Source organism: Phyllobates terribilis, unplaced genomic scaffold (assembly GCF_046119375.1).
Source record: "Phyllobates terribilis strain yellow unplaced genomic scaffold, ASM4611937v1 Scaffold_2__4_contigs__length_985480577, whole genome shotgun sequence".
In the NCBI taxonomy this organism is placed as follows: Eukaryota; Metazoa; Chordata; class Amphibia; order Anura; family Dendrobatidae; genus Phyllobates; species Phyllobates terribilis.
This window is the reverse complement of record NW_027362762.1, coordinates 612,762,716-612,906,894: the sequence shown is the minus strand read 5'-3', so window position 1 is coordinate 612,906,894 and position 144,179 is coordinate 612,762,716. Positions and strand designations below refer to the sequence as shown.

Here is a 144,179-nt window from a genome sequence, read left to right as displayed (position 1 = left end):
ACCCGACAATTTATAACAGACAGAATAGAGCTTCACACATAGATTAGATAGATAGAAACATGTCAGTCACATATATATGAAGTACAGTGATAGTGTTGGTTACTGTACTTGTCATTTAGTATTAAAATAAAGGATTTATTATTAAAAAAATTGGCGTGGGGTTTCCCTTAATTTTAGGCTCTAGCGGAGGTTAAGCAGACAGCTGGGGCAGATGTTTGAAGCCTGGGAAGGGGGTAATACCCACAGAGCTTCCCAGGCTACTAATATCAGCCCCCAGCTGAATACATAGCCTTTACTAGCTATTAAAATGGGGGACCCCCCCAAAAAAATGACGTGGGGTCCCCCCTAATTTAATAGCTAGCAAAGGCTAGGCAGACAGCTGGGGGCTGATATTAGTAGCCCAGGAAGGGTGCCATAAATATTGGCCCCCTCCCAGGCTAGAAACACCAGCCGTCAGCCGCCCCAGAAATGGCACATCCATAGGATGCGCCAATTCTGGCACTTAGCCTCGCTCTTCCACGCTGCCCTGGTGCGGTGGCAGTGGGGTAATAGGGTTGGGGTTGATGTCAGCTTATAATGCCAGCTGACATCAAGCCCAGGTTAGTAATGGAGAGGCGTCTATAAGACACCCCCATTACTAACCCCATAGTCAAAGTTAAAAAAAACACAAACACCCAGAATAAAGTCCTTTAATTGAAATAAAGACACAATTCTTTATTGTTCTAAATTAAACCATACTTACCATCACGCCCATTCCAGCTGAAGCCAATGTCTTCTGCAATAAAAGTAAAATAATAAAGCAACCTCATCCTTACCTTTCCATGGTTCCCACGACAGCTTCAGCTCTGCTACATCGAGATGACAGGCTGGACCGCAGCAGAACGCCGCCATCCAGCCTGTCATCCCGCAGACACTGAGAAGAGCAGGCTTGCTTGCGCTCCACATTGTCTCTCTGTGACGGCATAAAGATGAGCCGAGGTCATGTCCAATGAACTCGGCTCACCTCATGCACGTCACTTACAGCGTGGGAGAATTCTCACGCTGAAGCGCTGAGTGCAGGAGAATTTTCCCACGCTGTCAGTGAGGTGCATGAGGTGAGCTGAGTTCATTGGACATGAGCTCACCTCATGCACGTCACTGACAGCGTGGGAGAATTCTCCTGCACTCAGCACTTCAGCGTGAGAATTTTCCCACGCTGTCAGTGACGTGCATGAGGTGAGCCGAGTTCATTGGACATGACCTCGGCTCATCTGGATGCCGTCACAGCCAGACACTGAGGAGCACAAGCATGCCTGCTCTTCTCAGTGTCTGCGGCATGACAGGCTGGATGGCAGCGTTCTGCTGCGGTCCAGCCTGTCATCTCGATGTAGCAGAGCTGAAGCTGTCGTGGGAACCATGGAAAGGTAAGGATGAGGTTGGTTTATTATTTTTCTTTTATTGCAGGAGATCGTTGGCTTCAGCTGGAATGGGCGTGATGGTAAGTATAGTTTAATTTAGAACAATAAAGAATTGTGTGTTTATTTCAATTAAAGGACTTTATTCTGGGTGTTGTGTTTTTTTTAAATACTTTACTAGAAATTCATGGTGGTCCTGTCTAATACTGGCGTGACCCCATGAATTTTGGGCTTGGGGCCAGCTGATAATACCAAGCTGGCCCTAACCCCTTTATTACCCAGTGAGCCACCGCACCAGGGCCCTGGATGAGTTGGGTACAGCGCCAGAAGATGGCGCTTCTATGAACGCGCCATTTTCCGGGGTGGCTGCGGACTGCAATTTGCAGCGGGGGGGGACCCAGAAAGCTTGGGCCTCCCTGCGCTGCAGATTCCAGCCCCCAGCTGCCTAGTTGTACCTGGCTGGACACAAAAATAGGGCGAAGCCCCACGTATTTTTTTTTTTAATTATTTCATGAAATTCATGAAATAATTAAGAAAAAAAGGCCTTCCCTATATTGTTGTGTCCGGCCAGGTACAAATAGTCAGCTGGTGGTTGGGGGCAGCCCGTTCCTGCCTGCTGTACCTGGCTGGACACAAATATAGTGCGAAGCCCCACTTCAATTTTTTTTAATTATTTCATGAAATTCATGAAATAATTAAGAAAAAAAGGCCTTCCCTATATTGTTGTGTCCGGCCAGGTACAAATAGGCAGCTGGTGGTTGGGGGCAGCCCGTTCCTGCCTGCTGTACCTGGCTGGACACAAATATAGTGCGAAGCCCCACTTCAATTTTTTTAAATTATTTCAGGAAATTCATGAAATAATTAAAAAAAAATTGACGTGGGGCTTCGCACTATATTTGTGTCCAGTCAGGTGCAGCAGGCAGGAACGGGCTGCCCCCAACCACCAGCTGCCTATTTGTACTTGGCCGGACACAACAATATAGGGAAGCCCTTTTTTTCTTAATTATTTCATGAAATAATTTAAAGAAAATTGACGTGGGGCTTCGCCCTGTTTTTGTGTCCAGCCAGGTACAACTAGGCAGCTGGGGGCTGGAATCCGCAGCGCAGGGAGGCCCAAGCTTTCTGGGCCACCCCCGCTGCAAATTGCAGTCCGCAGCCACCCCGGAAGATGGCGCATTCATAGAAGCGCCATCTTCTGGCGCTGTACCCAACTCATCCAGGGCCCTGATGCGGTGGCTCACTGGGTAATAAAGGGGTTAGGGCCAGCTTGGCATTATCAGCTGGCCCTAAGCCCAAAATTCATGGGGTCACGCCAATATTAGACATGACCACCATGAATTTCTAGTAAAGTATTTAAAAAAAACACAACACCCAGAAAAAAGTCCTTTAATTGAAATAAACACACAATTCTTTATTGTTCTAAATTAAACCATACTTACCGTCACGCCCATTCCAGCTGAAGCCAACGATCTCCTGAAATAAAAGAAAAATAATAAAGCAACATCATCCTTACCTTTCCATGGTTCCCATGACAGCTTCAGCTCTGCTACATCGAGATGACAGGCTGGACCGCAGCAGAATGCTGCCATCCAGCCTGTCATCCCGCAAACACTGAGAAGCGCAGGCTTGCTTGCGCTCCACAGTGTCTCTCTGTGAGGGCATCCAGATGAGCCGAGTTAATGTCCAATGAACTCGGCTCACCTCATGCACGTCACTGACAGCGTGGGAAAATTCTCCTGCACTCAGCGCTTCAGCGTGGGAGAATTCTCACACTGAAGCGCTGAGTGCAGGAGAATTCTCCCACGCTGTCAGTGACGTGCAGGAGGTGAGCTGAGTTCATTGGACATGAGCTCACCTTATGCACGTCACTGACAGCGTGGGAAAATTCTCCTGCACTCAGCGCTTTAGCGTGGGAGAATTCTCACGCTGAAGCGCTGAGTGCAGGAGAATTCTCCCACGCTGTCAGTGACGTGCAGGAGGTGAGCTGAGTTCATTGGACATGAGCTCACCTTATGCACGTCACTGACAGCGTGGGAGAATTCTCCTGCACTCAGCGCTTCAGCGTGAGAATTTTCCCACGCTGTCAGTGACGTGCATGAGGTGCGCCGAGTTCATTGGACATGAACTCGTCTCATCTTTATGCCGTCACAGCCAGACACTGCAGAGCGCAAGCATGCCTGCGCTTCTCAGTGTCTGCGGGATGACAGGCTGGATGGCAGCGTTCTGCTGCGGTCCAGCCTGTCATCTCGATGTAGCAGAGCTGAAGCTGTCGTGGGAACCATGGAAAGGTAAGGATGAGGTTGCTTTATTATTTTTCTTTTATTGCAGGAGATCGTTGGCTTCAGCTGGAATGGGCGCGACGGTAAGTATGGTTTAATTTAGAACAATAAATAATTGTGTGTTTATTTCAATTAAAGGACTTTATTCTGGGTGTTTGTGTTTTTTTTTTAACTTTCACTATGGGGTTAGTAATGGGGGTGTCTTATAGACGCCTCTCCATTACTAACCTGGGCTTGATGTCAGCTGGCATTATAAGCTGACATCAACCCCAGCCCTATTACCCCTGCTACCGCTACAGGGCAGTGGGAAGAGCGAGGCTAAGTGCCAGAATTGGCGCATCCTATGAATGCGCCATTTCTGGGGTGGCTGACGGCTGGTGTTTCTAGCCTGGGAGGGGGCCAATATTCATGGCTCCCTTCCTGGGCTATTAATATCAGCCCCCAGCTGTCTGCCTAGCCTTTGCTAGCTATTAAATTAGGGGGGACCCTACGTCATTTTTTTGGGGGGGTCCCCCATTTTAATAGCTAGTAAAGGCTATGTATTCAGCTGGGGGCTCATATTAGTAGCCTGGGAAGCTCCGTGGGTATTACCCCCTTCCCAGGCTTCAAACATCTGCCCCAGCCGTCTGCTTAACCTCCGCTAGAGACTAAAATTACGGGGAACCCCACGCCAATTTTTTTTTAATAATAAATCCTTTATTTTAATACTAAATGACAAGTACAGTAACCAACACTATCACTGTACTTCATATATATGTGACTGACATGTTTCTATCTATCTAATCTATGTGTGAAGCTCTATTCTTTCTGTTCTAAATTGTCGGGTACAGATGCTGAATTGCCGGCCGGCTTTCTTAAAGAGACGGTGCATGAAAACACTATTATTTTTTTAAATAAATCCTTTACACTAAATGACAAGTACAGTAAGCAACATTGTCACTGTACTTCATATATATGTGACTGACATGTTTCTATCTATCTAATCTATGTGTGAAGCTCTATTCTGTCTGTTATAAATTGTCGGGTACAGATGTTGAATTGCCGGCCGGCTTTTTTAAAGAGACAGTGCATGAAAACACTATTATATTTTTTAATAAATCCTTTACACTAAATGACAAGTACAGTAAGCAACACTGTCACTGTACTTCATATATATGTGACTGACATGTTTCTATCTATCTAATCTATGTGTGAGGCTCTATTCCTTCTTGTCTAAATTGTCGGGTACCGGTGTATGCCGCTGCTGAATTGCCGGCCGGCTTTTTTAAAGAAAGCATCTTCTGAGCAGTTTGTCAGCTTTTGGACACCTTTGAAGGTGTTTTCTGTGTGTTTCTATGTGTTTTTGTTTGCCTGCCATTGGTTTTAACGGTGTTCGACGGTGTTCTAAGGTGTTCGACGAACAGTTCGACGAACAGTTCCTCGAACATCCCGGTGTTCGACGAACCGAACCGAACCCGAACACTACGGGGGTGGCTCAACACTAGTTATAAACTTCTGCAAAGCACTTGGGGGTTCAGGGTGCTCACCACACATATAGATAAGTTCCCTGAGGGGTCTAGTTTCCAAAATGATGTCACTTGTGGGGTTTTTCCACTGTTTAAGCACATCAGGGGCACATCCACTAAGTATTCAAGTAAATTTTACTTTGAAAAAGTCAAATGGCGCTCCTTCCCTTCCGAACCCTGCCGTGCACCCAAACAGTGGTTTTACCCCACATATGGGTATCTGCTTACTCAGGAGAAATTGCACAACAAACTGCATTGTACAATTTCTTCTGATACCCTTATAAAATTGCAAAATTGGGGGCTGAAATACATTTTTGTAGGAAAAATGTGAAAATTTTATTTTTACGGCTCAATGTTCTAAACTTCTGTGAAGCACCTGGGGGTTCAAGGTGCTCACCACACATCTAGGTAAGTTCCCTAAGGGGTCTAGTTTCCAAAATAGTGTCACTTGTGGGGGGGTTTCCACTGTTTAGGCACATCAGGGGCTCTCCAAACGCAACATGGCGTCCGCTAATTATTCAAGCAAATTTTACATTCAAAAAGTCAAATGGCGCTCCTTCTGTTACGAGCTCTGCCGTGCGCCCAAACAGTGTTTTTTCCCCACGTGTGGGGTATCTGCGTTCTCAGGGGAAATTTCACAACAAATTTTGGGGTCCATTTTTTCCTGTTATCCTTACAAAAATAAAAAAAATTGGGTCTAAAGTAACATTTTTGTGAAAAAAGTTAAATGTTAATTTTTTTCTTCCACATTTCAAAAATTCCTGTGAAGCACCTGAAGGGTTAATAAAGTTCTTGAATGTGGTTTTGAGCACCTTGAGGGGTGCGGTTTTTAGAATGGTGTCTCTTTTGGGTATTTTCTGTCATAAAGACCCCTCAAAGTGACTTCAAATGTGATGTGGTCCCCAAAAAAATAGTTTTGTAAATTTTGTTGTAAAAATGAGAAATCGCTGTTCATTTTTAACCCTTATAGCTTCCTAATAAAAAAAAATTTTGGTTCCAAAATTGTGCTGATATAAAGTAGACATGTGGGAAATGTTATTTATTAATTACAGTACAGACCAAAAGTTTGGACACACCTTCTCATTTAAAGATTTTTCTGTAGTTTCCTGACTATGAAAATTGTACATTCACACTGAAGGCATCAAAACTATGAATTAACACATGTGGAATTATACACTTAACAAAAAAGTGTGAAACAACTGAAAATATGTCTTATATTCTAGGTTCTTCAAAGTAGCCACCTTTTGCTTTGATGACTGCTTTGCACACTCTTGGCATTCTCTTGATGAGCTTCAAGAGGTAGTCACCGGAAATGGTTTTCACTTCACAGGTGTGCCCTGTCAGGTTTAATAAGTGGGATTTCTTGCCTTATAAATGGGGTTGGGACCATCAGTTTTGTTGTGCAGAAGTCTGGTGGATACACAGCTGATAGTCCTACTGAATAGACTGTTAGAATTTGTATTATGGCAAGAAAAAAGCAGCTAAGTAAAGAAAAACGAGTGGCCATCATTACTTTAAAAAATGAAGGTCAGTCAGTCCAAAAAATTGGGCAAACTTTGAAAGTATCCCCAAGTGCAGTTGCAGAAACCATCAAGAGCTACAAAGAAACTGGCTCACATGAGGACTGCCCCAGGAAAGGAAGACCAAGAGTCACCTCTGCTTCTGAGGATAAGTTTATCCGAGTCACCAGCCTCAGAAGTCACAGGTTAACAGCAGCTCAGATTAGAGACCAGGTCAATGCCACACAGAGTTCTAGCAGCAGACACATCTCTACAACAACTGTTAAGAGGAGACTTTGTGCAGCAGGCCTTCATGGTAAAATAGCTGCTAGGAAACCACTGCTAAGGACAGGCAACAAGCAGAAGAGACTCGTTTGGGCTAAAGAACACAAGGAATGGACATTAGACCAATGGAAATCTGTGCTTTGGTCTGATGAGTCCAAATTTGAGATCTTTGGTTCCAACTACCGTGTCTTTGTGCGACGCAGAAAAGGTGAGCGCAAGGACTCTACATGCCTGGTTCCCACCATGAAGCATGGAGGAAGAGGTGTGATGGTGTGAGGGTGCTTTGCTGGTGACACTGTTGGGGATTTATTCAAAATTTAAGGCATACTGAACCGGCATGGCTACCACAGCATCTTGCAGCGGCATGCTATTCCATCCGGTTTGCGTTTAGTTGGACCATCATTTATTTTTCAACAGGACAATGACCCCAAACACACCTCCAGGCTGTGTAAGGGCTATTTGACCAAGAAGGAGAGTGATGGGGTGCTACGCCAGAGGACCTGGCCTCCAGTCACCACACCTGAACCCAATCGAGATGGTTTGGGGTGAGCTGGACTGCAGAGTGAAGGCAAAAGGGCCAACAAGTGCTAAGCATCTCTGGGAACTCCTTCAAGATTGTTGGAAGACCATTTCCGGTGACTACCTCTTGAAGCTCATCAAGAGAATGCCAAGAGTGTGCAAAGCAGTCATCAAAGCAAAAGGTGGCTACTTTGAAGAACCTAGAATATAAGACATATTTTCAGTTGTTTCACACTGTTTTGTTAAGTATATAATTCCACATGTGTTAATTCATAGTTTTGATGCCGTCAGTGTGAATGTACAATTTTCATTGTCATGAAAATACAGAAAAATCTTTAAATGAGAAGGTGCATCCAAACTTTTGGTCTGTACTGTATTTTGTGTGACATATCTCTCTGATTTAAGGGCTTAAAAATTAAAATTTTGAAAATTGCTAAATTTTCAACATTTTCACCAAATTTCCATTTTTTTCACAAATAAACGCAAGTGATATCAAAGACATTTTACCACTATCATGAATTACAATATGTCACGAAAAAACAGTCTCAGAATCAGCGGGATCTGTTGAAGCGTTCCAGAGTAATTACCTCATAAAGTGACAGCGGTCAGAATTGTAAAAATTGGCCCGGTCATTAACGTGCAAACCACCCTCGGGGTAAAGGGGTTAATAGCTCAAAAGTGGCATGGGTTCTGTAGCACAGTAGTAACACAACAAATTTAGATTTTATAATGTCAACCCCTGTATGGAACAGAATATCACCACCAAAGAATTAAAAGTTCAAATGTGGCCTAGTTTGTGTAGCACAGTAGTAGCAGCAAATATTAAGATTTAGTAATGTGAACCCCTGGATTCAGCAGAATATCAGCACCAAATAATTAAATACTCAAATATGGCATGGATTGTGTAGCACGGTAGTTGCAGCAAATATTGAGATTTAGTAATGTCAACCCCTGGATGGAGCAGAATATCAGCACAAAATAATTGAAAGCTCAAATGTTGCATGGTTTCTGTAGCACAGTAGTAGCAGCAAAAATGTAGATTTTCTATTGTGAACTCATGGATGGAGCAGAATATCAGCACAAATGAATTAAAATCTCAAATGTGACCTAGTTTGTGTAGCACTGCAGTAGCAGCAAATATTGAGGTTTAGTAATGTGAAGCCACACAAGATCCTATCTATCTAAACTGACTTAGAAGCAACCCCTAGCTATCTCAAATCTCTCAGTATTCATAACCAGAGCTGCTCTGCTCTGTTACACTGACAAAATGGCGCTAAAACAACATGTCCGCTCTTACAGGGTGTAACGGGATGGCTCTGGCAGCTGATTTATGCAAAAACATGTTATAGGGACAGGGTGAATAAAGTCGTCATGACCTGGACAACGGGGTGCTACACGGGCTACATTGAGTTGCACTGCTTGTAAATGGTATAAGAGATAGTATTCTTTGTATGAATAAACAGAAATTGATTTGGTCACGACCTGTGTGCAATCCTTTCTCCGAGCGCTTGTGATATTGGAGGGCCTAATCTTTTAATTCGAAATCAGCTACAACATAGGCTCCAGCACACATAGTGCTGAGAGGTATTTTAATGTGCCCAAATTATGGGTCCGGGTTTTACGAGCAGCTGAAAGAGCTGGGTTGGATCTGCTGCTCACTTACCTCCAGTCCAGGTCTTGAAATGTCCTTATTTCTGGCAGCTGGTGCTGTCTCACTCTGTCTGTGTGTTTTGCAAGGTGAGGATGCCTTGCATGTGCTGCTCAGACCCGGCTGGAGTCAGAGAAAAGCACTTACATTGAAACGGGTGAGCTCATGCGTTATATGGACTAGTCATTTCCCATTTTTGTTCGGTTATAACTTTTGTACCTGGAAGAGGCTGTTTTATTTTGTTCTCCTGAATGGACATTTAATAAACCGCCTGATTGTTTGAACCAAAGAACTGCATCCCTGTGTGTGAGCCAGCATCTACCACATAGCCAATCCCTCACAATGTTTATTTCCTTTTGTGTGCATTGGAACAACACATAAAAACAGAGAAAAAATGGCAAATTGGACATAATTTCACACAAAACCCCCAAAATGGGCCGGACAAAATTGATAGAACCTTTCCAAAATTGTGGGTAAACAACTTTGTTTCAAGCGTGTGATGCTTGTTGATACTCACCTGTGGCAAGTAACAGGTGTGGACAATATGAAAAACACACCTGAAAACACATAAAAAGGGGAGAAGTTGAATCAATCTTTGCATTATGTGTCTGTGTGTGCCACACAAAGCATGGAGAACAAAAAGTGGAGAAGAGAACTGTCTGCGAACCTGAAAACCTAAATTGTTGAAAAACATAAACAATTTCAAGGTTGCAAGTCCTTCTCCAGAGCTCTTAATGTTCCTTTGTCCACGGTGCGCAACATAATCAAGAAGATTACAATCCATGGCACTGTAGCTAATCTCTCTGAACATGGACGGCAGAGAAAAATTGATGAAAGGTTGCAACACAGGATAGGCAGCATAATAACGCTGTTAACCTGCAGATTAACTGCATATCTGCAGGTTAACAGCGTTATTTCTGGTAACAGGTTCCCTTTAATGCCATCAAGACTTGCCCAATTGAGAATGGATGATACCTTCTCCAGATCTATCTTCAGTCCCATATCTGAGATGATATACCCTAGGAAAGGTAGAGAGGTCTGCTCAAAAACGCATTTCTCATACTTAGCAAGCAGGTAATTTTTTATGAGTCTTTGCAAGACTATACGAACATTTCTCCTATGAGAAAAAAGGTCAGGAGAGAAAACCAGGATATTGTCCAGGTACTCCACAATGCAGGAGTAAAGGAGATCTCTGAAGACATCATTCATGGAAGACAGCAGGGGTGTTACTAAGCCCAAATGGCATCACGCGGTATTCTTAGTGACTGTCTCGGGTGTTGAAAGCGGTCTTCCACTCATCTCCTTTATGTTTACGGATCAGATTAAATGCTCCTCTAAGATCCAGCTTGGTGAAGATCCTGGCACCTCATTAGCGATCAAACAATTTCGGAATCGGGGCAGCGGATATTCATTTTTGATTGTGATCTGGTTGAGACCTCTATAATCGATACACGGTGGAAGAGAACCATCCTTCTTCTTGACAAAAAAGAAGCAAGCTCCAGCCAGAAAAGAAGACTTCTGAATTAATCCCCTAGCCAGATTCTCCTTAATATATTCAAGCATAATAACCTACAATTAGATTGCACAACAGCAAGTAGTAGCAAAATAGAATAACTTTATTTAATAAAATTAGACAGACAAAATCAACAATACAGAATCCAACACGTGGTATACAGAAGGTGGGGCACTAGGATAATAGTAAAATTTCATCACGGGTACATATAAATATTAATACATGATTGGCCTTATTATATTATGTTAAATGGAGAACCCATAGAAATGAATATAATGATCACAAGGTAGGTAAGAAATAAGACACATGATATATGTTCATCCGTATTGGAAAGAGTGGTGTCAAGGGCTCAGAAGCAGTAAATAACAAAGTCCAAATACATATTAAGAAAGGCACCTCTACATATATAGTCCACTAAATGGTGGAGAAATATTACACAGACTAAGATTTTTTCACATGGTAGTGAAGGAATATAGTAAAGTGACCGTGCATAAAAGGTGCAAGTGTGCAAGAATTAATAAATAAGAAATAAATGGGACTTGAGCAGCCACTGTCAAAATTGAGACAAACTATCACCACATAGTTGAGGAGGAACTGATGTAATTAAATGAACATGCTTACCACCAAAGTACTGGTACCTCACGCCACGTTTCCCTTGATGCGCGTTTCGCCACTGCGGGCTTTAACGAGGGATGATGGGGGCATAGGTATGGGGTCGATATATATCGTCCATATATTCAAGCATGACCAGGGTCTCAGCTTGCAACAGAGATAGATGTGGGCTCGAGGAGATGAAGATCCCGGGAGCAGGTCAATGGGACAATCATATGGCCTATGTGGAGGTGATGTCTTTGCTTCTTCCTTATTGAAGACATCTGCGTAAGGCCATTAAGCAGACAGAAGACCCGGGAGATTAGATAGTTTTGTCTGTGACCGCACAGGGCATACAGGTACAAGACACTTCTCGTGGCAAGACTGTCCCCGTCGGGGCACCTCTCCGGATCTACAGTCTAGAACCGGTTCATGTACACGAAGCCATAGAAGGCCCAGGAGAAGAGGCTGCAACAGCCCAGGAAGTACATAGAAGGCATAACTTTATGGAGCTCCACTTTCTCTGTGACCACATGAACGGCTTCGGACAGAACCCTACCATCGATGAATGACACCAACTAAGGTTTCTCAAGACATTGAACAGGAAGATGGTACTGATCAACCACTTCTTGCTGCATGAAGTTTACAGCCACACCGGAATCTAGGTAAGCTGTTTCAACGAAGCGTGAATCTCCACAAGATATCGATACGATCAGAATCAATGGTGGAAAGGAATCACTTTCACTCAGGGAGGCCTCTCCTACTGACCATAAGCTTTGGAGTTTCCCAACTTCTTGTGACAAATACGGATCAGGTGTTCTGTGCTTGGCATGACAGTGTTCCTGCTGTTGTTCGACCAACTTAAGATGGTCGCGCGCCATTGGTTCAGAGGTAGTAGCTGGCATAGACAACCGAGTAATAGGCAGCCTTTGAAAAGACAGGGGCAGATGAAGTGGTTTCTTTACACGTGCCGACTCTCTAGAACGTTCCTGGAACCTGAGGTCGATACGGATGGTCAAGAAAATTAGGTTATACAATGTGTAAAGATGTGCGGTTGTGGATTTTAATAATCACCTAGGCAGGTTATCGATACAATTAGTTTTATTCCTTCCGACCACGGTGACCAGCAATTCCAGGTAAATGTCCAACAGGCAATTCTCTTAGTCCTTGAGTTTCCAACCTGGGATCAGTAGTTCCACTGCCCCGTACCAGGTGATACCCACTGTCCCCCAACTTTTGGTTGGCCCACAGCTTTTTGTATCTCCCGTCGGTATATTGGCAGTCACAGCATATGCTCCTTCGGATGATGGATATCATGACCGCAGCCCGTGATACCACCCAGCTCTCCGTCCGACTAGTAATGAATCTTCTCTTTCTCCTGCACAGGGTTCAGCCCCCTGAATCAGCAGAAGAGCTCACCCCTCCCTCCCCCAGCTAACTGTGCCTTAGTGGAGATATTTTCTCAGGTGGAACCCATCCCCTGGGTTTGCATGTGAGACTACCTGTGGTGACGGAGAGAACAATGGCCCAAGATCTCGGAGATATGGTCACTGAATGGAATAGATACCTGAGGTTGAACTGATGAGCAAACAAATCACTAACAAAACACAGCTAGCAAATTTCTAACAAAACACAAAATTAAGATTGACGAAAAGGGGTGCTCAGTGCTGGAAAAGTATTTAGAAAGTGGCCAGGTCCTCACTAGTGTTGAGCATTCCGATACTGAAATATCAGGTATCGGCCAATATTCGCAGTATCGGAATTCCGATACTTAATTCCGATACTTTTACAATATCGTATACCGGAATCGGAAGTTCCCATAATGCAATGAGCCAGTTTCATTTTATTCAGCCAATGAGGATCCTAAGAAGTGTGGGCACATCCTGTTAGGCATGTTAACTAATGGCATGGCTGTGATTGGCTGCTGAAATGATGTCATGATGCACTATAAAAGCCGCCGCCGCCATTTTGAGCTCATTCTGCTGTGAATTCAGTTAGGGATAGGACGCCGTTGTTCTGAGGGACAGTTTTAGCTACCTATTTGGTCTATTCTGCTTTGCCCAAGCTACTTTATAAATCGCTGTGCCTTGCAGCGCTAGTGCACAGTTCTCTGTGCTGTTCACCGCTGTCTGCAAGGTCTGTGTGTGTGAGTGCAGCTCACGCTGTAGTGTGTGCTTCAGCCACGTCTTGTTGCAGTGCGCTCAGCGTGCGTCACTGCCTCATACATTGTCCTTTTTTGCTAATTGAACATTTTTCCTGATTTCTCCTATTAGTGTGGTGGTTCCATCCGTATTCAGCTAAATTGGTTCCAAACACACTATATAGGAGTAGATAGAGAATTTTTTTTTTGTCTTGCAGCGCTAGTGCACAGTGCTCTGCATCTGCACTGTTCACGCCTGTCTGCAAGGTCTCTGTGTGTGAGTGCAGCTCACGCTGTAGTGTGTGCTTCAGCCACGTCTGGTTGTAGTGCGCTCAGCGTGCGTCACTGCCTCATACATTGTCCTTTTTTGCTAATTGAACATTTTTCCTGATTTCTCCTATTAGTGTGGTGGTTCCATCCGTATTCAGCTACATTGGTTCCAAACACACTATATAGGAGTAGATAGAGGAGCCTTTCTGCAGCATTGTGCCCTGCAGCCCCAGCCAGATTAGTATTAGCCTATTTTTTGTAGCCTCGTCTATTGCATTGTAGGTTACCTTCCTACATTGTAATAGCTACAAAAAGTTTGTGATACTATCGGTATTACATCTTTGGGCACATCCAGTGTCTTTTTGTGACAAAAAAACCTAAATAAAGTTCACCAAACACTCCACTTTACAGTTGTGTAGGCCACATTAGCTCATATTAAAGTCTAGTCCACACTTTATAAAATTAGTGTTTCTTATACCTGTTAGCAGCTGTTCAGGAATAAGCACACTAAGCCTTTAGTACTTTTCTGCCTATCTTAATCAGTCTACCAAGATGAAGAAGGCAGGGAGTAAGGCATGTGGTCGTGGTCGTGGGCGTGGAGTTTCTGCAGGGAGAGGACGTAAGGATTCTGTGCCTGCAGGGAGAGGACGTGGGGATTCTGTGCCTGCTGCGGGCACCAGTGACTCAGCATCCCCCAGTTTTACCAGGGAACAGTCCTTTATGCGCAGCTTTGTAGGAGCTAGCCGTACCCCACTGCTGCGGGAGGACCAAATTGAAGCCGTTATCGGATGGATGGCAGCTAACGCATCGACTTCAATTAGTTCCAGATCCTCTCAGGTCCTGAGCACTGAAGAGCACCCATCTGTCTCTTCACCACCTGCCAAATTGCCCAGGCAGTCAGAGAGCCCTGGACAGGAGCCATCTCTACTTCTGTTCTCTGAATCTCTTGGCTTGGAAAGAGGGGGCCAGCCAAGCAGAATTCGAGAATTTGAAGAAGAGGTAGTATGCAGTGATGCGCAACCGTTTTGTCTCTCTGAATCTGAAGAGGCGGGTGGGCCAGTGCCTATGGTCAGCAGCACACCTCAGTACGCATCTGATGATGAGACTCAGGTGCCACTTTCTGGTGCGTACTGTGCTGTCGAGACTACCCAGGAGAAGCAGTTATTTGAAGAGGGTGGTGTAGATGATGAGGTCCTTGACCCATCATGGCGTGAGGGACAGGAAGGTGGTGGGAGCAGCTCTGAGGAAGAGATTCCCCGAACAGCCCAAAAAGGAGGGAGGGAGGGGGAGGGGGCAGACTTGGTTGCCTGTAGCCTCCACTTCGGCACCCATTAGGAGCATGGCTCTTCCAAAATCCAAAGCAGGCGCTCCCAAGACTTGCAGTGCCTGGTCCTTTTTTGACACAGTTGCAGATGACATTTGCTTTGTCAAATGCAAGCTGTGTAATCAGAAGGTGAAAAGAGGGAAAAGTGTCAGCAACCTCAATACCACAAATATGTGGAAACATGTGCGGACCAAGCACGTGGTGGAGTTACAAAAACACACTGAAGACCTAGGCCAACCGACAGCGCCACCTACCACCTCTTCAGCTCGTGTTGTAGCCTCTTCCTCCAGCTCACACACAGCTGGTTCGGCTTCCTCACAGGATCGCCATGGAAGAATCTCTGACACTGTTGTACAGAGACACAGTGTAATTCCACCCACAGCACCACTTTCCCTGTCATCCTCACACTCCCAGGCCAGTCTACAGCCATCGTTAGCACAGGCATGGGAGAAAAGGCGCCCATACTCGACAAACCACCCCCGAGCACAGGCTCTGAATGCTGGCATTGCTAAACTACTGGCCCTTGAAATGCTATCATTCAGGCTGGTGGAGACTGACACCTTCCTTAACTTTATGGCATTGGCAGTCCCACAATACAACGTGCCCAGCTGCTTTTATTTCAGCAGGCAAGCCGTCCCTGCCCTGCAACAGCATGTGGAGGGAAAAATTAAACATGCGCTACAAAACGCCGTCAGTAGAAAGGTCCACCTGACCACCGATGCGTGGACCAGTAAGCATGGACAGGGACGATACCTTTCCCTCACTGCCCATTGGGTAAATGTTGTGGAGTCGGGTACAGATCTTGAGAGTGGCGCTGTACGTGTTCTGCCAACTCCAAGGATTGCAGGAATCCAGTCTGTACACATTGACTCCTCCTCATACTCTAGTTTCTCTGAATCAGCGCTGCAGGAGCCGTCACGGTCTACCTCCACATCGACCCGTGAACGGTTACCTGTTATGATGACCGATATGAGCACAGCTGTGGCCAAACGTCAACAGGCCGAATTAAAATTAATTTCTTTGGGGAATCGAAGCCACACAGCGCAGGAGCTCTGGAATGCCATCAAGCAGCAGAGCGACGTGTGGTTTGTGCCAGCGAATCTCCACCCAGGCATGGTAGTGTGTGACAATGGCCGAAATCTGGTGGCAGCTCTGGGCCTAGGCAACCTCACTCACATCCCATGTCTGGCACATGTGCTCAACTTGGTCGTGCAGAGTTTTTTGAGGGACTATCCGGATCTTGATGCACTGCTTCACAAGGTCCGCATAGAGTGCGCTCACTTGCGGCATTCCAGCAACGCAAGATCACGCATTGCAGTTCTGCAGCGCCGATTACGTCTTCCAGAACATCGCATCATATGTGACCTACCCACCAAGTGGAATTCAACGTTACATATGTTGGAGAGGTTGTGTGAGCAACAGGCAGCAGTAATGGAGTACCAGCTACAGCAGGCGCAAACAAGTCGCAGTGCGCACCGTTCACACTTCACCACCACTGAGTGGGCCTCTATGAAGGACATTTGCCACGTTTTGCGTGCCTTCGATTATTCCACGCGGATGGCAAGTGCAGATGATGCACTAGTCAGCATGACTATCCCCCTTATCTGCCTGCTTGAAAAAACACTGCAAGCACTAAGGGAGGAGGTTTTGGAAGAGGTGGAGGATGAGGAGTCACAAATGCCATCTGCTTCTGTACAGTCTGCGCAACATGGTTCCTCACAAAGGCCTAGGCAGGGGACACTTTGTGAGGAGGATGAGGAGGAGTCAATGGAGGAGGAAGACATCTGTCCAGAGGAGGGAGGTACACAATGCTCTAGTAGTCAGTATCTAGAGCGAGGGTGGGGTGATGCAGAGCAGGCAGAGATCACGCCTCAAGCAGGGGACAGCGTTTCTTGGCCAGCTGGCAGTCTGCAGCACATGGTTGATTTCATGCTGCAGTGCCTGAGAAACGACCGCCGCATCGCCCACATTCTCAACACGGCTGATTATTGGGTGTCCACCCTCCTAGATCCTCGCTACCGGGACAACTTACAAAGCCTCATAACACCGTTGAACCGGGAGCGTAAAATGCGGGAGTACCAAGACGCACTGGTGCATTCCATCATGTTCTCCATTCCAACCGAGAGCAGTGCTGCTAGTGCTTTACAAAGCAGCTCAGTGTGTCGAGGCAGTGGAGGAAGCTCTGCACAAAGAGGGAGCAGAAGCAGCGCCTCAGCACAAGGCAAGACCAGTATGGCCCAAATGTGGCAAAGTTTTGTGTCCCTGCCGCAACAAATGTCTACACCATCACAGACGGCTCCAGTCAGCAGGAGGCAACGTTTCCGTCAGATGGTGACAGACTACATGTCTTGCCCTCTTAGTGTACTCCCAGACGGCTCTTCTCCCTTCAAGTTTTGGGTCTGTAAGCTGGATACATGGCCAGAGCTTAGCCACTATGCATTGCAGGTGCTAGCTTGCCCTGCTGCTAGTGTATTATCGGAACGCGTCTTTAGTGCCGCAGGTGATGTACTAACAGACCGTCGCATGCGACTATCCTCCGATAACGTTGACCGGCTTACTTTTCTCAAATTGAAGAAAGGCCTGGATCTCGCATGAATTTGCCAGTCCTCTTCCAGAATAAATAATTGGTTGGCAACAGTATCCAGGTCTCCTGTTGTGTTCATGTTTCTACCACCTGAACTATAATCCCTGAGCTCCAACACCGCCAGTTGCTGCTCAGAAGTGCCATCTGCACAGTCAATGCTTGCTCCAGTGTTATTGGGGTTTAGTAACATCAGCTGATCCCCAGCTGTGTGTCCGGCAAATTTTCCTGCTCTGTCCACATCCACTGTACTACTGATTTAAAACTTGCTCCAATTACACCTCTGGCTCCTCTGTTTTCAGTATTATCCCTGAGCTCCAACACCGCCAGTTGGCGCTCAGAAGTGCTGTCTGCACAGTCAACACTTGCTGCCGTGTTATTGGGGTTCAGTAACGTCAGCTGTTCCCCTGCTGTGCGGACGGCAATTTCTCCTGCTCTGTCCACATTCACACTACTACAGATTTTAAAGTTGCTCCAATTACACCTCTGGCTCCTCTGTTTTCAGTATTATTACTGAGCTCCAACACCGCCAGTTGGCGCTCAGAAGTGCTGTCTGCACAGTCAACATTTGCTGCCGTGTTATTGGGGTTCAGTAACATCAGCTGTTCCCCTGCTGTGCGGACGGCAATTTCTCCTGCTCTGTCCACATTCACACTACTACAGATTTTAAAGTTGCTCCAATTACACCTCTGGCTCCTCTGTTTTCAGTATTATCCCTGAGCTCCAACACCGCCAGTTGGCGCTCAGAAGTGCTGTCTGCACAGTCAACACTTGCTGCAGTGTTATTGGGGTTCAGTAACGTCAGCTGTTCCCCTTCTGTGCTGATGGCAATTTCTCCTGCTCTGTCCACATTCACACTACTACAGAATTTAAAGTTGCTCCAATTACACCTCTGGCTCCTCTGTTTTCAGTATTATCCCTGAGCTCCAACACCGCCAGTTGGCGCTCAGAAGTGCTGTCTGGACAGTCAACACTTTCTGCCGTGTTATTGGGGTTCAGTAACGTCAGCTGTTCCCCTGCTGTGCGGACGTCAATTTCTCCTGCTCTGTCCACATTCACACTACTACAGATTTTAACCCCTTAACCCCCGAGGGTGGTTTGCACGTTAATGACCAGGCCAATTTTTACAATTCTGACCAGTGTCATTTTATGAGGTAATTACTCTGGAACGCTTCAATGGATCCCCCTGATTCTGAGACAGTTTTTTCTTGACATATTGTACTTCATGATTGTGGTAAAATTTCTTTGATATCACTTGCGTTTATTTGTGAAAAAAACGGAAATTTGGCGAAAATTTTTAAAATTTTGCAATTTTCAAACTTTGAATTTTTATGCCCTTAAATCAGAGAGATATGTCACAGAAAATAGTTAATAAATAACATTTCCCACATGTCTACTTTACATCAGCACAATTTTGGAACCAAAATTTTTTTTTGTTAGGGAGCTATAAGGGTTAAAAGTTGACCAGCGATTTCTCATTTTTCCAACAAAATTTACAAAACCATTTTTTTAGGGACCACATCACATTTGAAGTCACTTTGAGAGGTGTTTATGACAGAAAATACCCAAAAGTGATACCATTCTAAAAACTGCACCCCTCATGGTGCTCAAAACCACATTCAAGAACTTTATTAACCCTTCAGGTGCTTCACAGGAATATTTGGAATGTGGAAGAAAAAAATGAACATTTAACTTTTTCCACAAAAATGTTACTTTAGACCCAATTTTTTTTATTTTCACAGGGGTAACAAGAAAAAATGGACCTCAAAATTTGTTGTGCAATTTCCCCTGGGCACGCAGATACCCCATATGTGGGGAAAAAACACTGTTTGGGCGCACGGCAGGGCTCGGAAGGGAAGGAGCGCCATTTGACTTTTTGATTGTAAAATTTGCTTGAATAATTAGCGGACGCCATGTTGAGTTTGGAGAGCCCCTGATGTGCCTAAACATTGGAGCTCCCCCACAAGTGACCCCATTTTGGAAACTAAACCCCCCAAGGCACCTATCTAGATTCATAGTGAGCACTTGGAACCCCTACGTACTTCACAAATTGATTCGTAAAAATGAAAAAGTGAAAAAAAAAACCACTTTTTCATTTTTACAAATCAATTTGTGAAGCACCCGGGGGTTCCAAGTGCTCACTATGCATCTAGATAGGTGCCTTGGGGGGTCTAGTTTCCAAAATGGGGTCACTTGTGGGGGAGCTCCAATGTTTGGGCACACAGGGACTCACCAAATGCAACATGGTGTCCGTTAACAAATTGAATGGAAAATCGGCTCAAATTGTTAGCGGACACCATGTTGCGTCTGGAGAGCCCCTGTGTGCCCAAACATTGGAGCTCCCCCACAAGTAACCCCATTTTGGAAACTAGACCCCCCAAGGCACCTATCTAGATGCATAGTGAGCACTTGGAACCCCCAGGTGCTTCACACATTGATTCGTAAAAATGAAAAAGTGAAAAAAAAAACACTTTTTCATTTTTATGAATCAATTTGTGAAGCACCTGGGGGTTCCAAGTGCTCACTATGCATCTAGATAGGTGCCTTGGGGCGTCTAGTTTCCAAAATGGGGTCACTTGTGGGAGAGCTCCAATGTTTGGGCACACAGGGACTCTCCAAATGCAACATGGTGTCCGCTAACAAATTAAATGGAAAATCTGCTCAAATTGTTAGCGGACACCATGTTGCGTTTGGAGAGCTCCTGTGTGCCCAAACATTGGAGCTCCCCCACAAGTGACCCCATTTTGGAAACTAGACCCCCCAGGGAACTTATATAGATGTGTGGTGAGCCCATTGAACCCCCAGGTGCTTCACAGAAAATCATAATGTTGACTTGTGAAAATAAAAAAAAAACTTTTTTTCCACAAAAATGCAAAAAAAAATATTTTCACAAGGGTACCAGGATAAATTGCACCCCATAAGTTGTTGTGCAATTTCTCCTGAGTACTCATATACCCCATGTGTTGGAAAAAACTACTGTTTGGGCGCATGTAAGGGCTCGTAAGGGAAGGAGTGACGCTTTTGAACGCAGACTTTGATGGAATGGTCTGCGGGCGCCATGTCATGTTCTCAGAGCCCCTGATGTGCCTAAACAGTGAAATGCCCAACAAGTGCCCCCTTTTTGGTAGTGGTAGTTGATTTTTGAATTTTGTAATGTAGTGTTATACATCAGTTGTGTAGGACAACCTGACGAACACTACACAACTGACGTATGACATCCTGACGAACACTACGTCAGCTGTGTAGTGTTCGTCACGTTGTCATACGTCAGAAATTAATTTACTAGTCCATCAAAGTATGGTACCTTTTGAAGCAGTCTTTCATACACAGGCCAGGTTTGTCAGGGCAGGTGTCACATTGATAAATGGTGTCCTTGCGTATTCCCGTTTTATAACACACTCGGCACCTCTTTTGTGACTTTCCTTTTTTTCCGCTGTGAGGGATTTGCCCTGGGAAATGCTGGCCTGGTACAATTCTCGGTCCTTCAATTCCAGAAGTACTGGGGCCCGCTCTGTCACCGCTGCCAAATATCAGGGCCTTGATAACTGTTTCCTGAAACTGAAGATACGACGCAGAAGTCTGGCCTGCACATTGTGACAGAAGGAAAGCGTTGTGCATTGCCATCTATACAATGTGCACGGCCAGCTTCTTGTAGCACACTCTGGCCTTTCTCAAAGCACTGTACGGCTGGAGGACTTGATCAGAGAGATCAACTCCCCCCATGTACTTGTTGTACCTCACTACACAGTCTAGTTTGACGACCTGTGTAGTGGAACCTCGTACAGTGCTGAGTGTGCTGCCATCACCATGTATGGTGGTCAAGAAAAGGACATCCCTTTTGTCCTTGTACTTGACCATCAACAGGTGGTCGCTACATTGGGCTCTGCTCTCACCCCTTCTGAGCAGCTGCCCAATTAGCGTCTTTGGGAGGCCTTTCTGATTTTTGCTGACAGTACCGCAGGCTGCGGTACGTCGCGCAGAGAGGGACTGGAAGAGCGGGATACTTGTATAAAAGTTATCCACGTAGAGGTGATAACCTTTATCAAGCAGTGGGTGCACCAAGTCCCACACAATTTTCCCACTCACTCCCAGAACAGGGGGGCATTCAGGGGGTTCAATCTGGGAGTCCTTCCCTTCATAAACTCTAAACTTGTGAGTGTATCCTGAGGTACTCTCACAAAGTTTATACAGCTTGATCCCGTACCTTGCCCTCTTACTGGGCAGGTACTGCCGGAATCCAAGCCGCCCCTTAAAAGAAATTAAGGACTCATCCACACAGATGTCCCTTTGGGGCACGTACACTTCACCAAACTTGTTGTTGAAGTGTTCGATGACCGGCCGAACTTTGAAAAGATGATCAAAGTTCGGGTCATCGCGTGCAGGACACCTTGCATTATCTTGGTAATGCAAGAACTTGTAGATGGCCTGAAAGCGTGTCCGGGGCATGACCATTCGGAACATTGGAGTGTTATACAAAACGTCAACACTCCAGTATTGCCGAAGCTCGGGCTTCTTCAAGATCCCCATAAGAAGGACCAGGCCCCAAAACTTCATCATTTCTACTGCATCTACAAGAGACCAGTTAGAAAATGATGAAGAGGGGTTTTGTTCTAAAAATTGATGAGCGTATTAATTAGTTTGGCCCACCATGAGGTTTATAAAATCCTCAGAGAAAAAGACTTTGAAAAAGTCTATTTCTGTGAGGCCGGTGGTGTCAAACTTGATTCCTGATTCCGCCACGAAATCAGGAATCAGCGGCTCATAATTTTCGGGGGGCGAAGTCCATATATGCTCAGTAGTGGGGGGCGCTGGAACATCTCTCCTGCAACGACGGCGGGGCGGGCCAGCAGAACCTGAGGAAGAGGAGGAAGAAGAGAAGGAGGAAGACGACGAGGAGTCGGAAAAACAAAGAAATGTGGGATCCTCACCCTCACTGTCAGTGTCGGAGGCAAGAATAGCGTATGCCTCCTCCGCTGAATACTGAGTTTGGGATGAGCAGGACATTGTTTGTTATGTATGTGGTGCGTGTGTGTCAATACTTTATTGAGAGTGTGTGTGTGTCAGTACTTTATTTAGAGTGTGTGGAAAAAGGAAATACTTTATGTGGTGCAAACAGCGAGCACGAGTGTGGATTGGTGAACTATGTCACCGATCAATACTCGGCGGCTGCTGGATGTGCGCACAAATGTGTGGGGAGTGGGAAGAGGGGAATTGGGTTAGATGAGGGGAGATCAGAGATTACTTACCAAAGTCCTCTCTGTTCTTCTTTCAGGACCGGGAGCCTGGAGCAGGAGCCCGGCGCTGGTGACCGGGAGCCCGGAGCAGGAGCCCGGAGCAGGAGACCGGAAGCCCAGAGCAGGAGACCGGAAGCCCGGAGCAGGAGACCGGGAGCCCGGAGCAGGAGACCGGGAGCCCGGAGCAGGAGACCAGGAGCCCGGAGCAGGAGACCGGGAGCCCGGTGCAGGAGCCCGGGAGCCCGGCACTGGTGACTGGGAGCCCGGCGCAGGAGCCCGGGAGCCCGGAGCAGGAGACCGGGAGCCCGGAGCAGGAGACCAGGAGCCCGGAGCAGGAGACCAGGAGCAGGAGACCAGGAGCCCGGAGCAGGAGACCGGGAGCCCGGTGCAGGAGCCCAGGAGCCCGGCACTGGTGACTGGGAGCCCGGCGCAGGAGCCCGGGAGCCCGGAGCAGGAGACCGGGAGCCCGGAGCAGGAGCCTGGAGCAGGAGACCAGGAGCAGGAGACCAGGAGCCCGGAGCAGGAGACCGGGAGCCCGGTGCAGGAGCCCGGGAGCCCGGCACTGGTGACTGAGAGCCCGGGAGCCCGGAGCAGGAGCCCGGAGCAGGAGACCGGGAGCCCGGAGCAGGAGCCTGGGAGCCCGGAGCAGGAGACCAGGAGCCCGGAGCAGGAGACCGGTACTGGAGCTGGAGATCAGAACCAAAAGAATTAACAGGGACACTGGGGTGAGGCGGATTGGGGTGGGAAGGGGGGTAAAAAGACAGGGGAGTGGGAAGAGGAATAAAAAGACAGGGGAGTGGGAAGAGGGGGATTGGGGTGGATGTGGGGAGATCAGAGATGGACTTACCAAAGGGTCAGCAGGACTGGAACAGAAGACCCAGAGCAGGAGACTGGGAGCCCGGCGCTGGTGACTAGGAGCCCGAAGCTGGTGACCGGGAGCCCGGCACAGGAGCCAGGAGCAGGAACAGGAGCCCGGAGCAGGAGACCAGGAGCCCAGAGCAGGAGACCGGTACTGGAGCTGGAGATCAGAACCAAAAGAATTAACAGGGACACTGGGGTGAGGCGGATTGGGGTGGGAAGGGGGGTAAAATGACAGGGGAGTGGGAAGACAGGTAAAAAGAAAGGGGAGTGGGAAGAGGGGGATTGGGGTTAATGAGGGGAGATCAGAGATGGACTTACCAAAGGGTCAGCAGGACTGGAACAAAAGACCCAGAGCAGGAGACCGGGAGCCAGAGCAGGAGACCGGGAGCCCGGCGCTGGTGACCAGGAGCCCGGCACTGGTGACCAGGAGCACGGTGCTGGTGACCGGGAGCGGAGCTGGAGACTCGGACCAGAACTGGAGACCGCTGCAGGATGCAGAAAAAAAGGTAAGGGGGGGTAAAAAGAGGGGGGAGGGGGGATTGGGGTGGATGAGGGGAGAACAGACTTACCAAAGTCTTCTCTGCAGGATCAGCAGCAGGAACAGCAGCAGGCTCTGGAGCAGGAACCACAGCAGGTCAGGAGCAGAAGATCCAGGAGCTGGAGCAGAAGATCCAGGAGCTGGAGCAGAAGTTCCAGGACGCTGGAGCTGAAGATCCAGGAGCAGCGGCAGCAGCAGCAGCGACTGGAACAGTGAGAAGATGGTCTTGTGGTGTCACAGAATATGCTGTGGCACTACAAGGCCCAGCACAGACACAGCAGATGTGACCACTCTGTAGAAATCCTCACCAAGTGTGAGGGTCTGCATGGCGGTCACAGGGTGATGATGGGGTGGTGACAGGTGGAGGTAATCTGATTGGAGCAATCATTGATGACATTAATTGCTCCAATCAGAGTACCTGAATACAGGTGAACAGGCGGTCACAGGGAGGTGTCACCTCTCTGTGACCCCCTGTGGTGCATGTTGTGCCCCAGCCATCTGATTGGTGACACTGATTGCACCAATCAGACATGCCTGGAGCAGAGCATGCACCACAGGGGGTCACAGAGAGGTGACACTTCCTTCTGACCGCCGGTCACCTGTATTCAGGTACTCTGATTGGAGCGATCGATTTCATCATCGATCGCTCCAATCACAGCAGTCTGGGGGCTTGAATCACATTACAGGGGGTCATGGGGCGGTGACAGGCAGGTCACAAGCCGGTCACCGCCCCATGACCGCCCTGTCACCGCGCGGTCGCACTACGATCGGTGCGATCGATGTGATCGGCGATCGCGCCGATCATAGCAGTCTGGGGCCAGGGCTGGGGTGTCCTAGCAACAGCCTAGGATCGGTGCTCTTAGGAGCACCGATCCTAGGCTGCAGATCACTGTTTCCGGCAATCACATAAAAACAGTGAGAAATGCTGTGATTGGCTGTTCAGATTTGAACAGCCAATCACAGCGATCGCTGGTGCGCGGAGGCGGCGACACCTCCCGGGATGATGACGCCATCTACCCAGAGGTAAGATGGCACCGTAACTTTAATGCTGTCACCGCGACTTAAGTCGCGGTGCCGCATTAAAGATATGACGTACTAATACGGATCTGGCTCTTAAGTCCCAGGGCACAGACGCGTATTAGTACGTCAAATGTTGTTAAGGGGTTAAAGTTGCTCCAATTACACCTCTGGTTCCTCTGTTTTCAGTATTATCCCTGAGCTCCAACACCGCCAGTTGGCGCTCAGAAGTGCTGTCTGCACAGTCAACACTTGCTGCCGTGTTATTGGGGCTCAGTAACGTCAGCTGTTCCCCTGCTGTGCGGACGGCAATTTCTCCTGCTCTGTCCACATTCACACTACTACAGATTTTAAAGTTGCTCCAATTACACCTCTGGCTCCTCTGTTTTCAGTATTATCCCTGAGCTCCAACACCGCCAGTTGGTGCTCAGAAGTGCTGTCTGCACAGTCAACACTTGCTCCAGTGTTATTGGGGTTCAGTAACGTCAGCTGATCCCCAGCTGTGTGTCCGGCAAATTCTCCTGCTCTGTCCACATTCACACTACTACAGGTTTTAAAGTTGCTCCAATTACACCTCTGGCTCCTCTGTTTTCAGTATTATCCCTGAGCTCCAACACTGCCAGTTGGCGCTCAGAAGTGCTGTCTGCACAGTCAACACTTGCTGCCGTGTTATTGGGGTTCAGTAACGTCAGCTGATCCCCAGCTGTGTGTCCGGCAAATTCTCCTGCTTTGTCCACATCCACTGTACTACTGATTTAAAACTTGCTCCAATTACACCTCTGGCTCCTCTGTTTTTAGTATTTACCCTGAGCTCCAATACCGCTAGTTGCTGCTCAGAAGTGCCGTCTGCACAGTCAACGCTTGCTCCAGTGTTATTGGGGTTCAGTAACGTCAGCTGTTCCCCTGCTGTGTGTCTGGCAAATTCTCCTGCTCTGTCCACATTCACACTACTACAGATTTTAAAGTTGCTCCAATTACGCCTCTGGCTCCATTCTGTTTTTAGTATTTACCCTGGGTTCCAGCACCGCCAGCTGTTTTCCAGCAGTTTCTTTGGCACGGGTACTCCCTCCTGCCCAGCCTGGTTCCAGCACGTCAGCTGTTTCTGGGTAGTGTCAACGTCACTTTGCCTCCAATGCGTTGTCCTGTCGTGTTGCGGTCGGGTTAGCCGACTCTATTGTGCCTGCAGTTTAGGTGACTCCTATGTGGGCTGCGGGATCTGGCAATGAAGGCTGGTTCCATAGTGCCAAAAGGACAAGCACCCCCTGTAGGACTGTGGGTTTTGGTAACTGCGGCCGGCTCGCGGCCTTGCAACTTTTTTTTACATGGGTACCTTCTGCTACCCATCCGGGTTCCAGTACCGTCAGCTGTTTCTCGGCAGTGCCTTTGGCTTAGGTGCCTCCTTCGCGGTATCCAAGTTCCACCAACGTCTGCTGGTCCTTGGTAGTGCTTTCTGGCACAGGTACCTCCTGCTTAGTAACAGAGTTCCAGTACCGTCAGCTGGTCCTCGGTAGTTCCATTGGCTCTTGTACCTTCTGCTACCCATCCGGGTTCCAGTACCATCAGCTGGTTCTCGGTAGTTCCATTTGCTCTTGTACCTTCTACTACCCATCCGGGTTCCAGTACCGTCAGCTGGTTCTCGGCAGTGTCTTTGGCGGCACGGGTACTCCCTCCTGCCCAGCCTGGTTCCAGCACGCCAGCTGTTTCCGGGTAGTGTCAACGTCACTTTGCCTCCAATGCGTTGTCCTGCCGTGTTGCGGTCGGTTTAGCCGACTCTATGGTGCCTGCAGTTTAGGTGACTCCTATGTGGGCTGCGGGATCTGGCAATGAAGGCTGGTTCCATAGTGCCAATAGGACAAGCACCCCCTGTAGGACTGTGGGTTTCGGTAACTCAGGCCGGCTCGTGGCCTTGCAACTTTTTTTTTCATGGGTACCTTCTGCTACCCATCCGGGTTCCAGTACCGTCAGCTGGTTCTCGGCAGTGCCTTTGGCTTAGGTGCCTCCTTCACGGTATCCAAGTTCCACCAACGTCTGCTGGTCCTTGGTAGTGCTTTCTGGCACAGGTACCTCCTGCTTAGTAACCGAGTTCCAGTACCGTCAGCTGGTTCTCGGTAGTTCCATAGGCTCTTGTACCTTCTGCTACCCTTCCGGGTTCCAGTACCGTCAGCTGGTTCTCGGCAGTGCCTTTGGCTAAGGTGCCTCCTTCGCGGTATCCAAGTTCCACCAACGTCTGCTGGTCCTTGGTAGTGCTTTCTGGCACGGGTACCTCCTGCTTAGTAACCGAGTTCCAGTACCGTCAGCTGGTCCTCGGTAGTTCCATTGGCTCTTGTACCTTCTGCTACCCATCCGGGTTCCAGTACCATCAGCTGGTTCTCGGCAGTCCCTCAGCCTTCTTGTACCTTCTGCTACATTTCCAAGTTCAAACTTTTTGAAATGGCTCTTGGTAATCACTCTGGATCTCCCTGACGAGGACCCTGAAGACGAGGACCCTGAAGACCAACCTGAAGAAGACGAGGACCCCGAAGACGAGGACCCTGAAGACGAGGACCCTGAAGACCAACCCGAAGAAGACGAGGACCCTGAATACGACAACCCTGAAGACGACGACCCTGAAGACCACCCCGAAGAATACGACCCTGAACACGAGGACCCTGAAGACCACTCCAAAGAAGACGAGGACCCCGAAGATGACGATTCTGAACACGAGGACCCTGAAGACCACCCCGAAGAAGACGAGGACCCTGAAGACGATGACCCTGAAGACAAGGACCCTGAAGAGCACCCCAAAGAAGACGAGGACCCCGAAGACAACGACCCTGAAGACGACGACCCTGAAGACCACCCCGAAGAAGACCAAGAAGATGACCCTGAAGAAGCTGACCAAGAGGACAAAGAACAAGAAGACAACCACCAAGATATAGAAGAACAAGAGACAGAAAACCAAGAAGCAGAAGTACAAGAAGCTGCAGAACAAAAAGCGGAAGAACATTAAGCATAAGACTAAAAATCAGAGCAAAAGATATTATCTAACTTATAAGCAGAAGATGACTAAACAGTGTATGGGGGTGAGTCCGTTGCTCCTCGTGGTGCCCCTGGAAAAGACCTGCTGCTGCAGGCCAAACTGAACGTGGACAAATCCTGTTGTAAATCTTTTGTGACGGGCAGAACGAAAGGTGTAATGTTCAAACTTTTATAGATAACAACTACAGGAATGCCTGTCACAAATAAGAATATGATGAAGAAGAAGAATATGAAGAAGATGAAGAAGTAGAATATGAAGAAGAATAATAGTTGAATAAGAAGAATATGAAGAATGTAAAAAAAAAAGAATAATAGGAATAAGGTGAAGAAGAAGAAGATGTAGAAGGTGAAGAAGAAGTTGATGAAAAAGATGCTGATGCTGAGGATGATGAAGGAGAAAGTGTGGGAGAAGTAAAAAAGAAGGTGAAAAGCATGGAAGTAGTGAAACATAAATATCTGACAAAATATAAAAAAGCTTAACATAGTCAATATTTCCGTAACTCCGAACGTCTTAAAAAAAATATTAATTCCAGCTATTCCATTTGATTGGGCTAAACCTCTATGCCTTTATTGTCTCCCCCACCTCCCCCAATACATTCTACATTATTCTTAGTTGTTTTCCTTCATGTAGAATTAACCTACAAGGAAAGAAAGGGTTTATTTTTATTCCGATATTTCTGTCCCATTGACTTGCATTGGTTTCCAGTATCGGAATCGGCGATATCCGATACTTTTTGGGTATCGGTCCAATCCAATCAGATCCGATATTTCCCGATATCGGAAGGTATCGCTCAACACTAGTCCTCACACAATGTGTCAGGAATGTCCTGACCGGCCAGTTCATCTTTAATTCTTCCAGATAATCCCTCCCAGAATGCCGCCACCAGTGCTTCATTATTCCATCCAAGTCCAAAAGACAGAATGTGAAATTGGACTGCATATTGGCCTATGGTCAGACTACCCTGACGCAGCCTAAGGAGGGAAAATGCTGCAGAAGTGACATGGACCGGCTCGTCAAAGCTCTTGCGGAACCTGCAAATCTGAGGTCATCGGATCTCTTTTCTCCCATAGGGGATTGAGTCATGCCAGGACCTCTCCTCCTAAGTGAGACATCAGGAATGCAATCTTAGCCTGATCCAAGGGGAACTGGTTTGGCTAGCAGTTCATAGTGCAGATACACTGGATAATAAATCCACGGCACTGCTTGGAGTCTCTGTCTGTGCAGACATATGGGGAGCATGTCCTGAAGCATTAATTGCAGGCTGAGTAGCAACTGTGGCGGCTGTTGCAACTTGGACTGGAGCGACCGACGTCATTGCATCCAAACGATTATTCACTGTCCGTCCGCAGATAGGACAGGATTTTGTTCTACTGATCACGTTGCCGGGACATCTCTTGGAATAAGTCCAAGAGCAGAGAGGTCTTTGGATCAGCAGGTTCCATTGTCTGAGCAAACTGCTGCTGTTACACTTGATGGAGAAACCTATATGAAAAGTTTTAGGGGAAACTCAAAAGGTTTCAGATGTTTGCCAGTTTTGATCAAATCAGGGAGTCGATCGATCTGAGAAAAGAGAACACACACACAATTCTGTCTGTGTTGCAGAGATGTCTGCTCTCAGATGCCTGGTTACAAGTTTTTATTACAAACCACAAAGATAAGGAAAGTGGGAATGGCTTACATTACGTTACCTAAAAAGGAAGATAAGTTAGGAAAACAAAGTCATAAATTATGTATTCTGCTGCATTACTTAGGATCTGGCTATATCTAGTTTTACTATACTTTCAGAAACAAAGGAAAGCTTTAATACAACTCCATATCAGAGACAACACCCTGTTATTTATGCATAACACTTAGAAAGCTAATATTAAAATACAAAATTATCAAAGATATAAGAATTGTCTAAATAATAAAGCAAAGTATAAATATTTCCCATAACACACTAAATATACTTCATTGTTTGTTTTTTATTTAAATTAAGGGCAGGTAGGTTCTCAGCTGCTTTCCACAAAGTAAAAGGAGGTAACTGACCCTTACTGTCCTTTTATTCCCTCTTAAACCTACCCCGAACCCTTCCCCTCCAATCACAAACCCCCACGCGTATCCTTACTTTCCCATTCAAATTTTATAACCCTTCATTCCTCATCCTTTGTCATGTGGCCTGTATGCCCTATGGAACTCTCTGGCCTTTCTTGACAATCCAAGAAGCAATCTTTGTCGTTCCATTTTTACCAATCTCTTTTTTTATCTAACCTTTTAAAATAAACACACAACTGCATGCGACATGGGTTAAATTTCCACAGCAGCCTTTTATTAAAACCTTTATTTAGCCTTTTACACCTCTGGGTGAGATGCAGCACCTCTGTGGTGACTGAACCCGCAGGGGCGCCACAGTAGCATGAGGCGGTGTCTACAGTACAACCCACAGAAGTTGCTCAGGTGGTGAAGTTCATCCAGGATGGCACATCAGTGCGAGCTGTGGCAAGAAGGGTAGCTGTGTCTGTCAGCACAGTATCCAGAGCATGGAGCAGATACCAGGAGATGTGGAGGGAGCCATAGGAGAGCAACAACCCAGCAGTAGGATTGCTAACTCCGCCTCCAGCAGGCCACAAATTTGCATGTGTCTGCATAAACGGTTAGAAACTGACTCCATGAGGGTGGTATGAGGGCCCGACGTCCACAGATGGGGGTTGTGCTCGCAGCCCAACACCGTGCAGGACGCTTGGCATTTGCCACAGAACACCAGGATTGGCAAAGTCGCCACTAGCGCCCTGTGTTCTTCACAGATGAACGCAGGGTCACACTGAGCACATGTGACAGACGTGACAGAATCTGGAGACGCCGTGGAGAGCGATCTGCTGCCTGCAACATCCTTTAGCATGACCGGTTTGGCTGTGGGTCAGTAATGGTGTGGGGTGGCCAGAGGTAGCCTGACTGCCATTAGGTACCGAGATGGGATCCTCAGACCCCTTGTGAGACCATATGCTCGTGCGGTTGGCCCTGGGTTCCTCCTAATGCAGGACAATGCCAGACCTCATGTCGCTGGAGTGTGTCAACAGTTTCTGCAAGATGAAGGCATTGAAGCTATAGACTGGTCTGCCCGTTCCCCAGACCTGAATCCGATTGAGCACATCTGGGACATCATGTCTCGCTCCATCCACCAACGTCACATTGCACCACAGACTATCTAGGAGCTGGCAGATGCTTTAGTCCAGGTCTGGGAGGAGATCCCACAGGAGAACATCCGCAACCTCATCAGGAGCATGCCCAGGCGTTGTGGGGAGGTCATACAGGCACGTGGAGGCCACACACAATACTGAGCCTCATTTTAACTTGTTTTAAGGACATTACATCAAAGTTGGATCAGCCTGTAGTGTGTTTTTCCACTTTAATTTTGGGGGTGACTCCAAATCCAAGCCTCCATTGGTTAATAAATTTGATTTCCATTGATGATTTTTGTGTGATTTTGTTGTTAGCACATTCAACTTTGTACAGAACAAAATATTCAATGAGAACATTTCATTCATTCAGATCTAGGATGTGTTATTTGAGTGTTCCCTTTATTTTTTTTAGCAGTGTATTTAAAACCAATTCTTCACCTGCTGCTAATTTGTGTATTCTGCCTCCCAAAAATCGCAATAAGGCTCGGCGCACAATTATCCTGCGTTCTGCGCTGAGCGCTTACACCGGGGTTTCCGTGTAAATCTCTGAAATAAGTAATTCAGACGGAAACCCCTAAAGGAAGATTCCCTGTAATGAAGCAGGTGGAGGCACTGTGGACGGCGTCTGACCTATGATCCGGCGGTGTCCATCTTTTTAGGCGTAAATAAAAGCGCGGTCAACCACAGTTTTGTGCACCTCTGAAAAGAAGGATAATGCTGAACAGATTCCAGACGGAGTCTAGAGTAACTCTGCTGACTCATCTCATTATAATGAATGGATCCCTCCAGGGTTTCATCTGAATCATGTCATTTGGAGATGGAAACCCCAAAGTAAGTGCTCAGCGTAGAGCGCCGGTTAATGCACCCAAACAGTAGTTTTCTGCCACATATAGGGTATCGCCGTGCTCAGGAGAAATTTCACAACAACTTTTGCGGTCCATTTTCTCCTGTTACCCTTGTGAAAATAAATTTGGGGCTAAAAAGAAATTTTTGTGATTTTTTTTCATGTCTCTATGTTATAAACTTCTGTGAAGCACCTGGGGGTTCAAAGTGCTCATCACACATCTAGATAAGTTCATTGAGGGGTCTAGTTTCCAAAATGGGGTCACTTGTGGGGGGTTTCCACTGTTAAGGGCATCAGTGGCTCTCCAAACGCAACATGGGATCCGCTAATTATTCCAGCAAATTTTGAATTCAAAAAGTCAAATGGCGCTCCTTCCCTTCCGAGGCCTGCCGTGTGCCCAAACAGTAGTTTTCCACCACATATTTGGTATCAGCATGTTCAGGAGAAATTTCACAATACATTTTGGGGTACATTTTTATCTGTTACCCTTGTGAAAATAAAAAAAATTGGTCTAAATTTAATATTTTGTGAAAAGAAAGTTAAATGTTAATTTTTTTCTTCCTCATTGCTTCAGTTCCTATGAAGCACCTGAAGGGTTAATAAACTTCTTGAATGTGGTTTTGGGTTCCTTAATGGGTGGAGTTTTTAGAATGGTGTCACTTTTGGGTATTTTCTGTCATATAGACTCCTCAAAGCCACTTCAAATGTGATGTGGTCCCTAAAAAAATGGTTTTGTAAATTTTGTTGGAAAAATGAGAAATCGCTGGTCAACTTTTAACCCTTATAACTTCCTAACAAAAAAATTTTATTTCCAAAATTGTTTTGATGTAAAGTAGACATGTGGGAAATGTTATTTATTAACTATTTTGTGTGACATATCTCTCTGATTTAAGGGCATAACAATTCCAAGTTTGAGAATTTCAAAATTGTAAAAATTTTCGACAAATTTCTGTTTTTTTCACAAATAAACGCAAGTGATATCGAAGAAATTTTACCACTATCATGAAGTACAATATGTCATGAAAAAACAGATCTCAGAATCAGTGGGATCCGTTGAAGTGTTCAAGAGGTAATTACCTCATAAACTGACAGTGGTCAGAATTGTAAAAATTGGCCTGGTCATTAACCTACAAAGTGCCTCAGTCCTTAGGAGGTTAAAAACCAATTAAAAACAAACAACCTCAATGAGAAAGTGTGAGTACATGTGAAGTTTCCACCTCTGTGTAAGCCACTAATCACAAGATTGCAAGTACAAATGACAAGTTGGTTGTGCACACAGGTTTTTTGCAACAAATGCCTCCTGCATACAAGTATAACAAACATGAATATTAAGGTACATATAACATGTTAAATAGGGCATGTAAGTATAACTGTCATGCATTCAAAATACATATCACATGTGCGACCCTAATGCAGCATAAATATTATAGCTATACATGTATCAATATACCCCTAGACCAGCAGTGTACCCCTTGGTCCGTTTCTAGATTAATAATCAGATCCTATCTACCACCCATGACTATTGAGTGTCTAGAGATATATGGAATAAACTGGCATTGTAACAACCTGTGAACAGAAAAGAGTGGAAACCTGAAGATACAAAAGGGAAACGCCACGCGTTACGCCTTTTCAGGCTTCTTCAGGGGTATGAGCCCCACATTATAGCAGTCATGGTATTTATACCATATGTGATTAAATAATAAATGAAAAATTCAGATCACATGGTGTGTTAATGGGCAATCACTGTCACTGCACCCTGACTGCTGCCGCAAATGTTACTTCAGCATTTGTCCCTGAGCTCAGAGACCAGAAGTGTGCAACGCGTGTGAGCACACCCCCCGGAATCAAGACACATCCAGGGAATATTTGTTCCTGCAACTTTTGTCTCTGAGCTCAGAAACCAGAAGCGTATAATACATATAAACACACCAAGACACAAAAAAGTGTCCAAGGAATATTTGTTCTTGGTTAAATAATATAGCGATAACGACTCAATTCAGTAGAAATCCACTGGTCAACGTGAGATTTTTTGATCTGAAAACACTTTAGCCAACTCAAGGTAAAAAATAGGGCTACTTAAATCATATAAAACTGTACTATACAACAAGAGTATTGCTGTAGAAACAGGGCCGTAGAAACCCATAATTGAGCAAGCAGATCTCCTGAACATGTAAAATGCACAAGAAATATTCAGAAATTTGAGAAATATGAAATGTTCTCTCACCCCACTGAACTGTGGAGATTGGAAAACAAAGATTGAGTAACAAAATGTTATGGCCATAACATATTATAAAGAGCTACTGAATTGTAGTATAGAGTCCAGATAGCTAATAAAGATGTAAAAATATGCTAGAAGAGATGCAGAGAAATAAAAGAAAGAAAGAAAAATATCATGTACAGAGACTGAAGAATGGTGTAGTCTGCACATATGTCACGGATGTGTGGCACCCTGCTATTACAGGTACCACAGGACCCAAAAGAGTGCATGGACGGACTTCTCCACAAGAGGCCCTCATTACATAACAGACACCTCCACCCTTCCACCTCATACCACCAGAGGGAGCCCTGTTAGGAATATATATACTGGAGGGTGGAGTTAGGCAGGCAGAGTGTGCTGGCACACCAGATCAGTGAAGAAGCAGCATGTGAGCTGCTGTGCTGAGGGCCAGCCAGGGCCTAAAGCACGTGCTGAAGCCTTGGGGCCTAGAGCGGGGCCGGAGGCAAGGAGAAGAGTGAGAGGAGTTATGGGGGCAGAGGAGCATCTTAGGCTCACCCCAGAACACAAGCCGGACACTGGGTCCGCGCCTACAGGGTCCTCTACGCCCAGTAGGAATAAATGGTATACCAGGAGGATTCTAGACCCCTGGTCCACCTGAAGCTACAATCATTTAAAGAACTAGGAACCACGAAGGCTTCAGCGTCCAGGGATAGTGGTAGCCAGAAGAAAGTTCTTACCACCAAGCATGCAGGTGAGGAGAGTGAAAGAGTACAGAAGCTAGGCCTAGTTTCAGGCTGGTCAGAAGCTTCAGAGAGAGAGGAAGAAACAAATCAGGAGGCCTTATAATCGCTCACTGGGGAGAGTCCAGAAGTGCACCCTTCCTATCAAGTACCCTGGACCGTACCTGCTGTCTACACCAGTAAAGGTACTGAAGCGAACCCCCTGTGTGCATGTCTGTTATTCTCCCCTGGCCCGGCAGGGCCACCTCTCACCTGCATCCCTTTCATCAACCCTGCCCCGGGGGCCCGCTCCGCCTGTGGGGAGCAGAAACATCCCAGCTGCCATCCCATCACCCCCGGATGTCTGCAGCAGCACTGGTACCCATTGCCAAGAGCCACAGGTGGCATCACGAGACAAAACTGTTAACAAAGCCCCCCTTTTAAAGAGTGACCTCAGGGTACGGGCCCGGGAGCCGACTGCCGTGATATCTCACAGAACGTCAAGGCCCGGGTACCGAGTTTCCCCCCATATCCTCCCTGGGCGAGTCAGATGCATAAATTGGGAAGAAGCCTGGCGATGAGTATCTACAGAGACATGGGTACTGCCAAAATACCAATATAAAGGGAGCGTATATGTAGCGCCCCGAGGGTTCGGCCGCTACAGGGGTATTGCACCTCAGCCCAGAGGTGTGGTATTCCACTCCCAGGTAAGGATGGAGTATGGACCAGGGCTCAGTTAGCTGCATACAGCACACACACCCCATTTCCGAGGGACAGCTCAACGGTGCTCCCACTAGACAGAAGTGCAGGCACGACCGACTATGTCCCTGTCTGGAGTGGGGAGGGGGGTGGAACACCCAGTGCTGTAGGGGCAGATAGGGGTTGGTTCCTGAGCGTAGGAAGGAGCCCATTGGTTGCTGGTCACCTGGGCTCATGGTCAGAGGGAGGTATAAAAGGTGGGCACCATCTTAGATCTAGGTTCTGTCCAGAGAGGAGAAGACAGTGAGTAGAGGCTCTGTAGGAGCTCTACTCCAGGAGGACCTAGTGAGAGGCCGAGGAAGAGGTGAAGGGGAGCTGTGGTGCCTCCTGAGCCCAGCTCCAAGAGAAAGGAACAGGAAGGAACGGAAAGGGAGAAGAAGAGACAGAGAAACAGAAGGGCTCAGGAACAAAAAGGTGGAAGGGACCCTAAGAACCCACGAGAATCCAGGGTGAAGGGTCAGGCAGATTAAGGGTACCGGATCCCAAGTTGGTGGAGGAGAAACTACCCTCAGCCAAAGACCGGTTGTCGTGATCATCTATTGGTGCGACACCTCATCAAACCTGCTAGGAAGGCACCATATAGGACAGCGGAGGACGGGGCCCACGTTTAACCGCACAAGTCTGCGGCAGCTGGACAAAAGTGGGTCACTGGTGAGGCAGGCCAGAGAAAGGATTAAAGGGGGTCCTGTGCCATGCTCCTGAACTGCCTGGGAGTTGACCGAGCCCCACACCTGGTGGACGCAGCACGGCTCGGGCGGTCACTACCTGTACAGAAGTGACCTGGAGTACCTGAACTGTGAGTAAACGACATTGGACTGCAGTACGTTGTCTGTGTGCTCTTTCGCTCCTCCAGCACTATCAGCACCAGGACTCTCACTACCATCACTCCCAACATCCACTACACTGCCCTGGGGCCGCACTCTTCCCGTGGGGAGTCACACCATGCCAGCTGCACACGTCATCAGCCCCAGCGGACTGCCTTGCAGCGGCGGTTCCTAACAACCGCAATCCACGGGTGGCGTAGTCGGACTTTATCGTCGGTACGTAGCAGGCTACCATTGGTCTGATCACCCTGAGCCACGGGACCGGGCCGCCACTACTACCCCCATCGTTCCCCTATCGTCCGGATCCGCGTGCCCCACGGCCCAGGGGGCGAGTCATATACATACATCCAAAAATTACTTATCGTTTATAAAACCTTGTAAATGGGAGATTTTCATTTATCCCATTTGGTGCTACGCTGTTCAATTTAAAAATCCAGCGCGATTCACTTAGTAGGAATGGGTATGATACATTGCCCCCTCTGATATTTTGAATGACCTGTTCCAGTCCCTCAATCCTTGTGCCTGACAATCGACGGTTATGACACGCCAAATAGTGTTCGGAGACAGTAGCGATGGTCTTTCCTTTCCTTCGGTATTTCTCCGCCAAAGCAATATCTGAAAAATGGTACTGTATCCTTTTGCGTAGTTCTTGCGACGATTGTCCTATGTAGTTCTTTCCACAAGGGCATGTAAGGACATATAGCACGTTACTTGTACGGCAATTGATGTAGTTCTTTAAGACATATTCTTTATTTGTGGCCTATTTGACAAAGATACTTGTTACTGGCATAAACTGGCAGATTGAACAGTTCCCACAAGGAAAGGATCCATGAAGAGACGTACCTATTCCTGTTCTCGTAGAAGCTCTTGTGTAGTGACTTCTTGTTAGATTGTCGCGTAGATACCTGGCTCTTCTCGCAGTTAGTAGCGATCTGTGGGGAACAATGCATTGGAGCTTAGGATCAGAATATAGTATGCTCCAGTTTTTATTTAATAGAAACCTAATGTCATGCCACTGATTATTACACTTGGTAATGACCCGAATTTTATCCTTATTACCATTTTTTTTGTTTTTTGGTTTCAGTAGGTCCCTCCTGTCTTGTTGATTTGCTCTGATGAATGCTTTGCTGATGACTCTCTTAGGATAACCACGGGTGCGAAAATGTTCCGTCAAATCTGCTGCCTGTGAGATAAAATCTGAATTCAAACTACAATTTCGCTTAACCCTCAGGAACTGTCCCACCGGGATACTTTCCTTAAGCTGTTGTGGGTGTAAACTATTAAAATGCAACAGACCGTTCGTTGCAGTTGTCTTACGATGCAGATTTATGTGGATCTGGTCCCCACTTCGAGTCAATTTGACATCTAAAAATTCCATAACACTTCTGGAAATCTGCCAGGTGAGACGTATATTGAACAGATTAGTATTCAATTCACTGATAAATTCATGACAGGTCTCTTCTGACCCAGTCCACAGAAACAAAATATCGTCTATGTACAGTATCGGAACCAGCCACAGGCAGACTCACGGAACCGACAAGTCGGGTACATGTGTGTTTCCTCCCACCAACCTAGAAGTAGGTTGGCAAAGGAGGGCACACAATGCGCACCCATCACCGCTCCAGAGATCTGCCTGTAGAAGGTCCGGTCAAAGACAAAATAATCCTGTCTAAGTGTAAAGGCCAGTAGGTCTAGGAGGAACTTGTTATGTGTGGTTTTACCTCCGAGATTTTTTCTTGGAAGGTGGAAACAGCGTCAAAACCCAGGTCGTGAACAATACAAGTATAGAGGGATTCTACATCCAAAGAAACCAATAGCATACTTGTTGGTACTCTCAAAACTTCAAGAATCTATAATAAATGTACAGTATCACGTACATACGATTTCAAACTCATTACCAGTAATGAACAATAATGATTTCTATGTAAAACTTCCTTCTGATCCGAATATTGTGTTTCAGAAAAAACTGAACAACTTGATTATGGAGGCCTTTTGGAATGGAGTGATTGATAAGAATGAAAAAGATTTCCTGTCAACATCTCATCCAGTTGTACCAACTTTCTATCTTGTACCAAAGGTGCACAAATCACTAATTAACCCTCCTGGTAGACCTATAGTTGCAGGAATCGGCAGTCTAAATGAACGTCCATGTGAGTATGTGGATTTTTTCCTACAGTCACAGGTAACAAGATATGGTATTGGTCAGCGACCAAGTGTGAATAGGTTTTCAACAGAGAACTGGCAGACTTTAAATAAAGTAGTATTTGTCACATTCCTAAAAATGTCAGGATTATCACCGCAGTAATATCGGATCACGTCTGATGATGGATAAGTTTCTCTGCTTCCACAATACAGTAATGTGAATAAAATCAGCCAAATCTGGCTGTATGCTGCTAACAAGCAAATAGAGCAGTTAAAATGGTGTATAAGGCTATGTGGCCACGATGCAGAAATGCTCCGGATTTTTCCTGAGCATTTCTGCATCTCCCTGGCAGAAAAAACGCATGCGGATTGTACATGCGGATTGTACATGCGGATTGTACATGCGGTTTGTACATGCGGATTGTACATGCGGTTTGTACATGCGGATTGTACATGCGGATTGTACATGCGTTTTCCTGCCAGGGACAAGTGGAAGTGAAGCGTTCTTCACATGCATTTCTGCATGCGGGTTGACAAGCGCTTTCCAAGTGATTTTAGCATCAATTGGAAAGTGCTTAACAACTTAGTCATACTATATAAATCCATGCAACCGGCATGGATTTATATAGTGTGACCCCCAAAGAATGGTAAAAAATACAAAAATAAATCTATACTTACCTTCCAATGGCCCCCGGAGTCTTGATTCGCTCCGTCCTGGCTGCCGGCAGCTTGCGGTGCACTACACTGAAGGACCTGCCGTCACATGACCTGCCGTCAGCGCAGGTCCTTCAGTCCACCGAAAGCTGCCGGCAAGCGAAGACAAGCTTACCGCGGGCCATCAGAAGGTAAATATAATATTTATTTTTTATTTTATTCTTTTTTTTACAGGTTCTATGGTACCCGGGTCCGGAGGAGAGTCTCCTGTCCTCCACACCTGGGTACCATCCGCATATTGAAACACTTGGATTCCACATGTACAGATGCAGTGATGCGGAATCCAAGCGTTCCAATGCAAGTCAATGGCGGCGAAAACGCAGCGCTTCTGCAAAATAATTGGTAGTGCTGCATTTTTTTCCGCAATGATAATCCGCAGCGGAAATTTCCGCAGCATGTGCACAGCACATGCGGATTATCATTGGGGAACATGGCAGACCTTCTACCATGCATTTTTTAAGCTTTTCTGCAGCATTTTTGGCGCTGCGGAAACGCTTAAAAAACGCATCGTGGGCACACAGCCTTAAAGTGCTTTTCAACAAAATCAGGATTAAGAGCAAAAAGAATATTATCCCTGATATCTAGGGCTATGGATATGAGTAACAGCAGCAGACAGAACGTGCAGTGGACCCTGTTCTGTTGTATACGCTCTCCACAAACTCTGCCTGCCTAACTCCTGCTATCCCCAGGATTGATATGCATCAGAATTAGTCCTTAGAGGAACTGTTAGTGTAGATTTGTAATGCTGTGTAATACCTCACTAAAACAACCGCCAATTCTCTCCCTCAATCACTAGCACCTCTCCCTACTGTGCCTGTTCGACCGGTAGACTGTGACTAGTATAGGGTCCCGGATCTAATATAGACCCGATGACGCTATGCGGCCACTGTAATGCCACAACCAACCTGACTGCGGCATTACAGTGACTGGCAGGCAATCCCTGTATGTTAATTCGCTGTCTAATCAGTGCCAAACATGCAGGGCGGGGACTCGGGCTCCTGCCTGAGTATTTCAGAATTACTCACTGAGCACCGAGGGCCATGTATACCAGGGTAAGGATGAGGGGTACCTTGTATACCAGGATGGAGATCAGGGGTGCCATGCATACCAGAATGGAGAGGTACCATGCATACCAGGATGGAGGGGTTCCATGCATACCAGGATGGAGGCGTGCCAGGCATACCAGGATGAGGGGTGCCTTGCATACCAGGATGAGGGGTGACTTGCATACCAGGATGGAGATCAGGGGTGCCATGCATACCGGGATCGAGGGGTGCCATGCATACCAGGATGGATGGGTGCCATGCATACTGGGACTGAGGGGTGCCATGCATACCAGGATGGAGATCAGGGGTGCCATGCATACCAGGATGGAGATCAGGGGTGCCATGCATACCAGGATGGGGATGGGGGCCATGTATAATAGAAAGAGGGGGGCTATATATACCAGGATGGGGGATATTAACAGAATTGGGGGACATTACGACTATAAAAGTTTTAGCAGCAGACGCCCTCCCCCTTAACAGTGCATCATGACCACATCTTTTGCTTAATTTTTTTTTCTATTCTCCTCCTCTAAAACCTAAGTGCGTCTTATGGTCCGGTGCGTCTTATAGTCCGAAAAATACGGTACCTTTTATTTTCAAATCAGAGGAAGAAGCAAGACTGAGACTAAGTGCCCACGATGCAGAAATGCTGCTGATTTTTTCTGCATCTCCCTGGCATGAAAAACACATGCGTATTTTACATGCGTTTTTCCTGCCAGGTAGAAGCGTTTGTCATGCGTTTTTGCATGCATTTTTGCATGCGGGTTGTCAAGCGCTTTCCAAGTGATTTTAGCATCACTTGGAAAGTGCTTGTCAACTTGGTCACATTATATAAATCCATGCAACTTTTTTTAGTTAAAAAAAGAATAAAAATGGTAGAAAATAAAAAAAAACATTATACTCACCTTCCGATGGCCCCCGGTCTCCTTCTCAGGTGCGTCTGATGTCTTGGGCGGCTCGCGGTCGTGTAAAAGGACCTTCCATGACGTCATTTAGTCATGTGACAGGTCATGTGACTGCCGACGTCAGCTTTTGCGTGACCTGTCACATGACTAAATGGAAGGTCCTTTTACACCATCACGAGCCACCGGGGAGCCAGAACGCACCGGAGGGAAGACCGCGAGCCATCAGAAGGTGAGTATAATGTTTATTTTTTATTTTAATTCTTATTTTACAGGTACTATGGTACCCAGGTCGGGAGGAGAGTCTCTTCTTCTCCGGGTGCTATCCGCACATTGAATCGCTTAATATCCACATGTGCACATGTAGTCATGCGGATATTATGCGATTCAATGCAAGTCAATGGCGGCAATTACGCCGCGTTTCCATAAAAATAATTAACATGCTGCAGATTTTTCCGCAATGATAATCCGCAGCGGAAATTTCCACAGCAAGTGCACAGGAGGAGGAGGACAGACGTCTGTTCTCCTCCTCCCCGCACTTCCTGCACACCATTATTGAAATCCAGAGATAAAACCATATGTAAATGAGCTGCAAGTGCTTCAGAGTGGAACATTGCACTTGCAACTCTCTTGCCTTCCCTCTCTATTCCGACACCTTACTCCTGTTTCTGAGGCAGACCACGGAGGCAGACCACGGCGGCAGACCACGGAGGCAGACCATGGAAACAAGAGTTACCTTTCAGTTAGACAGGAGGCAGGTAGTGGGTGGGGAATAAGGAGGGACAACGGGAGAGCTGCAAGTGTAATGTCCCACCCCACATCATTTGAAGCTCATTTATGTATGATTTCTCAGAAATGGCAAAACATATTTCTTCAATGAAGGTATGTATTTAATCAGCATGAAACTGCCTGTACATACATGTCGTTCGTTTGGATATAAAATCCTCATGATATGTTCCCTTTAATAATAACTGGGAATCAACAAACATGTTATGACATGTCCAGTTTTAATGATTAATCACTTATTTCACAAAGGCCAATTAATTTTGAAAAATCAGATTCCATACTGCTTTTGTAAACAGTTGTTATGTGTATGTTCATTGTAAAACGTGCAGATTGTTTCCCTGTTTCCTTTCTTCCAGATGATATCCCTGTCTCTCTAACATTCTCTATTTATCTTCTCTACTTCACCAACTTCATAAATATTTAATGGTAAGAACATATTGTATATAAATATCTGAAAGAGTCAGTAAAGAGTAACCTATACCGTGCATCTCTGACAATGAAGGGCTTGAGCCTGGCTTAGGAGTTCTTCCTTTTTTTCTTTTGCAGAAATGATCTCTCAATGAACACATTATATTTTGTAGCTATTTTCTTTCATTTTTTTCTCCACACGTTGCTGTCTCTACTGCCCCTGGCACTATATAATTAGCGGAAGTTCCCCTATAATTAGCCCAGGCAATCCTGTATTTGAGTCCTTTAAGGAGAAAATGCGGGAGGACATTGTTAATCTGACATCCTTGGGCACCACATCAATTTGCAAAAGAACCACACACTTTACTGAATGTCTCCAGATAGCTGCATGTTTGAATACTGTGTCCCCTCTCTTTCTCATCTTTCTACTTGCATCTCTGTCACCACAACCCCCTCTTCCTCAGCTATCTGCCTGCAATACTTTATGCTCTTGTTTAATATTTTACATTAATTCATTTTTCACTTGAGTTGTTTTTAATGTTGACTTCTTAACACACAACTGCAGAAAACAGACCAGTATTGCAGTAACAACAGAACAGATATAGTGCACAATCAAGCATTTCATGAGTAATTGATAATACCAACATGTGAAGCTAAGAATGACATTTTTATATAATAATTAGTGATGAGTAGTGTTGAGCGATACCTTCCGATATCGGGAAATATCGGATCGGATTGGATCGGACCGATACCGAAAAAGTATCGGATATCGCCGATTCCGATACCGGAAACCAATGCAAGTCAATGGGACATAAATATCGGAATTAAAATAAACCCTTTCTTTCCTTGTAGGTTATTTCTACATGAAGGAAAACAACTAAGAATAATGTAGAATGTATTGGGGGAGGTGGGGGAGACAATAAAGGCATAGAGGTTTAGCCCAGTCAAATGGAATAGCAGGAATTAATATTTTTTTATTATGTTCTGAGTTACGGAAATATTAACTATGTTAAGTATTTTTATATTTTGTCAGATATTTATGTTTCACTACTTCCATGCTCTTCACCTTCTTTTTTACTTCTCCCACACTTTCTCCTTCATCATCCTCAGCATCTTTTTCATCCACTTCTTCTTCACCTTCTTCTTCTTCACCTTCTTCGTATTATTCTTTTTTTTACATTCTTCATATTCTACTTCTTCATCTTCTTCATATTCTTCTTCTTCATCATATTCTTATTTGTGACAGGCATTCCTGTAGTTGTTATCTATAAAAGGTTGGACATTACACCTTTCGTTCTGCCCGTCACAAAAGATTTACAACAGGATTTGTCCGCGTTCAGTTTGGCCTGCAGCAGCAGGTCTTTTCCAGGGGCACCACGAGGAGGAACGGACTCACCCCCATACACTGCTTAGTCATCTTCTGCTTATAATTTAGATATTATCTTTTGCTCTGATTTTTAGTCTTATGCTTAATGTTCTTCCGCTTTTTGTTCTGCAGCTTCTTGTATTTCTGCTTCTTGGTTTTCTGTCTCTTGTTTTTCTGTATCTTGGTGCTTGTCTTCTCTTCTTTGTCTTCTTGGTCAACTTCTTCAGGGTCATCTTCTTGGTCTTCTTCGGGGTGGTCTTCAGGGTCGTCGTCTTCGGGGGTCCTCGTCTTCGGGGTCCTCGTCTTCTTCGGGTTGGTCTTCTGGGTCCTCGTCTTCGGGGTCCTCGTCTTCTTCGGGGTGGTCTTCAGGGTCCTCGTCTTCTTCGGGGTGGTCTTCAGGGTCCTCGTCTTCAGGGTCATTGTCTTCGGGGTCCTCGTCTTCTTAGGGTTGGTCTTCAGGGTCCTCGTCTTCAGGGTCCTCGTCAGGGAGATCCAGAGTGATTACCAAGAACCATTTCAAAAAGCTTGAACTTGGAAATGTAGCAGAAGGTACAAGAAAGCTGAGGAACTACCGAGGACCAGCTGACGGTACTGGAACCCGGATGGATAGCAGAAGGTACAAGAGCCAATGGAACTACCGAGGACCAGCTGATGTTACTGGAACTCGGTTACTAAGCAGGAGGTACCTGTGCCAGAAAGCACTACCAAGGACCAGCAGATGTTGGTGGAACTTGGATACCGAGAAGGAGGCACCTAATCCAAAGGCACTGCCGAGAACCAGCTGACGGTACTGGAACCCGGATGGGTAGCAGAAGGTACAAGAGCCAATGGAACTACCGAGGACCAGCTGATGTTACTGGAACCCGGATGGGTAGCAGAAGGTACAAGAGCCAATGGAACTACCGAGGACCAGCTGATGTTACTGGAACTCGGTTACTAAGCAGGAGGTACCTGTGCCAGAAAGCACTACCAAGGACCAGCAGACGTTGGTGGAACTTGGATACCGAGAAGGAGGCACCTAATCCAAAGGCACTGCCGAGAACCAGCTGACGGTACTGGAACCCGGATGGGTAGCAGAAGGTACCCATGTAAAAAAAAAGTTCAAGGCCGCGAGCCGGCCGCAGTTACCAAAACCCACAGTCCTACAGAGGGTGCTTGTCCTATTGGCACTATGGAACCAGCCTTCATTGCCAGATCCCGCAGCCCACATAGGAGTCACCTAAACTGCAGGCACCATAGAGTCGGCTAACCCGACCGCAACACGACAGGACAACGCATTGGAGGCAAAGTGACGTTGACACTACCCGGAAACAGCTGGCGTGCTGGAACCAGGCTGGGCAGGAGGGAGTACCCGTGCCAAAGACACTGCCGAGAACCAGCTGACGGTACTGGAACCCGGATGGGTAGCAGAAGATACAAGAGCAAATGGAACTACCGAGGACCAGCTGACGGTACTGGAACCCGGATGGGTAGCAGAAGGTACAAGAGCCAATGGAACTACCGAGGACCAGCTGATGTTACTGGAACTCGGTTACTAAGCAGGAGGTACCTGTGCCAGAAAGCACTACCAAGGACCAGCAGACGTTGGTGGAACTTGGATACCGAGAAGGAGGCACCTAATCCAAAGGCACTGCCGAGAACCAGCTGACGGTACTGGAACCCGGATGGGTAGCAGAAGGTACCCATGTAAAAAAAAAGTTCAAGGCCGCGAGCCGGCCGCAGTTACCAAAACCCACAGTCCTACAGAGGGTGCTTGTCCTATTGGCACTATGGAACCAGCCTTCATTGCCAGATCCCGCAGCCCACATAGGAGTCACCTAAACTGCAGGCACCATAGAGTCGGCTAACCCGACCGCAACACGACAGGACAACGCATTGGAGGCAAAGTGACGTTGACACTACCCGGAAACAGCTGGCGTGCTGGAACCAGGCTGGGCAGGAGGGAGTACCCGTGCCAAAGACACTGCCGAGAACCAGCTGACGGTACTGGAACCCGGATGGGTAGCAGAAGATACAAGAGCAAATGGAACTACCGAGGACCAGCTGACGGTACTGGAACCCGGATGGGTAGCAGAAGGTACAAGAGCCAATGGAACTACCGAGGACCAGCTGATGTTACTGGAACTCGGTTACTAAGCAGGAGGTACCTGTGCCAGAAAGCACTACCAAGGACCAGCAGACGTTGGTGGAACTTGGATACCGAGAAGGAGGCACCTAATCAAAAGGCACTGCCGAGAACCAGCTGACGGTACTGGAACCCGGATGGGTAGCAGAAGATACAAGAGCAAATGGAACTACCGAGGACCAGCTGACGGTACTGGAACCCGGATGGGTAGCAGAAGGTACAAGAGCCAATGGAACTACCGAGGACCAGCTGATGTTACTGGAACTCGGTTACTAAGCAGGAGGTACCTGTGCCAGAAAGCACTACCAAGGACCAGCAGACGTTGGTGGAACTTGGATACCGAGAAGGAGGCACCTAATCCAAAGGCACTGCCGAGAACCAGCTGACGGTACTGGAACCCGGATGGGTAGCAGAAGATACAAGAGCAAATGGAACTACCGAGGACCAGCTGACGGTACTGGAACCCGGATGGGTAGCAGAAGATACAAGAGCAAATGGAACTACCGAGGACCAGCTGACGGTACTGGAACCCGGATGGGTAGCAGAAGGTACAAGAGCCAATGGAACTACCGAGGACCAGCTGATGTTACTGGAACTCGGTTACTAAGCAGGAGGTACCTGTGCCAGAAAGCACTACCAAGGACCAGCAGACGTTGGTGGAACTTGGATACCGAGAAGGAGGCACCTAATCCAAAGGCACTGCCGAGAACCAGCTGACGGTACTGGAACCCGGATGGGTAGCAGAAGATACAAGAGCAAATGGAACTACCGAGGACCAGCTGACGGTACTGGAACCCGGATGGGTAGCAGAAGATACAAGAGCAAATGGAACTACCGAGGACCAGCTGACGGTACTGGAACCCGGATGGGTAGCAGAAGGTACAAGAGCCAATGGAACTACCGAGGACCAGCTGATGTTACTGGAACTCGGTTACTAAGCAGGAGGTACCTGTGCCAGAAAGCACTACCAAGGACCAGCAGACGTTGGTGGAACTTGGATACCGAGAAGGAGGCACCTAATCCAAAGGCACTGCCGAGAACCAGCTGACGGTACTGGAACCCGGATGGGTAGCAGAAGGTACCCATGTAAAAAAAAAGTTCAAGGCCGCGAGCCGGCCGCAGTTACCAAAACCCACAGTCCTACAGAGGGTGCTTGTCCTATTGGCACTATGGAACCAGCCTTCATTGCCAGATCCCGCAGCCCACATAGGAGTCACCTAAACTGCAGGCACCATAGAGTCGGCTAACCCGACCGCAACACGACAGGACAACGCATTGGAGGCAAAGTGACGTTGACACTACCCGGAAACAGCTGGCGTGCTGGAACCAGGCTGGGCAGGAGGGAGTACCCGTGCCAAAGACACTGCCGAGAACCAGCTGACGGTACTGGAACCCGGATGGGTAGCAGAAGGTACAAGAGCCAATGGAACTGCCGAGAACCAGCTGGCGGTGCTGGAGCCCAGGGTAAATACTAAAAACAGAAGAGCCAGAGGTGTATTTGGAGGAGGTTTTAAATCCGTACTACAGTGGATGTGGACAAAGCAGGAGAATTTGCCGGACACACAGCTGGGGATCAGCTGACGTTACTGAATCCCAATAACACTGGAGCAAGCGTTGACTGTGCAGACGGCACTTCTGAGCAGCAACTAGCGGTATTGGAGCCCAGGGTAAATACTAAAAACGGAGGAGCCAGAGGTGTAATTGGAGCAAGTTTTAAATAAGTAGCACAGTGAATATGGACAGAGCAGGAGAAATTGCCGTGAACACAGCAGGGGAACAGCTGACGTTACTGAACCCCAATAACATGGTAGCAAGTGTTGACTGTGCAGACGGCACTTCCGAGCGCCAACTGGCGGTGCTGGAGCCCAGGGATAAGAATGAAAACAGAGGAGCCAGAGGTGTAATTCGAGCAACTTTAAAATGTGTAGTACAGTGGATTTGGACAAAGCAGGAGAAATTGCCGTCCGCACAGCAGGAGAACAGCTGACGTTACTGAACCCCAATAACACGGCAGCAAGTGTTGACTGTGCAGACGGCACTTCCGTGCGCCAACTGGCGGTGTTGGAGCTCAGGGATAATACTGAAAACAGAGGAGCCAGAGGTGTAATTGGAGCAACTTTAAAATCTGTAGTAGTGAGAATGTGGACAGAGCAGGAGAAATTGCCGTCCGCACAGCAGGGGAACAGCTGACGTTACTGAACCCCAATAACATGGTAGCAAGTGTTGACTGTGCAGACAGCACTTCCGAGCGCCAACTGGCGGTGCTGGAGCCCAGGGATAAGAATGAAAACAGAGGAGCCAGAGGTGTAATTCGAGCAACTTTAAAATCTGTAGTAGTGAGAATGTGGACAGAGCAGGAGAAATTGCCGTCCGCACAGCAGGGGAACAGCTGACGTTACTGAACCCCAATAACACGGCAGCAAGTGTTGACTGTGCAGACAGCACTTCCGAGCGCCAACTGGCGGTGTTGGAGCCCAGGGTAAATACTAAAAACGGAGGAGCCAGAGGTGTAATTGGAGCAAGTTTTAAATAAGTAGCACAGTGAATATGGACAGAGCAGGAGAAATTGCCGTGAACACAGCAGGGGAACAGCTGACGTTACTGAACCCCAATAACATGGTAGCAAGTGTTGACTGTGCAGACGGCACTTCCGAGCGCCAACTGGCGGTGCTGGAGCCCAGGGATAAGAATGAAAACAGAGGAGCCAGAGGTGTAATTCGAGCAACTTTAAAATGTGTAGTACAGTGGATTTGGACAAAGCAGGAGAAATTGCCGTCCGCACAGCAGGAGAACAGCTGACGTTACTGAACCCCAATAACACGGCAGCAAGTGTTGACTGTGCAGACGGCACTTCCGTGCGCCAACTGGCGGTGTTGGAGCTCAGGGATAATACTGAAAACAGAGGAGCCAGAGGTGTAATTGGAGCAACTTTAAAATCTGTAGTAGTGAGAATGTGGACAGAGCAGGAGAAATTGCCGTCCGCACAGCAGGGGAACAGCTGACGTTACTGAACCCCAATAACATGGTAGCAAGTGTTGACTGTGCAGACAGCACTTCCGAGCGCCAACTGGCGGTGCTGGAGCCCAGGGATAAGAATGAAAACAGAGGAGCCAGAGGTGTAATTGGAGCAACTTTAAAATCTGTAGTAGTGAGAATGTGGACAGAGCAGGAGAAATTGCCGTCCGCACAGCAGGGGAACAGCTGACGTTACTGAACCCCAATAACACGGCAGCAAGTGTTGACTGTGCAGACAGCACTTCCGAGCGCCAACTGGCGGTGTTGGAGCCCAGGGTAAATACTAAAAACGGAGGAGCCAGAGGTGTAATTGGAGCAAGTTTTAAATAAGTAGCACAGTGAATATGGACAGAGCAGGAGAAATTGCCGTGAACACAGCAGGGGAACAGCTGACGTTACTGAACCCCAATAACATGGTAGCAAGTGTTGACTGTGCAGACGGCACTTCCGAGCGCCAACTGGCGGTGCTGGAGCCCAGGGATAAGAATGAAAACAGAGGAGCCAGAGGTGTAATTCGAGCAACTTTAAAATGTGTAGTACAGTGGATTTGGACAAAGCAGGAGAAATTGCCGTCCGCACAGCAGGAGAACAGCTGACGTTACTGAACCCCAATAACACGGCAGCAAGTGTTGACTGTGCAGACGGCACTTCCGTGCGCCAACTGGCGGTGTTGGAGCTCAGGGATAATACTGAAAACAGAGGAGCCAGAGGTGTAATTGGAGCAACTTTAAAATCTGTAGTAGTGAGAATGTGGACAGAGCAGGAGAAATTGCCGTCCGCACAGCAGGGGAACAGCTGACGTTACTGAACCCCAATAACATGGTAGCAAGTGTTGACTGTGCAGACAGCACTTCCGAGCGCCAACTGGCGGTGCTGGAGCCCAGGGATAAGAATGAAAACAGAGGAGCCAGAGGAGTAATTGGAGCAACTTTAAAATGTGTAGTACAGTGGATGTGGACAAATCAGGAGAAATTGCCGTCCGCACAGCAGGAGAACAGCTGACGTTACTGAACCCCAATAACACGGCAGCAAGTGTTGACTGTGCAGACGGCACTTCCGAGCGCCAACTGGCGGTGTTGGAGCTCAGGGATTACAGTTCAGGTGGTAGAAACATGAACAGAACAGGAGACCTGGATACTGTTGCCAACCAATTATTTATTCTGGAAGAGGACTGGCAAATTCATGAGAGATCCAGGCCTTGTTCATTTTGAGAAAAGTAAGCCGGTCAACGTTATCGGAGGATAGTCGCATGCGACGGTCTGTTAGTACACCACCTGCGGCACTAAAGACGCGTTCCGATAATACACTAGCAGCAGGGCAAGCTAGCACCTCCAGTGCATACTGACTAAGCTCTGGCCATGTATCCAGCTTACAGACCCAAAACTTGAAGGGAGAAGAGCCGTCTGGGAGTACACTAAGAGGGCAAGACATGTAGTCTGTCACCATCTGACGGAAACGTTGCCTCCTGCTGACTGGAGCTGTCTGTGATGGTGTAGACATTTGTGGCGGCGGGGACACAAAACTTTGCCACATTTCGGCCATACTGGTCTTGCCTTGTGCTGAGGCGCTGCTTCTGCTCCCTCTTTGTGCAGAGCTTCCTCCACTGCCTCGACGCACTGAGCTGCTTTGTAAAGCACTAGCAGCACTGCTCTCGGTTGGAATGGAGAACATGATGGAATGCACCAGTGCGTCTTGGTACTCCCGCATTTTACGCTCCCGGTTCAATGGTGTTATGAGGCTTTGTAAGTTGTCCCGGTAGCGAGGATCTAGGAGGGTGGACACCCAATAATCAGCCGTGTTGAGAATGTGGGCGATGCGGCGGTCGTTTCTGAAGCACTGCAGCATGAAATCAACCATGTGCTGCAGACTGCCAACTGGCCAAGAAACGCTGTCCCCTGCTTGAGGCGTGATCTCTGCCTGCTCTGCATCACCCCACCCTCGCTCTAGATACTGACTACTAGAGCATTGTGTACCTCCCTCCTCTGGACAGATGTCTTCCTCATCCATTGACTCCTCCTCATCCTCCTCACAAAGTGTCCCCTGCCTAGGCCTTTGTGAGGAACCACGTTGCGCAGACTGTAGAGAAGCAGATGGCATTTGTGACTCCTCATCCTGCACCTCTTCCAAAACCTCGTCCCTTAGTGCTTGCAGTGTTTTTTCAAGCAGGCAGATAAGGGGGATAGTCATGCTGACTAGTGCATCATCTGCACTCGCCATCCGCGTGGAATAATCGAAGGCACGCAAAACGTGGCAAATGTCCTTCATAGAGGCCCACTCAGTGGTGGTGAAGTGTGAACGGCGCGCACTGCGACTTGTTTGCGCCTGCTGCAGCTGGTACTCCATTACTGCTGCCTGCTGCTCACACAACCTCTCCAACATATGTAACGTTGAATTCCACCTGGTGGGTAGGTCACATATGATGCGATGTTCCGGAAGACATAATCGGCGCTGCAGAGCTGCAATGCGTGATCTTGCATTGCTGGAACGCCGCAAGTGAGCGCACTCTATGCGGACCTTGTGAAGCAGTGCATCAAGATCCGGATAGTCCCTCAAAAAACTCTGCACGACCAAGTTGAGCACATGTGCCAGACATGGGATGTGAGTGAGGTTGCCTAGGCCCAGAGCTGCCACCAGATTTCGGCCATTGTCACACACTACCATGCCTGGCTGGAGATTCGCTGGCACAAACCACACGTCACTCTGCTGCTTGATGGCATTCCAGAGCTCCTGCGCTGTGTGGCTTCGATTCCCCAAAGAAATTAATTTTAATACGGCCTGTTGACGTTTGGCCACGGCTGTGCTCATATCGGTCATCATAACAGGTAACCGTTCACGGGTCGATGTGGAGGTAGACCGTGACGGCTCCTGCAGCGCTGATTCAGAGGAACTGGAGTATGAGGAGGAGTCAATGTGTACAGACTGGATTCCTGCAATCCTTGGAGTTGGCAGAACACGTACAGCGCCACTCTCAAGATCTGTACCCGGCTCCACAACATTTACCCAATGGGCAGTGAGGGAAAGGTATCGTCCCTGTCCATGCTTACTGGTCCACGCATCAGTGGTCAGGTGGACCTTGCTACTGACGGCGTTTTGTAGCGCATGTTTAATTTTTCCCTCCACATGATGTTGCAGGGCAGGGACGGCTTGCCTGCTGAAATAAAAGCGGCTGGGCACGTTGTATTGTGGGACTGCCAATGCCATAAAGTTACGGAATGTGTCAGTCTCCACCAGCCTGAATGATAGCATTTCAAGGGCCAGTAGTTTAGCAATGCCAGCATTCAGAGCCTGTGCTCGGGGGTGGTTTGCCGAGTATGGGCGCCTTTTCTCCCATGCCTGTGCTAACGATGGCTGTAGACTGGCCTGGGAGTGTGAGGATGACTGGGAAAGTGGTGCTGTGGGTGGAATTACACTGTGTCTCTGTACAACAGTGCCAGAGATTCTTCCATGGCGATCCTGTGAGGAAGCCGAACCAGCTGTGTGTGAGCTGGAGGAAGAGGCTACAACACGAGCTGAAGAGGTGGTAGGTGGCGCTGTAGGTTGGCCTAGGTCTTCAGTGTGTTTGTGTAACTCCACCACGTGCTTGGTCCGCACATGTTTCCACATATTTGTGGTATTGAGGTTGCTGACACTTTTCCCTCTTTTCACCTTCTGATTACACAGCTTGCATTTGACAAAGCAAATGTCATCTGCAACTGTGTCAAAAAAGGACCAGGCACTGCAAGTCTTGGGAGCGCCCGCTTTGGATTTTGGAAGAGCCATGCTCCTAATGGGTGCCGAAGTGGAGGCTACAGGCAACCAAGTCTGCCCCCTCCCTCTCCCTCCTTTTTGGGCCGTTCGGGGAATCTCTTCCTCAGAGCTGCTCCCACCACCTTCCTGTCCCTCACGCCATGATGGGTCAAGGACCTCATCATCTACACCACCCTCTTCAAACAACTGCTTCTCCTGGGTAGTCTCGACAGCACAGTACGCACCAGAAAGTGGCACCTGAGTCTCATCATCAGATGCGTACTGAGGTGTGCTGCTGACCATAGGCACTGGCCCACCCGCCTCTTCAGATTCAGAGAGACAAAACGGTTGCGCATCACTGCATACTACCTCTTCTTCAAATTCTCGAATTCTGCTTGGCTGGCCCCCTCTTTCCAAGCCAAGAGATTCAGAGAACAGAAGTAGAGATGGCTCCTGTCCAGGGCTCTCTGACTGCCTGGGCAATTTGGCAGGTGGTGAAGAGACAGATGGGTGCTCTTCAGTGCTCAGGACCTGAGAGGATCTGGAACTAATTGAAGTCGATGCGTTAGCTGCCATCCATCCGACAACGGCTTCAATTTGGTCCTCGCGCAGCAGTGGGGTACGGCTAGCTCCTACAAAGCTGCGCATAAAGGACTGTTCCCTGGTAAAACTGGGGGATGCTGAGTCACTGGTGCCCGCAGCAGGCACAGAATCCCCACGTCCTCTCCCTGCAGGCACAGAATCCTCACGTCCTCTCCCTGCAGAAACTCCACGCCCACGCCCACGACCACGACCACATGCCTTACTCCCTGCCTTCTTCATCTTGGTAGACTGATAAAGATAGGCAGAAAAGTACTAAGGGCTTAGTGTGCTTATTCCTGAACAGCTGCTAACAGGTATAAGAAACACTAATTTTATAAAGTGTGGACTAGACTTTAATATGAGCTAATGTGGCCTACACAACTGTAAAGTGGAGTGTTTGGTGAACTTTATTTAGGTTTTTTTTGTCACAAAAAGACACTGGATGTGCCTAAAGATGTAATAACGATAGTATCACAAACTTTTTGTAGCTATTACAATGTAGGAAGGTAACCTACAATGCAATAGATGAGGCTGCAAAAAATAGGCTAATACTAATCTGGCTGGGGCTGCAGGGCCCAATGCTGCAGAAAGGCTCCTCTATCTACTCCTATATAGTGTGTTTGGAATCAATTTAGCTGAATATGGATGGAACCACCACACTAATAGGAGATATCAGGAAAAATTATGAATTGGCAATAAAGGACAATGTATGAGGCAGTGACACACACTGAGTGCACTACAACCAGACGGGGTTGAAGCACACACTACAGGGTGAGCTGCACTCACACACCAGACCTTGCAGACAGCGGTGAACAGTACAGATGCAGAGCACTGTGCACTAGTGCTGCAAGACGGAAAAAAAATTCTCTATCTACTCCTATATAGTGTGTTTGGAACCAATTTAGCTGAATACAGATGGAACCACCACACTAATAGGAGATATCAGGAAAAATTATGAATTGGCAATAAAGGACAATGTATGAGGCAGTGACACACACTGAGTGCACTACAACCAGACGGGGTTGAAGCACACACTACAGGGTGAGCTGCACTCACACACCAGACCTTGCAGACAGCGGTGAACAGTACAGATGCAGAGCACTGTGCACTAGTGCTGCAAGACGGAAAAAAATTTCTCTATCTACTCCTATATAGTGTGTTTGGAACCAATTTAGCTGAATACAGATGGAACCACCACACTAATAGGAGATATCAGGAAAAATTATGAATTGGCAATAAAGGACAATGTATGAGGCAGTGACACACACTGAGTGCACTACAACCAGACGGGGTTGAAGCACACACTACAGGGTGAGCTGCACTCACACACCAGACCTTGCAGACAGCGGTGAACAGTACAGATGCAGAGCACTGTGCACTAGTGCTGCAAGACGGAAAAAAATTTCTCTATCTACTCCTATATAGTGTGTTTGGAACCAATTTAGCTGAATACAGATGGAACCACCACACTAATAGGAGATATCAGGAAAAATTATGAATTGGCAAAAAAGGACAATGTATGAGGCAGTGACACACACTGAGTGCACTACAACCAGACTTGGCTGAAGCACACACTACAGGGTGAGCTGCACTCACACACACAGACCTTGCAGATAGCGGTGAACAGCACAGGGAACTGTGCACTAGCACTGCAAGGCACAGTGATTTAGAAAGTAGCTTGGGTAAAGCAGTATAGAGCAAATAGGTAGCTAAAACTGTCCCTCAGAACAACAGCGTCCTATCCCTAACTGAATTCACAGCAGAGTGAGCTCAAAATGGCGGCGGTGGCTTTTATAGTGCATCATGACATCATTTCAGCAGCCAATCACAGCCATGCCATTAGTTAAGATGCCTACATGCCTAACAGGATGTGCCCACACTTCTTAGGATCCTCATTGGCTGAATAAAATGAAAATGTCTCATTGCATTATGGGAACTTCCGATTCCGGTATACGATATTGCAATAGTATCGGAATTAAGTATCGGAATTCCGATACCGCGAATATCGGCCGATACCCGATATTTCAGTATCGGAATGCTCAACACTAGTGATGAGCGAACGCGCTCGCCACTACTCGGTACTCGCCTGAGCATCACGGAGCTCGACAAGCTCGGCGCTCAACTAGTATTTCCGGGTTGCTCGGGCGGGAGCTCGGGTCCCCGCCCTGCATGTTTGGCGCTCTTTAGAGAGCCAATGAACATGCAGGGATTGCTTGCAGGGATTGCTTGCCACACAATGTAATGTCGTAGCCATGTTGGTTGTGGGCATTACAGTGATAGTCTATTTAAGACCCGGTGACGCTAGGCGCACCACAGTCTACTCCGGAAACGGGCAGAGAAGGGAGAGCTACTGCTGAGTCAGGGAGAGATTTGCTTGTTTATAGTTAATAAAAGTATTCCACAGCATATCTATATATCCATCTGAACTAACAGTCCTTCTGAGGACTAATCCAGCTGCATATATTCAGTGGTGATAGCAGGAGTTAGGCAGGCAGGGTTTGCGGCAGACTGCAGTGGATACAGAACAAGAGGGTCCATTGCATGTTCTGTCTGCTGCTGCTGTTGTTACAGATATTTGTAGACATAGCCCCAGATATCAGGGGCCAGGGCTAATTTTTTTTATCTTAATCCAGGTTATTTGCTTAAAAAGCAAGGCAGGCAGGGTATGTGGCAGACTGCAGTGCATACAGCACAAGATGGTCCATTGCACGTTCTGACTGATCCTGCTGTTACAGATATCCGTAGACATAGCCCCAGGTATCAGGGGCCAGGGCTAATTTTTTTATCTTAAAAAAAGCAATCCAGAGTACACCATTTTTCTGCTCCATTTGCTTATTAGCACTGCCGAATACAGCCAGATATTTTCCATATTACAGCGATAAAAATCCAGAAATTTGTAGTGAACGTAGAAAATATTGGCCTCCATTTACAGTTTGTTGCAGTGTGTCAGTGAAGCTATTCACATGTGGTCACTGTGAAGAATAATAACCTACAGACCCACTATTTAAAACAGCTGTGAAGAATAGTAACCTACAGGCAGGGCTGTGGAGTCGGAGTCGTGGAGTCGGAGTCGGTGCTCATTTTGGTGGAGTCGGAGTCTGAGTCTGAGTCGGTATAAAATGGACCGACTCCGACTCCTAAAATATATAATAAATTGGGTACAGTAGTTCAATGCAGAATGTGCTGAATATGTTTTCATAGGAATTTGGGAAAGTTATGAAATGTCCTATAAATGGCTGTTCTATTCCTGATCTAAGGCTACATTCACACACAGCGTTTTTGCTGCGTTTTTTGAGGATATGTTTTTCAGCTGCAAAAGCAGATTATCTTTTTAAAAAAAACACATCACCTGAAAGGTTTTTGAGCTCATAGATAATGTTTTCAATAGCAAAAGCAGATTAGAAAAACGCTGCACAAACTGACATGCTCATTCTTTGTGAGGATCCGTTTTTGAGCCCAAAAATGGATCCTCACAAAACGATGTGTCTGAATGTCATATCTTGAAGCCCATTGACTTTGCTGGGATGCCCAGAGTCACTGCATTTTACTGCAAAAAAAGGATCCGCAAAAACGCTGTGTGTGAATCATGGCCGTAGCCAGCGAGGGGCAGGGGGGGCAGCTGCCCCCCTAGAAGCAGGGGCACACACCTATCAAAACTCACTTGTATGCTGCAGTGCTCCCATCCTGCACCGGCTCCAGACTGCAGGGGGCAATCTCCCCTCCTCTGTCCTGTCTTCTGCCGTCTTCACCAGAGAGAGGAGGGGGAGGGGTACCTGCCCTGCATAGGATCCGATTCCTGGGCCCCGAGCTGGAGAAAGTGAGAAAGTGAAAGTACTACTGCTCATCTCTGTCACAGGAAGGTAACTAATGCTAATATTGTAGGTGATTATTATGTGCTCTCTGTACAATGTGTGAACTATATGTGTGATATGTGCAATGTACTATTTGCTGTCTGTAGCTGTCATCTGTCTATCACACTCTATCTATCCCTCCATGTATTCATCTATTTATCCATCCCTCCATCTATCCATCTATCTATCCCTCCATCTATCCGTTCATCTATCCTTTCATTTATCCCTCTATCTATCCATCCATCCCTCTATCTATCTATCTATCTATCTATCTATCTATCTATAACTCCAGCTATCCCTCCAGCTATCCATCCATATGGCTATCTATCTATCTATCTATCTATCTATCTATCTATCTATCTATCTATCTGTGGCACCCCAGGGGTCTGGTCTCCACAATAATAGCAATATTATGTCTGAGAGCAGGTGGGAGGTCTCTTGGTCAGGGATCTTATGCATGCCACACCTCCTGCCCAGTCCTGGGAGGGGAAGAACTTCCCCTATATAAACCTGGGGCTGAGGCAGGGTTAGAGAGAGAGAGAGAACAAGAGTAGAGAAGAGAAGCAGCATAGGAAGAAACAACAGGAGCTCTGTGGGAGCAGTGCTACAAGGAGTCAGGGGCTGGCAGCTGCAGAGCTCGCCCTGACTGAGAAGTTATCACCGGACCCGGAGTCCGAGGCTGTGGGGACTAATCCTTACCCAGCAGCAGAAACCGACCGGCAGGGGATTGCAGGTCCTCTGGCCCAGAAACCCGAAAGCACGGTCACACGCGTGGGACCAGCACCGCCATCGTGGAGCGGAAGCCATTAGAAGGCCCCGAGTCACCGGCCATACGGGTGAGCACCACACGGTACACTCAGGAACGTGGGCTACTTTTACCCGCCTCTAGCAAGGTAGCCAGAAGAGTACAGTTAGCTGGGAAGGCCTACAACTCCGCCTGGCCAGGGGAGATCCCATCTGCTCAAGGACTGACCAGGCCCCGATCGCTAGCAAGTACTCCGGGAGGGTCTATCTTTGTCACCAGTAAAGACCCTGAACTACACGCATCGTCTCTGAGTGGTTCCTGCTACCCCCATCATCCACGTCGGCTGCCCTGAGGCCATACCCCTCCCGTTGGGGGTTATACCATCCCCGCTGCACCATCCTTCCACCGGCCTCAGCGGTCTGCCCTGCAGCGGCAGCTCCAAAGCTGCATTCAACGGGTGGCGTAGTCATCCAACATCTACTGCTAATAGACTCGCCACTTAGTTTGACTCCCTGGGCACGGACCGGGTCACCGCCACAAGACTACTACCCCCATCTGATCTGGCTCCGGGTAAGCCCCCGTGCATGCGATGCCGCACGACACAGAAGGCCCAGGGGCGCGTCAACTTTTGGCGTAGTCGGCAGGATTTCGTGCCCGCAACCACCGGGTACTGCGTGCCTGAAAAAGACCGTTCAAACTTACTAGTGGTGAAGTTTCCCGCCATCCGGCGCCATCTTTTGCCTTCTTCCCGCCATCCGCGAAGTTTTCCCGCCATCCGGTGCCATCTTCTGCCTTCTTCCCGCCATCCGTGGAGTTTTCCCGCCGTTGGACGCCATCTTGAAGACGCCGCGCGGGAAGAAGAGGGGCGTGGACTCCGAAGGCGCGCGAGAACTGAAGCCCCGCCTCACGTCCGGACGTTGCGTAAGGTCCTGGAAGGAGCCCAGCAGACGCCGACATCACAGGAGCGCGACGGAAGGTCCTCGACCCTGACGATCCACTGCGGAGCCGCGGCCTATGGAAGAGGATCATCGCAAGGTAGGCCACGGTCCACTGGGGGGAGGAAGATGTCGGATACGGAGGAGAGCTTCACTGCCTCAACCCCCGCCAGCGCCAGCGCTCCTGCAGTCATGCCTTTCACCATGCCCTATATCCCGGGAGCAGCCTGGCTACCCCAATACTCAGGGGAGTCACATACCCTGAATGACTTTAGAGAAAAGCTGGATAGCCTCTTCCAGGTGTACCCCCTCACAGAAGAGCAAAAAGTGAGCATCCTGGTAACCCAACTAACCGGGGCAGCCCAAAGGGAGGTAAAGTCCTGGCCACCTGGGAGGAGGACTGTCGCAGGGATACTAACCCGGCTGAGGGACACCTTTGATACCCGCACCTCAGCCGAGATTAAGCTTAAATTCTATGGGTGCAAGCAGCGAGCACATGAGAGTATAAGGGACTATGCACTAAACCTACAAGAGGCCCTGAGAGCCATTAAGCAGACCGACCCCGACAGCGTGGGAAACGAGGACAGGCTGTTGACCGAACAATTTATAGAGGGACTATATTGCAATGTCCACCGAACCCAGTTGCGGGCCATAGCCTTACAGGATCCTCATCTGGACTTTGCACAGTTCAAGGACAGAGCCATCCGGGTGCTCCGAGAACCGGCACCGGGTGGCGTTGTGACCCACAGGCGCCCAGCTATCACTTACCACCAGGAGGCGGCGCCCTTGTCGGCAGGGCCTGTGGGGGCTGATGCGCAGGCTTTGAACAATGACCCGGCTCCAGACCTGCACCATCAGATCCAAGAGCTAGCTAAAAGCGTTGCTGCGCTAACCCGAACTGTGCAGTCGTTACAGGTTTCTGCTCCAGGGAAGATCCAGCTGGCATCCGGACCGGAGGACATCCCGTGGCGTCGACCAAGGAGGATCCCACCGGCCAGAGGAAGACCCAGCGACCGATACAACGAGGACGGACAACCCATCTGCCGCCGCTGCAATCAACCCGGACATATGGCAAGGTACTGTCCTTTAAACTGGCACAACCTGGGGTAGAGGGCCAACCCCCAGGAAAAAGATCACCAGGCCCATCGAACTGGCGCGACAGATATGTGGGAGGACGTCCAGTCTTGCCTGTAGTACTTGATGGCATTCCTATGAGTGCCCTACTTGACACCGGGTCACAGGTCACCACCATCCCGTACGTGCTCTTCAAGCAGTACTGGAATGACTCGGATATAACCCGCTACCCTGACGACGACTTGAGTATCATCGCCAGCAATGGTCAACCCGTGCCGCAGATCGGATTTAAAGAGATGACCATTAAAATCGGTAGAGTCGAACTGGCAGCACAGGGACTGATCATTGTAGACATTGACAAGCGTGAGAGTCACCCAAAGATAACTCTAGGAACTAATGTGATTGAAAATTGTCTTGCAGAGGTGATTTTCATTTTACAGCAGGTTGCCAAGAACGCCAGCTCCGGCCAGCAGCGAGTGCTCCAGAAAGAGATCCGGGCACTGATGCGACGGCAACAGGTGGAACTCTCCGGCGGTGAGATTGGTAGCGTAAGAATGTGTGACCCTTTCCCTATTGCCATGCCCCCGAAAAGTGAAATGATGATTTGGTGTCGGGCAGCTATTGGTCTGAGAGGTAGAGATTACCAAGCAATGGTAGAACCAGCCTATTCAGACAGTAGGCCCACCATTTTGACAGCCCGGGGGGTGGTTGATGTACGCCATGGGAGGGTGCCCGTTCGCATAATAAATATCGGGAAGAGGGAAGTGTACCTACCCCGGTATGCCACGCTAGCCAAATTATACACCATCAACCAAAATTCTATACAGTCTGTGGAACCCTTGCCTCCATCTCACCCGGAGGAAGGTAACGGCTCTAAGAAAATAATGGAGGATTGGTGTCAGCAACTACATTTGGGTACTGACTCCACTCCCTCCCATCAGAAACAGGGAGTCTATCGGGTGGTTCAAGAGTACGAGAGAGTGTTTAGTAAACACCCGTTAGACTTCGGGCGAGTCAAGGGGGTGGAACACCACATCCCCACGGGAGACCATCCTCCCATAAAAGAGAGGTATCGACCCGTACCCCCTGCGCACTACCAACACGCCAAGGGGATGCTTAGAGACATGAAGGAGGCTGGGGTAATCAAGGATAGCTGTAGCCCCTGGGCAGCCCCACTAGTCTTAGTCAAAAAGAAAGACAACACCATGAGAATGTGTGTAGATTACCGGAAAATCAACCGAATCACACACAAGGATGCGTACCCCTTACCAAGGATAGAGGAGTCTTTGGCTGCTTTAAAATCTGCTAACTTCTTCTCTACCTTGGATCTCACTAGCTGGTACTGGCAGGTTCCTGTAGCAGAGGCGGACCGGGAGAAGACCGCATTCACCACCCCGATGGGACTTAGCGAGTTTACTTGTATGCCGTTCGGACTCTGCAATGCACCAGGAACCTTCCAACGATTAATGGAGTGCTGTCTGGGACACAGAAACTTCGAGACGGTCCTGCTGTACCTGGACGATGTCTTCGTATATTCCAAGACTTATGAGGACCACCTGAAACACCTGGCGGAAGTGTTCGAAGCCCTGGCAAGTTATGGCCTGAAGGTGAAACCCTCTAAGTGTCACCTCCTGAAGCCAAAGGTGCAGTACCTGGGACACGTGGTGAGTGCTGACGGAGTGGCTCCCGACCCTGATAAGATCACCGCAATTAAGGAATGGCCAAGCCCCTCCAGCGTAAAGGAAGTGAGGCAGTTCCTCGGGTTGGTAGGCTACTACCGAAGGTTTATTCCCGGTTTCACCAGAAAGGCAGCTCCTATGCAGGACCTCCTGATAGGCCAGTCCAGGAAGGCCAAGAACCAGAAGCCACCCTTCAGATGGGAGAAGCTGGAAGAAGAGTCCTTCCGCCAGCTGAAGATGGCCCTCACGGGGGATGAAATCCTGGCATACCCTGATTATAGCCAGCCCTTTATCCTCTACACCGACGCCAGTAACATCGGGCTAGGAGCCGTACTGTCCCAGATTCAGCAGGGAAAAGAACGGGTAATTGCTTACGCCAGCCGAAAACTGCGACCCACCGAAAGAAACCCTGAAAATTACAGCTCATTTAAGCTAGAGTTCCTGGCAGTGGTGTGGGCAGTCACCGAACGCTTTAAGCACTACCTCGCTTCTTCCCGGTTCACCGTGTACACGGATAACAACCCGTTGACACACCTGGACACAGCAAGACTCGGTGCCCTAGAGCAGAGATGGATGGCCCATTTGTCCAACTATGAGTTTACAATCAAATACCGGGCAGGACGCTCCAATACCAACGCGGACGCCCTGTCCAGGATGCCAAATCTACCGGACGTAGGGGAAGACTCAGAGGGACTGGAAGAAGTTGAACTCCCCGCATTCCACCGTCATGGGACTATCCAGTATTCCCACCGTGTAAGGAGTAAATCCGCTACGTTCAACCCTTTACCTCATTACAACTGGGCGGAGACGCAAGACATTGACCCTGCCGTCCGACTGGTAAAGGAGATGCTGACTCGGCCAGATGCACGCCTTGACCCAGACGCTCCGGAGGAAGCCAAGCAACTGTGGGCTGAGAAGAGTCGACTGTTCCTTTACAAGGGGAAGTTGTGCCGCAGAATGGTTAACTCCCGGACGCATGAATTAATCTGGCAAGTAGTGGTGCCAAGAAGAGACGCAGCTATGGTGATGGAGGCATACCACGACGGAGCTGGGCACTTTGGATGGAAGAAGCTGGAATTCTTGCTGCGCGGGTGGTTCCATTGGGTGGGCATGAGAGGAACCATCGAGAGGTGGTGCAGAGACTGTGGCCCGTGCAACCTAAGAAGGAAGGACCGTGCCAGCCAGAAGACTCCCCTGCAGTCCATCGTCACCCGGCAGCCGTTGGAACTGGTAGCCTTGGATCATGTAAAACTGACCCCAAGCAGAAGTGGCTACGTCTACGCACTAACCATCGTGGATCACTACTCCCGATTCTTGGTTGTCGTCCCCGTCAAGGACTTAACAGCTCGAACAGCAGCTAGAGCCTTCCAGCAGCATTTCTGCCGTCCACACGGGTACCCGGACCAAGTGTTGACGGATCAGGGACCTGTCTTTGAAGCGGAGGTCTTCCAAGAATTCTGCACTCTGTATGGCTGCCGGAAGATAAGGACGACACCCTATCATCCGCAAACTAATGGACTTTGTGAGAAAATGAACCAGGTGGTGATAGATCTTCTAAAAACATTGCCCCTGGAAGAACGCAGTCTGTGGCCCGAGAGGTTGCCCGACCTAGTGGACCTATACAACCACATCCCGGTAGGTTCCACTAACTGTACCCCGGCTTACCTGATGAGGGCAAGACCTGGTAAGCTACCTGTTGACCTGGAGATGGGAGTCCTGACACCCGAGGACACTTCACCAGAAGCAGACTGGGACACAGAGAGGCAGCAGCAGTACCTGAAAGTACAGGAGAGCGTGGAGCGTAGTCTCTGTCAAGCTAGGGAAAGACAAGAGAAAACTTACAACCAGTATGCTCCCGCTGTTCCCCTGGTGCCCGGAGAGCAGGTCTTGAAGAGGAAAAGACGGCTCCATAAGTTGGACGACCAGTGGGAGAAGGACCCGTACACCGTACTGCCCTCAAGCCACGACAACCCGAAGGTCTGTACCATCAGCAAAGACGGAGGGGAAACCACAACCATTGTATCCCGGGATCACCTGAAGAAGTGTCCCGAACAGCTACGGAACCCTGAAGAGGAACAAGAAGACCCTCGACCCGTAGAGGAAGGGAAAGATATGGTTAGTACTGTGCTCGGAGACTTTCCTCGGTCCTGGACTCAAGTCAATGGTGCAGTTGTGGTACCCGTCCTCACGTTCCTCCAACCAGAATCCCAAGTACTTACAGAGCAACCGGTAGAGCTGGAAGAACAGCCGGTCCAGGAGGCAGAAGACTCCACACAAGCAGACCAGGAGGATCAACCCTCTGCTTATAGTGAGCCTGCCATACCCCTAGTGAGCCAAAGGGTCCGTAGACGGCTGCCCAGTTTACCCTTGACAGCTCCTATACCCTGTAGCTCAGGACCAGTCAACCAGCTTCGTAGGTCCACTAGGGTCACTAGAGGCCAGCTGCCCGTACGGTGGAGGATCTAAGTGTTTAAGTTATTTTATTAATGTTTATCTGTTATTGTTGCTTGTGTATAATTTTGTGTTTCTAGTTATTTACAGGAGTCTTTAGTGGATTTACCGGGAATCCTTTGTGTATAGTTGGAGCGTAACCCAGGACGGACTAAAGACTGTTAAGGACTCGGGGCAGGACAGACCCCTACCTGGTTACGTCTCCCTGTTTTGGTGAAATGGACACCTTTGTTTTCTTCAAAGACTGCACCCGGTTGCGGACACACCGTGACCATCTTTATGTGTTTCCTTATTGTATTTTATTGTTGTTGTTATACCCTGTTATGTTTTTGTAAAATATGTTTAGTCCCGGAGTACTAAATTTCACTAGGGGGGAATGTGGCACCCCAGGGGTCTGGTCTCCACAATAATAGCAATATTATGTCTGAGAGCAGGTGGGAGGTCTCTTGGTCAGGGATCTTATGCATGCCACACCTCCTGCCCAGTCCTGGGAGGGGAAGAACTTCCCCTATATAAACCTGGGGCTGAGGCAGGGTTAGAGAGAGAGAGAGAACAAGAGTAGAGAAGAGAAGCAGCATAGGAAGAAACAACAGGAGCTCTGTGGGAGCAGTGCTACAAGGAGTCAGGGGCTGGCAGCTGCAGAGCTCGCCCTGACTGAGAAGTTATCACCGGACCCGGAGTCCGAGGCTGTGGGGACTAATCCTTACCCAGCAGCAGAAACCGACCGGCAGGGGATTGCAGGTCCTCTGGCCCAGAAACCCGAAGGCACGGTCACACGCGTGGGACCAGCACCGCCATCGTGGAGCGGAAGCCATTAGAAGGCCCCGAGTCACCGGCCATACGGGTGAGCACCACACGGTACACTCAGGGACGTGGGCTACTTTTACCCGCCTCTAGCAAGGTAGCCAGAAGAGTACAGTTAGCTGGGAAGGCCTACAACTCCGCCTGGCCAGGGGAGATCCCATCTGCTCAAGGACTGACCAGGCCCCGATCGCTAGCAAGTACTCCGGGAGGGTCTATCTTTGTCACCAGTAAAGACCCTGAACTACACGCATCGTCTCTGAGTGGTTCCTGCTACCCCCATCATCCACGTCGGCTGCCCTGAGGCCATACCCCTCCCGTTGGGGGTTATACCATCCCCGCTGCACCATCCTTCCACCGGCCTCAGCGGTCTGCCCTGCAGCGGCAGCTCCAAAGCTGCATTCAACGGGTGGCGTGGTCATCCAACATCTACTGCTAATAGACTCGCCACTTAGTTTGACTCCCTGGGCACGGACCGAGTTACCGCCACGAGACTACTACCCCCATCTGATCCGGCTCCGGGTAAGCCCCCGTGCACACGATGCCGCACGACACAGAAGGCCCAGGGGCGCGTCATATCTATCTATCTATCCATTCCTCTATTTACCTATCCATCCCTCTATTAATCTATCTATTCCTCCATCTATCCCACTATCTATCTATCCATCCCTCCATCTATCTATCCATTATTTAATCACCCATTTACTGTGACTAAAAAATTACAAGCTGAGGATTTAACTCCTGGCATTTTCATAAGGGAGTGGAAGAACTTGCTATTTTGCCTGTCCCAAATAGGAGGTTTAATCGCAGATGGCATTTCTGCTTCAATGAAACGGAGAGAGACACAGCTATTGGAAAATAAAATTTTTCTGGCAGCTGATTATGTGGACCCAAGTCATCGTATACTGCTTGATGATCAACAGCTTACTAAAGGAAAAGAAGCTCTGACTGAGGTAGCAGTTAGGATGAGTGGCCTACAGGAGGACTGCCAGGCGCAAGAGGACTTGGGTCCTGACAGTGCCACTGCTGCCATATCTTCATCCTCATCAGATGAGGAGTTTGACTTTGACAAGTATTTGGATGACATGGAGCAGGCAAAGCGTTGCTGCAAGGAAAAAGATTTCCCTCCGTCTCCTATAGCAAGCAGATTGACCATATTTCAGCAAAATGTTTCACTTGCTCTCAAAGAAATAGAAAAATTCAACCGTTCATCAAAACTGACTGTGCATGAGGCAATTCCTTTATACCCGGAAATTGTTAGAGATGTTGCCCATGTGGTTACGGCTTTGCCTCCAACCCAAGTTAGTGTAGAGAGGTTGTTCTCTAGCCTTAAAATTATTAGTTAAGATTTGAGGTCATCTATGAAGGAGGATCTGATGGAGGCAATTCTATTTCTTAGAACAAATTCATAGACTGCACAAATGTTATTTAGTATGTTTTTGTTGAGAACTGTTTTTTGCCACTTACATAGTTTATTACATAGTGTTATATATATACTGTATATATATATATATATATATATATATATATATATATATACATATATATGTTATCGATATTACATAGTGTATTATATATTTACAATTTATTACAGTTTTTTGTGTTCTAAAGTTGTATTCCAATAAATATATATTATGTTCTATCTAAATATCTTGATTATTGTATCATAAAAATTATTAAATGTCTGATGTTCACACTGTACTACAATAAATTTTTCACTTAAATATAAACAATATATGTGGGAGTCGGAGTCGGTGTAAGGGAAATTGAGGAGTCGGAGTCGCAGGTTTGGCTTACCGACTCCACCGCCCTGCCTACAGGCCCGCTATTTAAAACCGTCCTTCTCCGTCAGCTGTATCACATATAATTGCGTTCCAAATTCAGCCATTTCTGGCCTCCATTTACAGTTTGTTGCAGTGTGTCAGTGAAGCTATTCACACGAGGTTGCTGTGAAAAATAGTATTAGTAAACTACAGGCCCACTATTTAAAACCGTGGGTGTCTGTCAGACGTATCACATATAACTGCTGTACAAATCCAGCCATTTGTAGTGAACGTGGAAAATATTGTCCTCCATTTACAGTTTGTAGCAGTGTGTCAGTATACACCATTTTACTGCTCCATTGCTCCATTTGCTTGTTCGCAGAATACAGACAGATTTTTTTACTTTTATTCACATTACTGATCATACACATGTGATCCATATGACTGAAGTAATAATACAGAAATTTTATGGAGCTTCCCAAATATTCCACTTCATTTAAAGTCAGCCACCTGTGTTTTGTTGAGCTAACTGACACTTGGTCGCTGACAAATACCGTACTATTAGGCGACTGCCTGAAACCGTGGCTATCAGACGTGATCCCATATGACTGCCCTAATAATCCAGCAATTTTTGTGAGTGTGTCAAATATTACACTTCATTTAAAGTATTGCAGTTGTGGGTTCAAACCTATTCACAGTTGGCCCCTAACAAATAGCATATCTGTGAACAATGTTGTCAGAGTATTACGCCAATTTTACAGACTGACAAAAAAAACATACAAAAAGCAAGCTAAAATGGAAAAAATGTTAAGAAACATTCTTTTCAGGGTAATGACTTGTATATAAGGCCAAATAAATAATAGAAAAAAGTTATGGATTGTGGAAGACATTGATGTGACCAGAATGAACACTTATCTGTAGCTGGTGATGATACCACCTAGCAGCACCTGTCCCTTTTGTAAATGCTTCTAACAGCGTTATCAATAGGGAAATAGAATATATTTTATATTTTTTGGGGGCGGCACCAGCAGCACGCAGTATAAGGCAATAACACCTGGCTGGATCGGTGTAATCCGCTATCCATACTGCGATACCTCACCAGTAAAAGAATTTCAGATAAGACAGTTAATATTCTAGAATATAGAATCTATTTGAATTGTCCTTCCCATTATTAAGGAGTGTGTCTTCTATATTGTTATTGCTTATGCAGCAATTTCAAGGGATGCCAAAAATTAGGACAAACTCCAATACACATTTGAAGAGATGTAAAAAATAAATAAATAAATAAATAAAAACACAGTAGGATATTTCTTTAGTATAAAAACCAGACTCACCAATGTAACCACAATGTAATCACATTGTTCAGTTCCTGCACCTCCTCCTCCTCCTCTTGTTCTGCCTCCATCTCGAAATGACCACATCAGTCCCAAGCTGGAAGCACTGCAGCACTGCCTTGGCCAAGCGGCAACAGGCTGTGCTGAAGATAATATGCTTAATGCTTAGGTTACAAACCGCCCACTGCTGTAAAGTTGTTGAAAGCTTTTTTTTCTTAAGGCTGTAACACAGCAGCCTGATCTGTGGCTCTCACCGCTGAACATACAGCCAGGCATTATCGTGTGTGACAATGGACGGAACCTGGTGATGAAGAGATGACAGCCGGAGTAGATACGGTTTCTCTCTATGCCAGTCCTTTCACTGAGCTAAAGAATATGGCTGTGGTGAAATACAACTCTCACCGAGAAGCAGTGTCAGACTGAAGAACATTGGACCCATCAGAGGATTTGATTCTGAGGGCCCACCTTTCTCCCCTGCTCAAGAGCCCCATAGCAGCTGCAAAGTTTGCGCCTGATGGAGAAGCTAGGGCCCACCCAAGGATTCTCTGGTGGTCCCATCCAGCCCTGCCGAAAAGCAACTCTGGCTAAGAAAAGTCTATGGGAAGGTTCCCAGACACTCTATGGCTGCTTTTTTTACTGAGGGGAAAACCAACGCAAACACGGGGAGAACATACAAAATCCTGGCAGATGTTGTCCCTGGTGGGATTTGAACCCAGGACCCCAGTGGTGCAAGGCTTCAGTGCTAACCACTGTGCCACTCTGCTGCCCTTTCTGTTATCCCTCTGATATCTAACATGCTGGAGAAACTTGCACCTATTGCCACTCTGTATCTTCAGCTCCTTTGTTAGAAACTAATGTATTTGGGCAGCCACTCAGTCTACCAAATAAAATTCCTGAGTAGGAAATTGTGGATGGCTTTGCTTCTAGTACTGGGTGCCAATACCAAACCACTGGAAATATTCCAGGCTGGTTGGAGGCAAGCTGATTCCCACAGAAAAATGCCAACAGCAAGCTAAGGAGATGGTGGCCTCTATCATCATCATGACCTGCAAAGTTTGAACTATGAACTCTCCTGAAGGAGAAGCCAGGGCCCACCAGAGGAGTGCCCGGTCCTCTGGTGGGCCCGTCCAACCCTGCCGAGAAGCAGCACTGGCTGAGAAAAGTCTGTGGGAAGGTTCCTGGACACTCTGTGGCTGCTTTTTTTTACTGTGGACTGGCTCCAGCAATCTATAAGATTGCAATCTATAAGATCCCTTCCAGGCTCCTCAGTGGCCAGAGACTTCAGTTCAAAACCGTAATCATGACATGCAAAGCCATCCACAACCTGTCTCCTCCATATATCTGTGACCTAGTCTCCCGGTACATACCTGCACGCAACCTCCGATCCTCACAAGATCTCCTTCTCTACTCCCATCTTATCTCCTCTTTCCACAATCGCATACAAGATTTTTCCCGTGCATCCCTTCTACTCTTGAACTCTGTATCCCAACATATCAGATTCTCGCCTACTGTTGAAAACTTTAAAAGGAAGCTGAAGACCCACTGCTTCCAAAAAGCCTACAACCTGCAGTAACCCTCGCTCCACCATACCGCTGCACGACCAGCTGTTCCCTCTCTTACTGTATCCTCACCAATCCCCTGTAGAATGTTTGTGCACCCTCACGGGCAGGGTCGTCTCTGCTCTTGTAGCAGTCAGTGACCTCTTTTCACATGTAAAGCGCAATGGAATAAATGGCGCTATAATAATAAATAATAATTATACTACTTGATGGCACTTTCCTTGTGACTGCCCCTAAATTGATACGTTTTGGCAGCTTTTGGTCCTGTTTGAAGGTGTTGTGTAGGCGTTTGGTTTTGACACCCATTGAATCCAATGGCATTCGGCAATGTTCGGCAAATATTCGACAATCTCATTGGTGAATATTGCAAAAACGGCGATTGTAATCCGAAACGAATATTGAAATATTCGCTTGTCTCTAATCAGAAACACCCTTAAAAAATGATGTGGGTGTTGCTTCAAGGTCACCCTGGTGATATGGTGGTGGAGGATTAGGAGAAGGAGGAGGGCGACATAAAATAGAACAATTCCGGAAATGTATACCCATGTCTGGGCATGAAGGGGTGCATGGGAATAGACCCCCATATAAATAACCACTGGATTTGAGTTTATGTTTGATGCTATCATCTGGTGGTGTTGAGAAGACTGGCCCAATCCAGCCCTTGTTCACTTTTATAAGAGTCAGCCTGTCAGCATTTTCAGTTGACAGGCGGATGCGCCTAACAGTTTTATCAGTTATAATGCCCCCAGTTGCACTAAAAACCATCTCTGACAAAACGCTAGCGGCCAGGACCTCCAAGGCGTAGAGAGACAGTTCATGCCATATGTCCAGCTTGGATACCCAATAGTTATAAGGTACAGAGACAAAGAGGAATCATGGAGGACGCTGGTATGGTCGCCAAGGTAGTCCTTCAGCATCTTCCAAAACTTTTCCCTCCTTGTCAGAGTACCTCGTGTATCAGAGCCTGGGCACTGGGAGGATCTGGGACAACTGTTCCAGACCTATGACAGTGTTCTCTTGCCTTTGCCGCATCTGGTTTGTGTCTCCCTCGCTTGTACTCCTTGGTTCAATGAGCTGTCTGACTGTGACCTCTGCCGCCAGCGTTGTCAGATGGGAATTTTTTTCTTGTTATAATTCTTCAACAAAAGCCTGAACTTAATATTTCCAAAAATGAACTCCTTCTTTTTCCTCCCTCTACTAACCTACCTATACCTGACTTTCCAATTTCCGTTAGGTGGTGCCACCATCACTCCCAATTGGCACGCCTGCTGTCTTGGAGTAATATTTGACACACAACTTTCCTTTACTCAACGTGGAAAATCACTCCCTCGCTCATGTCCCCTGCACCTTAAAAACATCTCCAGAATTCGACCTTTTCTCTCCTTTGATACTGCGAAAACTCTTACTATCGCTCTTATTCACTACTACAACTCTCTTCTAATCGGTCTCCCTCTAAACAAACTGTCTCCTCTCCAATCCCTTCTGAATGCAGGAGCCATGGTCATATTTCTATCAAGCTGCTTCATTGATGCCTCTACCCTGTGCCAGTCATTGCACTGGTTAGGTTAAACAATCAATCACTACAGAATGCAATACAAACTCATCTCTCTCACCCACCAAGCTCTCCACAGTTCTGCACCACCCTATATCTCTTCCCTCATTTCTGTGTATCACCCCTCCAGTGCCCTCCGTTCTGCAACAGATCTAAGACTGACATCCTCCTTAATCAGAACCTCACACCTCCGTCTCCAAGAATTATCCCGTGCCATGCCAGTTTTCTGTAATGCCAAAAATTTGTACAACACGATGGTCACGATAAATGCAGCAGAACATAAAGTCAGGCATGTGTGCCAGACTGCCAACAGCCAAGACTTACCTGTTCTCACCAAGAGGACGACTGTCTATGTTCTTTTCCTCCTCTGCCTCCTCATTATCACCCAATCCGCGTTGAGATGAGATGAGGCTGGGCTGAGTAGCATCACCCTGTATAGTTCCTTGCTCTGCCTGCAATGCCTCCTCTTTAATTGGGAGCAGCGAGTTTTTCAGTAGACAGAGAAGTGGGATGGTGACGCAAATTATGGCATCATCGCCGCTCACCATCTTGGCGGATTCCTCAAAGTAAGGCACAGATGTCAGACATCCATGCCCAATCATCAGCTCTTATGTGCGGAGGCTGACCTGAATGCCGACGGAACTGTTGAAGCTGGTATTCAACAACTGCTCTCTGCTGTTCAAAATCATTCCAAACATCTGCAGCGTTGATTTCCAATGCTTGGTCACATCGCACACCAGTGGGTGAGATGGAAGCTGCAAACACTGCTGAAGCCCTGCCAGGGCGGCGGAGGCTGTAACTGACTTTCTGAAATGGGTACACACACGCCGACCTTTCACAAGCCACTCTGGCAGATCCAGGTAGGTTTTGAGAAACCGCAGAACCACTAGGTTGAGCACATGGGCCAGGCATGGTACGTGTGCAAGCTTGCCTAGCTAAAGAAGCCGCCACTAGGTTCTCTGATACAGCTTTCAACAACACTGCAACGGTGTGCGGTTTGTCGCTTAAGCATACAGTCCTGCTTATTGTTCTTGGCATACACAAAGTTTAAGTAAATAATCTGGAATATTTCCTGAAAAAAATGAATTAAGTCATGGAGCTGGAGGCTGAAGAGGAGGAGGAGGAGGTAGTGCAGGAGCTATAGAATGTAGGGTCAGCCCTGATTGACCCAGGGCCTGCAATCCTCTGCGTCGGGAGGAAGTGTTCCGTCCAAGGGTCCCACTGGGTCCTGGCTTCCACAATATTAACTCAGTGGAATGCGTTAGTAAGATGAATCGTCCCTGGCCACATTTACTTATCCATGTGTTTGTGGTTAGGCAGTCCTTCCCACTTAAGTGCACTTGGGAGAGCACGGGTAATGTTCTGGGACCCGCGCTTGTAGAAGGCGGAGATGACACCGAGAGAAATACTGTCGGCTGGGGACCGAGTATGGACACCCAGCTGCCGTCATGAGGTGCTGGAAAGCTTCCGCCTCCACGAGCCTAAAAGGCAACATTTCAAGTGCAAGCCAGATGTCCAGAAATGTGGCAGTTTAGTATTGCGGCCTGTGGGTGGGTGGGTGGCTGGCTGCATACTTACGCTTGCATTCCAAGTAACACAAAGCTAAGGAGATGGATGATCTGACCATCATAATAATAATAATCTTTTTATCATCATGAATAATTTAGTCACTGTCTAGGAGACCGAGCACAATATTAACCCTGTGACATGCGTCAGTGAGATGTACCATCCATGGCTACATTCACTTGTCCACGTGTTGGCGGTCCTTCCCACTTAAGTGCACTGGGAAAGGCACGAGTAATGTTCTGGGACCCGCGCTTGTGGAAGGCGGAGTGACACCAAGAGAAATAGTGTCGGCTGGGGACCGAGTATGAACACTCAGCCACTGCTGCCATGAGGTTGTGGAAGCTTCCACCTCCACGAGCCTGAGAGGCAACATTTCAAGTGAAAGCAGTCCAGAAATGTGGCAGTTTACCATTGCTGCCTGTGGGTGGGTGGATGGTTGGCTGCATACTTGCGCTTGCATTCCAAGGACTGGGGAAGGGACAACTGAATGCTGAAAAGGGACATGGACATGGACGGTGATGGTTGCAAGTCTGCAATGACAGGTGCAGGGAGGGAGGCATCTTCGCATGCACCAGGGATAGGGGATTGGTGTGCACACACAACAGCGGAAGAGGCAGTGGTGTCACCCGCAGACACTGTTTCTGCTGTCATGTTCCTGAGCATGCTGGTGGTGGTCAGGCTGGTAGTTTTGGTGCTCTTGATGATGCTGGCCTGGCAGATGTTGCAAATGGCCTTTTTGGAGTTATCTAAACAACAGTCTTTAAAAAAGAACCAGACTCGGGAAGACCTAACAGTTGTACTGGCAACTTCCGTTGTGTTGGTGTTCTGGGAAGCATTTGCCCGCCTTCTGTCTGTGGCCACCACACTGCTTGTTCCTACCTATTGTGGTGCTACACCTCCCTCCCCCTGTGTGCTGCAGCCCTCACTGTGCATGTCCCTTTGCCAGGTTGGGTCAGTGACTTTATCGTCCACTGTTTCGTCTTCCACTTCTGCACCTTGGTCTTCCACTTCTGCACCTTGGTCCTCCTCCTGACTTTTTGTCCATTGTGTCTCATCATTATCCACCTCTTGCGACTGTAATTGCACTTTCCCACAGTCATCTTCGGGTGACCATGGCTGCTCAAATCGCTACATTAAATCTTCTGTTGCCCTGCTCGAAGCTGGTCAGTCGAGAGGCCCAAATTTATCGATGGAAAAGTAAACAGCTCTTGGAGTAACCCTGGACTCTATTCTCTCCTTCAAGCCACATATCCAAACTCTTTCCACTTCCGAGTGGACCGAGCGAGAGGCCTGAATCTATAAATGGAAAGATTAACAAAACAGCTCTTCAGAGTGTGCAAGTGTGGGATCAGTTATCTCAGGGCACTTGGAATGGTGGGAGGAAGAAGGATCAGGGTGAGGAGTATGCAGACTCCAAGTAAATAAAAATCTCCCGGATCCGCACATTCCTCAACCACAAATTTACAAAAACACTAGTGCACGCCCTCATCATCTCCCGTCTCGACGACTGCAACCTCCTGCTCTGTGGCCTCCCTTCTAACACTCTCGCATTCCTCCAATCTATCCTAAACTCTGATCAACCTCTGATCCTCACACAATCTCATTCTCTGCTCCCCTCTTATCTCCTTTTCCCACAATCGCATACATTATTTTTCCCATGCATCCCCCCTTCTCTGGAACTCTCTACCCCAACATTTCTGACTCTCGCCTACTGTTGAAACCTTCAAAAGGTGCTTGAAGACCCACCTCTTCCGACAAGCATACAACCTGCAGTAACCACCGCTCCACCATACCGCTGCACGACTAGCTCTATCCTCACCTACTCTATCCTCACCCATCCCTTGTAGACTGTGAGCCCTCGCGGGCAGGGTCCTCTCCTGTAGCAGTCACTGTCACATTTTTGTTCAAGATTATTGTAATTGTTTTTGCAATGTATTTGTATACCTCTTTTTCACATGTAAATCGCCATGGAATAAATGGCGCTAAAGTAATAATAATAATAATGTGGTCCAGACTCACAGCTAATGAGACTGGACCATGTGGGAGACAGGGAGGTGATGGTGGCAGACTGACAGGAAGCAGTATCTGCTATCCAACCAACAACCTTTTCACACTGCTCTGCCTTCAAAAGTGGTGTTCCGCAGCCCCCTTGAAATTGGGACAGGAAGGTAGTTCGACATGACGTGGGTGTTTGTTGTGCTCCCTCAGCAGGCACAGCTTCATCTTGCCCACGGCCTCTGTGTGCACGATCACAATCACTACAAAGTCTACTTCCCCGTCCCTTTCCACACACCTTCCCCATTTTAAATGGAGTTTAATATTTGTCACATTGCCAAAAATGTCAGTATTATTACCGCAGTAATATAGGATCACGTCTGATGAGATGACCTGGGAGTCAGAGATGCTTCTAGGAGTCTTCCCCATGCTGTTCCCATGTCTTTTCAGCACTGTATGCATGTGTCTGATGATGTGTCACACAGCACATGGTCAGATAAGGTAGTAAAATGTTACAATGACATTTCCCGGTGAATGTATTTTTCAGCGGAGAAATTTAATATGCAAATTGCCTCTTCAGAGAAAAAGAGGAGTTGTACTCTACAGTGCCACCTATTGGAAGCAGCAATCCAACAAGTCACAATCAACCCTTTAACGAGTCGTGCAATATGACTTAGGATAAAAGTCAAATCAGAATCTCAATTTGCAGACACGGTGTTTCGGGCTGTTTTCCCTCGTCAGTGCAAAGTATGAGATCTGATTTGGCTAGGTGAGAGGCTCTGGACTGCGGTCTAAGGAGTAACGTTTCTCCTTATGGAGAGTGACACACCAGCTCTGGCAGGTCAAGGTAAGGAGGCTTATTCGCCATGCAATGCTCCTCTGGGAAATTTAATATGCAAATTGCCTCTTCACCGGAGAAAGCAATGCCAAAGTGCACAAATGCATCAAAAACGCTATGTGTGAACATAGTCCAAGGTGTGGAGGAGCATTTTTGTTTTTGGTTATTTATTTTGCCTTATATACAAGTTATTAACCGGGGAAGGATGTTCCTTAACATTTTTCCCAGGAAAATCCATTTTGGTTTCGTTTTTGTATGTTTTATTGTGAGTCCATAAAAGTGACGTAATACTCCATACTAACATTGTTGACAGCAGTGACCTGGGAGTCAGAGATGCTTTCAGGGGTCTTCCCCATGCTGTCCCCATGTCATTTGAGCACTGTTCCTGACGCGCCCCCTGGGCCTGTGCTGTGCAGGGGATACCCGGAGCCGGATCGCTGGTGGGATGCTGGGGGTTGTAGTCTCCGTGTGGCGGTGACCCGGTCCGTGCCCAGGGTGGTCAAACCAGTGGCAGTCTATTTGTGTTGTAATAAGTGTCCGACTACGCCACCCGTGGATTGCGGTCAGTGGGGACCGCCGCTGCGCTGCAGACCGCTGAGGCTGATGTTATATGCGCAGCCAAGAATGGGATAACTCCCCACGGGAGAAGTATTGCCTCAGGGCAGCTAGAGTAGATGATGGTAGTGATGGTGTGAGCGTCCCCGTACTAATGGTGCTGGTACGGCGATGAAACACAGAGACGTGTGGTTGCAGTTTCCAATGCTTTACTCACAGTTCTTTACTGGTCCTAGTCACCTCGGTACCGGCGGTGACTGCCCAAGCCGTGCTGCGTCCACCAGGCAAGGGGCTCGACCAACTCCCAGGCAATTCCAGAGCGTGGCACAGGACTCCCTTCCTTTCCTTTCTCTGGCCGTCCCCACCAGTGACCCACCTTTGTCCAGCTTCCTCGGGCCTTCTGTTGGCGAAACCTCTCTCCGGTTTCCCTGACCCTATGTGGTATGCTTTCCTGGTGGATGTAGTGAGGGGTCGCACCAAGATGTGGTCACAACCTCCGGTTTTGGCTGAGGATTAGTCGCCTCCACCAATTTGGGGTCCGGTACCCTGCTCTGCCAACCCTTCACCCGTTATCTTGTGGGTTCTTAGGGTTCCTTCTTCACTCGTGTCTCTGGGCCTTTCTCTGTGTTCCAGTTCCTTGCTTCCTTTCTTACTGTCCTTTCTGTTCATTCTCCTTTCTCTCTCTCTCAGGCTCCAGCCTCCTGACAAGGCCTGCCTGCGGAGCAGAGCCCATGCAGGGGCTCTGCTTCCTGTCTTCTTCTCTCTCTCTCTCTCAGGCTCCAGCCTCCTGACAAGGCCTGCCTGCGGAGCAGAGCCCATGCAGGGGCTCTGCTTCCTGTCTTGTCCTCTCACTCTTAGCTTCTTCTCTGCACTGAACTGGCTCCTGTCCTAAGATGGTGCCCACCTTTTATACCTCCTTCTGACACCCGAGCCCAGGTGACTAGCAACCAATGGGCTCCTACCTATGCCCAGAGACCCACCCCTATCTGCTCCTACACCACTGGGTTTTCCTCCCCCTCCCCACTCCAGCCAGGAACAGATGCTGTCGTGCCTGCACTTCTGTCTAGTGGGAGCACCGTTGAGCTGTCCCTCGGAAATGGGGTGTGTGTGGTGCATGCAGCTTACTGAGTCCTGGTCCACACTCCATCCTTACCTGGGAGTGGAATATCACACCTCTGGTCTGAGGTGCAATACCCCTGTAGCAGCCGAGCCCTCGGGGTGCTACATTCCCATAGATCGGGCAATTTTTAGGCCCTCTGCAGACCGCTGGGGGGAGCCGCCTGAAAAATGCTCAAGTTTCCCATAGACTTACATTTGGCTCGTTGCGTGGGTCGAGCACTCGAGCATTCCAATTTGCTCAGCTCGGGCAACGAGTACCCGAGCATTTTAGTGCTCGCTAATCACTAATAATAATAATGAATAACACCCATTCATTAAATTTATAACATGCACAAGTCCTTTTCAACTGTTAAGGATTATCACTACATAGTGCAGCATCTATTCATATACACTTTGTCATTTTATGCTTCTATACAAATTGAAAAAGCTGCAGTCGCTTAAAAGAGGTTGATTTAGAAACCAATTTTAAATACTATATGCGTACATTTTGAGTTAGCAAGGGGATGTTCTTCATTCACAAACCTCATCTGTTACCAAGAGCTGAGAGTACGGTAGTTACAATGAGCATCTCATCCTTTGAAGGTCCCAACAGACCTATGCTTTACGCAGATAGGCCATTGATTTTAATAGAAACCTTGCAATGCTTTATTTACTCTGTGGTAGAACTGCAGAGGAATTAAAATATTAGGTTAGTCTTGCTTAGCTAGCTCCCGCTTTAATTGGTGAGCTGAGTAGGTCATGTTATGTCTCTTAATATGGGTTGGATAGGTGCATGATAGCTGATGATCATGCACACATTTCGGCTTGTATCCGTAGATGTAACATCACCTGCCCTGGTCACCTCTGAATGCAGAATTGAGTGAAGAGGACTAACCCTTTAAAGGTAATATGTCAGTAGGATCAACCCTCCTAAGCCGTCTATATGGGTACGCAGGTCATAAGAAGCTGAATAATATCATACCTTGATATCTGTGGTCTGATGCCTTATTTCATAGAAATCCAAGTTTTTCTTAATATGTAAATGACCTCTTCCAGGCTACAGCGAGGATGTTGCCTGGAAAATAAACTCTGCCTCCAGAGATTATTTTCAATAAAAAGCGCAGTTACCAGTGTGAGACAAGTAACTAACACAGAACAGGAGAAATGAATTTTTTCTTCTTGTAAACAGATTTTTGCAGTTCTGAGTTTTGCTGTATTGTAACAATATTACAAACCTGTCTGCCTGTGAGATGGAAGCTGAAGCTGAGAGGAACCTGCAGATGTGTCAGGTATAATCACGTACAGCTCTGCTGTGAGATCAGGAGAGCAAATGAGGCCAGAATGGATCGAGACCCTGGAAGGCATCCGGTCTGGTCTGGGGATCTCGGAAATATACACAATGTACGGCTAGGACGTATAATATCTCCATAATTTCTCATGAAAACATAGCTGCCTTAGCAAAGCAATTTAAGGCCCCGTCACACATAACGAGATCGCTAGCGAGATAGCTAATGAGTCACGATTTTGGTGACGCAATAGCGATCTCGCTAGCGATCTCGTTATGTCTGACAGGTAGCAACGATCAGGCCCCTGCTGTGAGATCGCTGATCGTTACAAAGCTTCGTGGACCATTCCTGGGTCGTTGCGCTCCCGCTGGGCAGTGTGCATCGCTGTATTTTACACCTTATCAATGACCTCGTTAGCGATTCAGAACTGAGACATGTAGGCGTGCATAAATTGGACTTTTCTGCGCTCCTCGTCCCCGATTGGTGGTCACTACTGCGTCCTTGTTTTTTCAGATCCCACCAGCGTTCTCCGGCTGTGACTCCACTTTGAAGAAATCAGGCATCTTTAGCGAGGTAGGTATTGTTTGGGGTCTCAAATGAGTTTTCATTTTTAATGGAGACGCAGTAAAGATCCCATCTGACCGGAGACGCAGTGTTAAACCAAGGCCACCCAATCTGAATGCAGTAGCGTCCACCAACTGGAGATGAGGGGGGCGCGGAAAAGCAATTTTATGCACGCCTTTCTGACACAGTACAGTCCCTATCAAGGTGTGGATCGTTGAAATAGCTGCTGTGTGAAAGCGTCCCAATGACCACCGAGATCGTTGGTTAGATCGCTGGGGCGGCCGAGATCGTTGGAAAGTTCTGCATGTTTGACATCTCCCCAGCGATCCCAAAACCGTGACGCAATAACGATCTCGCTAGCGATCTCGCTAGCGATCTCGTTGTGTGTGACAGGGCCTTTAGACCACATTATATACACATGGCAAGTCTTTTGTTCTGCTCTGAGCAGGTCAAGGTGTGAGATCTGTCACTCACAGCTCTTTGACTCTCGACCCCCCCTGCTGCTGTTAGGTGTTCTATTACAACTGCACACTGAAGAAGTTTTTATAATCCCATGCCAAATAGGATACAAATGATTGATATGGAATTATATCTCTAATATTCGTCACACCTCCCACTTTTAGAGGGCGGTACGGTCAGGATTCTCCAGTGTTGCCCCCGTGAACCCGTCCGCAACCTCCCCTTGTCGGGATAACCCATCTGCATTACTGTGGTCATGGCCCTTCTTGTGGCGAATGGCGAAGTGGTACTGCTGGAGTGCATGGCTCCAGTGTAGCAACCTCCCATTTGTTACAGATACAGTGTGTGACCAGCTGAGGGGGTTATGGTCCATTTCCACAGTGAATTAGCATTTGTACAAGTGTGGCTGCTGATTCTGCAGGGCCCACACAATTGCCAGACATTCCTTCTCCATCGAAGAGTAGGCCACCTCCCTCAGTAGGAGCTTCCAGCTCAGGTAAAAATGAGGGTGTTCTTGGCCTGTAGTGTCGACCTGGCTGAGCACAGCACCGAGGCCAACGTCTCTGACATAGTTCTGTACTACAAATGGCCATGTAAAGTCGGCTGCCTGTAGTACTGGGAAGTTGGAAACGGCGGTCTTCAGTGCTCGGAAGGCTATCTCACAGTTGTTTGTCTGCGTAGGGCAGCTTCTTCTTGGTGAGGTCAGTCAGGGATTTCGCCAGTCTACTATAGTGAGGGACCTACCTCCTATAGTACCCGATGGTGCCAAGGAAGGACATCACCTGTTTCTTGGTCCTGGGGGTGAGCCAGTATGTCAAGGCATCCACCTTCCCGGGCACCGGCTTTAGAGCCCCCTGCCTACCTGGTGTTCCAGGTAGTGGACCTCACTCATACCCAGCTGACACTTTTCTGGCTTAATGGTCAAGCCTGCTTGGCGAATACGCCAGAGCACCTGTGCCAGATGCTCTAGGTGATCCTCACAGGTGGGACTGAAGATGGCAATGTCGTCCATGTACGCAGCCAAGTACCCTTCAAGTCCCTTGAGCAGGATGTTGACCATACGCTGAAAAGGGCAGGGGCATTCTTTCTGTCACATGGCATCACTGTGGAATCATACAGTCCGAATGGGGTGGTAAAGGCAATGCGTTCCCGGGCCTCGGGGGTCAAGGGAATCTGCCAATATCCTCGGCTCAGACCCATGATGGTACTTGGAAAAAAAACAAAATTTGAGCTTGGTTTAAGTTGGTATACATGCAGCACATAAATGCATGTTTCACAATGTCCATGAATCAGAAAAACTTACAAGAAGCAAAATGAACATAAACCCTGCTGTAAATGAATAAAAAGCAAGTGCATTTAAATTAAAACAGGGTTCTTTTTAACACTGTTTTTGATCAAAAATAGTATAAAAGCTCTCCCACCGCGACAAGGTGAACCCGTTCAGAAAAGTCCTACACTGTCTAATATTAAAAACCTTACCATGTGTCAAAACTGACCTCTCTGTGAATAAGGGCAGACAAAGGGTACTTGGCCCCAGCCAACTGATCGAGCAGGTCATCCATGTGAGGCATTGGGTACGCATCGTGACAATGACAGCGTTGAGCCCCCAGTACTCCATGCAGAGCTGGGTTGTCCGGTCCTTCTTTGGGAGGAAGACTACAGACCAGGCCCAAGTGCTGTTGGATGGTTGGATGACCCCCAGCTTCAGCATCTCGTCAGTCTCCTGGCAGATGTGCTGATGTACCTTCAGGGAGACCCGAAATGCTGAATGCTAGATTGGGGGGTAACCCCAGTATCCACGTGGTGGACAGCCGACTCTGTCCTTCCGGGCTTATTGCGGAATAAATCCCGGAAGCGGTCTAGGGTTGTCCACAGCTGGGACCGTTGGTCTGACAAGAGCTGGTTGCAAACCTCCACATCCTCGATGGTCCTACCCACCCAAGCTTGAGTGAACATATGCGGGAGGGTCTCTGCCTCTACCTGGCAGGTTGCATTCGGGGAGGGTGCAGGCCTCCCGCTCTTAATGTGACTTAATCATGTTCAAGTGGAAGGCATTCTGCCTTCCCCGAGTGTGGTCCAGGTTGACCAGATACGTTACGGCGTTGATCTGCTGGTGCACGAGGTACGGACCTTCCCAGGCTGCCTGAAGCATGTCCTGGGTTACAGGGACCAGTACCCACACCTTTTGACCCACCTGGTAGGTCCTTTCACAAGCATTCTGGCCATACCATCGCTTCTGGTGAGCCTGGGCTTGCGTCATATTATTGTGCACTAGCTGTGCCAAGGCCTGCATCTTGTCACAGAAGCGCACGACATACTAGAGGACCAACACTCCAGGAGTGGCTAAGTCTCCTTCCCAGACTTCTTTCACAGGGAGCCAGGGGCCCACGTGCATGTCTTTCATAGATAAGAGCAAACTTGTTCGGAAGACGTTCACAAATCTCAAAGTCGGCACGAACATTGCACATTCGGATTTATGTTCGGACCCCAGAGCATTTTACTCAAAATCGCCCAAGTTCTGCCAAAGTTCGGTGAATGATCGTGTTTCCACTAATACTGTTGTTAGGACTTTGGCTAGGATAGTGGTGCTGTATGATGAGCAGGGGGGACATGTTTGATGAGGGGAGGTGGTGGGGAGAAGTCAGAGGAGTGGCGGACTGTTATTCTTCATTTTTTATTTTTTTTTACTTAATGTGTGGAAATTCCAGCAGCCAATCAGGACACAAAAAACATCCACAATATCCAGACACAAGGGTTTGTGTCATTGACTGCCAAAGTCACATGTCCCTCTCCATATAAAGAGCGGACATGTTGTTTTGGCACCATTTTGTCAGTGTAACAACGCAGAGAGGTTGCTCCTGCTGCTGCTACTGATAGACAGTTGGCTAGGCGGTTGATTGTCAGTCAGCTAGTTCAGATATATAGGATCCTGTATGGTTGTGAAATCGACCATCCAGCAGATCAATCAAAACAGACCACATTTCAGCATATATCTCTTGTGTGCTGCTAATATTTTTGTCCAGCCAGGAGTCCACATTTGAAAATATAAATTATTTTTGCTAATAGCGTGGTCCTGAAACAAGGCCACATTTGTTCATATAAATATTTTGAGCTGGTAATATTTTTGTCCTGCCAGGAGTCCACATTTGAAAATTTAAATTCTTTGTGCTAATAGCGTGGTCCAGCCACACTATCTCAGCAAATAAATACTGATTGTTAATTTAGTGACAGGTGACTGACAGGTCTGGGCCTAGTGTTGTGAAACAGCTGGTTAAAAGAGGGGAAGGGTACATCCAACATGATTGGGAAAAAGCAAGGTCGTGGTGGAAGGGGGAATAGGCTTGGTATGCAAGGTATACGTGAAGTAGGTGGTAATGTTACTGAAAGCTCTACTGAACAAACACTGTCTCGTCCTATCCAAAGACAATTGACAACTTCTGTTACTGGATGGGCTACTCCACTCCCTTTCTTTTGACAGGCGCACAGCGGTACACCTTGTGGATGAGGGCTAATAAGAGCATGTGCTCCAGTGGATGGCAAGCAGTGCATCAAGTGGCCTCTTCTCCTCTTCCTCCACCTCAACATCTGTCACGGGTGTGTCAAATGTAACAGGTGTAGCATCGGCGTCTCTGCTTCCTGCCAGGCAGAGACGCCGTCCCTCTCACCTCCCCGCACCCCGCGCAGCGTCCTCCTGCGCTCCTCTTCCTGCTGCCGGCGCGCGCAGCTTCCCGGGCACTGTGCTTAGGGCGCGCGCGCTCCCTCTCTCTTAAAGGGGCCGCGCGCGCCGTCCTAAGGAGTCCCCGTCCAATAGCCGAGGGTCCTCCCATATATAAGCACCTCCTCCAAAATGGAGGTGCCCGAGCAAAGTTGATGCACAGTATACTTACCTCTGCTTCAGCCCTCAGGTCCTGTTGCCAGCCTGACTACTTTTCCAGTCCGCCAGTCTGACTACTCTCCAGCCCGACAGTCTGCCTTCCGTTCTACCCGCCAGTCTGTCTATGGGCAAGTCCGCCTGCTTACCAGGACGCACCTGCCAGTTACCTGCCAGCTACCTGCCGTGCCTGCTAGCCCGCTCACCTGGGAGCACTCGCCTGTTACCTGCTTGTTACCTGCTAGCCTACCTGGATGCTCTGCCGTCACTTGCCATGACTACCTGTCTGCTAACCTAGAGACTTCAGCCTGCTCTGCCGTCACGTGCCGTGACCACCTGTCTGCTAACCTAGAGACTTCAGCCTGCTCTGCCGTCACGTGCCATGACCACCCACCTGCTAACCTAGAGACTTCTGCCTGCTTGGCCGTCACTTGCTGTGACCACCTGATAGCATACCTGGAGGCTCCTGCTGTCACTTGCCGTGACCGCCTGTCTGCTAACTTAGAGACTTCTGCCTGCTGGTTGTGTCCATCCCCTCTACCGGTCAGTCCCAGTCTGCTGACCCATGGGAGCCACCTGGTCTCTTACAAGGTCGTCCCCAGAGTAGCACCTGGTCCCTCTGCTCGGGTCCCTCCCTGGTCACGGAGTCGTTAGCCGCCGTACGACCAGGGTCGGTCTGAGTTGATACTTAGTTACGCCCCTCTGGGTCCCTCCTTGCACCGCGGCACAGAGGTTCCACCACCCGGATCTGTAACAACAGGCAGTCACGCTGCATCTGGCTGCAGAAGATAAGTGCGTTTGGCATTACAGATGCCTTCTTAATCCTTCTGACTTTTGGATAGAAAGGCAACCTCCCTCCTGCTCTAATTGACACACCCTGGTCTGGGTGTTTATAAACTCTCAGTCTGCTTCAGGGAGTCGCTGGTGATAATCTAATTTTCCCTTGTGAAGGCTTGGAGCTATAGCAGTCGGCTAGCTTCCTCTCTGTTGCCCTTGGAGGACATTTAGTGTTATCACTCTGGTGTCTGCTCAAGCTAAGTTTTTCCCCTTTTGTTTGCCTCCCTTGTTGTCTTTAGTGTATAGTGGGGACTGACCAGTGCTTACCCCCCCTCCCTATCTAGGGCCTAGCACTAGGGATATACAGCGATTAGGTCTCCTGCTCGGCGATTGGTGAGGACCCAATATAGGGATGGTAGGGTAGGCAGGGTGTTATTAGATCTGCCTAGGGGCCACCACTGCCCCCTTCCCTAGTGTCTGGGCTTCCTTCCCCTCATCCCTTCGTGTTGCACTTAGTCTTTTCCAAACTGCGTGACATTATCACCGGCCGTGCATATACAGTATATAAAAAAAAACCTGACACGTGTTTTTTTTTGTGTGTGTGTTTTTTTCGGGTGTGGTTTCTTTTTCTTTGTTCATGGATCCCATTGCTGAGCTGTCAGAGCAGCTGCACAGGCTGTCTCTGGAGGTGACTGACCTCTGCTATTAGATTCAGCAGCAGCAACAGCAGCTGCTTGTCTCTAATGTTGGGGTCTCTGCAGGTAGGCCAGTCCAGCTTGAACCCAAGGTTGTCCTCCCGGACAGGTTTTCAGGAGGTAGGGACATGTTTTTGTGTTCAAGGAAGCTTGCAAACTGTATTTTAAACTTCATCCTTACTCCTCCGGAGATGAGGAGCAACGAGTGGGAATTGTGATCTCACTGCTGCAAAGAGATCCTCAATCCTGGGCTTTCTCTTTGCCGCAGGGTTCGGTTTGTCTCCAGTCTGTAGAGAAGTTTTTCGGGGCTCTAGCCCTCATTTGTGATGACCTTGACCGAATCTTCTTGGCTGAGTCCAGGTTGCGTCGCCTTCATCAGGGGAATCAATCAGTGTAGACATACAGCTCCGAATTTCACAGATGGGCAACTGATACAAAATGGAATGACCCAGCTCTTAGAAGCCACTTTTGTCAGGGCCTTACTGAAAAGTTTAAAGATGCTTTGGCAGTGTATGAAACCCCAGAATCCTTGGAGGCTGCCATGTCGTTGGCTATACGTGTTTATAGACGTCTACAGGATAGGTGGGTGAGACCACCTTCTCCGGAGCCTTCTTTTCGGGGTAATGCTCCTTTGCCGGGTGGCAGTCTGGCGGTGAATCAGTACGGGGTTAGGTGGAAGAACCCATGCAGTTAGGGGGTGCCTCTGCACGTACATTTCCCCAGAGATCCGCAAAAAGAAGGGCGTGTGTTTTTTTTGTGGAAAAAAGGGAAATTTTATTGGGGCCCGTCGTTCGATTGCTAAGCAAAAGGAAACTCGGTAGTCTGGAGTTGGATAAGAAGGGGGTACATTTATCATCAACCTGCAGTTCCCATTTTGTCCTGACAGCAGAGGTGGTGCTAGAGAGAAAAACCGAAGTCAGCATGGTTGATGCTAAGTTTGTAAGAACTTATGGTCTTGCTTGCTGTACTTTAGCTAAGCCCATTCCCATCTTCACCATCGACTCAGCGTCACTTGCACAGAGAGCTCTGACTCAGATTGTACGTTGTGTAAAACTGAGGGTGGGGTCGGTCCATTGTGAGATAATTCCTTGCTATGTCCTGGACGGTCTTCCCATCCCAATTGTGTTGGGTCTACCCTGGTTAGTGAAACATAATCCGTTGGTCAATTGGCAATCCAGGGAGATCATTGAGTGGGGAGATTACTGCCATGACAACTGTTTAAATATTTCCATTTCTACAGTCTCTACAGAGACCTTACCTGCATTTTTGTTTGGTTTTGAGGACGTTTTTTCTGAGAGGGGGTGTCAGGATTTACCTCCTCATTGTGCATATGACTGTCCTATTAACCTGACCCCCGGAGCTAAACTACCGAATTCCAGACTGTATAATCTTTCAGGCGCTGAGAGACAAGCCATGAAGGATTTCATTGCGGAAAGTCTGTAGAAGGGACATATCAGACCCTCATCTTCGCTCGTGGCAGCAGGGTTCTTCTTTGTGACGAAAAAAGATGGCGGTCTATGTCCCTGCTTAGATTTTCGGAAATTAAATCAAATTACCATCCGGGATCCATACCCTCTTCCTCTTATTCCAGATTTGTTCAGCCAGGCTATGGGAGCTGAAGTGTTCTCCAAGTTGGATTTAACGGGAGCCTACAATCTGGTTAGAATAAGAGAGGGGGGTGAATAGAAAACAGCGTTCAATACCCCTGAAGGGCTATTCGAGAGTCTGGTTATGCCTTTCGGTCTGACCAATGCACCTGCGGTGTTCCAGCATTTCATAAATTATATTTTCCATCATTTGGTGGGCAGGTTTGTGGTGGTCGATCTGCATGATATTTTGGTGTACTCACCTGATTTTGAGACACATTGGGGACATGTCAGACAGGTGCTTCAGATATTAAGGGATAAAAAACTATGTGCCAAACTAGAAAAGTATGTTTTCGCCATCTAGGAGGTGCAGTTTTTGGGGTACCTGTTGTCATCTTCAGGTTTTCGGAGGGATCCGGAGAAAATCTGTGCTGTCCTTGATTAGACCGTCCCAAGAACCTGAAGGCTCTACAACGTTTTCTGGGCTTTACTAATTTTTACCGGAAATCCATCCAAAATTATTCAGTAATTGTGAGACCTCTCACTGGCATGACAAGGAAGGGTTCTGATTGTTCCCAATGGTCGGATGCTGCATGGTTTTTCTTTCCTAAAGAACTGTTTTGCCACGGCACCTATACTCAGTCAACCCGATGTTTCCCAATCCTTTATTGTGGAAGTTGATACCTCGGAGGTAGGGGTTGGGGCTGTGTTGTCTCAGGGTACGTCTCCTGGTAAATAGCGTCCATGCGCTTTCTTCTCTAAGAAATTATCTTTGGCTGAGAGAAATTATGATGTGGGTAATAGGAAGCGTTTAGGGATTAAATTGGCGTTCAAAGAATGGCGACATTGGTTGGAGGGGGCTGTCCATCCTATTACTGTTATCACTGACCATAAGAACCTGTCATATCTTCAATCGGCTATACGTCTCAGCCCTAGGCAAGCTAGATGGTCCCTGTTTTTTACTAGGTTCAATTTTGTTGTCACTTTCTGCCCAGGGGTCAAAAATGTCAATGATGTTTTGTCCCGGAGCTTCCCTGGTGGTGGTGACCATGAGAACCCTGCCCCGATTTTGCAGAAGGGGGTAGTCATTTCGGCGTTGCACCCTGAACTGGAGGGTGAGGTGTTGGAGGCCCAGGGGGACGCCCCTGCCTCCTGCCCTTCAGGAAGGTTATTTGTACCATCTAATCTGCGCCACAAAGTAATTAAGGAACATCACAACTCTGTGCTTGCTGGTCATCCAGGTGGTAAGGCAACTATGGACCTCCTTTCTCGTCGTTTTTGGTGGCCAGTGTTGCATCGGGATGTGGTTGAACACATAACTGCTTGTAGTATTTGCGCGCGTTCTAAAGTATCGCATACCCATCTGTCTGGTATTCTTCTTCCGCTACCTAATCCTAGCAGGCCATGGACACACTTGATTTTGGACTACCGGTATCTGCAGGCAAAACTGTGGTTTTGGTGGTTGTAGGTAGGTTCAGTAAAATGGTTCACTTCGTCACATTACCGGCACTTCCGAATGCCAAGACCCTTGCTCAGTTGTTTATCATTGAGATCGTGAAGCTTCACGGGGTTCCCTCTGATGTGGTGTCAGATTGGGGGACCCAGTTGGTTTCCAAGTTCTGGAAAGCATTTTGTTCTCGACTGGGGGTGCAGCTGTCCTTTTCCTCTGCCTTCCATCCTCAGTCAAATGGACAGACAGAGCACGTTAATCAGAATTTGGAGACTTACCTCAGGTGTTTTGTCTCCAAAAATAAGGAGGATTGGGCATCCTACGTACCGCTGGCAGAATTTGCTATTAATAATCATCGTCAAGAATCTACTGGCAGGTCACCATTCTTTGGTGCATACGGTTACCATCCACAGTTTGGTACTTTTAGTGGGGGAGGGGCTTCGGGAGTTCCTGAGGAAGAACGTTTTGCTTCGTCGCTGTCCTCTGTGTGGCCGGGGGTTCTGAGTAATTTGAAGATCATGGGAGACAGGTACAAACGTATGGCTGACAGGAAACTGGATCTGAATGTGAATGACTTTGTGTAGTTGTCTACCAGGAATATCAAGTTGGGATCTAGATTTATTGGTCCCTATAAAATAACCGCCGTCATAAACCCAGTAGCGTTTTGTCTTGAGCTACCTCAGGCCCTTAAGATCCACAATTTCTTTCACATGTCTCTCCTCAAGAAATATATGGAACCGCTTGAGTCCTCACCCCTACCGCTGCACCCAATAATGGTTGATGGTAATCTGGAGTTTCAGATTTCGAGGATTATAGATTCTCATCTTCAACGTCGTTCCCTACAATACTTGCTGCACTGGAAGGGTTATGGTCCAGAGGAAAGTATGTGGGTTTCAGCATCAGAGGTAAATGCTCCCAGGCTGGATCGTTCATTCCACACCTCTTATCCTGAGAAACCTGGTCCTGAGTATCTGGAGGCCACTCATAGAAGGGGGGTGTACTGTCACAGGTGTGTCAGATGTAACAGACAGTCGCTCTGCATCTGGCTGCAGAAGGTCACCCCATTTGGTATTGCAGACGCCTTCTTAATTCTTCTGACTTTTGGACCCAGTGGCAATCTCCCTCCTGCTCTGATTGACACATCCTGGTCTGGGTATTTATAAACTCTGTCTGCTTCAGGGAGTCGCCGGTGATATTCTCATTTTCCCTTGTGAAGGCTTGGACCTATAGCAGTTGGATAGCTTCCTCTGGTGCCCTTGGAGGACATTTGGTGTTATCCCTCTGGTGTCTGTGACTCGCCCCCTGGGCCAGTGCTGTAGTGCGGCGCACGTGTGCGCGGGGGAATACCCGGAGCCGGATCCGATGGGGGTAGTAGTCTCCGAGTGGCGGGGACCCGGTCCGTGCCCAGGGTGGTCAAACTAAGTGTGTGGCAGTCTTTGTAGATGTTGTTTAAGTGTCGACTACGCCACCCGTTGATTTGCGGTCGCAAGGCCGCCGCTGCAGAACAGTCCGCTGAGGCCGGTGGTATGTGTGCAGCAATGGTGGTATAACCCCCAACGGGAGAGGTATGGCCTCAGGGCAGCTGGTGCGGGTGAAGGGAGTGATAGAAAGGGCGTCCCGGTACCTTTAGTGCTGGTAGTGCGATGGAACACAGAGACTGATTGCAGTTTTCAATGCTTTACTCACAGATATTATCAGTGTCAGTCCTGCAGGTGATGACGACCCGAGCCGTGCTGCGTCCACCAGGTACGGGGCTCGACCAACCCCCAGGCAGTTCCAGAGTGTGACCTTGAACTCCTTTCTCCGTTCCTTTCTCTGGCCGTCCCCACTAGGGACCCACCCATGTCCAGCTTCCTCGGGCCTTCTGGTGGCGAAACCTATCTCCGGTTTCCCTGACCCTATGTGGCGTGCCTTCGTGGTGAGTGTAGTGAGTGGTCGCGCCAAGACGTGGCCACGACCTCCGGTTCCTGGCTGAGGATAAGTGGCCTCCACCAGTTCGGGATCCGGTACCCTGATCTGCCAACCCTTCACCCGCTGACTCCTAGCGTGTTCGGGTTCCCTCTTCCTTCATGTCTCTGGGCCTTTCTCCAGGTTCCATTCCTTCCTTGTTCCTTGTTCCTTTCCTCTTGTCTTTCTCTCTCTTGCTCCCTTCAGGAGCAGCACCCAGACAGGGCTGCTGCTCCCTGTCACTACTCTTCTCCTCTTCTTCTGTCTGACTCAACTCCTAAGATGGTGCCCACCTTTTATACTCCCTCTGACACCCGAGCCCAGGTGACTAGCCACCAATGGGCTCCTTCCTATGCCCAGAGTCCCTCCCCTCTCTGCTCCTGCACCACTGGGATATTCCTCCCCCCCTCCCACTCCAGCCAGGGACAGACGCTGTCGTACCTGCACATCTATCTGGTGGGAGTACCGTTGATCTGTCCCCCGGAAATGGGATGTATGTGGTGCATGCAGCTAACTGAGTTCTAGTCCACACTCCATCCTTACCCGGGAGTGGAATACCACACCTCTGGTTCGAGGTGCAATACCCCTGTAGCAGCCGAGCCCTCGGGGTGCTACATCTGCTCAAGCTAAGTTTCCCCCCCTTTGTTTGTCTCCCTTGTTGTCTTTAGTATATAGTGGGGACTGACCCTCCCTATCTAGGGCCTAGCTCTAGGGATATACAGGGCTTAGGTTTCCTGCTCGGCGATTGGTGTGGAACCAACATATGGACGGTAGGGTAGGCTGGGCGTTATTAGATCTGCCTAGGGGTCTCCATTCCTCCTTTCCCTAGTGTCTGGGCTTCCTTCCCCTCATCCCTTCGTGTTGGACTTAGTCTTTCCCACACTGTGCGTGACAACATCACACCTAGTACAGTCCTCAGAGGTGGCATCCCAATTACCCTTGTTTCCCCCCACGTCACAACACTCCAACCGCCCAACTGACTGTGGGGACCACAGATGGGCGAGTGTGCAGAGCTGTTCACACATTCTATTCCATGGGCATCAAAGATCTGCTCCAAAGATTCACAGACTGAAGAGGAGGGAAAGCATGATGCCCAAAATTTTATTCAGCTGGATCTGGGTCCGAACAAAGTAGGGTCTGAACAAAATACAGACCCTCGTCACCAGACATTAACCCCCTGGGGTGGAGGTGATCTTGATGAAGCTCAGATAGCTGAGGCACACGTGGATTGTACTGTGCTGTCAGGGCAGGAAGAGGAGAAGGGTGAATCTCAGGGCGAGGATTAGGAGAACAGAGAGGATGATGATGAGGTTGTAGATCCCACTTGGTGTGAACCCAGAGGCACTCAACTAAGTAGCTTAGCAGAGGAGGTGGAGGAAGATGAGGAGGTTACATTGCGGCCTCCCATAGAGACACTGATAAAATACAAAGAGAGAGAGAGCGCAAAGCCCAATAGGGTTACACCTGTAGGCATAGGGAATAATAGTAAAAAGGTGGTTCTCACCTGGTTAGGTTGTGTGAGGACACAACTACCATCACGTATGAAAGGCAGCTGCAGCGGATCTCCAAAAGGTGTCCCACAAGACCAGAATAAATCCAAAGGCGGTGAAGGTAGAGATATACATCCGCGCCGCTGAATAATCCTCAAATCAGGAACATATAATAAAATCCTTGTTTATTGGTAAATGCCTACGCGTTTCTGGGTGTTCCACACCCCTTCATCAGGGCACCAACAGATATATCAATGTATGCACTGAAACACTCCATTTATATACAGACATGAAGTGAAAAAAAAAAATGTGTGTTCAAAACGGAAGAGCAGAAAAAAGACAACATAACCTTTGCACCTGAGGCCGTGTGCAAAAAACCTTCAACAAAACTTTATCAATGAGTGTCACCAATATAAAAAGTGAGTATAAAAAACATGTATTAAGACACGCATTACAGATAATGTAATGTAGAAATGTATATGTAGCACCCTGAGGACTCGGCTGCTACAGGGGTATTACACCTCAAGCCAGAGGTGTTGTATTCCACTCCCGGGTAAGGATGGAGTGTGGAACTGAGCTAGTAGGCTGCATGCACTACATACATCCCATTTCCGGGGGACAGAACGACGGTACTCCCACCAGTATATGTGCAGGTACGACTGCGTCTGTCCCTGGCTGGAGTGGGAGGGGGGTGGAACATCCCAGTAGTGTAGGGGCAGATAGGGGGAGTAGTCTGGGTAAAGATAGGAGCTCATTGGGTGCTGGTCACCTGAGCTCACACATAGAGGGAGTATATAAGGTGGGCACCATCTTAGAACAGGGTCAGAGTTTAGCCTGAGGAGCAGAGCAGAGGAGCTCAGCCAGGAGGGCTGACAGGGAGCTGTGGCTCCGGCTGGGCCCAGCTCCAGAGCAGAGCCTGCAGAGAGAGAGAGAGGAGTGAGAAGGACCCAGAGAGGAAACAAGAAGGAACCCCAAGATCCCAGAATAAGGACAGAAGGGTGAAGGGTTGGCGGACAAGGGTACCGGATCCAAAGCTGGCGGAGGCCCAAAACGAACCTTAGCCAGGAACCGGAGGTCGTGGTCAGGATCTGCCACGACCCTCACCAAATCCACTAGAAAGGCACACCGAGTATAGGGTCAGGGAGCCCAGAGGAGGCTTGACCACCAAGAGACCCGAGGGAGCCGGCCAAAAGTGGATCCCTGGTGGGAACGGCCAGAGGAAGGGAGAGTCAGAAAGGAGCTCAGGACCACGCTCCGGAATTGCCTGGGGGTTGGCCGAGTCCAGGACCTGGTGGATGCAGCACGGCTCGGGTGGTCACTCAAGGCCAGAGTGACCAAAAGAACACCAGTAAGTAAAAACCCTGAACTGCATCTCCTGACTCTGAGTCTCCTTTCTGCATCATCACAACCCCCATCATCTACACCTGCTGCCCTGAGGCCATACCCCTCCCGTTGGGGGTTATACCATCACTGCTGCACATATACCACCGGCCTCAGTGGACTGCTCTGCAGCGGCGGCTTCAAAGCCGCACTCAACGGGTGGCATAGTCGACAATCAAGTTAAACATCTACTGCCATAGACTGCCACTTAGTTTGACACCCTGGGCACGGACCGGGTCACCGCCACAAGGACTACTACCCCCATCGAGATCCGGCTCCGGGTATTCCCTACAGCACTGACCCAGGGGGCGCGTCAACTTTTGGCGTAGTCGGCAGGATAACGTGCCCGCAACCACCGGGTACTGCGTGCCTGAAAAAGATACTTTTAAAACTTACCATCCGTGAAGTTTTCCCGCCATCGGTGAAGATTCCCGCCATCCGTCGCCATCTTCGGCCTTCTTCCCGCCATCCACGGAGTTTCCCGCCACTGGGAGACGATTCCCGCCATTTCAGAAGATTTCCCGCCCTGGCAGAGCGGACGCCATTATGGGCGTGCCGGAGGGTGGCAAGAGGCCACCTCCCGTCGTGGGCCAGGTCAAGGAATGGCGCCAAAAGCGGAAACCGCCCCCACCAGCAGAGACTGTGATGTTAGAGATGTCCATCAGCGTGAGGGGACTGCCCCTGGAACTGACAATCACCAAGTTACCCCAGGACCGCCCTCAGTATGGGCGTATACAAAACAAAAGAGAGAAGATGGGAGCAGCCTGGAGGAGTCTGGAGGAGCCGTACCCGGAGATGGAGGGAGAGGCAGGCAGCACCGACCCAGTGGTCAGGAGCCTGTTGCAAGCGAAAACCCCAGAAGGCCTGGTGGAGATCCTGGCACAGCTCCCCCGAGACCGGGAGCGTGCACAGACCGCACTGGAGGGCTTGGCTCAGAGGATGGCCCGAGTGCAGCGGGACGTACTGGCCGCATGGAGCAGAGAGATGGCCTAGCAGGCTGGAACCCGCCAGCGAAGCACGCCACCCGAGACGAGGAGTCAGACCGCCTCTGAGGATGGCGCAGGAGGAATCAAGGCTGGAGACGACGCCGAGGAAGGAGCTAAAGAAACGGAGGCAGGTAAAGGGGACGTCACTACCCCGAGCCGAGAAGCCGTGAGCCTGCCCCAGCTCCCCGTCGCAGAGCCCGAAATTTCCCCTGCCGTGCCCGTCGTTGCACCGTCACCGCTCCCGACTAGGCCTCAAACAGAAGCCGCGGCCGCGCTCCCCGTGACGTCACGCGCCTCAAATCAGAGTGCGACCAAACAGGAAGCGCCATCGGCCTGGTCGCAAGGCCGAGTACCCCCGGGCGCCGCAGTACCAACAGCGCCCTCTACCTCTGCTGAGTCACCGGCCTGGTCGCAAGGTCAAGTAACCCCGGGCGCCGCCGTCTTCACGGTGCCCTTTACATTCAGGGTGCCCCAAGCCTGGTTGCAAGGCCTGGTGAACCCGGGCGCCGCCACCACCACAGCGCCCTCAACGTCCACAGCGCCACACCTGGGTGAAGACCTATTTGCCCAGCACACATGCCCGGATGGGCAGCCCTTTGTGTGGCCACCGGAGTTCCACCATCCCCGACTCCGGAAAGAAAGACCTCTGGATGAGCCCCTGATCCCGGCTCCGGCGCCCGTCAAGATAACCCCGCTCTCGTTAGAGGAGGCGCAGTTTGAGTGGGACCCCGCAGGAGGAGACCTCATCGGGTTCACTCAAGAAACCCGGGCGGCTGCAGCGGAGCGTGCAGAGTGCTGCCGCCAGCAGTTGGAAGCCTTTGACCGAGAAAGAAGAGAGAGGCGGGTCCGCGAGCAGCGGCTGCAAATAAAAAGTGCAGAACAGAAGAGCCGGACCAGGAGGAACCCCCGTGCAGCCTACGGTCCCCGTGCCACCGGGACTGTAATTAAATTCCAGTTGCAGAACGGTTGGGGCTTCATTCGAGATCATCACACCCCCGGCGACGTCTTCGTGACCAGAAGAGATGTCGAGTCCCACCTACCGGAGGGACACAGAGGTCGTGACCTTTACCTGGGTGATGAGGTCACCTTTACCCGACACCAGTGTGCCAAAGGACCCTATGCACTTCATGTACATCGCCTGACGGAAGAGGAGTTGCGGTGTGAGGAAGGTCAAGAGGACCCGGACGGGTCTGAAGCCTACCCTCAGGAAGGAGCAGGAGGGCATCGTCACCATTAAGAGGTGAACTGAAACTGTATATAGTTACCCGTAAGGGTATATGCCATGCTGCTAATTTAAATATGTTCCCCGTTGGGACCAGTGAACTGTTCCAGTGTGTCCCTTCTTCCCACTGACCGAGGACTGAGAGCGGTCATTCCTTCCCTTTTCCCCACTGGTCGAGGACTGAGAGCGGCCACCTTCCCTTGTATATAGTTGCGCTTTCTAAGGCGCCCCCTACTGGTTTTATGGGAAAACTGTTTTTCTACCAGAGACTGTGGCACTTACCTGGTCACAATTTGCACCAGTGGCCAGAGGACAAGAATGTTTATAATGAAAAGTTTTATATGAAGAGTATTATGCTGCTGATATATATATAGTGTTTTATATGTTTATGGTGTTTTGAAAAAAAAAATTTGTATGTTTGTGATGTTTTTATTCTTTTACAGCCCGAGGACGTGCTGTGATTTACCAGGGGGGAATGTAGCACCCTGAGGACTCGGCTGCTACAGGGGTATTACACCTCAAGCCAGAGGTGTGGTATTCCACTCCCGGGTAAGGATGGAGTGTGGAACTGAGCTAGTAGGCTGCATGCACTACATACATCCCATTTCCGGGGGACAGAACGACGGTACTCCCACCAGTATATGTGCAGGTACGACTGCGTCTGTCCCTGGCTGGAGTGGGAGGGGGGTGGAACATCCCAGTAGTGTAGGGGCAGATAGGGGGAGTAGTCTGGGTAAAGATAGGAGCTCATTGGGTGCTGGTCACCTGAGCTCACACATAGAGGGAGTATATAAGGTGGGCACCATCTTAGAACAGGGTCAGAGTTTAGCCTGAGGAGCAGAGCAGAGGAGCTCAGCCAGGAGGGCTGACAGGGAGCTGTGGCTCCGGCTGGGCCCAGCTCCAGAGCAGAGCCTGCAGAGAGAGAGAGAGGAGTGAGAAGGACCCAGAGAGGAAACAAGAAGGAACCCCAAGATCCCAGAATAAGGACAGAAGGGTGAAGGGTTGGCGGACAAGGGTACCGGATCCAAAGCTGGCGGAGGCCCAAAACGAACCTTAGCCAGGAACCGGAGGTCGTGGTCAGGATCTGCCACAACCCTCACCAAATCCACTAGAAAGGCACACCGAGTATAGGGTCAGGGAGCCCAGAGGAGGCTTGACCACCAAGAGACCCAAGGGAGCCGGCCAAAAGTGGATCCCTGGTGGGAACGGCCAGAGGAAGGGAGAGTCAGAAAGGAGCTCAGGACCACGCTCCGGAATTGCCTGGGGGTTGGCCGAGTCCAGGACCTGGTGGACGCAGCACGGCTCGGGTGGTCACTCAAGGCCAGAGTGACCAAAAGAACACCAGTAAGTAAAAACCCTGAACTGCATCTCCTGACTCTGAGTCTCCTTTCTGCATCATCACAACCCCCATCATCTACACCTGCTGCCCTGAGGCCATACCCCTCCCGTTGGGGGTTATACCATCACTGCTGCACATATACCACCGGCCTCAGTGGACTGCTCTGCAGCGGCGGCTTCAAAGCCGCACTCAACGGGTGGCGTAGTCGACAATCAAGTTAAACATCTACTGCCATAGACTGCCACTTAGTTTGACACCCTGGGCACGGACCGGGTCACCGCCACAAGGACTACTACCCCCATCGAGATCCGGCTCCGGGTATCCCCTACAGCACTGGCCCAGGGGGCGCGTCATATAAATAATCAATATACAGGATAGTCAAATGTATCAGTCAAATGGAGTAAATACATAAAAGTAATATTACTTACTATATATAGCATTAAAATCTCTAATGAGAATACACCCATCAGATGTCGTTCCATAAAGGGAGATGGAACTGGAAAGAACAAAATAAAATAAAAATAAAAAGTACCCCTATGTAAAAAATAGCCAGTAATATCCTCTATCCACGGAGGAATAGTACAAGGAACAGGTTATCTGACATATATCATGTAGTGACGTAGAGACCTAATGTGTGGGTCCTATTACTACATATTAGGTCTCTACGTCACTACATGATATATCTCTACGCGGACCTATATCTCTACCTTCACCGCCTTTGGATTTATAGAGACACTGAGTGATGCAACCACGACAAGCACTGCATCCTCAGCAGCGGTTGCAGGTCTGCAGTTCACAGGGGTGGCAAGGGTTGGCTGGCCTGGGTCTTTTTTGAGACAGCAAAGGATTACCCAACTCAAGTTATCTGCCAACTTTGAAAAAACAACTCGGTAGAGGCAAAAATTGCAATAATTTGACTATTACATGCATGAACTGGCACATGCGCGATCAACATGTGTTAGTCTGGGAATCTCCGCTAAAATGCGGTCTAACGGGTCTCACCAACCACCGGCCACCCCATTAACCGCATCTTCTGCTTCTTCCTCCTCCGTCACCATTTCAAGTGTTCTCACACAGGTCTCCGGCCGCAGAACCTCCACTTGTTTACCCGCTACAGTCAGGGTGAGTGAGAGCCCGTCAGCTGTTACGGAAGTGGACATGTCTGCTGTTTTTGTTTCACCGAGCACACCACATCTTTCTCAATCCACCATAACATCTCCACCTGCACCTCACTCACAGACCAGCAGTTGTTCACCCTACTCCACCCTCTCTCAGCACAACAGCCAGCCTTTGATCCCGCAGTTGTGGTCAAGCAAAAGACTGTTTCCTCCAACACATACCAAAGCAAAGAGCTTGAACTACACCTTCTCCAATCTGTTGGCCACGGAAATGCTGCTTTTCTGCCTGGTGGATACAGATGGTTTCCAAAAGCTGATGGCCATCGCAGTCCCCCCAGTACCAGTTGCCCAGTCACCATTACTTCTCTAAGTAAGCTGTGTCTGCGCTACACCAGCATATAGCAGACAACCTTGGATATCGCAGTCACACAGCTCAAGAGTTGTAGACAGCTATCCAGGCTGCGTTTGAGCAATGGCTGCCCCACTGAACCGGGAGCCCGGGAAAGACGTGTGCAATAACGGTGCGAACCTGGTGGCGGCCCTAAGTCGGGGCAACCTCACACACGTGCCTTGCAACGCTCATGTCCTCAACCTGGTGGTAGAGCAATTTCTCCGCCACTATCCCGGCCTGGATGTGCTGCTGCAGAAAGAACGGTCGCTGTGTGCTCACTTCCGCTGTTCGCACCCCAAGGGTCATCGACTTGCATCGGTACTGAGCTCTTTGGGTCTACCAGTTAACCGGTTGATATGCGATATGCTGACACAGTGGAATTCCACCCTTCACATGTTGCAGTGACTGAGGTAGCAGAGACAAGCACTGGTGCAGAATCTTATTTTGCATAGCCTGAGCCAACGCAGTACGGACGTGGTGCAAATCACACTTGCGGAGCGGGCAAAGATGAAGGACCTCTGCACCCTTTTGCACAGTTTCGAAATAGCCACTAAGATGGTTAGCGCTGACAATGCCATCATCAGCATCACTATTCCGGTCATCTACATGCTGGGGCACGCTTTGAATAGTCTGCGGGAGGAGGTGGTGGTCCCAGAGGAAGAGGAGGAAGCAGAGGAGGATGCGGAAAGGATAACAATATCTCTAAGCTCCTGACTTTCGTTGCACAGGTGGGTGCAGAGGGAGGGTGGATTACAGCGATTGAGGGGGGCTCATGGTACCAGACAAACTGTTAGTGAAGGTTCAGGAGCCGAGGAACAAATAGAGGAGGACGAGGAGGAAGAGGTGATGGGCGTGCAACAGTCAGGAGATGAAGAGAATAATGATCCCCTCTCTGTTGTCTGTGGTTGGCGGGAGGGGATGGAGAAAGCAAGCTTGAGTGTTACCCCGCCACCAACACACCATGGACTTGGACCTCATGGAAGAGCCCGACTCATGAGCGCCTTCTTGCTGCAACATGATGCCTATATTGTTAGGTTTAGAAATTGTTCTGACTACTGGGTTGCCACTCTGTTAGATCCATGGTACAAGAGTAAATTTTGCCAGATTCTTCCTCCGTGGAAAGGGACATGCCCATGCTGGAGTATCGAAACATGCTTGTAGACAACCATAAATCGCACCTGTCTGCAGGATTGTGCTCAGTAAACCACATACACTGTCAGGTGGGCAACATTACACTCATTAACATGATACCTTGGTTGATGAAATTCATCCTGTAGTTCTTGTGTAATCTTTACTTTCAGTTTGGAGATAATGATATGCTCATGCTTCAGGGTGGGACTTTGGGGTGGGCTCTATCTGGTGCTTTGTTTACATATTCATCTGTATGCTCTTATGACAGCTCACTGTGCCTTCACTGACCTGCCTCCTATTTTATGTAATGCATTTTGTAGTGCGGGGCTAGGTAAAATAGGAGGCAGGTCAGTGAAGACACAGTGAGCTGTCATAAGAGCATACAGATGAATATGTAAGCAGAGCACCAGATAGAGCCCACCCCACAGTCCCACCCCGAAGCACGAGCATATAATTATCTCCAAACTGAAAGTAAAGATTACACAAGAACAACAGGACAGATTTCATCAACCAAGGTATCATTTTAATCAGCGTAATGTCGCCCACCTGACAGTGTATGTGCTTTAATAAGCACAATCCTGCTGACAGGTGCGTTTTAAAAGTGGTTTTCCCCAAGACAGCAGTGAGGCTCACAGTTGTAGACTTCCAACCCCGGGAACGTTATGTCGTCAGTGCAAAAACATTATCAGCAGCAGTGTAAGTGGCAGAAGCAATTTCTGTGAGTCGTTTCACACATTTTTTAGACCAGCCTGTGCACCAGCACAACAAAGTACAAGTCTAACATGTAGTGAACAACTACAGAGGATGATGCAGGAGTATCTCAATCTCAATATCAATGCCATCAGGGAGGGTTTGGACCTTTTTGCATTTTGGTCTACAAAAAATGGAAGAGTGGCCTGTAGTGATGGGTGAGCACTAAAATGATCGGGTACTCGATGCTCGGGTCGAGCACATTGGAATACTCGGGTGCTCGACCCGAGCAACGAGTACAATGTAAGTCTATGAGAAACTAGAGCATTTTTCAGGTGGCTCCCCCCGGCGGTCAGCAGAGGGCCTAAAAATTGCCCAAATCGATGGGAACAGTGCTCAAATGGCATGGGAACAGCATGTGGAAAACCCCTAGAAGCATTTCTGACTCCCAGGTCAATTCTGTCAACAATGTTGTCAGAGGTATTACGCCACTTTTATGGACTCACAATTAAACATACAAAAACGAAACCAAAATGGATTTTCCTGGGAAATATGTTAAGGAACATCCTTTCCAGGGTAATGACTTGTATATAAAGCAAAATAAATAACCAAAAACAAAAATACTCCTCCACACCTAGGGCTATGTTCACACTTAGCGTTTTTGATGCGTTTTTCCACTTTTGCATTACTTTCATCCGTGACAAATGCATTCACCAGGTAATGTCATTTTAACATTTTACAATCTTATCTGGCCATGTAGTGTGTGAGATATCATCAGACACATCGTGTTTCATTTATGAAGGAGGGACTCTGAAAGTCACAAAGCCTATTTTTATAGGGCCATCATGCAGCCTTTACTATTCTTAAAGGGCCAGCAGTCGGCCCTCACTATTCTTAGACAGCCATCAGCCGGCAATGTTTTATTGTTCCCATTACTAAAGAGTGGGTCTCCTATACTGTTATTGCGTATGCAGTGAGTGACAGGGCTGCCCAAAATTTGGACGAACCCCAATACCCCTTTGAAGAGACTTAGAGGAGGGCCTCCTGAAAACAATGTTCCCATTATTAGGAAGTAGGTCTCCCATTGTGTTTGCCTATGCAGTGAATGCAAGGGTTTCCAAAAATTTGGAGGCACTCCAATGCCCCTTGGAAGAGACGTGGAGGTCAGAGGGCCTCCTGAAAACAATGTTCCCATTATTAGGAAGTGGGTCTCCCTTTGTGTTTGCCTATGCAGTGAATGCAAAGGCTGCCAAAAATTGGGAGGCTCTCCAATGCCCCTTGGAAGAGACATAGAGAAGGGCCTCATAAAAAAATGTTCCCATTAGAAAGGAGCGGGCCTCCTATACTTGTAATGCCCATGCACTAAGTGTATGGGCTGACAAGCATTTACCCCTGGGGGGTATACATGAACATACTGTATAACAATTTTTTTTTACGGGCATCATAAACACCCTTTAACAAAATTATGTGGGTGTTGCATCACGGACCACGGTCACCCTGGTGATATGGTGCTGGAGGATGAGGATGAGGAGAAGGAGGAGGACAAGAGCAAATAGCCAAAATCAGGAAGCGTACACCCATGTGTGGGTGTGAGAAGGTGCATGGGAATACACCTCCCAAACTGGATTAGAGTTTATATTACGCTGCTATCATTCGGTGGTGTTGAGAAGTCTGGCCCAATCCAGCCCTTGTTCATTTTTATAAGAGACAGCCAGCATTTTCAGTTGACAGATGGATACGCTTATCAGTTATAATTTCACCAGCGGCACTAAAAACCCGCTGTGATAAAACGCTGGTGGCAGGGCAGGCCAGGACTTCCAAGGCATAGAGAGCCAGTTCATTCCACGTATCCAGCTTGGATACCCAATAATTATAAGGCACAGAGGAAGCAGGGAGGACGTTGGTACGGTCGGCAAGGTACTCCCTCTTTATCTTCCCAAACTTTGCACTCCTTGTGAGAGTACCCCGTGCCTCAGGGCCTGTGCGATGGGAGGAGCTGACAAAATTCTCCCAGAACTTTGACAGTGTTCCCCTGCCTCTGCTGGATTGAAGTTCTGTCTCTCTCGCCTGTACTCCTTGGTTGTCCAACGAACTGTGACCTCTGCCGCCAGCATTTTCAGATGGGAATTTTTTTAATAGTTCTGCAACAAGGGTCTTCTGGTACAGCCATTTTTGTAGACCTGTCCGCCTCAGGAATAAGAGATATAAAGTTCTCCTTGTAGCGTGGGTCTAGAAGTGTTACCAACCAGTAATGACTGTCACCCAAAATTTTGAGAACGCGAGGGTCATGGGAAAGGAAGCGTAACATCAACTCAGCCATGTGTGCCAGACTGCTAACAGGCAAGACTTCCGTGTCCTCACCAAGAGGATGACTGACCATGCTCTCCTCCTCCTCCTCTCTGTCCTCTGGCCATCAACGCTGAACAGACGGTATGACAGCTGTGCAGGTAGTACCGTCTATAGCGCATGAAACTAGCACCTGTTCTTCCTCCTCCTCTTCCTCATTGTCAACCAATCCACGTTGCGATGAGATGAGGCTGGGCTGTGTGTAATCACCCTGTATGGTTCCTTGCTCCATCTCATCGTACTCCGCCTGCAATGCATCCTCTTTGATTGTGAGCAGAGAGCATTCCAGAAGACAGAGAAGCAGGATGGTGACGCTAATTATGGCGCCATCGCCGCTCACCATCTTGGTGGAGTCCTCAAAATTTTGGAAAATGGTACATATGTCTGACATCCATGTCCACTCCTGAGGTCTTATGTGTGGAGTCTGAACTGAATACCGACGGCCTTGTTGATGCTGGTACTCAATAACTACCCTCTTCTGCTCAAAAATCCTTCCCAACATCTGCAGTGTAGAGTTCTAACGCATGGGGACATCACACAACAGTCTGTGAGCCGGAAGCTGCAAACGCTGCTGAAACACGGCAAGGGCGGCAGAAGCTGTAGGTGACTTTCTAAAATGGGCACACAGGTGGCGTACTTTAACAAGCAGATCTGGCAGCTCCGGGTAGGATTTGAGAACCCACTGAACCACGAGGTTAAGCACATGGGTCAGGCATGGTACGTGTGTGAGCTTGCCACGCCTCAGGGCCGCCACCAGGTTCCGGCCATTGTCACACATGACCATGCCTGGCTGTAGGTTCAGCGGTGTGAGCCACAGATCTGCCTGCTCTTTCAGAACTGTCCACAACTCTTCAGCATTGTATGGTTTATCACCTAAGCATATTAGCTTCAGCACAGCCTGTTGCCGCTTGGCCGAGGCAGTGCTGCAGTGCTTCCAACTTGTGACTGATGTGGTCATTTCGGAGATGGAGGCTGAAGAGGAGGAGGATGCTGAGGAGGATGAGATGCAGGAGCTGTAGACTATGGGCGCAACCCTGATTGACCTAGGGCCCGCAATCCTTGGCGTCGGGAGGACGTGTTCCGTCCCAAGGTCCGACTGGGTCCCGGCTTCCACTATGTTAACCCAGTATGCCATCACCAAGATGTATAGTCCCTGCCCACAAGCACTTGTCCATGTGTCCGTGGTTAGGTGGACTTTCCCGGTAACTACGTTGTTGAGTGCACGGCTAATGTTTTGGGACACGTGCTTGTGTAATGCGGGGACGGCACCCCAGGAGAAATAGTGGCGGCTGGGGACCCAGTACCGAGCGACGGCCGCCGCCATCAGGTTGTCGAATGCTTCCATCTCCACGAGCCTAAAAGGCAACATTTCGAGCGCAAGCAGTCGTGAAATGTGGGAATTTAGTAGTGTGGCCTGTGGGGTGTTGGCTGCGTATTTGCGCTTGCATTCCAAGGACTGGGGTATGGACAACTGAACGCTGTGCTGGGACAAGGACGTGGACGTGCTTCCTGATGCTGTTACTTGAGAGTGTGCAACGACAGGTACAGAGCAGGAGGCATCTTCGCATGCACCATGGACAGGGGATTGGCTTGCATGCACAACAGCGGAAGACGCAATGGTGCCACCCGCAGACACTGTTCCTGGACCCTGGGGTTCGGCCCACAAAGTCGGGTGCTTTGCTGCCATGTGCCTGATCATGCTGGTGGTGGTCAGGCTGCTAGTTTTGCCACCCCTGCTGATGCTGGCCTGGCAGGTGGTGCAAATGGCCTTTTTGGGGTTATCGGCAGAGTCTTTAAAATACCTAACAGTTGTACTGGCAACTTCCTTCGTGTTGGTGTTACGGGGAATGGTTGCCTGCCTTCTGTCTGCGGCCACCACACTGCTTCTTCCTGCCTGTTGGGGTGCTCTGCCTCCCTACCCCTGTGTGCTGCTGTCTTCGCTCTGCATGTCCTCCTGCCAGGTTGGGTCAGTTACTATATCATCCACCACCTCGTCTTCCACTTCCGCACTCTGGTCCTCCTCCTGAATTTCTGGCAATTGTGTCTCATCATCGTCTACCTCTTGTGACACTTTCCCACCATCACCTTCGTGTGACCGTGGCTGCTCAAATATTTGGGCATCGCTATATGCGATCTCCTCTTGCCCCGCTTCAAGTGGACCGGGCGAGAGGCCCAAATCTATAAATGGAAAAGTGAACAGCACTTCAGAGTGTCCAAGTGTGGGATCATTTGTCTCTGGGCACTCGGCATGGTGGGAGGAAGGAGGATCAGGGTGAGGAATATGCCTTCCAGACTCACGGCTACTGAGACTTGACTGTGTGGAAGACAGGGTGGTGGTGGTGGTTAAGTGACTGGAAGCATTATCCGCTATCCAACCAACAACCTTTTGACACAGCTCTGGGTTCAATAATGGTGTGCTGCGGTCCCCTAGGAATTGGGACAGGATGGTCGGGCGAGAAGATGTGGGTGTTTGTTGTGGCACAATTTCAGCTTGCCCATGGCCTCGGCCTCTGCATGCACCATCACCATCACGTCCAGTTCCACGTCCCTTTCCACGCGCCTTGCCCATTTTAAATGGAGGACAATATCTTCCATGCTCAGTACAAATGGCTGAATTTGGAGTGAATTTATATGTAATCCGTGTTATGGAGAAACCACAGTTTTAAATACCTGGCCTGTAGGTAACTATTTTGAACAGCAAACTGGTGCCAAAAACTTTGCTGACACACTGAAAGAAAAAATGGATGGAGGCCAAAAATGGCCGAATTTTCAGAAAACTTATATATGTGATCCGTGTGACGGAGAAACCACAGTTTTAAATACCTGGCCTGTAGGTAACTATTTTGAACAACAAACCGGTGCCAAAAACTTTGCTAACACACTGAAAAAAAAATTGAATGGAGGCCAAAAATGGCAGAATTTTCAGCGCAATTATATGTGAATGTGATCTGTGTGACGGAAACCACAGTTTTAAATACCTAGCCTGTAGGTAACTATTTTGAACAGCAAACCTGTGCCTAAAACTTTGCTGACACACTGAAAAAAAATTTGAATGGAGGCCAAAAATGTCAGTATTTTCAGCGCAATTATATGTGAATGTCTCTGCATGCACCATCACCATCACGTCCAGTTCCCCGTCCCTTGCCACGCGCCTTGCCCATTTTAAATGGAGGACAATATCTTCCACGCGCACTACAAATGGCTGAATTTGGAGCTAAGTTATATGTAATCTGTGTGATGGAGAAACCACAGTTTTAAATACCTGGTCTGTAGGTAACTATTTTGAACAGCAAACCGGTGTCAAAAACTTTGCTGACAGGGGTGTGGCCTGCAAGACAAGGTGGCAGCAGCTTAATTACATAGCTTCAGCTAGCCAGGATTAAAACCAGCACAAAGCAGCACACAGCATCGTCCTACAGCCTCTTACCTAACACCCGGTGGCGGCGGAACACCCAGGGCCCTTGATGACCAGGGGAAGGTCCCAGAAAAGAGGATCCCCGGCGAGATTGGAGGCTTTCTTCCAAAAGGGACAAACAACAAGAACAGTGAGTAAGATGGCGCCGGCTTCCCCTGCAGCCTCTTCACATTCCTCCAGAAGCTCGGGGGAAGGGAAGCAGAGACTGTGAGACACAGCAGCAGGGATAATGAGCCCACAGCTCCAATGACAAGGGCAGATATGCAAGATTTTCTGGATGCAATTCGCTCCTCCATGAGGGAGGATATGCAGGCAATGCTGCAGGAGATGAAAGGTGAGATTACTTCCATTGGGGATCGCACTTCCCACATTGAAAACAAGATGGAAGAATATGCCAGAACGATCAATGCCTTGGTAGATGAAAATGAGGTACTCAGGGATGTCTCGGGTCACTGATAAAGTTTATGACTTAGAAGATAGATCCAGACGTAACAATGTGAGGCTTAGGGGAATACCTGAAGAAGTGCCAGATAAAGATCTATCTGAGTTCATGCGACGCTTCTTGGTGGCTGTATTACCTGAGGTTGCTCCTAATGAATTTCTGGTGGACAGGATTCATAGAACACCGAAGCCCAGACATGTAGACCCTACCCTGCCTAGAGATATCTTGGCACGTATTCATTTCTTCACTACGAAGGACATGTTCCTATTCCAACTAAGGAAAACTCCCAGGCTGCCTGAGGAATTTCAAAATCTGCAGGTCTTCCCAGACCTTTCTGCGGCTACCCTGGCAAAGAGAAGAGAATTTACCCACGTGTGCAGGGCATTGAGAGAGGTCGGCGTACGGTATAGATGGGGATTCAACCCAGTAAAACTACTCATACACCGTGACAGTGGCGTGGTAGCGTGTTTTACCCCCAAACAAGCGGAAGAGAAATTGGCATCCTGGAAGATTGCCTATGCTCCTAGACAACCTGCTAAAGGCAAGAAAATTGCGCAGGAATGGGTATCGACCTGAAAGAGAGGGGAGGACGCTATCCTGGCTGAGATGGAGCTGTTGGAGGATCGCTGACCTTTTTTTTCTCTGTTTTTTTCTGAACTCCGAGTGCCTTTTGGCTTATTGACTGACGGTTCTCTGTTGTTCGGCAGAAGCCGTCTGGTTGGTGATCCTCTGGACTGTGAGAAATCTTGCTGAGTGACGGCGAGATTTGAAAATCTCACGGGACCCCGTGGTCAGACTTATGTCTGAAGAATTTACTTTTTTGACTGAAGTTTTCTCTATGGTTTTTTCTGCGGACTTCTTCCCGCTGTGTTTTTTCTTTCTTTTTACTGTTTTTTATCTGTTTTTTTTTCCAATTTAACCTGAGGTATATTTCCTCTATTGACGTAACTGCTGATCGTTCTAAGGACGTATGTGCTTTTTTCAGTGAATGGCTCATGAGGGGTGGTGCGGGGGAGGGGGGAGAGAGAAAAAAATGGATTTCTGCATGCGGCTCATAGTAATTTCCTCCTTTAGGTGTAAATATGAGTTTACATTTTCTCTTGTTGAATGTGAAAGGGTTAAATTCACCTGCCAAACACACTATGTTGTGGAGGGAGGTGAGGAAATCGAAGGCAGACATTGTGTGTCTGCAAGAGACGCATTTATTGGTAGCTGATAATCATAGATTGCATCAGGCACAATTCCCCCATATATTCTTTGCAAATGCCCAGACTAAGACAGCAGGAATCTGTATTATGCTAAAAAAATTCGGTGGCCTTCCAGAACATTCAGATGTGTACAGACCCCATTGGTAGATACTTGGTGTTGGTGTGCACATTGAACGGGACCCCTCATATGATTTCAGTACTATACACCCCAAATTCTGCCCAACTCCCTTTTGTTCGAAAAGTCCTCTCTACTATTTCAACACTTAAACAAGGGGAGGTTATTGTATGTGGGGATTTCAACATGCCAATGGATGGTACCTTAGACTGCTCATCTAGATTGGGTCGCCCTCGGAGAGACTTGGGCAAGTTGATCCATGAATTTGGTCTGCACGACTTTTGGAGATACTCTCACGCCAGTGAAAGGGACTATACCTTTCATTCTCTCTGACACGGGTCCAACAGTAGGATTGACTTATTCCTAGTAGACAATAGAGCTCTAAATAGATGTATATCTGCGGAGGTTGGAACGATTAAGTGGTCTGACCACGCACCGATCTACCTACGTGTACATCTTGCGCACCAATTCAACCCAACACCACACTGGCGACTAAACACCTCTCTATTATTGAATGACTCTATAATGACAAAAGCAACAGTAGAATTGACATCTTATTTTGAATTAAACGACAATGGCACAGTTTCCGACGAGACTTTATGGACAGCGCACAAAGCGGTGATACGGAGAGTCTTCTTACAACAAGCGTCACAATTGAAAAGAAAGAGGGAGCAACACAGGACTGACTTCCTGACTGAGTTGAAAAAGCTAGAAATATTAAATAAAACCTCCCCTTCCCCGGCTACCACTGAGGCCATATATCAGCTCAGATTATACAATTCCTGGAGAGACTCGGGAAAGGTATTTGGAGTCTACGATCGTCACATTGCCTAAGCTTGGAAAGACCCCTGATTCTCCAGGTAATTTTAGACCAATAGCACTTTTGAATAGTGATGTAAAGATCTTTACCAAGCTCTTGGCTGTTAGACTAAATCGTGTCGTTCCTTCCCTGATATCCTCGGATCAAGTTGGTTTTGTAGCTGGTAGGGAAGCTAAAGATGGTACGGGGAGGATGTTAGATCTGATTAAAGTGGCAGAGTTGAGTGGCCTCCCCAGTGCACTCCTGTCGCTAGATGCTGAGAAAGCGTTTGATAGGGTGCACTGGGGATACATTAAAAGTGTTTTGCTTAAATTTGGACTAAAAGGACCTATTCTGTCTGCGATTAACGCATTGTACTCCACTCCTTCCGCTAAGGTTTTGACGTCTGGTTTCCTCTCTGAATCCTTCCCCATAACAAACGAGACACGGCAGGGCAGCCCCTTATCTCCAGTCATGTTTTCTTTATGTATGGAGCCCTTGGCTGAAAAGATTAGAAATAACTCAGAGATTTCGGGCATCTCGGTGGGGGGGGGGTCCTCCGACAAAATCGGTCTATATGCAGACGATGTGGTTATCCTGTGCACTGATCTGGACAGGTCCTTTTCTGCCATTATGTCTGATCTCAAAACGTTTACAAACATCTCGTATTATAAACTGAATGCAGCTAAGACGTTTGTCCTGCCGATTCTTGTTCCGTTGTCACTTAGGCAAAGACTGGAAGGGGCATACCCTTTTCAGTGGGCGCCGGAAGGAATGACATATTTGGGTATCACTTTAACCCTTTCAAAACAATTGGTGGAAGTAAATTTTACTAGACTGATAAATACGGTGCGGGAGGAGCTGGCGGTATTACAAAACTTTGTTGCCCCAGTGTGCCTAAACCACATTTAGCGTCCACATGTTTGGCATTTCTGTAGCGATGAGAGCCACCTAATTTACAGGTGCGTGTCTCCAGAAGCACGAGATGGGCATAATGTACTGGTCACTACAACGGCAGTTTGTAATTTTCACTCAGCAGCATCCATTGCTGCTTGTTTCTGGAAAACACCCATGGAGTCAAAATCATCACTACCTCTGTAGATAAATTCCCAAAGGGGTATAATTTCCAAAATGGGGTCACTTGAGGGGGAATTTTTCTCTTCTAGCACTTAGGTGCTCTGTATATGGAGTCCACAAACTATTCTAGGAAGATATGCGCTAAAGGAGGCAAATAGCTCTCTGTCCCTCCTGAGTCTCGCTGTGTGGTTAAGCAGTACAGTACAGCCTTATATTGGGGTATTGCCACGCTCAGCAGAAATTGTGGGACAAATTTTGGTGCCATTTTACCCACTTCCCCATGTGAAAATGTAAAATTTGGGTCTAAAACAAAATTTTGGTGGTAAAAATGTAATTATTTTTTCTTCACTGCCCAATGGTATAAAATTTTGTGATCCACCTGTGATGTCAATATGATCTCTGCACCCCTAGATGAATTCATTGAGAGGTGTAGTTTTTAAAATGCTGTCCCTTATTGGGGGTTCTGCTATTCTGGCACCGCAGGGGCTCTCCCAGTGGGTCATGGCATCTGCAAACCATAACAGTAAAATATGCACTATAATATGGCGCTCCTTCCCTTATAAGCTTTGCACTGTGCCTGAAAAGTATTTCCCGATTTCATGTAAGGTATTGGCGTACTCAAGAAAAAATGGACCTCAGTTTGTTGTAAAAATTTCTCTTATTAGCCCGCAGAGAAATTAAAAACTTGGGGCTAAAACAACATTTTAGCTGTAAAAATATAATTTATTCTTTCTTCACCTCCTAATTCTATCAAAATTCTATGAGGCACAAGTGGTGTCAATATGATCACTGTACCCCTAGATGAATTCATTGGGGGGTGTAGTTTGTAAAATGAGGTCACATATGGGGGTTTCTGTTGTTCTGGCACCTAAGGGGCTCTGCCAATGTGACATGGCACCCTCAAACCATTCCAGCAAAATCTGAACTCCAATATGGCGCTTCTTCACTTCTGAGCTTTGCACTGTGCCTCAAAAGTAGTTTCCGACCACATATGGTGTATCGATGTACTCAGGAGAATTTTCACAACAAATTGTATGGTGCAATTTCTCTTGTTACCCTTGTGAAAATCAAAAATATTGGGGGTAAAATAGAATTTTTGTGGGAAAAACGTGAATTTTTATTTTCACAGCTCAACGTTATAAACTTCTGTGAAGCATCTGGGAATTCAAGGTGCTCCCCACACATCTAGATACATTGCCTGAGGGGTCTAGTTTCCAAAATGAGGTCACTTGTGGTGAGTTTCCACTTTTTAGGCACATCAGGGGCTCTCCAAATGGGACATGCTGTCCACTAATGATACCAGTAAATTGTACATTCAAAAAGTCAAATGGCACTCCTTCCTGTCACGCACAGTGTAGGAAAGACAAAGTGCAACACAAAGGGATGAGGGGAAGGGAGCCCAGACACTAAGGAAAGAGGGGATGGAGACTTCCTAGGCTGATCTGATATCACCCTGTCTTACCTACCATCCCTATATTGGTTTCTCACTAATTGCCCATCATGAACCTAAAACCCTGTATCTCCCTATAGCTAGGCCCTGGCTATGGAAGGTGGGATGAGCGCTAGTCAGTCCCCACTAACAACTAAAGACAGAAAGGGGAGATAGACATGGAGGAAGTAACTTAGCTTGAGACAACTTCAGAAAGATTACACACTAGTGTTGAGCCACCCCCGTTCATTGAACTCAGCTCACCTCATGCACGTCACTGACAGCGTGGGAAAATTCTCCTACGCTTGCCGTGAGTGCATGAGAATTCTCTCACGCTCACCGCATGCGCAGGAGAATTCTCCCACGCTGTCAGTGACGTGCATGAGGTAAGCTGAGTTCATTGGACAAGAACTCGGCTCATCTGGATGCCGTCACAGCCAGACACTGAGGAACGCAAGCATGCCTGCGCTTCTCAGTGTCTGCGGCATGGCAAGCTGGATGGCAGCTTTTGGCTGCGATCCAGCCTGTCATGTGAATGTGCAAGAATGAAGCTGTGCTCAACAGATTTTTAGATTGGTGCTCAGGGAAAAAGAGTCCAAATATATAGTAATGTAATCCCGGCACACAAAGAGAAGACCAAAGGGTAATATGCAAATAAAAAATCTTTTTATTCAGACAGATCCTCAAAAAAATCCGACGATCGTTTCAATCACAGAGTGATTTTCATTAGGGACAAGGATCTATTGTAGAAGACAATAACATACTACATGACATAGGCATATGTGATTGTATTATAACATCAATAGAAGATTGACGAGGAGACATTGTGCAATCGATACATTGGATAACATGATAAACGGTAAACAACAAAATTTATATGTGTACATATGAAAAAAAGAGAACACTTCTTATATGTACCTCAAATAAAATAGTATTTGAACAAGGCCATTAATGTAGCCCAATAAAAGAACCCGTGACTTGGGTCCTGTAATCAAAGAAAAATTTCAGAAATATGTATCAAGCACATTAAAGCAAAATCCAAGAGTCAATACAAGGAATATTAAGCAGTTACCCAAAAATCCAAAAGGATAAATGAACTGGAGTTCCCGTATAGTATATCTGAATGTTCTCACATAACTGTATGTCCATTAGGGGCCGAAAAGAAGTCTCATTGTGTGAAACAGGTAGGTCACTCACACATTGCAAAAGGAATATGCAGTTGTTCCCAGGGAAAAGGTAAATGCCAGATAGAAGGCTACAGTGAACGAGAGAAAAAAAAACAATGTAGTAATGCTCTATATAGATACATTCTTAGTGAGACAGGGGAACCATTATTTCCTACCTTAGTGCTGTGTCAAATGGAATATACGGCCAGACCAGCCGTCGGGTGTACCGTGATCGCCACTTACCGCGGTTAAATACACCGCAGCGATGAGGAGAGGAAGTGTAAAAGGAAGTGTGAAAAGCACGTTGTTATCACTCAATAGAGATATATATTAGCCTAGTATCAACAGAAACCGACAAGGTCTTATCCTCTATTTCACAGGGTGTTTTTCCCCTTAAACATAATTTGAGCCAAGTGGAGTCGCAGGCACTCAAGTCTCTTCAGTCCAATAGGGACATAATTATAAAACCTGCTGATAAAGATGGTGCATTGGTGGTACTCGATAGGACATATTATGTGAATGAAATTTTGTCTCAATTGTCTGATGCCAGTACTTATTCTGCCGTCTCTAGCAATCCCACGGCCTCCATCCAGACCCTGATCAAGGCATTCGTAGATAAACACCTAACATTGGGTACTATTGACACCAAACTTGCCCTGTTTTTGGTTAAAAGATATCCTAATACCCCGGTGTTCTATACACTGCCCAAAGTACACAAAAATTTGTGGGAGCCACCAGGACGTCCCATTGTGGCATCGACAGAATCTATCTTATCACCATTAACGGTAACGCTGGAAAGAATTCTGAGTTCCCTGATACCGTCAATTACGTCTTATATTAAAGATACAAATGATTTTCTGCGGCAGATTCAACAGGTGACTATTCCGTCCAACCAATGTATGCTTGTCACATTGGACGTTAATAGTCTTTATACAAGCATTGACCACAACCAGGGACTCCAGGCAGTCTCTTGGTTTCTGGATAGGTGTGGCCTGTTCGATTCTAATCAGTCCACATTCTGCCTAGAAGCCCTAAAAATCATTCTGGAACAAAATTTCTTTCTATTTGGTGACCAGTTTTACTTTCAATCTAAAGGGACCGCAATGGGCTCAAACGTCGCACCTCCCTATGCAAATATATTCATGTCCTACTTTGAAGAAATATTTGTCTACTTACATCATGCTTTTCAAACACATGTTGTGACATGAAAACGGTATATAGACGACATCTTTCTAATATGGCACGGGGATATAGCATCCATGCACGCCTTTTTTTCGGAGCTGAATGAGATGACTAGCAGTCTCACTTTCACATTACACACTAGTGAAAGTGAGATCAATTTTCTCTACACTATTATTAGGCTGGACAACACAGGCAATGTCTCCACTGATCTCTATAGAAAACCAACTGATAAAAATAGTCTCCTCCATTACTCCAGTGCACATCCGAAACACGTTAAACTATCCTTATCTAAATCACAACAAATGCGGGTGGCTAGGATTGTCTCCAATCAAGATACCAGGGACATTCGCCATCAAGAAATGGCTCAACGTTTTGTGGAGCGAGGTTATCCACATTCATTGAGCAAGCCAGTTTTGGCCACTGAGACTATCCAACACCCCAAATCAGCTCGTATTCCTTTCATTAATACGTATCACCCATACCAGACTTTGATATGTAATATCATACATAAGCACTGGCCCTTGCTCAAACAGGCTTATCCTTCAATACCAGAGTTCAAGTTACCATCATTAATATGCCATAAAAGAGCTCAGAATCTTAGGGATACCTTGGTTAGGGCGGATATAGGTTCTCTCTCTACTTCACCTAAACAGACGTATTTAACTACCACACGTAAAGGGAATTTTCCTTGTCTACATTGTCTTCAATGTTCACACATAATTAAAGGTACGCACTTTTCTCATCCACGTACTGGTAGATTATTTCCTGTGCAAGGGTACTTTACGTGTGACTCATCGTTTGTGATTTATTTGATTAAATGCCCCTGCGGTCTCGGATATGTTGGGGAGACGACCCAACATATCCGAGACCGCATATCCAAGCATAAATCTACAATTAGGTTGCTCTTCCTATCCCTCATTACTTCATAACTATGGGACATAACATTTCGCAGTTACGTTTCCAGGTCTTAGAACATGTACCACCAGGAAGGAGAGGAGGTAATAGGATTTTGAGACTATGCCAAAGGGAAGCATATTGGATTCACTCTTTACAGACACTCGAACCTATGGGTCTTAATAGGGAATACGATGCAATACCTCAAGGGTCGTGACGTGTTTTGACCTCAACAGCAATATGTTGTGCTTGCCATTTATATTATACAGCTCTTGTTACTTATCTCTTAATATGTCTCAAGGTGTTTTGCCTTTCCCTCTGTTGTAGAATTGAGATTTTCCTCCTGTCATACAAGATGATACCACCAGGGGGCACCTCTGCTAGCGCTCGTCTATGCTACCTATACCTTTATGAGTAAACGCTACCGCGCGTGCGCCATCTTGCGTTTCACGCACCGGAAACCGGAAGTCACGCTTCCTCTCCTCATCGCTACAGTGTATTTAACTGCGGTAAACGGCGAGCACGGTACACCCGACGGTTGGTCTGGCCGTATATTCCATTTGACACAGCACTAAGGTAGGAAATAATGGTTCCCCTGTCTCACTAAGAATGCATCTATATAGAGCATTACTATATTGTTTTTTTTTCTCTCGTTCACTGTAGCCTTCTATCTGGCATAGTGTTGAGCCACCCCCGTAGTGTTCGGGTTCGGTTCGGTTCGTCGAACACCGGGATGTTCGAGGAACTGTTCGTCGAACTGTTCGTCGAACACCTTAGCACACCGTCGAACACCGTTAAAACCAATGGCAGGCAAACAAAAACACATAGAAACACATAGAAAACACCTTCAAAGGTGTCCAAAAGCTGACAAACTGCTCAGAAGACACTCTCCTTAAAAAAGCCGGCCGGCAAATTCAGCAGCGGCATACACCGGTACCCAACAATTTAGACAAGAAGGAATAGAGCATCACACATAGATTAGATAGATAGAAACATGTCAGTCACATATATATGAAGTACAGTGACAGTATTGATTACTGTACTTGTCATTTAGTGTAAAGGATTTATTAAAAAAATATTAGTGTTTTCATGCACCGTCTCTTTAAAAAAGCCGGCCGGCAATTCAGCAGCGGTACCCGACAATTTAGAACAGAAAGAATAGAGCTTCACACATAGATTAGATAGATAGAAACATGTCAGTCACATATATAATAAGTACAGTGACAATGTTGCTTACTGTACTTGTCATTTAGTGTAAAGGATTTATTTAAAAAAATAATAGTGTTTTCATGCACCGTCTCTTTAAAAAAGCCGGCCGGCAATTCAGCATCTGTACCCGACAATTTAGAACAGAAAGATAGAGCATCACACATAGATTAGATAGATAGAAACATGTCAGTCACATATATAATAAGTACAGTGACAGTGTTGGTTACTGTACTTGTCATTTAGTGTTAAAATAAAGGATTTATTAAAAAAAAAATTGGCGTGGGGTTCCCCATAATTTTAGTCTCTAGCGGAGGTTAAGCAGACGGCTGGGGCAGATGTTTGAAGCCTGGGAAGGGGGTAATACCCATGGAGCTTCCCAGGCTACTAATATCAGCCCCCAGCTGAATACCTAGCATTTACTAGCTATTAAAATGGGGGACCCCCCCAAAAAAATGACGTGGGGTCCCCCCTATTTTAATAGCTAGCAAAGGCTAGGCAGACAGCTGGGGGCTGATATTAATAGCTCAGGAAGGGTGCCATGAATATTGGCCCTCTCCCAGGCTAGAAACACCAGCCGTCAGCCGCCCAAGAAATGGTGCATCCATAGGATGTGCCAATTCTGGCACTTAGCCTCGCTCTTCCCACTGCCTTGTAGCGGTGGCAGTGGGGTAATAGGGCTGGGGTTGATGTCAGCTTATAATGCCAGCTGACATCAAGCCCAGGTTAGTAATGGAGAGGCGTCTATAAGACACCCCCATTACTAACCCCATAGTCAAAGTTACAAAAAAACACAATCACCCAGAATAAAATCCTTTAATTGAAATAAACACACAATTCTTTATTGTTCTAAATTAAACCATACTTACCATCACGCCCATTCCAGCTGAAGCCAACGATCTCCTGCAATAAAAGAAAAATAATAAAGCAACATCATCCTTACCTTTCGATGGTTCCCAGGACGGCTCCAGCGCTGCTGCATTCACATGACAGGCTGGATCGCTGCAGAACGCTCCCATCCAGCCTGTCATCCCACAGACACTGAGACGCTCAGTCATGCTTGCACTCCTCAGTGTCAGGCTGTGACGGCATCCAGATGAGCCGAGGTCATGTCCAATGAACTCGGCTCACCTCATGCACGTCACTGACAGCGTGGGAAAATTCTCCTGCACTCAGCGCTTCAGCGTGAGAATTTTTCCACGCTGTCAGTGACGTGCATGAGGTGAGTTCATGTCCAATGAACTCAGCTCACCTCATGTACGTCACTGACTGCGTGGGAGAATTCTCACGCTGAAGCGCTGAGTGCAGGAGAATTTTCCCACGCTGTCAGTGACGTGCATGAGGTGAGCTGAGTTCATTGGACATGACCTCGGCTCATCTGGATGCCGTCACAGCGAGACACTGAGGAGCGCAAGCAAGCCTGCGCTTCTCAGTGTCAGCGGGATGACAGGCTGGATGGCAGCGTTCTGCTGCGGTCCAGCCTGTCATCTCGATGTAGCAGAGCTGAAGCTGTCGTGGGAACCATGGAAAGGTAAGGATGATGTTGGTTTATTATTTTTCTTTTATTGCAGGAGATCGTTGGCTTCAGCTGGAATGGGCGTGATGGTAAGTATGGTTTAATTTAGAACAATAGAATTGTGTGTTTATTTCAATTAAAGGACTTTTTTCTGGGTGTTGTGTTTTTTTAAATACTTTACTAGAAATTCATGGCGGTCATGTCTAATATTGGCGTGACCCTATGAATTTCGGGCTTAGGGCCAGCTGATAATACCAAGCTGGCCCTAACCCCTTTATTACCCAGTGAGCCACCGCACCAGGGCCCTGGATGAGTTGGGTACAGCGCCAGAAGATGGCGCTTCTATGAACGCGCCATTTTCCGGGGTGGCTGCGGACTGCAATTTGCAGCGGGGGGGGGGGGGGGCCCAGAAAGCTTGGGCCTCCCTGCGCTGCAGATTCCAGCCCCCAGCTGCCTAGTTGTACCTGGCTGGACAAGGGGGTTCAAGGTGCTTACCACACATCTAGATAAGTTCCCTGAGGGACTTGGTTTCCAAAATGATGTCACTTGTGGGGGATTTCCACTGTTTAGGCACATCAGAGGCACTCCAAATGCAACATGATGTCTAATTGTTCCTGCAAATTTTCCATTTAAAAAGTCAAATGGTGCTCCGTCCCTTCCCAGCCCTGCCGTATGTCCAAACAATAGTTTTACATGTGGTATTATATACTTAACAAAAAAGTATGAAACAACTGAAAATATGTCTTATATTCTAGGTTCTTCAAAGTAGCCACCTTTTGCTTTGATGACTGCTTTGCACACTCTTGGCATCTGTCGTTACACACTTGCAACCACCACCATCAGCAATCATGTCCACGTCCTTGTCCCAGCACAGCATTCAGTTGTTGCTACACCAGTCCTTTGAATGCAAGCGCAAATATGCAGCCACCCACCCACAGACCACAATACTAAACTGCCACATTTCTCAACTGCTTGCACTGGAAATGTTGCCTTTTAGGCTTGTGGAGACGGAAGCTTTCCGCAACCTCTTGGTGGCGGAATCCTTTGGTACTTGGTCCCCAGCCGCCACTATTTCTCCCGGTGTGGCGTCCCGGCCTTACACAACCACGTGTCCCAGAACATTAGCCGTGCCCTCACCAATGCAGTTACTGGGAACGTCTACCTAACCACGGACACATGGACAAGTGCTTGTGGCCAGGGATGGTACATTTCACTGATGGAACACTGGGTTAATATTGTGGAAGTCGGGACCCAGTTCGACCCTGGGACAGAACACGTTCTCCTGACGCAGAGGATTGCGGGCCCTGGGTCAATCAGGGTTGCCCCCACATTCTACAGCTTCTGCACCTCGTCCTCCTCCTCTTCAGCCTCCATCTTCGAAATGACCACATCAGTCGGAAGCTGGAAGCACTGCAGCACTGCCTCGGCCAAGTGGCAACAGGCTGTGCTGAAGTTAATATGCTTAAGTGACAAACCGCACACCGTTACAGAGTTCTTGAAAGCTGTAACAGAGCAGACAGATCTGTGGCTGTCACCGCTGAACCTACAGCCAGGCATGATCGTGTGTGACAATGGCCGGAACCTGGTGGCGGCTCTGAGGCTTGGCAACCTCGCACCCGTACCATGCCTGGCCCATGTGCTCAACTTTGTGGTTCAGCAGTTTCTCAAAACCTACCCAGATCTGCCTGGGCTGCTTGTGAAAGTATGCCATGTGTGTGCCCATTTCACAAAGTCAGCTACAGCTTCCGCCACCCGCGCTGTGCTTCAGCAGCATTTTCAGCTTCCAGCTCACCGACTGGTGTGCTATGTCATCATCCATTGGAACTCAATGTTGCATATATTGGGAAGGATTTGTGAGTAGCAGAGGGCAGTTGTTGAGTACCAGCTTCAACACGCCTGTTGGTATTCAGGTCAGTCTCCGCACATAAGAGCTGATGAGTGGGCATGGATGTCTGACATCTGTGCCGTCCTCCAAAACTTTGAGGACTCCACAAAGGTGAGTGGCGATGACACCATACTTAGCGTCACCTTCCCACTTTTCTGTCTACTGAAACTTTCGCTGCTCACAATTAAAGAGGAGGCATTGCTGGCGGAGCACGATGAGATGGAGCAAAGAACTATACAGGGTGCTGCCACACAGCCGAGCCTCATCTCATCTCAATGCGGATTGGGTGATAATGAGGAGGAGGAGTAAGAGGAGGAGGAACAGGAGCTGCTTTCTTGCGCTACAGACGGTACTACCCACACAACATTCATACCGTCTGTTTAGCGTGGATGACCTGAGGAGAGGGAGAACGAGCAGGAGGACCAGATGGAGGATGAGGAGGAGGAGAGCATGGACATTCGTCCTCTTGGTAATGACAGGGGAGTTTTGGCTGTTGGCAGTCTGGCACAGATGGCTGACTTTATGTTCTGCTGCCTTTCCTGTGACCCTTGTTTTGCACACAATTTTGACCAACACTAATTACTGGTTGGTCACACTTCTAGACCCAAGCTACAAGGAGAACTTTCTATCTCTCACTCCTGTGGCGGAGCGGTCTAATGAAATTTTGCAGTACCAGAAGGCCCTTGTTTAAGAATTATTCAAAAAATTCCCATCTGAAAACGCTGGCCGCAGAGGTCACAGTTTGTTGGACAACCAAGGAGTACAGGCGAGAGAGACACAAATACAATGCAGCAGAGTCAAGGGAACACTGTCAAAGATCTGGGACAGTTTTCTCACACCCTCCCAGCGCCCAGGCCCTGAGGTGCGTGGTCCTCTGACAAGAAGGGAAAAATTTGGAAGATGCTGAAGGAGTATCTTGCTGAACGTACCAATGTTTTCCATGATTCCTCTGATAGCAGCGGAACATAAAGTCAAATACAGTGGTTTTTTTTGGGTGCCCTATTCACATACACCTCTTCACAACCAGACATGGGTATATGCTTTATGATTTTGTCTATTTTATGTCACCCTTCTCCTTCTCCTCATCCTACACCACCATATCACCAGAGTGACCATCATGCAACACACACATAATGTTTTTTTTTCAATTCTTTATCTTTAATTCTGCAATAAAGAAGGAATACTATGCAACACAGAGACACATATCGGTTCCGTTAGTAAAGAAGACAAAATCACTGCGTTACACAGTCTTAATACAGTAGATTTAACAATTTTCTCTTAACAAGCAGAGAAATGATAAAAAGTTCAAAACAATTAAAAACAAAACATTCCCAATTACAGGAGAGTATCAATAAAGCATTAGTTCATCCCTAGAATTTAAGCAATTCTTGAGATATACCGATGCTAAGTATACATTAGAGAAATTTGCAATATCCATCCCTTATCAAACCAGTGCCCACAGGGCAGCATACCCTCAAGTCTCCTTGCGAAATTTGACAATATATGTGAAGGGTTAACATTGTCGTACACTACACTTAACTGTGATTTGATACTCAGCTGACCACTGTGGCGCCCCCAGACACTCAGGGACTAAGATGCGATGACCCCCGTATATTGTATCCACGGGGCCCAGATCTTCCTAAACTTCTCATGTGTCAGGGAGTCCCAACTCGTCAGTTCCTCCAGCCTGAAAAGGTCTCTCATTTTACATTTCCATTCATCCAAAGTTGGTGGGGTTCGCTGCTTCCACTTAAAGGCTATCAGTTGTTTCGCAGCCCCTAACATCAGTGGGGCCAACTCATGCTTTTTAGGGTGGAAGTTGTTTGTGGAAAGGGACAAAAGCGCCTCTACTGCCGTCAAATCTGAAACAATTAGTTTGAGAGAACGCATAACCCCCATAACCTCAGACCAAAACTGTCGAAGGACCGGGCAGTACCAGAAGACATGAGACAAAGTACCTCGCAACCCCTCACACCTCCAGCATTGAGGAGAGCTAGTTAGCCCCAAATGATAAAGTTTATCTGGTGTGTAGTACCATCGCGAGAGCAAATTGTAAGCCATTTCCTGTGACACCACACATCGTGAAAACCATGTGAATTGAGGCATATCATTTGTTTATCTTTTGGGGAGAGGTGGATATTCAGATCAGATTCCCAAGAGTGTAAAAATAACGGCGGGGAATAGTCTACCATGTTCGCAAGATTAGAGTAAAGTTTAGAAACAATTTTCGGAACAAGATGATTAACTTTTGTTAGAATCTCAAGCCAAAGCCATTTGGTGTGGGGTTGAGGTAATTCTGTGATCAAGTTCATATAATGGGCAACATGTAGGTGTTGTAAAAAATTGAGAGGGCGTTTCCCCGCCGCCAGTGGCCAACCATTAACACACGGAATTTTCCCCTGAAGTAAATGTGAAATGGGTTTAAGTGGTAAGGAGGACCATAAATCGTAAGGGTCTGTAAAATCCGGAGAGAAGAGATAGGGGAGAAGTCCTATTGGTATTTTATCTAGAAAATTACAAATTGGGGCTTGGATTGGAATCAGTGCACGTCTGGTTTGTAGAGTAGCTAGGAGAATATCTCCCAGTCCCTCTTTAGGAAGGGGGCAGTCTGTCCATAAGTATTTCAATGCATGTTTTCCCAGAAGTTGCATTTCAATGTGCGAGTCATGACCCTTTTCCGCCCATCTTATTAATTTTAGCCAATTTGCCAGAAGAATGGCTTGATGATAAAAAGCTAGGTTAGGTAAACCCACGCCTCCCCCCGCATTTTGAGCGCATCAAGAGTTTCAAAGGTAATCTGGCTTTTTTGTATTTCCAAACAAATTTGGCTATTAATTGATTGAAAGAGCGTATGAAAGAAACGGGGAGTTGAATTGGGATCATATTCATCACATAGAAAATCTTGGGGAAAACATAGGACTTAAACACGTTAACTCTACCGAGCCAGGACAGAAGAGGAATATTATAGGAGCGTAGGAGACTTTCAGTTTGTCCTATCAGAGGGGAGAAATTATGTTTGAAAAGCGTACTGGGATAATCCGTTATATATATCCCAAGATATTTAAGTTTGTGTTGTTGCCATTTAAAAGGGGCAAGGCTCTTCAAGATTTGTACATGTTTTTCGGTAGCCGATATATTTAGTGCTTCCGATTTATCTAGGTTAATCTTAAAGTTGGAAAGTTCTCAAAATAAGGAGAAAAGCTCCAAAATCTTTGGGAGTGCCATTTTTGGGTTGGATAAGAGGAGCAAGAGGTCATCCGCGAAGGCAGCAGCCTTCAACTCTAAATGGTTAATCTTCAAACCCTCAATCCCAGGCTGTTGTCTGATTGCTTAGATAAAGGATTCCATCACTAATACAAATAAAGAAGGAGAGAGGGCAGTCCTGTCTAGTGCCATTAGTGATATTAAGAGGCGCAGATAAAATCCCGTTCACCCTGATCCTAGCCGTAGGGAACATATACAGTGACATGATTGCGTCTATGAAAGGAGGGGGAAAGGCAAACTTCCGCAGAACACACGGCATAAAACGCCAACTGATGCGATCGAATGCCTTTTCAGCATCCGTAGAAACACAATGTTTTTTAAGGGTGTTTATGATGCCCGTAGGAAACATTTTTAGAGGCCTACCTCTAACATTCTGTATGCTCATGTGTACCCCCAGGGGTCAATGTTTTCCAAACCATGCACTTAGTGCATGGGCATTACCAGTATAGGAGACCCACTCCCTAATAATGGGGAAATTTTTTTTGATGAGGCCCTCCTCTACGTCTCTTCAAAGGTGTATTGGAGTGCGTCCTAATTTTTGGCAGCCCTTGCAGTCACTGCATACGCAATAACAGTATAGGAGACCCACTCCTTTATATAATGGGAACATTTTTTTAATGAGGCCTTCCACTATGTGTCTTCAAAGGGGTACTGGAGCGCGTCCTAACTTTTGGCAGCCCTTGAACTTGCTGCATATGCAATAACAGTATAGGAGACCCGCTCCTTAATAATGGGAAGGCCAATTAAAATCGATTCAATATTCTACAATATTACCTCTCTCTCTTATCTCTTATCTTATCGTTTACGGGTGAACTATCGCAGTATGGATAGCGTATTACACCAATTCAGCCAGGTATTATTGCCTTATAATGCGTATTGCTCCTGCTGCAAAAAAACACAAATTAAAAATCTATTCTATTCCCTATTGATACCGCTGTTAACTGCATTTACAATAGGGGCAGGTGCAAGGTATCATCAGCTGGAGATGAGTGTTGTTCATTGTCGTCGAATACATCTCTTCCACAGTGAATTACTTGATATTTTCCATGCACTCGTTGACCGATTCATATTTTTTAACGGTGATCTTTACTCACAAATTCATGAAAGCAAGGAGGGTTGCTTGCATCCCTTCACAGTTTGTGGCTGCCACGTTCAAAATAAATCTTTTTGGGGCCGGTTAAAATCTATTTTCTATTGTACTACATTACCTCTCTTATCTGAGATTTGTATACGGGTGGCCTATAGTAGTAGGGATAGCGTCTTACAGGCATCTAGTCAGGGATTCTTGTATTTTACTTTGTGCTGAAAAAAAAAATCTACTCCCTTTTGATAATACTGGATTGATGGCATTATCAGGTGGAAATGAGTGTTCATTCTGGTCGCATACATCCCTACAACAATCCGTAACTTAATAGATTTTTTCCATGCATTCGTTGACCGATTCATAATTTTTAACGGTGATCTGTAATTAGAAATTGATGAAAGCAGATAGGGTTGCTTGCGCTCCTTCACAGTTTGGTGGTGCAACATACCAAAAAAACCTCTTCGGAGCCAGTTAAATTCTATTTTCTATTGTACTACATTACCTCTCTTATCTGAGATTCGTGTACGGGTGACCTATAGCAGTTGGGATAGCGTCTTACAGGCATCTAGTCAGGGATTATTGTATTTTACTTTGTGCTGAAAAAAAATATATTTCCTATTGATAATGCTGTTAGCTGCTTTTAAAATAGGGACAGGTGCAAGATGATATTATCAGCTGTAAATGAGTGTTAATTCTGGATGTGTCTGATCATGTCTCACACACCACATGATAAAGTAGTATTAACATCCCAGGTGGCGTGCTGCCATGGCTTCCCATCTCCCACCATGCAAGACCGCTGACTTACCCACCAATCCAGGCTGCACGCTGTGTTCCTCTCCTTGCTGTGTGCATGTGTCCTGGCTGCCTGTTTAGGGCGGCGGCAGCAGCACTTTTTAAGTCTTAAAGGAACAGTGCGCGCGTTCCTAATCTTTCCCCAGCCTATTGCTGAGAAGCACTGGATACTTAAACCACCTCCACCCACTGGGAGGTGCCTGAGCAACACTATCTTTCAGTCTGTTCTGTGCAACTGTGAGTTGCCAGGTCTTATCATGTATCTTGCCTGTTTCTGCCACCCTGGGGGCTGAGTACCCAGGCTTATACCTGTGTTCTGTATCTATCCGGTTCCGCCACCCTGGGGGCTGTGTACCTAGACCTGTTATCTGTACCTGTGACTTCTAGTCTATTTCCGCCACCCTTGGGGCTGAATGCCCAGGCTTGTACCTGTATCTCGTTCCTGTGTCAGTTCCTGTCTGAACTGTGTCCTAGCCCGTTATCTGTTTGCCTCTATGTCTGATCCTTCCCTTTGCCTCCTGTGTCTGTTCCAGTACCTTTATCATATCCTGCAGTGTCTATACCGGAACCTATCTCCTACCTGTCATCTCTGTACTTCAGTTTGTGAGTGTGTCCACTCGCTACTTCATAGTAAGTACCCTGTGTGAATCTGGCTCTGTCTGTCCCGTTTCCCTGTTCCAGTACTTATCCTCTATATACTTGCTATTCCCCTGTGCTTTCCTGTACCTGTCTGTTCCTTGTGAACAGAGCCCTGTCTTGATTTGCCAGGCTCTGCAGCATTCCCGCCTGGCCGCGCTCTGCGGCATTCCCGCCTGCCGCACTCTGCGCCTCTGCCCTGCTTCCCGTCTGCACCTGCGGCTCTGCTCTGTCCAGCTCTGCTCCGCTTCCCGTTCGCACCTGCAGCTCTGCTCTGCCCTGCTCCGCTTTCCGTCTGCACCTGCGGCTCTGCTCTGCCCTGCTCCGCTTCCCATTCGCATCTGCAGCTCTGCTCTGCCCTGCTCTGCTCCACTTCCCGTCTGCACCTGTGGCTCTGCTGTGTGTCTTGGGTGTGTCAGAAGTGACAGACAGTCGCCCTGCAGTTGGTTGCAGGAGATCTCTACGTTTGGCATTACAGACACCTTCTTAGAGGCTGTCTCTCTAGAACCCAGCGGCTACCTTCCTATGGCTAATTAACACCCCGGCCTGGATGTATAAATACCTGCTGTCTAGTAGAGGGATGTGCCGGTGATACTCACATTACCCCTTGTGAAGGCTCGCAGCAAGTGCATTACTTCTTCCTCTCTGGAGCTATGAGAACGGGTGTTCATCTCTCTGAAATCGACTAAAAGCTAAGCTATCTTCCCTTGTTTGTCCCCCCATGTTGTCTTTAGTTGTCAGTGGGGATCGACTAGCGCTCATCCCTCTCCCTTCCCTAGCCAGGGCCAAATGCCAGGGAAAGACAGGGCGAGGTTCGCGTGCGGCGATTGGTGATGAACCAATATAGTGACGTTAGTGGAGACAGGGTGATATTAGATCAGCCTAGGAAATCTTCACTCCCCCTTGTCCTAGAGTTTGGGCTCCCTTTCCTCTTCCCTTTGTGTTGCACTAAGTCTTTCCCACACTTTGCGTGACACTCTGCCCTGCTTGGCTCCATTTCCCGTCCGCACCTGCGGCTCTGCTCCTGTATCCGAGTCTGTGCTGGTCCCTATCCAGCCTGTCTACCCGTCTGTCAGTATGCTCGCCAGTACCTACCTGCCTGTCTGTATACCAGCCGTGCCCGCCAGTACCTACCTGCCTGTCTGTATACCAGCCATGCCCACCAGTACCTATCTGTATACCAGCTGTGCCCACCAGTACCTGCCTGCCTATCTGTATACCAGCCATGCCCGCCTGCCTGTATATCACCTGTGCCTGCCAGAACTCACCTGCCTATCTGCATTCCCATTGGACCTACCGCACCTGCTGGTGCTTATCTACACACCAGCCAAACCTGCCCATTCTTGCATACCCCAGTGTGAGGCAACAGCTGTGTGACCGAGGTCTGCTTTGGAGTAGCGCCTGGGTCACCTCCCTCGTACCTACTCATCTCACGGAGTCGATTAAGCCGCCGTGCGTCCGGGGTCGGATCTGGTGAGGCCTCTAGTCACGCCCCTCCAGGCACTCCTCGGTTTGTGGCCGTGGGGCTTACGCCAAACAGTCCAGGCGTGAGCGTAACAGTAGTAAAATGTTAAAATGACATCTACTGGTGAATGTATTTTTCACCGTTGAAAGAAATGCAAACGTGCAAAAACGCATCAAACTCTACGTGTGAACATAGCCCAAGGTGTGGAGGAGCATTTTTGTTTTTGGTTATTTATTTAGCCTTTTATATAAGTCAGTACCCTGGAAAGAATGTTTCTTACCATTTTTTCCAGGAAATTCCATTTTTGCTTAGTTTTTGTATGTTTTATTATCAGTCCGTAAAAGTGGCTTAATACTTTGACAACAGTATTTACAGCAGTGACCTGAGAGTCAAAGATGCTTCCAGGGGTCTTCCCCATGCTGTTCCCATGTCATTTGAGCACTGTTCCCATCGATTTGACCAATTTATAGGCCCCTTCAAGACCTCCGGGGAGGGGCTGCCAGAAATATACTCGAGTCTCCCATTGACTTACATTTGGCTCGTTACTCAGGTCGAGCACCCTAGTATTACGATTTGCTCGACCCGAGCAACGAGCACCCGAACATTTTAGTGCTCGCTCATCGCTAGTCACCACCTATAACTGCACTGTAATCTCCTATATGTTCTGCAGGACTGGTATCTACCACTATATGGTCACCATATGGTGGTAATATACTGTAGATCTTTGTCTTTGTAGAGAGTTTTTTTTGAGTAACAGCGCACCATGGTAGTTGTAATCAGGATTACCGATTAGGGGCCCACTCAGGTGTTTTGACCCCTCTGAGTTGAACCCCTAACTACACCTCTGTCCTCATAATATCATAATTTTCTTCCAAGAAAATTAAATCTAATTCCTCCATCTAGTTGGTGAGGTCTCTGGCATTAGTGTACATGCACTTCATGTATTTTTCTATACATCTATTCCTGAGACATTCTAAACTCCCCGGGGCCCTGGTTACCCTTAGGTAACCCCCGCTAAGGAGGCCTTGCTATCAGCGTAAGAATGCAAAGTATCTTAAAATATGTCCCGGTAGAATCCTGTGAGCCTCATCCTCTAGGTAAAGACCATAAAAAATAGCATTAAATAAAAAGGCCCACATCTCTGGAACCATATGGCAGATTAAAAAAAGAACAACCCTGAATACTCAGGGGAGCAATGACAAAAAAGTAATAAGCGAATACTGGCCACCTATGACCTGGTGATAGGTTCTGTTTAAGTCTCTGCATTAAACTATGCATTATTGTGTACTTTTGCCCTACAGTATACATCTACAGTATACATATAGGAAATATAGTATGACTTGCTTGCAGAGATATTTTTGTTAGATGTAGTAATAGCAGCTGGATAAAGTATGATTCCAAAGATGGGACATAGTGAAAAATAAAATCTTCATTTGATATTATTTTATGAAGACATTTATTTAGAAAACAATTATTATCCATACCTTGCATTGCCGTATTAGGGAAATTCACGACCATCTGTTGCAACACAATAGGAGCCATCCAGCAATAAAAATATAAGAACATGTCTGAGAAATGGTCCTACAGCTAAACAATGAGCTGGATAAATCAGGGAAACAATGTCCGCAAGCAAAGAGCATGGCTGCTGCAGTGATGAGGTAAGGACAAGCAGTCCTGTGGTTCCGCCTGCGACAAGCTCATTCCAATGCCTTCCTTCATGTAGTGTCTACATCATCATGTCTTAGGTGGCTGACTACACTAGTAATGAAGACGCTTCTTTTCCTTCACCACAGTTATAGATCTGGCTTATCCTGCTAGGATGCTGCCGGTTCTCGGAGAGTTACCTAGCAGGCAAGACCTGTCTCTCTCTACCTCCCACACATCCGGCTGTGACCTGTCTCTCAGGGGTCCTGATCCGTCTGTCACCAGAGGAGAAATGTAGCGCGTGATAAGCGGCACAGAGCAGGGTTCCCTCCACGCTGCAGGTGACTGGAGCAGCTGCGAGCTCTGCAGAGACAGGAGAGCTAGCTCCCCGTGCACTGGGTCACTGCAGCCTGGGGAGGCTGATCACTGGGTCACTACAGCCTGGGGAGGCTGATCACTGGGTCACTGCAGCCTGGGGAGGCAGCTCACTGGGTCACTACAGCCTGGGGAGGCTGATCACTGGGTCACTAGAGCCTGGGGAGGCTGCTCACTGGGTCACTACAGCCTGGGGAGGCTGCTCACTGGGTCACTACAGCCTGGGGAGGCTGATCACTGGGTCACTACAGCCTGGGGAGGCAGCTCACTGGGTCACTACAACCTGGGGAGGCTGATCACTGGGTCACTACAGCCCGGGGGAGGCTGCTCACTGGGTCACTACAGCCTGGGGAGGCTGATCACTGGGTCACTGCAGCCTGGGGAGGCTGCTCACTGGGTCACTACAGCCTGGGGAGGCTGCTCACTGGGTCACTGCAGCCTGGGGAGGCTGATCACTGGGTCACTACAGCCTGGGGAGGCTGATCACTGGGTCACTACAGCCTGGGGAGGCGGCTCACTGGGTCACTACAACCTGGGGAGGCTGATCACTGGGTCACTACAGCCCGGGGGAGGCTGCTCACTGGGTCACTACAGCCTGAGGAGGCTGATCACTGGGTCACTGCAGCCTGGGGAGGCTGCTCACTGGGTCACTACAGCCTGGGGAGGCTGCTCACTGGGTCACTGCAGCCTGGGGAGGCTGATCACTGGGTCACTACAGCCTGGGGAGGCTGCTCACTGGGTCACTGCAGCCTGGGGAGGCTGATCACTGGGTCACTACAGCCCGTGGGAGGCTGCTCACTGGGTCACTACAGCCTGGGGAGGCTGCTCACTGGGTCACTACAGCCTGGGGAGGCTGCTCACTGGGTCACTACAGCCTGGGGAGGCAGCTCACTGGGTCACTACAGCCTCGGGAGGCTGATCACTGGGTCACTACAGCCTGTGGAGGCTGCTCACTGGGTCACTACAGCCTGTGGGAGGCTGCTCACTGGGTCACTACAGCCTGGGGAGACTGCTCACTGGGTCACTGCAGCCTGTGGGAGGCTGCTCACTGGGTCAATACAGCCTGGGGAGGCTGCTCACTGGGTCACTACAGCCTGGGGAGGCTGCTCACTGGGTCACTGCAGCCTGTGGGAGGCTGCTCACTGGGTCACTACAGCCTGGGGAGGCTGATCACTGGGTCACTACAGCCTGGGGGAGGCTGATCACTGGGTCACTACAGCCTGGGGAGGCTGCTCACTGGGTCACTACAGCCTGGGGAGGCTGATCACTGGTTCACTGCAGCCTGTGGGAGGCTGCTCACTGGGTCACTACAGCCTGGGGAGGCTGATCACTGGGTCACTACAGCCTGTGGAGGCTGCTCACTGGGTCACTACAGCCTGGGAAGGCTGCTCACTGGGTCACTGCAGCCTGGGGAGGCTGATCACTGGGTCACTACAGCCTGGGGAGGCTGATCACTGGGTCACTGCAGCCTGGGGAGGCTGCTCACTGGGTCACTACAGCCTGGGGAGGCTGTTCACTGGGTCACTACAGCCCTTGAGAGGCTGCTCACTGGGTCACTGCAGCCTGGGGAGGCAGCTCACTGGGTCACTACAGCCTGGGGAGGCTGATCACTGGGTCACTAGAGCCTGGGGAGGCTGCTCACTGGGTCACTACAGCCTGGGGAGGCTGCTCACTGGGTCACTACAGCCTGGGGAGGCTGATCACTGGGTCACTACAGCCTGGGGAGGCAGCTCACTGGGTCACTACAACCTGGGGAGGCTGATCACTGGGTCACTACAGCCCGGGGGAGGCTGCTCACTGGGTCACTACAGCCTGGGGAGGCTGATCACTGGGTCACTGCAGCCTGGGGAGGCTGATCACTGGGTCACTACAGCCTGGGGAGGCTGCTCACTGGGTCACTGCAGCCTGGGGAGGCTGATCACTGGGTCACTACAGCCTGGGGAGGCTGATCACTGGGTCACTACAGCCTGGGGAGGCGGCTCACTGGGTCACTACAACCTGGGGAGGCTGATCACTGGGTCACTACAGCCCGGGGGAGGCTGCTCACTGGGTCACTACAGCCTGAGGAGGCTGATCACTGGGTCACTGCAGCCTGGGGAGGCTGCTCACTGGGTCACTACAGCCTGGGGAGGCTGCTCACTGGGTCACTGCAGCCTGGGGAGGCTGATCACTGGGTCACTACAGCCCGTGGGAGGCTGCTCACTGGGTCACTACAGCCTGGGGAGGCTGCTCACTGGGTCACTACAGCCTGGGGAGGCTGCTCACTGGGTCACTACAGCCTGGGGAGGCAGCTCACTGGGTCACTACAGCCTCGGGAGGCTGATCACTGGGTCACTACAGCCTGTGGAGGCTGCTCACTGGGTCACTACAGCCTGTGGGAGGCTGCTCACTGGGTCACTACAGCCTGGGGAGACTGCTCACTGGGTCACTGCAGCCTGTGGGAGGCTGCTCACTGGGTCAATACAGCCTGGGGAGGCTGCTCACTGGGTCACTACAGCCTGGGGAGGCTGCTCACTGGGTCACTGCAGCCTGTGGGAGGCTGCTCACTGGGTCACTACAGCCTGGGGAGGCTGATCACTGGGTCACTACAGCCTGGGGGAGGCTGATCACTGGGTCACTACAGCCTGGGGAGGCTGCTCACTGGGTCACTACAGCCTGGGGAGGCTGATCACTGGTTCACTGCAGCCTGTGGGAGGCTGCTCACTGGGTCACTACAGCCTGGGGAGGCTGATCACTGGGTCACTACAGCCTGTGGAGGCTGCTCACTGGGTCACTACAGCCTGGGAAGGCTGCTCACTGGGTCACTGCAGCCTGGGGAGGCTGATCACTGGGTCACTACACCCTGGGGAGGCTGATCACTGGGTCACTGCAGCCTGGGGAGGCTGCTCACTGGGTCTCTACAGCCTGGGGAGGCTGTTCACTGGGTCACTACAGCCCTTGAGAGGCTGCTCACTGGGTCACTGCAGCCTGGGGAGGCTGATCACTGGGTCACTGCAGCCTGGGGAGGCTGATCACTGGGTCACTACAGCCTGGGGAGGCTGATCACTGGGTCACTACAGCCTGGGGAGGCTGATCACTGGGTCACTGCAGCCTGGGGAGGCTGCTCACTGGGTCACTACAGCCTGGGGAGGCTGCTCACTGGGTCACTGCAGCCTGGGGAGGCTGATCACTGGGTCACTACAGCCTGGGGAGGCTGCTCACTGGGTCACTGCAGCCTGGGGAGGCTGATCACTGGGTCACTACAGCCTGGGGAGGCTGATCACTGGGTCACTACAGCCTGGGGAGGCTGATCACTGGGTCACTACAGCCTGGGGAGGCTGCTCACTGGGTCACTACAGCCTGGGGAGGCAGCTCACTGGGTCACTACAGCCTCGGGAGGCTGATCACTGGGTCACTACAGCCTGTGGAGGCTGCTCACTGGGTCACTACAGCCTGTGGGAGGCTGCTCACTGGGTCACTACAGCCTGGGGAGACTGCTCACTGGGTCACTGCAGCCTGTGGGAGGCTGCTCACTGGGTCACTACAGCCTGGGGAGGCTGATCACTGGGTCACTACAGCCTGGGGAGGCGGCTCACTGGGTCACTACAACCTGGGGAGGCTGATCACTGGGTCACTACAGCCCGGGGGAGGCTGCTCACTGGGTCACTACAGCCTGAGGAGGCTGATCACTGGGTCACTGCAGCCTGGGGAGGCTGCTCACTGGGTCACTACAGCCTGGGGAGGCTGCTCACTGGGTCACTGCAGCCTGGGGAGGCTGATCACTGGGTCACTACAGCCTGGGGAGGCTGCTCACTGGGTCACTGCAGCCTGGGGAGGCTGATCACTGGGTCACTACAGCCCGTGGGAGGCTGCTCACTGGGTCACTACAGCCTGGGGAGGCTGCTCACTGGGTCACTACAGCCTGGGGAGGCTGATCACTGGGTCACTACAGCCTGGGGAGGCTGCTCACTGGGTCACTACAGCCCGGGGGAGGCTGCTCACTGGGTCACTACAGCCTGGGGAGGCTGCTCACTGGGTCACTACAGCCTGGGGAGGCTGCTCACTGGGTCACTACAGCCTGGGGAGGCTGCTCACTGGGTCACTACAGCCTGGGGAGGCAGCTCACTGGGTCACTACAGCCTCGGGAGGCTGATCACTGGGTCACTACAGCCTGTGGAGGCTGCTCACTGGGTCACTACAGCCTGTGGGAGGCTGCTCACTGGGTCACTACAGCCTGGGGAGACTGCTCACTGGGTCACTGCAGCCTGTGGGAGGCTGCTCACTGGGTCACTACAGCCTGGGGAGGCTGCTCACTGGGTCACTACAGCCTGGGGAGGCTGCTCACTGGGTCACTGCAGCCTGTGGGAGGCTGCTCACTGGGTCACTACAGCCTGGGGAGGCTGATCACTGGGTCACTACAGCCTGGGGGAGGCTGCTCACTGGGTCACTACAGCCTGGGGAGGTTGCTCACTGGGTCACTACAGCCTGGGGAGGCTGATCACTGGGTCACTGCAGCCTGTGGGAGGCTGCTCACTGGGTCACTACAGCCTGGGGAGGCTGATCACTGGGTCACTACAGCCTGTGGAGGCTGCTCTCTGGGTCACTACAGCCTGGGGAGGCTGCTCACTGGGTCACTGCAGCCTGGGGAGGCTGATCACTGGGTCACTACAGCCTGGGGAGGCTGATCACTGGGTCACTGCAGCCTGGGGAGGCTGCTCACTGGGTCACTACAGCCTGGGGAGGCTGTTCACTGGGTCACTACAGCCCTTGAGAGGCTGCTCACTGGGTCACTACAGCCTGGGGAGGCTGCTCACTGGGTCACTACAGCCTGGGGAGTCTGATCACTGGGTCACTACAGCCTGAGGAGGCTGATCACTGGGTCACTACAGCCTGGGGAGGCTGATCACTGGGTCACTGCAGCCTGGGGAGGCTGCTCACTGGGTCACTACAGCCTGGGGAGGCTGCTCACTGGGTCACTGCAGCCTGGGGAGGCTGCTCACTGGGTCACTACAGCCTGGGGAGGCTGCTCACTGGGTCACTGCAGCCTGGGGAGGCTGATCACTGGGTCACTACAGCCCGTGGGAGGCTGCTCACTGGGTCACTACAGCCTGGGGAGGCTGCTCACTGGGTCACTACAGCCTGGGGAGGCTGATCACTGGGTCACTACAGCCTGGGGAGGTTGCTCACTGGGTCACTACAGCCCAGGGGAGGCTGCTCACTGGGTCACTACAGCCTGGGGAGGCTGATCACTGCGTCACTACAGCCTGGGCAGGCTGCTCACTGGGTCACTACAGCCTGGGGAGGCTGCTCACTGGGTCACTACAGCCTGGGGAGGCAGCTCACTGGGTCACTACAGCCTCGGGAGGCTGATCACTGGGTCACTACAGCCTGTGGAGGCTGCTCACTGGGTCACTACAGCCTGTGGGAGGCTGCTCACTGGGTCACTACAGCCTGGGGAGGCTGCTCACTGGGTCACTACAGCCTGGGGAGGCTGCTCACTGGGTCACTACAGCCTGGGGAGGCTGATCACTGGGTCACTGCAGCCTGTGCGAGGCTGCTCACTGGGTCACTACAGCCTGGGGAGGCTGATCACTGGGTCACTACAGCCTGTGGAGGCTGCTCACTGGGTCACTACAGCCTGGGGAGGCTGCTCACTGGGTCACTGCAGCCTGGGGAGGCTGATCACTGGGTCACTACAGCCTGGGGAGGCTGATCACTGGGTCACTACAGCCTGGGGAGGCTGATCACTGGGTCACTACAGCCTGGGGAGGCTGCTCACTGGGTCACTACAGCCTGGGGAGGCAGCTCACTGGGTCACTACAGCCTCGGGAGGCTGATCACTGGGTCACTACAGCCTGTGGAGGCTGCTCACTGGGTCACTACAGCCTGTGGGAGGCTGCTCACTGGGTCACTACAGCCTGGGGAGACTGCTCACTGGGTCACTGCAGCCTGTGGGAGGCTGCTCACTGGGTCACTACAGCCTGGGGAGGCTGATCACTGGGTCACTACAGCCTGGGGAGGCGGCTCACTGGGTCACTACAACCTAGGGAGGCTGATCACTGGGTCACTACAGCCCGGGGGAGGCTGCTCACTGGGTCACTACAGCCTGAGGAGGCTGATCACTGGGTCACTACAGCCTGGGGAGGCTGATCACTGGGTCACTACAGCCTGGGGAGGCGGCTCACTGGGTCACTACAACCTAGGGAGGCTGATCACTGGGTCACTACAGCCCGGGGGAGGCTGCTCACTGGGTCACTACAGCCTGGGGAGGCAGCTCACTGGGTCACTACAGCCTCGGGAGGCTGATCACTGGGTCACTACAGCCTGTGGAGGCTGCTCACTGGGTCACTACAGCCTGTGGGAGGCTGCTCACTGGGTCACTACAGCCTGGGGAGGCTGCTCACTGGGTCACTACAGCCTGGGGAGGCTGCTCACTGGGTCACTACAGCCTGGGGAGGCTGATCACTGGGTCACTGCAGCCTGTGCGAGGCTGCTCACTGGGTCACTACAGCCTGGGGAGGCTGATCACTGGGTCACTACAGCCTGTGGAGGCTGCTCACTGGGTCACTACAGCCTGGGGAGGCTGCTCACTGGGTCACTGCAGCCTGGGGAGGCTGATCACTGGGTCACTACAGCCTGGGGAGGCTGATCACTGGGTCACTACAGCCTGGGGAGGCTGATCACTGGGTCACTACAGCCTGGGGAGGCTGCTCACTGGGTCACTACAGCCTGGGGAGGCAGCTCACTGGGTCACTACAGCCTCGGGAGGCTGATCACTGGGTCACTACAGCCTGTGGAGGCTGCTCACTGGGTCACTACAGCCTGTGGGAGGCTGCTCACTGGGTCACTACAGCCTGGGGAGACTGCTCACTGGGTCACTGCAGCCTGTGGGAGGCTGCTCACTGGGTCACTACAGCCTGGGGAGGCTGATCACTGGGTCACTACAGCCTGGGGAGGCGGCTCACTGGGTCACTACAACCTAGGGAGGCTGATCACTGGGTCACTACAGACCGGGGGAGGCTGCTCACTGGGTCACTACAGCCTGAGGAGGCTGATCACTGGGTTACTGCAGCCTGGGGAGGCTGCTCACTGGGTCACTACAGCCTGGGGAGGCTGCTCACTGGGTCACTGCAGCCTGGGGAGGCTGATCACTGGGTCACTACAGCCTGGGGAGGCTGCTCACTGGGTCACTGCAGCCTGGGGAGGCTGATCACTGGGTCACTACAGCCCGTGGGAGGCTGCTCACTGGGTCACTACAGCCTGGGGAGGCTGCTCACTGGGTCACTACAGCCTGGGGAGGCTGATCACTGGGTCACTACAGCCTGGGGAGGCTGCTCACTGGGTCACTACAGCCCGGGGGAGGCTGCTCACTGGGTCACTACAGCCTGGGGAGGCTGCTCACTGGGTCACTACAGCCTGGGGAGGCTGCTCACTGGGTCACTACAGCCTGGGGAGGCTGCTCACTGGGTCACTACAGCCTGGGGAGGCAGCTCACTGGGTCACTACAGCCTCGGGAGGCTGATCACTGGGTCACTACAGCCTGTGGAGGCTGCTCACTGGGTCACTACAGCCTGTGGGAGGCTGCTCACTGGGTCACTACAGCCTGGGGAGACTGCTCACTGGGTCACTGCAGCCTGTGGGAGGCTGCTCACTGGGTCACTACAGCCTGGGGAGGCTGCTCACTGGGTCACTACAGCCTGGGGAGGCTGCTCACTGGGTCACTGCAGCCTGTGGGAGGCTGCTCACTGGGTCACTACAGCCTGGGGAGGCTGATCACTGGGTCACTACAGCCTGGGGGAGGCTGCTCACTGGGTCACTACAGCCTGGGGAGGTTGCTCACTGGGTCACTACAGCCTGGGGAGGCTGATCACTGGGTCACTGCAGCCTGTGGGAGGCTGCTCACTGGGTCACTACAGCCTGGGGAGGCTGATCACTGGGTCACTACAGCCTGTGGAGGCTGCTCACTGGGTCACTACAGCCTGGGGAGGCTGCTCACTGGGTCACTGCAGCCTGGGGAGGCTGATCACTGGGTCACTACAGCCTGGGGAGGCTGATCACTGGGTCACTGCAGCCTGGGGAGGCTGCTCACTGGGTCACTACAGCCTGGGGAGGCTGTTCACTGGGTCACTACAGCCCTTGAGAGGCTGCTCACTGGGTCACTACAGCCTGGGGAGGCTGCTCACTGGGTCACTACAGCCTGGGGAGTCTGATCACTGGGTCACTACAGCCTGAGGAGGCTGATCACTGGGTCACTACAGCCTGGGGAGGCTGATCACTGGGTCACTGCAGCCTGGGGAGGCTGCTCACTGGGTCACTACAGCCTGGGGAGGCTGCTCACTGGGTCACTGCAGCCTGGGGAGGCTGCTCACTGGGTCACTACAGCCTGGGGAGGCTGCTCACTGGGTCACTGCAGCCTGGGGAGGCTGATCACTGGGTCACTACAGCCCGTGGGAGGCTGCTCACTGGGTCACTACAGCCTGGGGAGGCTGCTCACTGGGTCACTACAGCCTGGGGAGGCTGATCACTGGGTCACTACAGCCTGGGGAGGTTGCTCACTGGGTCACTACAGCCCAGGGGAGGCTGCTCACTGGGTCACTACAGCCTGGGGAGGCTGATCACTGCGTCACTACAGCCTGGGCAGGCTGCTCACTGGGTCACTACAGCCTGGGGAGGCTGCTCACTGGGTCACTACAGCCTGGGGAGGCAGCTCACTGGGTCACTACAGCCTCGGGAGGCTGATCACTGGGTCACTACAGCCTGTGGAGGCTGCTCACTGGGTCACTACAGCCTGTGGGAGGCTGCTCACTGGGTCACTACAGCCTGGGGAGGCTGCTCACTGGGTCACTACAGCCTGGGGAGGCTGCTCACTGGGTCACTACAGCCTGGGGAGGCTGATCACTGGGTCACTGCAGCCTGTGCGAGGCTGCTCACTGGGTCACTACAGCCTGGGGAGGCTGATCACTGGGTCACAACAGCCTGTGGAGGCTGCTCACTGGGTCACTACAGCCTGGGGAGGCTGCTCACTGGGTCACTGCAGCCTGGGGTGGCTGATCACTGGGTCACTACAGCCTGGGCACGCTGATCACTGGGTCACTACAGCCTGTGGAGGCTGCTCACTGGGTCACTACAGCCTGGGAAGGCTGCTCACTGGGTCACTGCAGCCTGGGGAGGCTGATCACTGGGTCACTACAGCCTGGGGAGGCTGATCACTGGGTCACTGCAGCCTGGGGAGGCTGCTCACTGGGTCACTACAGCCTGGGGAGGCTGTTCACTGGGTCACTACAGCCCTTGAGAGGCTGCTCACTGGGTCACTGCAGCCTGGGGAGGCAGCTCACTGGGTCACTACAGCCTGGGGAGGCTGATCACTGGGTCACTAGAGCCTGGGGAGGCTGCTCACTGGGTCACTACAGCCTGGGGAGGCTGCTCACTGGGTCACTACAGCCTGGGGAGGCTGATCACTGGGTCACTACAGCCTGGGGAGGCAGCTCACTGGGTCACTACAACCTGGGCAGGCTGATCACTGGGTCACTACAGCCCGGGGGAGGCTGCTCACTGGGTCACTACAGCCTGGGGAGGCTGATCACTGGGTCACTGCAGCCTGGGGAGGCTGCTCACTGGGTCACTACAGCCTGGGGAGGCTGCTCACTGGGTCACTGCAGCCTGGGGAGGCTGATCACTGGGTCACTACAGCCTGGGGAGGCTGATCACTGGGTCACTACAGCCTGGGGAGGCGGCTCACTGGGTCACTACAACCTGGGGAGGCTGATCACTGGGTCACTACAGCCCGGGGGAGGCTGCTCACTGGGTCACTACAGCCTGAGGAGGCTGATCACTGGGTCACTGCAGCCTGGGGAGGCTGCTCACTGGGTCACTACAGCCTGGGGAGGCTGCTCACTGGGTCACTGCAGCCTGGGGAGGCTGATCACTGGGTCACTACAGCCTGGGGAGGCTGCTCACTGGGTCACTGCAGCCTGGGGAGGCTGATCACTGGGTCACTACAGCCCGTGGGAGGCTGCTCACTGGGTCACTACAGCCTGGGGAGGCTGCTCACTGGGTCACTACAGCCTGGGGAGGCTGCTCACTGGGTCACTACAGCCTGGGGAGGCAGCTCACTGGGTCACTACAGCCTCGGGAGGCTGATCACTGGGTCACTACAGCCTGTGGAGGCTGCTCACTGGGTCACTACAGCCTGTGGGAGGCTGCTCACTGGGTCACTACAGCCTGGGGAGACTGCTCACTGGGTCACTGCAGCCTGTGGGAGGCTGCTCACTGGGTCAATACAGCCTGGGGAGGCTGCTCACTGGGTCACTACAGCCTGGGGAGGCTGCTCACTGGGTCACTGCAGCCTGTGGGAGGCTGCTCACTGGGTCACTACAGCCTGGGGAGGCTGATCACTGGGTCACTACAGCCTGGGGGAGGCTGATCACTGGGTCACTACAGCCTGGGGAGGCTGCTCACTGGGTCACTACAGCCTGGGGAGGCTGATCACTGGTTCACTGCAGCCTGTGGGAGGCTGCTCACTGGGTCACTACAGCCTGGGGAGGCTGATCACTGGGTCACTACAGCCTGTGGAGGCTGCTCACTGGGTCACTACAGCCTGGGAAGGCTGCTCACTGGGTCACTGCAGCCTGGGGAGGCTGATCACTGGGTCACTACAGCCTGGGGAGGCTGATCACTGGGTCACTGCAGCCTGGGGAGGCTGCTCACTGGGTCTCTACAGCCTGGGGAGGCTGTTCACTGGGTCACTACAGCCCTTGAGAGGCTGCTCACTGGGTCACTACAGCCTGGGGAGGCTGCTCACTGGGTCACTACAGCCTGGGGAGGCTGATCACTGGGTCACTACAGCCTGGGGAGGCTGATCACTGGGTCACTACAGCCTGGGGAGGCTGATCACTGGGTCACTGCAGCCTGGGGAGGCTGCTCACTGGGTCACTACAGCCTGGGGAGGCTGCTCACTGGGTCACTGCAGCCTGGGGAGGCTGATCACTGGGTCACTACAGCCTGGGGAGGCTGCTCACTGGGTCACTGCAGCCTGGGGAGGCTGATCACTGGGTCACTACAGCCTGGGGAGGCTGATCACTGGGTCACTACAGCCTGGGGAGGCTGATCACTGGGTCACTACAGCCTGGGGAGGCTGCTCACTGGGTCACTACAGCCTGGGGAGGCAGCTCACTGGGTCACTACAGCCTCGGGAGGCTGAACACTGGGTCACTACAGCCTGTGGAGGCTGCTCACTGGGTCACTACAGCCTGTGGGAGGCTGCTCACTGGGTCACTACAGCCTGGGGAGACTGCTCACTGGGTCACTGCAGCCTGTGGGAGGCTGCTCACTGGGTCACTACAGCCTGGGGAGGCTGATCACTGGGTCACTACAGCCTGGGGAGGCGGCTCACTGGGTCACTACAACCTGGGGAGGCTGATCACTGGGTCACTACAGCCCGGGGGAGGCTGCTCACTGGGTCACTACAGCCTGAGGAGGCTGATCACTGGGTCACTGCAGCCTGGGGAGGCTGCTCACTGGGTCACTACAGCCTGGGGAGGCTGCTCACTGGGTCACTGCAGCCTGGGGAGGCTGATCACTGGGTCACTACAGCCTGGGGAGGCTGCTCACTGGGTCACTGCAGCCTGGGGAGGCTGATCACTGGGTCACTACAGCCCGTGGGAGGCTGCTCACTGGGTCACTACAGCCTGGGGAGGCTGCTCACTGGGTCACTACAGCCTGGGGAGGCTGATCACTGGGTCACTACAGCCTGGGGAGGCTGCTCACTGGGTCACTACAGCCCGGGGGAGGCTGCTCACTGGGTCACTACAGCCTGGGGAGGCTGCTCACTGGGTCACTACAGCCTGGGGAGGCTGCTCACTGGGTCACTACAGCCTGGGGAGGCTGCTCACTGGGTCACTACAGCCTGGGGAGGCAGCTCACTGGGTCACTACAGCCTCGGGAGGCTGATCACTGGGTCACTACAGCCTGTGGGAGGCTGCTCACTGGGTCACTACAGCCTGGGGAGGCTGCTCACTGGGTCACTACAGCCTGGGGAGGCTGCTCACTGGGTCACTGCAGCCTGTGGGAGTCTGCTCACTAGGTCACTACAGCCTGGGGAGGCTGATCACTGGGTCACTACAGCCTGGGGGAGGCTGCTCACTGGGTCACTACAGCCTGGGGAGGTTGCTCACTGGGTCACTACAGCCTGGGGAGGCTGATCACTGGGTCACTGCAGCCTGTGGGAGGCTGCTCACTGGGTCACTACAGCCTGGGGAGGCTGATCACTGGGTCACTACAGCCTGTGGAGGCTGCTCACTGGGTCACTACAGCCTGGGGAGGCTGATCACTGGGTCACTACAGCCTGGGGAGGCTGCTCACTGGGTCACTGCAGCCTGTGGGAGGCTGCTCACTGGGTCACTACAGCCTGGGGGGCTGATCACTGGGTCACTACAGCCTGGGGGAGGCTGCTCACTGGGTCACTACAGCCTGGGGAGGCTGCTCACTGGGTCACTACAGCCTGGGGAGGCTGATCACTGGGTCACTGCAGCCTGTGGGAGGCTGCTCACTGGGTCACTACAGCCTGGGGAGGCTGATCACTGGGTCACTACAGCCTGTGGAGGCTGCTCACTGGGTCACTACAGCCTGGGGAGGCTGCTCACTGGGTCACTGCAGCCTGGGGAGGCTGATCACTGGGTCACTACAGCCTGGGGAGGCTGATCACTGGGTCACTGCAGCCTGGGGAGGCTGCTCACTGGGTCACTACAGCCTGGGGAGGCTGTTCACTGGGTCACTACAGCCCTTGAGAGGCTGCTCACTGGGTCACTACAGCCTGGGGAGGCTGCTCACTGGGTCACTACAGCCTGGGGAGGCTGATCACTGGGTCACTACAGCCTGGGGAGGCTGATCACTGGGTCACTACAGCCTGGGGAGGCTGATCACTGGGTCACTGCAGCCTGGGGAGGCTGCTCACTGGGTCACTACAGCCTGGGGAGGCTGCTCACTGGGTCACTGCAGCCTGGGGAGGCTGATCACTGGGTCACTACAGCCTGGGGAGGCTGATCACTGGGTCACTACAGCCCGTGGGAGGCTGCTCACTGGGTCACTACAGCCTGGGGAGGCTGCTCACTGGGTCACTACAGCCTGGGGAGGCTGATCACTGGGTCACTACAGCCTGGGGAGGCTGCTCACTGGGTCACTACAGCCCAGGGGAGGCTGCTCACTGGGTCACTACAGCCTGGGGAGGCTGATCTCTGCGTCACTACAGCCTGGGCAGGCTGCTCACTGGGTCACTACAGCCTGGGGAGGCTGCTCACTGGGTCACTACAGCCTGGGGAGGCAGCTCACTGGGTCACTACAGCCTCGGGAGGCTGATCACTGGGTCACTACAGCCTGTGGAGGCTGCTCACTGGGTCACTACAGCCTGTGGGAGGCTGCTCACTGGGTCACTACAGCCTGGGGAGACTGCTCACTGGGTCACTGCAGCCTGTGGGAGGCTGCTCACTGGGTCACTACAGCCTGGGGAGGCTGCTCACTGGGTCACTACAGCCTGGGGAGGCTGATCACTGGGTCACTGCAGCCTGTGGGAGGCTGCTCACTGGGTCACTACAGCCTGGGGAGGCTGATCACTGGGTCACTACAGCCTGTGGAGGCTGCTCACTGGGTCACTACAGCCTGGGGAGGCTGCTCACTGGGTCACTGCAGCCTGGGGGGGCTGATCACTGGGTCACTACAGCCTGGGCAGGCTGATCACTGGGTCACTGCAGCCTGGGGAGGCTGCTCACTGTGTCATTACAGCCTGGGGAGGCTGTTCACTGGGTCACTACAGCCCTTGAGAGGCTGCTCACTGGGTCACTACAGCCTGGGGAGGCTGCTCACTGGGTCACTACAGCCTGGGGAGGCTGATCACTGGGTCACTACAGCCTGGGGAGGCTGATCACTGGGTCACTACAGCCTGCGGAGGCTGCTCACTGGGTCACTAGAGCCTGGGGAGGCTGTTCACTGGGTCACTACAGCCCGTGGGAGGTTGCTCACTGGGTCACTACAGCCTGGGGAGGTTGCTCACTGGGTCACTACAGCCTGTGGGAGGCTGCTCACTGGGTCACTACAGCCTGGGGAGGCTGATCACTGGGTCACTACAGCCTGGGGAGGCTGATCACTGGGTCACTACAGCCTGTGGAGGCTGCTCACTGGGTCACTACAGCCTGGGGAGGCTGCTCACTGGGTCACTACAGCCTGGGGAGGCTGCTCACTGGGTCACTACAGCCTGGGGAGGCAGCTCACTGGGTCACTACAGCCTGGAGAGGCTGCTCACTGGGTCACTGCAGCCTGTGGGAGGCTGCTCACTGGGTCACTACAGCCTGGGGAGGCTGCTCACTGGGTCACTACAGCCTGGGGAGGCTGATCACTGGGTCACTACAACCTGTGGAGGCTGCTCACTGGGTCACTACAGCCTGGGGAGGCTGCTCACTGGGTCACTGCAGCCTGGGGAGGCTGATCACTGGGTCACTACAGCCTGGGGAGGCTGTTCACTGGGTCATTACAGACTGGGGAGGCTGATCACTGGGTCACTGCAGCCTGGGGAGGCTGATCACTGGGTCACTACAGCCTGGGGAGGCTGCTCACTGGGTCACTGCAGCCTGGAGAGGATGCTCACTGGGTCACTACAGCCTGGGGAGGCTGATCACTGGGTCACTGCAGCCTGGGGAGGCTGCTCACTGGGTCGCTACAGCCTGGGGAGGCTGTTCACTGGGTCACTACAGCCCGTGGGAGGCTGCTCACTGGGTCACTACAGCCTGGGGAGGCTGCTCACTGGGTCACTACAGCCTGGGGAGGCTGATCACTGGGTCACTACAGCCTGGGGAGGCTGCTCACTAGGTCACTACAGCCTGGGGAGGCTGTTCACTGGGTCACTACAGCCCGGGGAGGCTGCTCACTGGGTCACTGCAGCCTGTGGGAGGCTGCTCACTGGGTCACTGCAGCCTGGGGAGGCTGCTCACTGGGTCACTGCAGCCTGGGGAGGCTGCTCACTAGGTCACTGCAGCCTGGGGGAGGCTGCTCACTGGGTCACTGCAGCCTGGGGAGGCTGCTCACTGGGTCACTAGAGCCTGGGGAGGCTGCTCACTGGGTCACTGCAGCCTGGGGAGGCTGATCACTGGGTCACTACAGCCTGGGGAGGATGTTCACTGGGTCACTACAGCCTGGGGAGGCTGATCACTGGGTGACTACAGCATGGGGACGCTGATCACTGGGTCACTACAGCCTGGGGAGGCTGTTCACTGGGTCACTGCAGCCTGTGGGAGGCTGATCACTGGGTCACTACAGCCTGGGGAGGCTGCTTACTGGTTCACTACAGCCTGTGGGAGGCTGCTCACTGGGTCACTGCAGCCTGAGGGAGGCTGATCACTGGGTCACTACCGCCTGGGGAGGAAGCTCACTGGGTCACTACAGCCTGTGGGAGGCTGCTCACTGGGTCACTACAGCCTGGGGAGGTTGGTCACTGGGTTACTACAGCCTGGGGAGGCTGCTCACTGGGTCACTACAGCCTGGGGGAGGCTGCTCCCTGGGTCACTGCAGTCTGGGGAGGCTGATCACTGGGTCACTACAGCCTGTGGAGGCAGCTCACTGGGTCACTACAGCCTGTGGGAGGCTGATCACTGCATCCTGGGGGAGGCTGCTCACTGGGTCACTACAGCCTGGGGAGGCTGATCACTGGGTCACTACAGCCTGGGGAGGCTGATCACTGGGTCACTACAGCCTGGGGAGGCTGATCACTGGGTCACTACAGCCTGGGGAGGCTGCTCACTGGGTCACTACAGCCTGTGGGAGGCTGCTCACTGGGTCACTACAGCCCGTGGGAGGCTGATCACTGAGTCACTACAGCCTGGGGAGGCTGCTCACTGGGTCACTACAGCCTGGGGAGGCTGCCCACTGGGTTGCTACAGCCTGGGGAGGCTGCTCACTAGGTTACTACAGCCTGGGGAGGCTGCTCACTGGGTCACTACAGCCTGGCGGAGGCTGCTCACTGGGTCACTACAGCCTGGGGAGGCTGACCACTGGGTTACTACAGCCTGGGAAGGCTGCTCACTGGGTCACTACAGCCTGTGGGAGGCTGCTCACTGGGTCACTACAGCCTGGGGGAGGCTGCTCCCTGGGTCACTGCAGCCTGGGGAGGCTGATCACTGGGACACTACAGCCTGGGGAGGCAGCTCATTGGGTCACTGCATCCTGGGGGAGGCTGCTCACTGGGTCACTACAGCCTGGGGAGGCTGATCACTGGGTCACTACAGCCTGGGGAGGCTGATCACTGGGTCACTACAGCCTGTGTCGGCTGCTCACTGGGTCACTACAGCCTGGGGGAGGCTGCTCACTGGGTCTCTACAGCTTGGGGAGGCTGATCACTGGGTTACTACAGCCCGGGGAGGCTGTTCACTGGGTCACTACAGCCTGTGGGAGGCTGCTCACTGGGTCACTACAGCCTGGGGGAGGCTGCCCACTGGGTCACTACAGCCTGGGGGGGAGGTTGCTCACTGGGTCACTACAGCCTGTGGAG

At 49.6% G+C, this 144,179-nt stretch overlaps 1 long non-coding RNA gene across 1 annotated transcript; it reads right to left on the bottom strand.

Moving 5' to 3' along the window:
• Positions 1–36,475: 36,475 nt before the first annotated feature.
• Positions 36,476–127,585, bottom strand: LOC141252885 (uncharacterized). The gene is made up of 3 exons (XR_012314146.1): positions 127,135–127,585; positions 37,583–37,671; positions 36,476–37,499 (listed from the first exon to the last, which is right to left on the bottom strand). It is a non-coding gene; the product is annotated as an uncharacterized lncRNA (long non-coding RNA).
• Between the last annotated feature and the right edge of the window lie 16,594 nt (positions 127,586–144,179).